At 45.3% G+C, this 130,058-nt stretch overlaps 8 protein-coding genes and 1 non-coding gene across 10 annotated transcripts; 5 read left to right on the forward strand and 4 right to left on the reverse strand.

Moving 5' to 3' along the window:
- Positions 1-7,402: 7,402 nt before the first annotated feature.
- Positions 7,403-24,851, forward strand: tango6 (transport and golgi organization 6 homolog (Drosophila)). The gene is given in 19 exon segments (XM_070907636.1): positions 7,403-7,517; positions 7,761-8,419; positions 8,675-8,797; positions 9,036-9,195; positions 9,454-9,560; positions 9,673-9,835; positions 10,283-10,350; positions 10,834-10,946; positions 12,319-12,495; positions 12,620-12,746; positions 12,888-13,088; positions 13,921-14,064; positions 14,367-14,882; positions 16,153-16,210; positions 16,383-16,541; positions 21,146-21,225; positions 21,227-21,298; positions 21,984-22,097; positions 23,895-24,851. Coding segments are annotated over 19 exon segments (3,270 nt in total). The 5' UTR covers positions 7,403-7,465; the 3' UTR covers positions 24,072-24,851.
- Positions 24,852-35,025: 10,174 nt separating this feature from the next.
- On the forward strand, positions 35,026-38,990 carry has3 (hyaluronan synthase 3). Its single transcript, XM_070907824.1, has 4 exons — positions 35,026-35,119; positions 35,209-35,759; positions 37,833-37,934; positions 38,061-38,990. Exons 1-4 carry the CDS (start codon positions 35,026-35,028, stop codon positions 38,988-38,990), a joined length of 1,677 nt encoding a protein of 558 aa, XP_070763925.1.
- A 4,703-nt stretch (positions 38,991-43,693) lies between these two features.
- Positions 43,694-48,032, reverse strand: chtf8 (CTF8, chromosome transmission fidelity factor 8 homolog (S. cerevisiae)). The gene is made up of 3 exons (XM_070907962.1): positions 47,929-48,032; positions 44,921-45,044; positions 43,694-44,193 (listed from the first exon to the last, which is right to left on the reverse strand). The coding sequence occupies exons 1-3, from the start codon at positions 47,946-47,948 to the stop codon at positions 43,900-43,902; spliced, it is 438 nt and encodes a 145-aa protein (XP_070764063.1). The 5' UTR covers positions 47,949-48,032; the 3' UTR covers positions 43,694-43,899.
- A 399-nt stretch (positions 48,033-48,431) lies between these two features.
- utp4 (UTP4 small subunit processome component) lies at positions 48,432-54,415 on the forward strand. Of its 2 annotated transcripts, none has more exons than XM_070907683.1 (16): positions 48,432-48,590; positions 49,004-49,192; positions 49,312-49,396; positions 49,702-49,791; positions 49,995-50,206; positions 50,309-50,480; positions 51,419-51,510; positions 51,758-51,854; positions 52,011-52,075; positions 52,284-52,400; positions 52,516-52,672; positions 53,142-53,248; positions 53,340-53,435; positions 53,545-53,730; positions 53,843-53,953; positions 54,148-54,415. In XM_070907683.1, exons 1-16 carry the CDS (start codon positions 48,432-48,434, stop codon positions 54,262-54,264), a joined length of 2,052 nt encoding a protein of 683 aa, XP_070763784.1. In that variant the 3' UTR covers positions 54,265-54,415. The 2 variants fall into 2 exon arrangements, with proteins under 2 accessions (XP_070763784.1, XP_070763785.1); XM_070907684.1 differs by having other exon boundaries at positions 53,879-53,953.
- Positions 54,416-59,888: 5,473 nt separating this feature from the next.
- il17c (interleukin 17c) lies at positions 59,889-61,318 on the reverse strand. The gene is made up of 3 exons (XM_070907103.1): positions 61,292-61,318; positions 60,921-61,165; positions 59,889-60,174 (listed from the first exon to the last, which is right to left on the reverse strand). The coding sequence occupies exons 1-3, from the start codon at positions 61,304-61,306 to the stop codon at positions 59,889-59,891; spliced, it is 546 nt and encodes a 181-aa protein (XP_070763204.1). The 5' UTR covers positions 61,307-61,318.
- Positions 61,319-65,169: 3,851 nt separating this feature from the next.
- On the reverse strand, positions 65,170-96,864 carry zc3h18 (zinc finger CCCH-type containing 18). The gene is made up of 20 exons (XM_070907645.1): positions 96,753-96,864; positions 94,728-95,728; positions 91,386-91,470; positions 89,683-89,831; positions 89,393-89,488; positions 88,770-88,912; positions 88,141-88,170; positions 87,819-87,933; positions 86,498-86,769; positions 76,662-76,844; positions 76,165-76,290; positions 74,620-74,709; positions 73,749-74,048; positions 70,100-70,210; positions 69,888-69,896; positions 69,582-69,787; positions 68,641-68,855; positions 67,870-67,969; positions 66,052-66,148; positions 65,170-65,488 (listed from the first exon to the last, which is right to left on the reverse strand). Exons 2-20 carry the CDS (start codon positions 95,715-95,717, stop codon positions 65,248-65,250), a joined length of 3,558 nt encoding a protein of 1,185 aa, XP_070763746.1. The 5' UTR covers positions 95,718-95,728; positions 96,753-96,864; the 3' UTR covers positions 65,170-65,247.
- Positions 96,865-97,870: 1,006 nt separating this feature from the next.
- trnag-acc (transfer RNA glycine (anticodon ACC)) lies at positions 97,871-97,941 on the forward strand. Its single transcript has one exon. It is a non-coding gene; the product is annotated as a tRNA-Gly (tRNA).
- A 3,999-nt stretch (positions 97,942-101,940) lies between these two features.
- LOC139286921 (carbohydrate sulfotransferase 1-like) lies at positions 101,941-108,622 on the forward strand. Its single transcript, XM_070907862.1, has 5 exons — positions 101,941-102,306; positions 103,098-103,311; positions 103,413-103,639; positions 107,346-107,563; positions 108,286-108,622. Exons 1-5 carry the CDS (start codon positions 101,941-101,943, stop codon positions 108,620-108,622), a joined length of 1,362 nt encoding a protein of 453 aa, XP_070763963.1.
- Positions 108,623-117,011: 8,389 nt separating this feature from the next.
- Positions 117,012-118,612, reverse strand: LOC139286351 (transmembrane protein 263-A-like). Its single transcript, XM_070907104.1, has 3 exons — positions 118,400-118,612; positions 118,033-118,162; positions 117,012-117,292 (listed from the first exon to the last, which is right to left on the reverse strand). The coding sequence occupies exons 1-3, from the start codon at positions 118,610-118,612 to the stop codon at positions 117,012-117,014; spliced, it is 624 nt and encodes a 207-aa protein (XP_070763205.1).
- Between the last annotated feature and the right edge of the window lie 11,446 nt (positions 118,613-130,058).

Genomic DNA, 130,058 nt, shown 5'->3' on the forward strand with positions numbered 1-130,058 from the left:
ATTTCACACAAATGCGGGAGTTCGATGGCGTGTTTGGATTCCTTTTTGATCTGAATAAGCTCCGTAAAACGGAAGACACTGAGGTCGGTGAGGGTTCAAGTGTTGAGAGCAGCCGGCGGTACGGGATCCTCCACGCCTCATGGCAAAGACAGCCTTCACGGTGCCCATGTGGGTCCATCGTTTCCTACTTAACAAGGTCAATTAACCGCTCCCTGGCATCCTTTTTTTCACCAGCTGTTACTACTGAGCAATCAATTCCCTCACCATTGAGAATCATTTAAAAGCAGCTCTTGGATACAAAGACGCCACAGAGGGGCTCCTATTGGGACAGATCTGCAGTGGTTGGGTTTTTTTTTTACGCAGGTATGAATTGGGTTTTGCTTGATGTACAATGCTTTACTTGTCATTGTGGGTGCAATGCTCACTGCTAACCACAGCTTTTTGTATTTGTGCAGTTTCTTAGGGAGCAGGACAGAACAACTTTGACTCTATCCAGAACTGAGCCACTTAATTGCAGCAGAATGAGGTGAGTAAATGACTCTCTAAACTATTACGTTTGAAAGCCCTGTGACCTAAAACCAAAATGTGTCTGCAGGATGTTGTGGATTTCATGCCTGCTGATTGGAAGCGTCACCTGTGGCCCTGTGGGAAAGGGTAAGATGTATTGTTTTTAATCAAAATAACTGAAATTTCCAGTTGAAGGCTCCTTTTTTAAATGGAATCTTATTTCTCCTCAGAATATGGATCGAACGGTGGTGACACAAGCTTCATGCGGCAACCATTTCCTTCTGTTTCTTGGTTCCGTGGGGTAGGGGTGAGTTCTGACCCGGGCAGCAGCTCCTCTCTGCCAGGTCTACCCTACCCGAGCTATGACAAAGCTACTGAACAACTTGCTCCTCAAGGTGCCCTCTCCAGTGCCGGCCCTGGCAGTTACAGCAACTCTCCTGGTGTTTACAGCAGCCCCAACATGGCTCCGGGTAATGGGTTTGCCAGTGGCTACGCTAGCAGCCCTGAGGTCAGAGAATATGGGGTAGGTTATGCAGCTCCTCCCTCTACTGGGTATGGCAGCAGTGCTCCAGGCGGCAGCTACGGCGGTGGCTACGGTAGCTCAGCCAGTGCTTATGCAGGGGACGGCTCTTCCGGGTTTGTCGCGGCCCCTCGAGACGAGAACTGGAGCTCCGGATCCGCCAACGGCTACGGTGACGAAAACCCTGAGCCGGTCTTCAGTGACGTGTCTGATCTGGAGCCAGTCTACTCCTTCAGCTCTCGTTCAAGCTACCAGCGAGGAAGAGCAAAGTTTGCGCAAACCCGCTACACCCCAGGAGAGCCGGTTCCCCTGCGCGGGCCAGTATCCAGACGCACCGGCAAAACTTCCCCGCCAAGCAGTCCTGCTAAAGCTGCACCCAAAGGTGGCTTCTGAAGACCTTTTCTGGTGAGGCACAACTCTCTCAATATCTACTATAATCTCTGTATCTGCCTACATTGACTTGCTCTTGTCTTTACATTGCAGGTCTCCATGTCCCAGATGGGTCATTGCTGAACCTAACTACATGATCTGATCTGATGTCAATAAATGGCTTTGATTTAAAAAGTGTTTCTTAGACTTCCTTTCTTGTGCTAGAATATTTGCATGCACTTAAGACTGAAAATTCAGAAAGGTTGGTTTCCAGTGGGAAATGTGCACGACCCGGCAGAACTGTAACCAAACTGCTTACTATGCAAAACCTCATCAATTTACAACTTTCTTGGTTAGTAACTGCAAATGGCCTAAACTCCAGACTTATCAATTGGCCATAGTACACCATAAAAGTCTGTAGATTGGGAGGGGGGAGAGGTCTTTCAACCCACAGCATCACTGGGCCTGCTGCCATTAAGCTACATTTAGCACAATTTGTGACCTCAGGGGCCCGTACTACAAAGAGTTCAACATACCCAGGATGTCTTTTCATTATCTGGCTTCATTAAGCCGAACGGTGACCATGACCGTTGTCAACCCAGGGTTCCCCAATCTGGCCATGAGTATGCTCAAATGAGGGGCGGTGTTCGCAGCATCTGACTAGTTGCCAAACATGGACAAGTGTATTGGCAGCAGAGCTGCATATCTTGCAAACTAAACTTAGAAACATGAAGAAGTTAAAGACAGCCAGCCTTGGGAGCAAATAAATGGCCAAAATTCAAAGCGGTGAGTAGGCTTACTTTCATATGAACAAGTACAAGGTTTTAGTGCTTCAGTCTTGGTCTGTTGTAGGATATCGGCTTTCAAAAGTACTATGAAATGGCTCAAGAAGCTGACACAGATAATCTAGACCTCATTTTTTTTTAAAAATCTGTTTTGCCGGTCTCTGAACACTCCTGCCCTCATAAGAGACCTTCTCACGATCCACACCAAGCTCCATTTGGTATCTTATGATTGGTGATGCTATTTTCCCAGAGCTGATTGGTCAATAGGCAGTGCTTTCATAGCAGTTTCTCCGGAGCAGGTTATGTCATTGTACAGGCCTCACGAATGTAATTTGGTCCTAGTGTTGTGCAAACCTGGGGGGGGGGGGGGGGTCAAATATGTTATCCAGCAGTAGGTTCTATCTTGAAAGGTATTTTTGTGATTCCCACATATTTCCCTTCTTCCTGGAAAGAAAGCGTCGTCTCCTGCAAAACCACTGCATGATACATTGAAATTTCAATGAAAATATGAGCACGTGGCACCGACTCGGACCATTGCAGACTTTTTTTTTCTAATCCTGCTTATAATGAAATTGGGGGACAAAGGAATAGGTACTCGGCAGCGGTGTTGTGCTTCTCAATCTGCCTCTGTCTTTAAAAACAGAGCTGAAGACTAAAAGTGATCAGTTTTTTATAATACAAGCTTTATTGAACAAAATAATAGTAAGACCACTTGTATTCTGACTAACTCCGATTGAATCTACTCAAATACAATACCAGTGATTTGGCCAGCAGGTGTTCGTCTTTCACCGTCAAGTGCTTCGAAACACTGAGCCACTTTTAACACGATTGCGTCATGGTGATTCAGTGCCTCGGGAGGCGCCACTTCGCCTTCCCTTTGCGGCAGAAACAATGCCGCGAGTGAGCTGAATGTTCTGAGGTGGCATGCGCAGAAAACCCCCCCGAGAACAAACGGGCAAGCGCATGGCGAGAAGAGGGGAGTTTGAGGTGTGGTCCTGCTCCTGAACCCCCAGCAGCTAAAATGATCTCCCACGAGCGCAGCGCAAATGGCTTGAATGCAAGAATTCCTTTTAACCAGTCATTTAAAAACATCAGTTATGCACTTGATACACATCTTCAGTAGCCTGTTCTGTGGACAGGTATTCTCTAAATAGGTGCTAAGGACAGACGCTTCAATGCTTCCTTCGTTATCTCCTTGTGCGTAGGGCACACTGGACCCATCATTTGACAAAAGGTAGGGAGGTAACGCCATCCCACAATTCCTCGCGGCAGCAACGCTTAAAGCGACGCACCATTTGGCCGCTCACCCACGACGTCAATGGCGTCCATCGAGGTCGAGGAAAAGCGTGACAGAAAAATGGGACGCGAGGTTTTTGACTGTATTCGACCGCAGCCGTGGTTCCTCCGAGGTTCAGGCTGATGATTATAATCTATAAAAAAAAATCCCTACCTGTCTGTGGCACTCTTTAAAAAAAAAAAAGGCTAAGAAACAGCTGGCCATTGTAGTTTTTAGCAAACACTTAAACAGGAGGAAAGTGCGCATTTATTGGGGATTCTTTTTTTTTTTATGATAATCAGGAATGAGATATATCAGGCTTTGGGCTACCTGGGTCTGTTCCTGGGATTTGTTGACAATAAGAACAATGTAGAGTACTGGAGGCCTTATCATTTAAAATAAGCACAAAACACTGACTTGCATAGATGAAACAGATTGTTTTTTAAAAATCAAAGCATCAATTCGTAAATGTTCTTTTTCGAGATGCCCGCTTCAGTCCATTATTTGCGCTTGAACAAGGAGGTCAATTAACCACGCAACAGGTGTCCTTTACCACCAGCTGTTGCTACTGAGCAATCAATTCCCACAGTATTTGGGGGTCTTTTAAAAGCAGCTCTTGTAGGGTCACTACAGCGGGGCTCTTGTTGGAAAAGCTGCAGTTTTGTTGTATGGTACGGAGTTTTTTGTTTGAGCTACAAGGTTTTAATTTGTTGTTTTTGGTGCTAACTTTGTTCTCATTCTTTGAATGTGCAGTCTTTTGGGGGAGAGGTTACAAATCTTTAACCATATCCGCAATGTATCCGCTTGCCTGTTCTGGAATGAGGTAAGTAAACTACTGTATGTTCTGAAATGGTTACTGAACAACTTTGGCTTAAACCTTTGTTTTTTCTTTTAATAATAGGGTGTGGATTTCATGTCTGCTGATTGGAAGCATTACCTGTGGCCCTGTGGGGAAAGGTAGGATAACAATGTGACTACTGGGGGGGAAACTCCAATAATTACAATTACTACTGGTAATCTGTTTGGTTTTTTTTCTTTTCTCTAGAATATGTTGCAAACGGTGAGATGAGCTTCATGCGGTGGCCATCTTCTGCTTCTTCGTTCAGTGGGGTAGGGGTGAGTTCTGACCCGGGCAGCAGCTCCCCTCTGCCAGGTCTACCCAACCCGAGCTATGACGAAGCTACTGAACAACTTGCTCCTCAAGATGCCCTCTCCAGTGCCGGTCCTGGCAGTTACAGCAGCTCTCCTGGTGTTTACAGCAGCCCCAACATGGCTGTGGGTAATGGGTTTGCCAGTGGCTACGCTAGCAGCCCTGAGGTCAGAGAATATGAGGTAGCTTATGCAGCTCCTCTCTCTACTGGGTATGGCAGCAGTGCTCCAGGCGGCAGCTACGGCGGTGGCTACGGTAGCTCAGCTAGTGCTTATGCAGGGGACGGCTCTTCCGGGTTTGTCGCGGCCCCTCGAGACGAGAACTGGAGCTCCGGATCCGCTAACGGCTACGGTGACGAAAACCCTGAGCCAGTCTTCAGTGACGTGTCTGATCTGGAGCCAGTCTACTCCTTCAGCTCTCGTTCAAGCTACCAGCGAGGAAGAGCAGTGTTTGCGCAAACCCGCTACACCCCAGGAGAGCCGGTTCCCCTGCGCGGGCCAGTAGCCAGACGCACCGGCAAGACTTCCCCGCCAAGCAGTCCTGCTAAAGCTGCACCCAAAGGTGGCTTCTGAAGACCTTTTCTGGTGAGGCACAATTCATATCTGATCAAAATCTATCACTTAACTCCTGGTTTACTCACTAATGGCTCTGCTTTTTTTTTTTTTTTTTTTTTTGTGTGCAGGTTTCATGTTCCAGGTGACTCATTGCCCTTTTTGTCAATGACCAAATGCTAATAAATTGTAGCTTTCACAATGGCTTTTGTTAACATTCTTGTCTACAAATGTTCTGTCCAGGAAATTGTATCTTTTTAAAACTGAGCTCTCTAAGCAGCCAATGGCCATGTAGATTCTAGCAGTAAAATTCACAAGTAACCAATGGCCTTGCCCTATTTTTGGCTTGTTCCTGACATTGCTAGGTCAGTACTCTAGTATGTATACACAACTAGAGCCAGGTCATGAATAAGCTCTACGGTTAAGTATTTCACTCATGTGGTGGACTGACGTTGCCCTCCCAAAGGCTCTGAAACTAACCAGCCACAGCGTCATTGGGGCTGTCTCTTGGCTACAGTGCAGAGTTAAAACGTAACGTGTCGAGGTGTTGATCTAGTAGTCCTACAGAACAGTTTGAGTGGTTCCTGTTTGTCTCCTGTGCACCTGGGTGACATGGCGGTCCTGCCAGCCATTATCGTGCTGATCTCTAGGTGGTGCCAACATGCCAAGAAATACAGCAATGAACCAACAAGGGCAGGGAAGACTGCAACCTAGCCAACGTTGCTGTAAAATACTCATGACTTTTGCTTATGTTTTTGAGGAAGGAAATTAATTAAAAGGCTCAAGTTCAGTGTCTGATGCAAATACAACGTAGCATTTCAGAGATATAACACTTGACTCTAACGGTCAACTGCATTGTAAAACCTCAATGAAGACCATGGCTGCTTCATTTTGTGTTTTATACAGCACTTGTTGTGATTAGAGGTACAATGTGAGAACTGACCAAGAGGAACTTGTCTCATGGATCAGTCGGCTGCAGAGGATATTTCACTTTGCTGTTGAGTCGATAAGAAACGAAATGCAGAAACACAACTGCTTTTTGGAGCAATACATATGTAATGTGAGTATGTGTATGCATGTGAACCATAGATGTCTCGATCGCCCCCCCCCCCCCCGGTGACTGGCTGCAGTATAGCTCATAAGCCCCCTCCATGTTAGCAGATAGGACATGGGCCAAACTTAAAAAAAAATAAATAATTCCAAGAACACATCAAATACATTTTTCCCAAAGATGGTTTAGGTAGTTCTTATCACACTGAGGTGAGTGTTCATTTTTCTGATATATTTGGTTTTAATGAGTTATTTGATGCTATTTTAAAAACTCGGTGATGGGTCATAATTGACAGCTGAGACTGACTGTGGTGTCGGCTTCATTTCTGTACAGTGTGAGGAAGTGGAGATGCGTCGGCCATCTTTAAATACAGTCTATGATTGTGAACACAGTCAGTGGGAAATGCTTGGCTAACGTGGATTTGGTTATATAGAAAAGTGTTATTCTGTCATTTCAACCTACTTGAAGTTGTGTTTGTCCATGTCCTGCGTTACATTTTGGTTATGCGCGGTTTACTTGCGTTAAAGTGAGAAACTCACGTTACGTTTTAATCCGACATCATCTTCTTGGTGATTCTCCCGCCAAGAAGGGGTCAGAGGCCATGACTGTGGGTGTGCTGAAAGTAACCAATCAAAGGACCGTCTATTCCGGCCCCGCCCCCAAAGTCTCGACAAGCAGAAGCAGAAACTCCCGCGTGCTGCTGTGTTGATATTGTTTTGTGTGCTCGCGAAGCAGAAATGCTCAGTTAAATAAAAACAATAATAGTGTAAACTGAACTATTACCTAATAAAGGACAAAAAATACAGAATAAACAAATAAAATAACTAAGGGGTCTCTTCTAACAATTCGAAGGCATCGATGATGTTCATGAGTTGTTTTTTTTCCTGTTTTCTGTCTTCTTTCACATACACCGCCAATAAGGGATGTGTCTTAATACATTTACATTTATGGATAAAGTATTTACCTAAAATAATTAAGGTATTCAACAGAAATTCAGTTTGAGCCTTTGTCTGACTACATCCGAATGAATCTCTTTCGCTTGCTGACTCTGAGTCGCGCCGGCCGTCTCTGTGATTGTAGCGTCAGCCAATCCCATGATCCCAGTGCGATGCGTGATGACGTCTAATTTCAGCGCCATTTTGAGATGTTTTCGGCAGCGTTGTACGTCCACGCTGAGTGCGTATTAAAAACAAACACTGTAAACCCTACCCAGACTTGTACACGAGTGGAAAGTTAGCTGACAGTGTGATGGCGAGATGACTTCCGCTATCCTCTCAGCGATAAATGTACTCACACGACCCGTTGGCGGTAAGTAGGTCGTTTGACAGAGCGAGGGGAACGTAAACTAACGAGCAATGAGGTTGTACGTAGCATTTCGTTGTAGCCGCTATAAGGTAACCTAACCTTTTAATGAGAAGAACTGCGCACCAACTATTGCTCTGTAATTAATGAGGAACGTTTGTTTTACGTAAGTGCTTCGGTCAGTTGTGAAGGCAGGAGCGTACATGTGGTATTTAGTGTGAGTGTATCAGTGTGCGTTCTTGTCTGCAGAGGCGTCTGTGCATGATGCTCAGTCCTCACACCAAGAGGCTCTCCTGGCAGTGCTGCGAGCCAACAGGGCCCTCCTGCTGGAGCGGCTTCAGGCTGACGGCAGCTTCGAGGAGGTGAGGAGGCTGAGGGAGGAGGCGATGGCGGCAGCAGGCTGGTTCTCCGGCGACGCGGAAGACGTCCCATGGGGCTTCGTCCAGGAGTGTCTCCTGTTGCTCCTCACCTTAGCGCGTCACCTCTCTGCTGAGCTTGAGCTTTTCGAGCGGGCCGCCACTCCCTCTGCAGCACAGCGGTGCACCCCTGAGATGGCTCCAGCTTTACCCCCTGACGTCCTCAGCGTCGCCCAGCAGAAGACGCTCGGAGCTGCTCTCCAGTTTGTGGTTTCTCTGGGGCTCTGCCCCTACTTGGCCCCCGGGGTGGGTGTGCCACTGGGTCGCAGGTCAGCGTTTGGAGCCATGGTGGGAAAACTCGTCTGCGGCGGGACGGTGCCAGCGGTGGGACGCCGCCTTCTCACCACCACGAACGTCCTGTTGCAGTTGGCAGAGCTGTCGTCTCTCGCCACTTTGGTGTTCACGCGGCATTTGGGGGACGTGATGGCGGCACTGTGCCAGCTTGGCTACCAGCCACACCCGGCAGAGAGAAGCGGCACAGAGGGGGACAAGGTAAAGCATCTGGGTATGGATTTGTTCTTCCCCTGTTGGGGAAAATAACCATAAAAGAGTACTCCACTGATTTAGCATTGCGCGCCTGTAACATTGTCAGACTCACAGTTTGGGGGGGCAGAACCAGAGATATCATCTTTATTATTCCATGCATTCCTCCTCCTTGTCAGAACCTACGCTTGCATTACCTGCAATGCAACTCCACCGCAGATTTGGATCTGTTTCATTTATTTTTTCTTCTTTCAAACTTTTTAGATGAAGGAGCTCACTGCTGAGGAATGTCGAACTTGCAAGGAGGCCCTCAAAAGCCTTCTGGGAAAAGTCTACCAGCCAATCGTTATCAAGGAGCTGTTGATCCTCCAAGGTGGACCCAAACAGGTGTGCATGCCCATGTTTGGGGGTGGGGGTGGGTGATAGTGTGCTTTTTATTTGATAAATATGCTAAATTATTATACTGCATTGTTGCTGCGCCTTGGTTAGATGTTAACAGTGTCCCAAGTCCAAACCCTTAAAGAATTATTGATGATTTCTGGAAACATACATTTTGTTTGACCACTTGGGGGCCGCGCAATTCATTTGGAGAGGGATGTCTGACCATCTAATGTATTCACTCCAGTCTGGCTCATTGGGAAGCTCTGGCGGTTCCAGCAGCAGGGCAGCTGTGGGATCAGCTCCGGCCTGGCTGAGGCGTCTGTGCGGTGGGTTGCTGTCTGAGCGCCTGATGCAGCCTAACGGCGTCCAGGCCGTTGTCAGAGCCATCCTGGGGGAAGGTACCGGTGAGTTGGAGGGTCGAGTAATGATGGAAGAATTGAGGAAGGAAAAGTAGTGAGGACAGCACAGTCCGACTTAAACCTGTACAGACTCAAATTTAAGGCATTAAAACTGCACAATAGTCATTAGTTTCCCTGATTTATCTGTCTCCACCACACTGTGATTCCCTCTGTTATATCACTTGCTTTCATATCTTGTGTTTTACCATTGGAATCTTTTTTTTAGAATGGAACTTGTGCTAAAACACCGTTTCTGTCCTCTAGGGGGCGAGTCAGACTGGAGGAAATGTGACGGTGTGGCCAGGATCCTGGTGACCTGCCCTCAACAGTCTGCCTCAGCAGACGGCTACTACAGACAAGTCTGTCCACAGGTCAGCTCAACACGCACATGCACACACGCACGCACGCACGCATGCACACACACACACACACACGCACGCACTATTTGAAGTGTATTTGTTCTTGTACGTTGCATTGGTCTAGATCCTCGACCTCCTGCACTTCAGAGACAAGCTGACGGCCCGGCAGTTTCAGCGGGTGGCCACCAGGGCGGCGCTCTCCATGGTGCAGCACAAGCCCGGCTTTGCCCAGCGGTACCTGCTCGCGCCTCTGCTCGCGCCTCTCCACCGCTGCACCACCGCCTCCGGTCAGTAACATGGCCCGTCTTATCCACATGTTAAATGTTCGATTCAAAGTGAAGCTGGTATTCGTAAAGTCTTTTCAGTGCACGATGCATTTAACTTCTTCCAGGGGAGCATGCCCCTGGACCACCCCTTTAATCCCTGGCTATTAATATTTTGCAGAAGGCCCTCTGATGTCATTATTTGGGGTGTAGAGGAGGGTAAATGCATTTGTTTCACATGTGGCCATTTTGTAATGAAGTATATAGGCAGTTATTTATTCCTATATTTATTAAAAGCAAGTATTAAGTAAAAGGGACTCAGTCCACTTGAAAGGCCGTTGAGCTCACATGCTGTACATGTTATACTGTTACATACATGGTATAGATACTGAGCAGACAGCGGTTGGATGATAAGTCAGATACCAACAGGGCTTGAACACTGCTTCTATACGTGTGTGTGTGTTTTTCCAGACGAGGGTTGTTCCCGAGCCGCTGTGGACGAATGGGAGCTGACACGCTGCGTGGAGGACGTGTACAAGGTGAGGACACCCAAAGGCGTCCGCTGAACACTACAATGATGCGCCTCTAATTCATGGCGATTATCATAGCTCGTACCGTTGGTATGGACTCCAGGCGGACTACACAGGACTGTGAGCAGTCGAAGACAGCTTACGAGAAGGAGAAGAAGAAGAATGTGGCTAGGAAGGAAATGATTTGTGACATTTGCTCTATCTCATCTATGCATATTACACTGCACAGAGCGAAAAATGAATAATCAAACTGTAGCTAAATGATATTCACTGAATTCTGTAAAAATACGGTACTTGGATCATAATGTCCTGGTGATATGTTATGTTAGTAAATGATAATATTCAATTGTTGTCCATCCTGGAGGGAAATCCAAGCTCTTCTGAATAATATTATGTTAGTGGCCATGAGGTTGTAAGTTGTAACTATATGCCGCGACATTGATGTTCCATGCTGACGCTGCATTTTTCCCCACTGCCTCTTGTTGCTGTCAGATCTGGGTGGTTGGAAACAGTCCGTCAGCTCCCCTCCTCGAAGCCCTAGAACGCGTTCTCCCCGTCATCTTCACACTCTACTGCTTCACCAAGCAGAACGTCTCCCACCTGCGGTAAATGCCCTCTCTCTCTCCGTTACCGGCTGTGTTTTCATGTACATATGCCGTCCTCTCAGAGATAACAACGTACCCGTACTCCCACTAATTAAATGTTGTGGATTTGTTTAAGTTGGGACTGTACCAGCGTTTCAGCCCACGAACTGCAAATGCGGATTTGAGCTTATTTGACCATTTTGTACGCTTCTAGATTGATTTTCCAACGTTCAGACAGTCACTAGTGTTAATTCATTTCAGCACTGTGTGACAAATAAAGTCCAACTGAAATGATATTGCCTTTAAGTTTGAGTTACCGATGTGTGGCAATGCCGTTGCAAGGAGGTGACTGTTTTAAAAATGTAAAAAAAAAAATTGAAAATGAAATGAAAGATGATTGTATTGCATTTAAGGACATTCTGACATCCTATTTTGATTACTTGGTTGCTGGAAAGCGTAACGTTCACAGGCTACACTCTCAGAAAATCGAACCCAGAAGAGTGACATTGTGGAAAGTTACGCGACGTTTAATGTTACATTTGTTGCATTTGTACAGTATTGTTGTATTTGAAGGATATATTTTATGTTTTGTCATCGAATCCCATGAAAAGACCAAAAGCATTCAGATCCCTATTCACATTTGGTTCTGTTGCAGCTGTCTACACTCAACACGCAGTAATGACAAACTGTAAACAGACTTAGAAATTTAGCTCAGGTGCCTCAGGGACTCTCAGACCGTGAAAAACAAGATTCTCTGGTCTGATGAAAACCGAGATTGAACTGTTTGGCCTCAGTTCTAAGTGTCATGTCTGGAGGAAACCAGGCGCCATTCATCATCTGCACAATAACATCCCAATGGAGAAGCATGGTGGTGGCAGCATCATGCTGTGGGGGGTGTTTTTGTTTTTTTTCAGCGGCAGGGACTGGGGGACTGGTTAGGGATGGCTGAATGGAGCAAAGCACAGAGAGAGAAAAAAACCCTGGTCCAGATCGCTCAGGACCTCAGACTGGGCCGAAGGTTCATCTGTTCCTCTGTGCCATAGAGCTCAACCGTTGCACTGGGTGACATGTTCCTCCATTACCATGTTCATACACATTATAATTTAGTTTGACTCCATCCCACATACACCGTCTGGCTGGCAGTAAATCCTCACGAGAGTACCAAAGTGGATTAATCCGACGCTAAAAAATAGTCCCTAGCAAATGCGCCGCTTTAGAAGATTAAGATTTACATCATACCACTGGGCATGGGACTGTCGCAGACAGGGTGGGGAAGTATTGAGAGACGCACATAGTGTTGGTTGGGGTTTGTCACCAATAATAGAACTACAGAATAACGTAGTTAAGTAGGACATTGAGAATGAGCTGCATGCGTGTGCTCTGTGCTCCACAGCGCCCCCTGTCAGGAGATTTTGTTGTGGTACCTGAGCCACGCCGAGGCGTCCGCGGGCCTGTCGGCGCTGAGGCAGCTTTCAGGCCTGCAGGGGCAGGCGAGCGAGGTGGCGGCAGACCTCCACTTCGCCCCGGGCAGTGATGGAGGAGCCGCGCTCTACTCCAGAGACAGCTGCAGGTGACTTGTTCTCATGCTCTCACCAGTGATCGGAAAACACGTCTCGACTGAACTCCTTTTCTTTCGGGATGATGACTGTGCGACTGTGCGTGTCTTCCCTCACTTCTCTGTTCCTGTCTGCCAGCGATGAGGACGATGCTCTGTACGAGAAGCTGTCGGGGGAGCAGTGGAGGCTGAAGTGTCTGATGCAGCTGCTGGCTGAACTCAAAGACTGCGACCTGCCCGGAGACTTCTTCCTGGACCTGCTGCAGGTAAGGAGTGTACACACACACACACACACACACACACACACACACACACACACACACAGATACTCACACCTGCAATGCATTCGATCCACTGCGATAAGACGCTAAACCTCAGTCGGCGTTCCATCGTTGCCTCTCGCGCAGGAGCTGACCAACTGGGCGGCTGCAGAAGACGAAGAGGAGGAAGACGAGCGGGAGTCGGACGCGTCGGCCGCGCCGGCCGCGCCGCTCCTCGAGGCGGAGCGGCAGCTGCTGAGTCGAGGCCAGAGGCTCGCCTTGCTGCAGGTGTTGGCGGTGATGGTTGAGTCTCTGCAGCATACTGTGCTGCTCAGGAAAACCACACAGGTGAGTGGGGAGCGATGCGTCTAAAAACAGACTCCGCCTCCACCCAGCGTGTGCTATCATTGGCTGTCAGACTTTCAACAGCAACCCAGACTAGCTTTGATCTAGAAACATGGACATGGCTTGCCGAACAAGCGGCGAAAGTGGGGGGGAAAGTGCACCGATGACGTCAGTTTGCAGGCTAGATGGCTAGTTAGCTAAGTCAGCTACAGCACTTTAGATGCTAAATGCTGTGGCTCTTATTCTTCAACACCGCTGCAAACAAAACGCCGTCCTCGTCTTCGTAAGCCCACATGCACCGAGCCACTCAGTTAGAGGCTTAGAGATTAAAAAGAGCATTTCTGATGTACCCCCCCCAATAATTTTGTTCAATAACAAAAATCAAAAATGACAAACTGAAGGCAAAGTGGAGTGCTCTCCTTCTCTAGCATATTTTTAAAATCTGTCCCGTGTTCCTGAGGGAGTATTTGTAATGGAAGCAGGCCACGTTGAGTCATGCTGCCACACAGAAATAGCTATTTTCTTCATTTCTTGGAGGGTTGATGAGGGTGGGGGGTGGGGAGAAAGTTGGCTGGCTGGCTGCTATTGTAGGGCCAACAAACATTCCCCCACAGATAAAGAAAAATGTGTCTGATAAACTGGCCTTACTCACTGCATAACGTCTTGTATTTGGATGTCTTTATAAGGACTTTTCTGAGAATTGTGTCTTGTTACTTCTTCCCTCTAGTTCTAGTTTATAATGCTATCTCTCCACCTCGAGGTTTTAACTTTTATATTTAACACATTTGAGTCTGAATCTCGTTTGTGTCCGCGACTCTGCTCGTCTTTTCTCCAGGTGGTGGACTTCATGGTGTCCGTGCTCCAGAGGGCCTGTGCGGGTCTCGATCGGGGCGCCGGTCCAAGTCTTGGGAACCCATTAGAGAGCCAGACACTGAGCATGGGGATGGGCCTGGTGGCCACTCTGCTGTCTGGAGCTCAGGTACTCTGCAGCTGTAAACTCCACACGTCGACATGTTGCAACTACCTTGCGTGCATGTGCGTCCGCAAAAAGTAAAGACATCTTTGAAACATTGCTCCATGGCACTGCTGGCGATCAAAAACTCCACAGGGTACCTTTTTATTAAAGCCAGTTTTAATATTGGAGGAGTCAGCTACTATCTCTGCACACAATAACTTCTCCGCTCATGTGGCATTTATTGTCTGCATGGCCAGACTATAGAGAAGGTGGTAAGCACGGCCCGCTCTCTCCCCATCACCCTCTCCTCTTTTTGAATATTTCAGCTTAGTGCAGAGGACTACTCTTCCATGTCGAGGCTGCTCCCACCGCTGGAGACGCTGTCTCAGAAGCACTCGGAGGCGGTCATCCAGGAGCTAGCATCCAACCTCAGAGCTGTCATTGCCACTCACGGCGCCTACTGGCCTGAAAGTCTCCGCACCGCTGCTGCTCAGCCCTCCAGGAACCCTGAAACCACAGCAAAGAAGAACAACAACAACAACGGCGTGCCTTTTAGGAAAGAGCAAAAGATGCAAACTGAACCAAGCGACTCGCAGACTAGTCCTCGTTCACCAAGCAAAGCCCACGTAAGACACCCAGCGTCCTCCGGAGGCTCTGCGGCGGGAACGAACCCGAAAGCTGGAGAGAGGACCTCAGGCCCCCCTACCAAGACCTTTTCTGATTGGCTTCTAGAGGCTTGTGACCCGGACGTGCCAACCAGAGCGTTCGCCCTGAGGGTCCTGACCAAGATGGTGCAAAACGGGAACCCAGAGGCCGCCCAGGCCCAGGAGAAACTCCTTATGGTGGGTTGCTTTTTGGTGACTGAATCTGCTTCACGAAAGGCGAATAAGTCAATAAACAAACATTAATAGACCTTAGGCCTTTCTTCCAGAAAGCCTTTCTAACACGTGGTTAACGTTGTGAAACGGTTGCGGTTCGGTTCGGTTTAAACACCGAAACTACTTGGTTAGGTTTAGGGACTGAAAGGCTACTATGCAACTTCCCACGTAACAGCCAAGAACATTGAACATTTACTGATTGGTATAAATCAGTAAAGTGGTCGGAGGGCCACCCGGCACCCTACGGCTGGCCAGATTTGGCCCAAGGGCCGCAAGTTGAGTATCGCTGCCTTAAGGCCATGTTCAGACCAACAAATAAAAAAAATGTAGCCTCTTCGTACTGTCAAGATTTTCCCCATTTGCGTCCATAGCATAGCGAGCTGTTATTCAAGGAGCTGGGTCAGCTGCAAGCCTATTGTTGCTATTGTTGCTATTGTTGCATGCACTGTGTGTGTGTGTGTGTGTGTGTGTGTGTATGTGTGCATCAGAAATGTGTAGGTGGTGGTTTTATCTGCGTCTCCTGGGACACTCTGAGCAAACATATATATATATATATATATATATATATATATATAATAAATGAGGTGGTTGAACCTCTCCCGGGGGAGCCAGAGGGGACTATGGGGCGCTCCGGGGACTTGTTAAGGTGGTATGGGCAAGAAAGGATAACAACTCATTTAATATTCTCTGTAATCAGAAGCCCCCCAACTGTTTGCACTTTAGATAACCTTCAACCCCCCGCTGTTACAGCAGAAGACCCCGTTTTATTGATATTTCTCCCTTTTTTGGTGCGATGGTTGGGTTGAGATCTCCAATACTGCACGGGTCACCTTTCATCGGTTCTATCCTCCCATCTCCCTCCTCACTTTTACCCCGAAACTTCGGCCAATTCTATCCAGCTCGTCGAGGAAACCTCTTATTTTTGCTCCCCCCCCCCCCCCCCCCCATATTCCCTTTCCTCAGTCAAACCTAAATCTTCTAGGGCCTCATACAGTGCACGGGGGTGGGGGTGGGGGGGGTGGGGGGTAAAGTTTGGATTATTCCCTTTGATAGTGGGTCGTGTTGTTTTTAATGTATTCAGTGCTGTGCCAGTATTGATCCTCCGTGGTTCTACTGGCAAGATCCACATCGGTGATGTTTTTGATGTTTTCCCCAATATTCCCAGTGAGGAACTATATGTATAATTCTACACCAGTCTATGTGATTAATCGTGCTGCCGGTGTGCTCTCTCCAGCTTTTCTTAGAAAACCTGGAGCATGAAGACTCATTCGTCTACCTGTCAGCCATTCAAGGTAATATAACGGTGCAGCTTGGCCAAATGTGATGGTATCATTGATTTATTGATTTATTTTTTGATCCACAGAAATAGCCTGTTTAATCCACTGCTAATATATGAACTGCCGAGCTGAAACGGCCGTCAGTAACTCTTGCAGAGCAGATGGGCTGACTTTGAACTGTCTTTAGGTCTGGCTGCGTTAGCTGATCCCTACCCGGAGAGGATTCTGGAAAGGCTCCTAAAGGACTTCCGGCACGGTCCATCGCTCCCCACATCCGTCAAGGAGCGCTCCCTGGAAACCCGCCTCAAAGTGGGAGAGGTCCTGATGAGGGCAAGCCGGGCCATGGGTGAGTTTGTTCACATTGTACTACCCCAGTTCATGTGACGAGAGCATAGCTTTAGAGACCAAATGAATTCACACTTAAGCATACATTAAGCTGGATTTATGGTCGCTGTGGTGTCCCTGGTGCGAGGGTCCGTGCGCCCAAAATGACATCATCGCGCCATGCCAACGGGTGCAGCCGTGTCAGTTTATGACGATCTTCCACTGGTGGTTTTATTTTCACTGCAACGGATCGCCCATGAAGCATAAACCACCTCTATGTTACCACTAGTTGGCAACTGCTTTGATAATCGATAACTCATTTTAGTCTTTTTTTTTTTTTTTAAAGCAAAAATGTCAAACGTTTGCCGGTTCCGGCTTCTTAAATGTGAAGATTTTTCAGCTTTTCTTTGTCGTTTACGACGGTAAATGAAGAGTCTTTGGGGGTTTTGGACAAAAGAAGCAATTTGAAGGCGTCTCTTGGGTCTCTGGGAAATTGTGACGAGTATTTTTCACAATTTTTGACATCTTATAGACTATTATGAAGATTCATCGATGAGTCGTGACAATAATCGGCAGATTCAGATTTTCTGTTAACAATGGATCAAATGACGGTAAAGGTAGGAGTCTTTCAGCTCATTGTTTTGGTTTTCCTGCCCTCAAATGTACTGTTTCGGTTCAGTCTCTCAGTGTTCCTTGTTTGCTAAACGAAATCTGTAGCTGAGCCTGACCTTTAGACTTAGACTTAGACTCTATTTATCCCACAGCGGGGAAATTTACAAAGTCAATTGACTTTGGCCTCTGTGGAGGGTCGCCAGATGTTTTTAAAAAGCCAAAAGAACCTAGATATTTGACTCGATGTCAGTGGTAAACATGAATGACGAGATATGCTTGTTCATTTGTGTGTCCATATTTGTTGACATGCAACCACCACACCACAAAAGCCACAGTGCAGGCTTGTTTTCCATGCAGATCTCTGTTCAGAAGGGACCCTGTGTATCAGAACCTTTCCCTGATAGAAAACCCTGTTTTGGGTTTTTGTGCCCCCCCCCCCCGGCTCTGGTTTTATCTGCCAGATTGCCATCGTACCACTTCCCCGGGACAATCGGGGGGCTTATATCCTCGCTGAGAGATTGGATAGAACTTCAGTTTGCTGCGCAGACATCCAGAAGAGCCTCTGTGTTTGTCTTGAACCCCCAGAGTGGCCAAGATTTGCCTTTTGCCAGGCTGTCATTTGTAAATAAGAAGGTTTTCTTAATTGACTGGCCCGGTTGAGTAAACGTTGAATAAAAGAATGTTTGGCTCCACCGCGGTTTGCTCCCAGTTGCTGGCTTTTTGCACTTCGCGGAGTCCTGTGAGCTCCCAGAGTGTGCAGTGATGGACAGAAAATGTACTGAACGAGGAGACGTCTGCACCAAATGATGTACTCAAGACATTACAGTTCATTCACATATACAGGAAGCGGATGTAGAGACACTTCGGCAAAACTGGGAGCGTCTGTGGGAGTGTTGCATCAGTTTTCTCAGGTGTGTTTTGTGTGTGTGTGCAGTTGTGACGCAGGCTGGTACTCCTGCTGACTCACGCTCACTGAAACCTCATTCATTAGGTCTGTGAGAGCCGTGACCGTCTATTGAGACGTGGAAAAGAAGGGAGAACAGCTGAGACTGTGTGTGTCTTGAGGGTCTGGGTCTCTGTGTGTGTGTGTGTGTGTGTGTGTGTGTGTGTGTGTGTGTGTGTGTGTGTGTGTGTGTGTGTGTGTGTGTGTGTGTGTGTGTGTTGTGATTCTGAGGAAGTGCTCGGCACTCCTAAAAGGGTAATCTAGGACAAGCTAAATAGATCAGGGGTGCTGTGCGCGTGTGTTTCTGGATCAGGCAGATATAACCAGCTCTAATGTACAGACACACACACACACACACACACACACACGGGTCAAGCAGGTCTTACTACTACTAGCCAGTCAGCTGGTTGCCCTCTCTCCATGGAAGCCTCTGGCTTTCCTCCCTGCTGCTTGGCAGGAGTAAGCCCGAGTCAGCAGTCTGCTCTGTTCTTTGCGTGTCCGCCTATGTAACAGTGTCACCCATGCACAGCTTGTTAAACTGAGTCCGACTGCACTGTAAACAACAATATTAGTCTTGTGTCAAGATGTGGATTTAAACGGAGGATTTGCATTGAAAGCTGCCTCGCTGGTATCTGCGCTGCGCTCAGAAATCTCCGTCTCTTGCCAAAAACTCAGACTGCTACTCTACCCCCCTCCCCCCCCCCCCCCTCTACACCTTGTCTCTCTTCTTTTTTTTTTTTTTGGCTTCAAGTATATTGGCACGTCACTGAGCTGGTCCAAGCACAGTTACGCTTTAATTCTTTCTGCACTTGAAAGTTGTGATGAACATGAACTCTTTGATGTTTTATTTATTTTACTTTTTTCATCCCGAAAGTCAATTGTGATTCATCGCACTTCCACCTTACCCTTACTCTTGTTCACCTAAAAAAAGCAATATACCTTCCCCACTTTTGAGCCAATATTTTTCTTCCAATTCAATTTTCAATTCCATTCAGTTTTATTTATATAGCGCCAAATCACAACAAAAGTCCTCTCATGACACTTTACAAAATAGAGCAGGTCTTAGACCGACTCTTTATGATGTTATTACAGAGACCCAACAGTTCCCATCATGAGCAAGACCTTCGGAGACAGTGGCGAGGAAAAACTTCCTTTTAAGAGGCAGAAGTAGTCGTGCACCCTGATCATTTAACGGCATAGTTATCCCCACCTGTTTGGTCATTTGGGGGCTGCAAGCAGAGGTGTCCTTCCTCCGACGCCACCGGACTCTTTTTTTCAAGTAGCGTCCGCATGAATATATATCTGCACTGACGGAGGCTGGTTGGAACATTTTAGCATATTGCCCAACAAAATCTAGCAAAATCTTTTTTGAGATTAATGTATTTTGTACATGGCCCCTGATAGAAATACATTAAATACACTCTAATATAGCTGTGAATCTTCAACCCGGAAGTTTTGGATGTTGGGACTTACCTACACCTCCTCCTCCATTTCCAAGGGTTAGGGTTAGGGTTAGGGTTGCAGGATCCTTCAAGCCGAGTCTATGTAACCTACTTGGGGCCCAATAGTAACGATGCAGAATTTTAAATTGTATAAGTCTTATCCTCAAATACATTGTATGAGAATTTGCCACACATTTGATCCCATTTGTCTTCATCAAGTGATGCACCCAAATCCCTTTCCCAAACACCTTTCAGAGCTGCCACAGTTTTGTTTTCCCCAATTTGGACAATAACATTTTGTAATATTTGGATGCCTCACGTCCCTCGCCCAAACCCCCCCCCCCCCAACTCCTCCACTGGTGTTGTGGTCTGGAGACATAGTCCCGTAGTTGTAAAGATCTCCAGAACTGAGATCCAGATGAACCACATTGGATCGACATTATAATCAAATGATTGAAGTGTATCCTCACAGAACAAAGGATTCCCTTGACAAACTATTCCCTATTCCACAAAGAGGTTTAACCCTAACCCTATCAATGCAAAGCTTGGTGTTCAACCAGATATTATTTAAATAAGGATTCAACTTCATCATCCCTGCAATTCTTTTCTACGCATAAAAAAAACGCCCTGAGTATGTGATATAATTGTGTTTAGAAGGTTTAGTGGACAAGCAGTGCAATAAATGGGGAACTTATATGGTGCTTTTCAAGCTGAAGGACTTGAAGTAGGCTAACGTTACTATAACGACCTTGTACAGACCCTGAGAAAGTCTTGGCGGTTGTGATTGTCCTTTTGGCTCCGTCTAAAACCACTTTTGAGGGGCGGCAAAAATTCATCTATGCAGGAAGGAGATGGGAACGCTGCACTGTCAATCAGTGATATATATATATATATATATATATATATATATAAGTGAGCTGTGTTATGAGCTAAATGCTAGTGTCAGCATGCTAACATACTCACAATGCTAACATGCTGATGCCAAGCAGGTCTGTTTACCATGTTCGCCACCTTAGTTTAGCATGTTAGTATGCTGACATTTGATGATTTACACTAAACACAAAGTAGAGCTGAGGCTGATGGGAATGTCATTAGTTTTGCAAGCCAATTTCCTTTTGATTGATTAGGATTATAAAGTCAGTCATGCAATCAATTTAGCCATAACCAATTCATCCTGAATGGGACATGACCGTCTGTACCAAAAATCCATCCAGAACAACAAAAATGTCTGCCTGGTACCTGCTGGTAGCACCAGAGGCAGAGTCAGGGGTTCATCATAGTCGGTAGGATTCATCTTCCGGGACCGTGAATGTCTGTGCAGAATGTCATGGCAATCCGTCCAATATATATTAGTTAAGATGTCTCGGCCTGAAACAAAGTGGGGGACCGGTTATATTCTGTTTATTTATATCTATGTTTATTAAAGGCAGAATGAGTGGGACGTGTCGGTTGCAAGTTGGCCCCTCCTCCTGTGACCTCATCGCCACCAGAGGCGCACGCTTACGATCTGGCACCGGGTCGCTAAGTTGTTATAGTCCCGCGGGTCTATATTACTGTGAATGCATCTTAGATGTACAGCCTGGGAGCTAACTTTGCCTCGTCTTCCTCCTCTCTCTCCCCCTCCTCCAGGGGAACTGGCACCCCACTTCGGCCATCCTCTGTTGGGCGTCTTCCTGCAAGGAACCAGGGACCCGGACCAAAGTGTCCGGGGCCAGCAGTCTGTCCAACCTTGGAGAGCTCTGTCAGAGGCTGGACTACGCCCTGGGACCGCTGGCTCAAGAGGTGAGAGAGAGAGAGGAGAGAGAGAGAGAGAGAGAGAGAGAGAGAGAGAGAGAGAGAGAGAGAGAGAGAGAGAGAGAGAAGAGAGAGAGAGAGAGAGAGAGAGAGAGAGAGAGAGAGAGAGAGAGAGAGAGAGAGAGAGAGAGAGAGAGAGAGAGAGAGAGAGAGAGAGAGAGAGAGAGAGAGAGAGAGAGAGAGAGAGAGAGAGAGAGGAGAGCACGCTGACGTGAAGCCTCTCCGATCCACCACAAGGAACTGGATTGGTTGTTTGATTCAGACCTGGTCCAAGTTTAGACGAAATACAAAGGGGGGTGGTGTGTGTGTGTGTGTGTGTTCACTGTAGCCTGCTATCATGAATAAGCAGCACTGTCAGCTGGAGGAACAGGGATGCTTATTCATGAAGCAGCCCACTCAGGACAGAGATTGAGGGCCCATGTTGGTTTTCGATCTCTACCCAATACATCAATCGATCCGGTTCAGTTCTGGTGCTGACCTCAGCACTGTAGGCCTGCAGCTGATTTGCGTGGGGGGGGGGGGGGGGTTGTGACAAACGTGTGCTATGATATATATACCACTGCTCCAGATCACGCTTTTTTTTTTTTTTAGCTTTTCCGCCTACGTCCTCATTGTAAATTACTGTGTGTGTGTGTGTGTGTGTGTGTGTGCGTGTGTGTGCGTGTGCGTGCAGCTGAGCTCCTGTCTGACTGCTTTGATAAAGACCGAGAAGGAGGCAGAGGTGAGGAGAGCTGCTGTCCACGTGATCACCCTGCTGCTCCGAGGCCTCAGCGACAAAACCACCCAGGTACACACACGCGCACACACACACACACACACACACACACACACACACACACACACACACACACACACACCCTACCGTACAACACATTTCAACAACCAGACAAAGTCATCAGTGCCTTTTTGACGTTGTCAGTCATTTTCCCTTTGACCTGCAGGTAGAACTCAGTGAATCACTCAATAAGTGTTTGCTCTCCTTGGCAGATTTACAAAGCACCCACCTTCCCGTCAATACCCTTTTCCCTGCATACTAGCAGCATGGCCAAAAACGCAAAGGGGTGTGACGTTATGTTTCACGCGTAGTCTTTGGCCTTGTATACCAGTCTTAAAGCACGCGGTCATGACAGGCCCCGTATCCTGTCGGCCTGAATGCAGCCTACCCGGTATCTCTGAAAGCTTCATAGCTGGTGATATTCCAGCAGGATTCATAATAGCTCTCAGGTTTTCTCCAAAGATTCCAGGGATGGAAAAGGCCGTATGACGAAAAAGTTAATAATCCAACCTCGATTGGGGATCAAAACTGATTTTGAGAAATTGCTACTAAGGCCTCCGCTGTGAACTGCAATCCTCCACAACCTACGAAACCCGCAGGTGTGTGGACGCACGTTGTTGAGCTTTACTCACTCCTGTGTGTTTTTCGCTGCCATTGTATTAACAGAGGCACGGGGGCCAAAAGGTCAAGAGTGGTCAGCGCGGGGCCTTCGCTGTCGCCATGGTTTAAGAATGTCTCCTCTGTCAGGGAACGACCGATAACAATAAAATATGACTTAGAGGAGTTTTCTGCCACAAACTGTGGAATGTCGGAGGCAGAAGGACTCCACTTTGTCCAGTTCTTCTTCAGGCTTTAAGCCTAGGTTAGAGTGAGGGGCCTCGAATTGGAGTTCTACTGTCGACTGAAAACGCCATTTCCCACCAAGCACAGGAAGGAGACTCAGTCCAAACGGTCTGTGGTTACTGTTGATGTCTCCGCTGAAGTGCTGTTTTTAGATAGTGGCCGAACAGGGTCCACTGTGACTGACCACAGTCCTTTTGGCCTCCTAAAAATGGAAGCAGCGAGGCAGGATCACTGATCGCTCCGTCGGCCCGAGGGTACGACATCGAAGTAGCACAGCAGTTCTTCCCCTCACCCGTGGAAACGCACCTGCGCGTGAGAGTCTGGCACTCTTGAGCGGTCCAGCTGCCGGTCCCAGACCAGGTCCTGTCATTAGTGGAACAGCTGCGGAAGGGTAGCACCAGCTGTGCATCGCTAATGATACACACACACACACACACACAGGGCGGCGTGAGAATGAGATGAGAGGGACCCCCCGACGCACAAAGGGTTAGGTCAAAGTGAAGAAAAGCAGGGTGGTACGGATGATGGAGGAGGGGTCGGGGTGGCTGAGAACTAAATGGAGACTGAAGGACGCTGAGGCAGGAGGCAGGAATCCACTGATCCATCAAGGGTCTAAAACGAGATGTTTTCTGTTACGTAAGATTTCGGTCCTGGCCGAGTCGGTGACACCTGATGTTACCGTGGTAACAGCAAGTGTGGTTTGATAGGCAAACCCGTCGAGTCAGAAATGCGACAGAGGAGCAGCAGGTCTGTTTACAGTGCCGCCAGACAAACGTCTGTTGTAGGATCAATAATAATAATCACGACCGCTGTCCATTTATATTTGAAGCAGAAGCGGCGGGAAAGGTGGGGGTTTGCTTTAACTTCCTCGAGCTCTGATACAGCCGTGGGGGGGGGCGCGAACAGCAAACAGTGACGCTGATCCTCCATCTCTCTCTCTCTCTCTCTCTCCTACGACTTCCCCAGGTCCTCGCCGACGTTTTGTCGGACCTGTACCGAGCTCTGAAGCGGGCGGCTCGCTCAGACCCGGATGACGTCACGGTGCTCCATGCCCAGCTGGCTCTGGAGGAGCTTGACGACATAATGAGGAGGTCCATCTTCCCGGAGCAGAAGCTGGAGAAGAAGATCGTTGTCCTGCCATAACCCCTGCGTAGTTTGGACTTTATTTGTATGTGCTCTGCTTATACACGGTGCTAGTTCTGCCTCCCGTGCGACGTGGATTTCATGGCCGAGAGGCTTCAGAACTACAGACCAACAGTCACCAAACAGCAGCGGTGAAATCCTGCATCCACACCTAGTCTGTCCATCGAAGTTCTACTGTACCACCAACAGTCCACTTCCAAAATAAAGTTTTGAAATTCAAACAGTTTCTGAAAATCCTGCTGGTGTATTATGGGAAGTGTAGGACCCAGCATCTCTACCTCCTGCTGCTTCCATTTTTCTTTTTGTCGAGCTGTGGACTAAGCGATGGCTGTACTATGCCGGTGTTAATATTGACATTTCTTACCTTATTTCTTAAAAAAAAATAAAAAATCTGCATTTCATGGGTTGAAAATGGCTCAACAAGCCATCTATAGTTCTGAGCCCCGCAAGGCCAACAACTCTCTTCACAGCTTTGTCGGAAATTGCTCATTTCATCTCGATGAATACCACCTGTTCACAAGGAGGTGTGTGTTTTTGTGAGATCTGATCATCAGAATAATCACTACCTTTTGTTTTTCTTTTTCTTTTTTTATGTGGTCTGGGAAAGTTTCATTCACAAAAATACATAAAAAAAAACATGAAGTCTGGAGAGGAAAAGAAATCCGTCCATGGCTTTGTTATGGCTGGATGTGACTGAGATGGACAAGTCCCCACTTGTCAGGCAGCTGTTAGATTGAGAGAATTTTCCTAACAACTACTGAACTGTGTCATTTTCATGAATAAAATACTACTAAAAAAAAAGTTGTGGATCCCCACGGTTAACTGGCCTCAGATCAGTCATCGCTGAATGTGACAAATTGTCTTCAATCGCTTGAAACAAATCTGTTTCGTATGTGAAATTCAGAATCACTGCAAGAGTTGCATGTTTAACGCACACAAGTTTCTTCTTATCTCCTTGACTGGAGAGCGGACAATAGCTGGACCGCTCTGCGCAAACAAGGCCGAAAGGGGGGTCCAGCAAGGATTTGAAAGGAGCTCCAGGCTGACGAGAGGAGAGGGACGAGACATTCCTCCTTTTGTTTCATCCCCCTGCGAGGAGATTTTCAACGCTCAACTACTAAGACACAGTCGAAGTCTGATGCATCTTATTAACACGGAAACAACGTAAGGGCAGGTTCAATGTTTTTTTATGTCTTAAAATGTTCCTCTTCGTGTTTCGTGTTGAGCTGCAGTGGAGTGAAAGTGGATTTCATGTTTTAAAAAGACGTTTAACTTTGGAAGATAACCCACTTGACTTCATCATATTAGTCACAGATAAGCACATTTTTAACCCTAACCCTTTTCACATGAATGACTGTGACATAGTAAGTACTTGGTGTCAGTGGTTGCTTACAGTATGTGGTTATTGTCCCAAAGTTTTCAGAGTTTACGGGGCTTCATTTTTTGGGAGTGAGGCATCGTACAGTTATTTTGGGTCAATGTCCCACTAGATGCTATAAATGGAGAACTGAATCGAGTTTTTTTTTATTTATTTTTTTTTTATACAAACATGTCGGCAGTGTAGTTGTGATTCTTTGAACGGGGGAGAACCACCAAAAAGTAGAAGACACCTGTCTCGGAACAGATGCAGAAAAATGAGTCCATGCGTTTGTCACGTCTCGGCTGGATTATTGCAGTTTCTTATTATCAGGCTGTCCCAATAAGTCCCTGAGGACTCTCCAGCTGATCCAGAATGCTGCGGCACGTGTACCGACAGGAACCAGGAAAAGAGCTCATAGTACCCTGTTACCACACTATTATGTTTTATTTATATAAATCATTTCCTGAAAGCGGGCAGAAAATGAGAGCCCCGTTAGAATCCCAAGAGAAGACTCTAGATGAAGGTCCTGGCAAAGCGTTTCTGCCTTCGGGCAACTCAAAACTCAACTTCACACCCCTGCCTCCCTCCAGAACACTCATCACAGTCGAGGTCAACAGGGTGGCCGTGCCTCTGGGAAAGACAAACGGTCGACATTGTCTTTGAGTAGGACATAGCGCCAACCTTGCTCATTGCGAACAAACAATAAAGAGTTTCAAAATAATGCTGAACAAAATGCTAAATTGGATCTAAGTTGGTCATTCCTTGCCTAGTGCACTGGCGAGTGCGCCGTGAGCTGGGCCGCAAAGAAATCGGGGTTTCCTGAGAAACATACGTGGGTTAACGTACGCGTCCACTAGGAAGCGGAAGCGTCAAGTTTAGAAAAGCACAACGCGAAGAAAGAAGTCGAAGAAATCAGGAAACAAGCTGAAAGAATTTGGATTCACCGATGTAAGTGGACGGGGGGCAACCACGTGGAGCCCCCTTTGCTCTGCTACGCTGACATGCGCGGAAATGAGCTTCTAAAACTTCCCGAGTGGATGTTGGGGGTTGTTGCCATGTGTTGGTGAGATTCGGTTCACGAAGATAACGTTTCTGTCCGCAGAAGCGTAATTCCGGCTCGGCAAGTGATGAGAGTGTAATATCAAAGAAGCCGGAGCAACTCCTTTTATGTACTAATTCTTTTTCAATTTGCAACCTTGGTTTGTTGGTGAGTTTTTGAAAAAAAGAAAGAAAGAAAAAAGGACTTTTGTTCAGTTCAGTTCAGTTCAGTTCACTCTGTTAGTCTTGTCTCAAAGCCTGTAAAATGGTCCACAGTTAGTTCTATCCTCTGTTTTCCCACTGAGAGGGCGGGACGGGGGGGGGGGGGGGGTCCCTTTTGGCTTCTGAAGCCATGAGAGGTCTATTACAGTAATTACTATATCTCACCATGTGTCACAGTCAGGGAGCCAGAAAGGAGGTGTGAGAAAGGCTACAAAGGTAGTTGTGGAACCACTTCAACCTTATTTCCTCATGAGCGTTCGTTTAAGTTAACGTGCACTGCTTACTTTACTTAAAGGTCCCATACTGTAGAAAGTGAGATGTCCACGTCTTGTTTGATCATAAAGCAGCTCTGGGTGCTGTATAAATACTGTGGAAGTAACAAAACGCTCGGTCCACGGAGAAATGAAACACAGCCCGTATTCAGACACTGCGCCTTTAAACGAGCCGCCAGGACTTCAGTAAGGTTGTGATGTCACAACTGTACAGTTTGTCTAAAACGGCTTGTTTCAGACAGAGGGGGGGGAACTTGAGGGGCTGCGTAAAGATAAATAAGGACTTTTTGATGAACTGTGAATCATGCAGAGCTGCTCTAGTGGAGTCCCAGAATGAAAATATAGAGCTGAAATATAGAGCAGAATATGGGACCTTTAAATGACATGTGTTTGAGTGGCTTTGGTGGCCGTGCGGTGATTCTCAGAGGCGTACTGCAGATTGTCTCGGGGCAGCCAGCCCAGCCGCGGTTGTGGAACCTGCAGGATGTCAGCAGCTCAGCCTCGGAGCAGGAGCAGGAGCAGGAGAGGGAGGGTAGACAAATAAGCCCATAAAGGATGCTTTGAGACAGGCGGAGAGAGGTGGAGAAGGAGAGGGGGGCTCCGGTCAAACAGTCCCAGGCTTATTAGAGGCTGCTGGCTGCATTGCAGAGAGATAGGGAGCTAGCTGTGGTGTCCAGGGAGGGGGAGGCGGAAAAAGGCAAGGAGAGGGGGGGGGGGGGGGGTTAAAGGAGAGAGGAGCTGTGGAGGAGAAGCTCAGCAGTGTCGGTCTGCCAGCCTTCCAGCCAGCCAGCCAGCCAGCCAGCCAGGCGGGACAGTGTGACAGAAGAGAAGAGGGGGAGAAGGATTTAGGCTCTGCTGCAAACAGGGGCTGCAGAGAAGAGTTGATACTGCAGCGCAGGACGGAGGAAGAGGGGGTGAGGAAACCTGGGGGGTGACTCATTGCAGGGCGCAAAGAAGAAATCCCACTTGAGGACGACTCCGCGATTGATCGCCCAACTTTGGGCCCCTCAATCGTAACCTTCACCGTCATCGTTTGCCCCCCCCCCCCCCCCCCCCCCGGTGCTCATGGTGGAAATCAGGAGCCGGGATGGAGGGCGCCAGAGGCAGAGACCAGACTAGCTGCTGCTGCCCCCAACCTGTCGTTTACAGTTGGAAGACTGCACCAGCATCAGCTGCTGGCTGAGCATCTCTGATCACATCTCAGCTGGAGGGGGGCGGGAGGGGGGCGGGAGGGGGGCGGGGGGGCTTCATGCCCTGGGACAGTCCTGGGAGATAGAGGGAGGAGGTGGTCGAGGAGGAGGAGGAGGAGGAGGAGGAGCAGGTCGGTGGGGAGGCAGGCTCAGAGAAGTGGTGGAGGGTGGCGGTCTAAGCTGCCTGCTATATTTTTGGATGTGGGATCTCCTGAATTAAGGCCGAAATAAAGATGTGAGTGTGAGCTGGTGGAAGGAGGGGGACAGAACAAGGAGAGTGCTGTGCTGAGGAGAGGAGAGAGGGCTGGACGTCCCGGCTCGACGGACGGAGATCTGGGGGAGTCCTGAGGGGGAGACGAAGACAGAGGGTCCACTGGATCAGGAAGGTAAGGCTTTGAATTATATGTTTTGCTCTGAGAGACAATGTCCTTATGATGTAAAATGCCCCCCCCCCCCACCCACCGGGACAGAAAGATACGATCAAATCGATCACATTTTTGTTGTTGCTGGTCCTCACTTCGGGCCAGTTTAGCATTTACACTTGGGTTTAGGATATTAAGGTCTGACTTATCGGTTCATCTAGGATATGATTGAAGCCGGAGTAATTCTTCAGGTTTGGCAGGTCGACGCAAAGGAAGAGAATGAACGAAGCTATTCAGGAGTGTGAATAAACATGTTCCAAGAGGGACGGAAAGTTTTGGGAAAACTGGACTGGGCAACATTAAAGCTTAGTAGTTAGGACATGCAGGACAAAGAGTTGAGTGTGTTCGGGGCTTGTGAGGTGAATGTGTTTGCAATGTGAGGTAGAGAGAAAAAAAAAAACAGTGCGTGTGTGTGTGTGTGTGTGTGTGTGTGTGTGTGTGTGTGTGAGTTAGTCAACTAACCACTTGAGCAGGACTAAAGACGCTCCTGAGCCGCCGCCGCCGCTCTATTTCTGCTTTACTTGCCGGAGGAAGTCGTAAAATGACTCAGTACCAGCTGAAGAATAGCCGTGTGTCTTATGTTCCCTGCCCATGTTGGTATTCATTCTGCCCCCCCCCACCCCCTTCCTCCGTGGAGGTAGACAGTGACCGTTAGGGGAAAACGGTCGTCAGGAACGCCTCAGAGTGTCTGTTTGGAGGCGTTTCTGGCGTCTCCAGAAGAAAACGCCGGCCTGTTTGATTTTTTTTTTTTTTCCATGGCTTCACCGCCATGCTGGACCTGCCCTGGTCTGGTGGCCCTTTTATACAGAGACTGCCGGTATTTGACGGGCTACTCAGTACACAGTGAGACCTCCGGTGAGGTAGCTTTGCCCTCCGTAGCACGTTCGGATCCGGTCAAAGAGGTGGATAAGTGATAAGAAACCAGGTTAAAGTAAGTAAGTAAGCTTTGTTTGTATAGCACTTTTCAAAACGGCGGTTCCAAAGTGCTTCACAGTTAACGGGATAAAAAAAAAGTCATATCATAGTATACAGCCTGAAAGATAGACGTAAAATACAGTTTATAAAATGGAAGCGGATACAACATGCAAAGCAATGTATGATAGCATGTTAAAGCAGGACTATGTAACCTCTGGAGGAAGAAATAACATTTTTTTTTCTTTTTTTCCTCTTACAAATGAAAAGATGAATTAATAAGCAATAAAAAAAAAAATGCACCGTGCTCATTTCAACACATGAGTTTTGCCGCTGCGGGCCTCGCTTGCTCTGGCATGACCAGCTTACGGCGGCTAATGCTAGCTAACGTTAGCACAAACTTTTTCTTTTTTTTTTTCAGTCACGCAGACAAACAAACAAGCACTTCACTGCATTCAGGAGTACAACTTCATACTGTTTGGTTCAGTCTCTCAGTGGCCTTGTTTTCCAGCTGCAGCAGACAGCTGTTTTCAGTGACACTGCTTGACCAACACCAACCAGAATAGACAAAAGGCAACAACTAGCCTGGTGAACAAGGTGGAGCATTTAGCAGCTAAAGAGACAGATGTTTCCCCCGGCAATTCGTTGGAGCCCGCACAAACACTACACTACAAATTCATGCTAATTGAGCGGCATGTCCTCTAGTTCAGTGGGTCCCGACCCTTTTCTTAAGGGACCCCATTTTACCATTGTATTTACACCGATATGTATATATATATATATATATATATATATATATATATGTGTATATAAAGATTCTTACACCCTTAAAATTAAGATGGACCCCCAGGTTGGGAAACCAAAAACATGAATGCAGCTTTAAAGCAAATGAGAGCGTCAGTGTGCCATTATCCTGTAATTGCCACTTGTGGCCACAGGGGCCGCTGTTCAGTCAAAGTTGCCTAGTCTCGCTCGGCACCTTAGGGTCGGCCTTATTCCTCTCACTCCCCATGTGGACGTTTCGGAGGAAAATAAGCAACACGTTGACTGCTGCTCTAGTCTTGTAGCCTAACCAATAGTGGGCCTGAGGGTTAGCAGCAGAGGAGGCCACGGCAATTCATCTTTTGATGAATATGAATTAATACAGCTAATTTCAAGGGCAGCACTTGTAAAGATGTATTTCTGTGGATAAACCGACTGATATTGGCATTGCCATAATTAGGACCTATGATGCATATTGATATTTATGTCGGGTCTCAAAAGCTCCACTCTGTATCACACGTTAACTGAGCTATTCCCCACTAAATATGAATGGAGGGAAGTTGCTTGGCATCTTAACAGATCTGAAATACAATTCCGCTGCTACTTTTTGTGTGTGTTTGTTTTGAACAGTCACCCTGTGACAGCCTCCGGACACCTTGCACATGTTTCTTCAGCTGGGAGTACTTTATTTGACCCCCCCCCCCCCCCCCCCCCACCGCACCGTCACTTCTTTCATTATGGGTCTGTAAAAGAGGACGCTTTTGTGCTTACACTCTCTGGAGGAAATCTGGGTGGAGGCACTGAGAGAGAGAGAGCCCTCTAGTGGCAAATAACACTGAAATCCCAGGCATCAATAGGTCAGCACAAGGTTTATCCATGATTCACAAATTCCCCTTGGGGGGGGGGGGCAATAAAGGTTTCATTCATTCAACGCCATTAATTATAGAGATATGGAAATCTTTTTCTGTTTCATCATCTTTTGAGTTTGTTTTACTTTTGTTTGTTTTCAATCCGTTGTGTTTTGTGGCCCCGCTAAGCTTTGACCTTGACTAATCTCATATTTTTATAACTCTCATCTCACATATAACTCACATCAGCAGTAAGTGGGGCTGTGGGGGGCTAACAGGTGAATGGGTGTAATCCCCCCCCCCCCCACCCCCCCCGGGCATACTTCCATAGAGGGACAAGAAACATTTCTGCATTAAAAGTTAGTTTCGGACACCTTGCGTGAGTAAAAACATCAAAAATGTTCTCACGTACAGACTCTTTTACATTAAACCTTTCTGGCATTTATTACCTGAACTGTTCACTTTCATTACAGTAATCAAGAGGTCTTGAATTTGGGAAATGTATCACCAAACGCATACATACAGTATGTTTTTGCTCGTTACACTGGGCTGAATGAGCCGTAGCAAAAAAGCTAATAAATAATGTGATGCTGCCATACAGTATTTACTTGTAAATGGATGTAAATCATTTGCAACTGTGTAACGTAGCGACAAGCCCACTGAGAATTATCACAAACTCTGTGGGGCTTTTTGTCGTCTTTCAGCTCAATGATGGTCAGCTTTACGGTCTGAATTTTTCCCGTTTTGGTTCACTCTCTCTCTCCCTGCTCTCATCAACCTCATTTCCAGCAACAACAAAACAAAAAAAACCTCTGCATAATCCAGCACCAAACAGCAGACAAGACAGACCTAGCACGTTAGCCACGACGATAATGATAAATTGATAATACGTCAATGTTGTGGTTGAACCTTGCTCTGCTGCCCCCAAGTGGCCAAATTTTTTTTAAAAAGAATGAACGCAGCTTTAAATTTCGCTAAATACTTTTTTGCCCAAGTAACACTAGAATGAAGCACGTTGAACATGCCAGGAAGTGAGAGGCGAGGATTCTTACTTGAAGCCTGGCATCCCTGATACCGAAGGTACTGATATCCCTGAGGTCTGATTGGTCAAATAGCGATTAGCAGCCAGTTGTGTCCCTGAAGGTATTTCTGCCTCCAGAGTAGGTCTGTTTCCTAACTTCCTTCCCTCTTTCTCTTGCACCACCCAAATGCTCTTTTTCCAAACATATTTCCCCTACCCCTCCCTTCTTTCTTCTCCGCTCAGCTGGGGTAAAAAGTCCCTGTCCCAAGGCCAAAACCATCATTCAATACCCCCCCCCCCCCGCCTTCTCACCTGGACTGCCCATTCAGTCAGATGGGCCTGAAAGCAGGAAATACTCCTGGGGTACAACTGGGAATGTTACCGTTGATTCGGTTCATGTGTGTTTTTTTTTTCTTGGAAATGTTGATTAGTCCTTAATCTTTACCTTCATCTTTACCCCTTTTTGGAAATACTGGATCGATGACCTGGTGTTCCTGGGAACGTTTCTAGCTAAACATGGATCCTAATGTGGATCTGGATGTAGATTTGAACCACGTGCACGCATTCTAGGTGGATGTCACGACAAAATAATGCGGGTGAAACCTGAAGCCACAACTTCAGGTTTTACTTATTATTATACTACAAGTTCTGCAAGGACTACAAAACTGTGAGAAATGTTATTTTTTTTCCCAAACTTATTTTTGAAATGTGAATTTTCACGTTTCCAGAGGGAATGAATTCATACTGAAAAGTCTTTTTTTTCTCTCACAATTTTGACATTTTTCCCTTTCGTGGGATTCAGTTTCTGTGGATTTCCGAAGTAGAAACTTGCCCCTAGATGTTGATCTTGCTGCCGTTACATAGAGAAAACACGTCTTTTTCCGAACTCCGAGACTGGATGACTCCAGAGCCTTTGCTCATTTCTATTGCTACGATACATTTTATACAAACAGTGTGTTTTCATTTTTAATTTCACTTGGCAGTCACCTGTAATATTTGAGCGTCCAACATTCATCCCATGAAACACCAAGATGCCATTGTGCTGCGGTCAGAACAGCCTGGCAGATGTAACCTTGGGGCTAATTGCACCTGTACCCCCCCACCCCACCCTACCCTGCCCAAACAACCCCTGACTAATCCCGGCTCCCGGCCTGCCAGCAACCCCCTCTGGTGACTGTGGCCCTCTAATCAAGCAGTCCATGTTATTGTCTGCTTGTTATCTGGCCTGTGGCCCCCGGGGCGTTCAGACCACGCTGTCTCAGCCTGCTGGTATAATCCACCGTGGATCACATGTCGAGCAGAAGGTCTTTTCTCTGTGGCCCTCAGTGGCAAAAATAGGATCCATATACAATACATATCCCAGAAGCACGTACAGTGGCATATATATGACCCTGTGGCACCCTTTCTACCAAAGAAATAGTCCCTACTGTTGACAGTGTGTTGTGTGGAGTATCCAGAGTAACAGGGACAACTATTTCTGAGAGCATGTTTTAAATACAATTTGTCAACGCAAATGAAATTCCCTTCACCTCCATCATTATATTGAGGTCGAAGCAGAGACGTCAGAGACTTCTTAAAACCGAGGTTGTGTAAATTGAATTAGAACTCGGGATTGCACTGAACCTTTTGGACATTTCCGGTTTTACTATCTTACTTCATGTGTTGGATTTTTAACATCCTTTTGGCTGATGCTTTTACCCAGAGTGCAACCACGTGATTAACTACAAAAGCAGCATCACAAGATGATAATCAAGAATCGGCACCAGTCAGTGGATCATTAGGAACCTCTAAATGGCAGTCGTGACACGTGGAAACAGTGCTTTAGAAGGAAAGTGTATTATTCACATAGACAGTTTCTCCTGGATAGCACATCTCCCACATCGAGTGTAGATCTGTGGAGGAGTGGGAGTCAGTGCCAGGGTGTAAATCTGTACATCCACTCAGAGAGGCAGAGAAATCTGCCTGTGCCAGTGAGTCCCCACAGAGCTGAATGGGATAATATAAATATCAGTCTGTCTCTCTTATGTGGGCCTGGCCAGGTGGGGTGAAAGGCTGGGGGGCTGGGGCGGGAGGTAATTTCATGAATGAAAGGACAGAATTGTTCCTCCATTTCGACTGGTCCTGAGCACTAGCCAAACCCTGGCCTTTAATTAGAACTATTAACCCAGAGACAGAGAGGGGAGAAGGGAGAGCCAGAGGGGCTGATGGAAGGAGGGGGGAGGGGGGGGGGAGGGGGAGGCGAGGGAGAGGAGAGGTAGCGTTCAACTGTAAGTGATTGAATGGCCATCAAATCTGAGCCAAATACTCTTTGAAAACGTTCTATGCGCAGTATGTGCCAGCATACATGTAGTGAGGTACACGTAGCAGAAGCAGTAGTATCCATAAGAGTAGTATTAATAGCAATGATAGTAGTAGTAATGGTATTACTGCAGTAGTTCTATCTCCCTCTTCCCAGTAGTTATAGCAGCAGCAGTACTGGCAGTGGAAGTAGTAGTAGCAGGTTTAGTAGTATTACTATAGCAACGGGAGTAATAGTAGCAGTAATGGCAGCAACAATAGTAGTACTACATGTAGTAGTAGTCACGGTAGTAGTAGTAATAGTATCAGCAACAGTAGTAGTAGTAGTAGTGGGTTCAGTAGTAGTACTAGTATCAGCAGGAGTCAAGTAGCAGTAGTTGTAGTAGTAGTCATAGCAACAGCAATAATGCTAGTATTATTATTACTAGTAGTTGTATCAGCAGTACTAGTGATTGCAGCATTGGTTGAGTAGTGATAGTAATAACTCATCGTCACTCCACAAATCCCCCTCCCTGAACCCTGAACCTGTCTCCTCTTTACTTCCCGATCCCCACCTTGATGTCCGTTTTGGGGTCCCCCCTGCTGCCTCACATCCTCCTCCACCACCAGATGCCCTCTCGCTGCCGGAATGCGCTGAACATCGTGGTCACCACCCTTTTCGCTGCGGTGGTCCTCTTCACCATCCTGCTGGCCTACGTCACAGGTGAACTTGTGGATTTCAATGACGAACGCGTACATGAGAATCGTAACAAGTGATGGTCATGTTGTCCACTGTGTTTCTTTGTCACAAAGGCTACCAGTTCATCCACACCGAGCAGCACCACCTCTCCTTTGGCCTCTATGGTGCCTTCCTCTCCCTCCACCTCTTCCTCCAGAGCCTTTTCGCCTTCCTGGAGCATCGGCGGATGAGGAGCCCCGCCCGGCCTCAGCACCTCCGTCGCTCGGTGGCCCTCTGCATCGCCGCCTACCAGGAGGACCCGGACTACCTGAGGAAGTGCCTGCGCAGCGTCCGCCGAATCTCCTTCCCTGGCCTGAAGGTGGTGCTGGTCGTGGATGGGAACCGGCCCGAGGACCGCTACATGATGGACATTTTCCAGGAGGTGATGGGCGGGGCTGACCAGGCTGGCAGCATGGTGTGGAAGGGAAACTACCACAGTGACGGGAGTGGGGAAGGAGGTGTCAGAGGCGGAGGGAGGAGCACAGTGCACATGGAGGAGGCAGCGCGAGTGGCTCGGCTGGTCAGAGGCTGCCGCTACTCCTGTATCATGCAGGAGTGGGGAGGGAAAAGAGAGGTGATGTACACTGCCTTTAAAGCACTGGGGGACAGTGTGGATTATGTGCAGGTAAGGGCCACAGACACATAAAATAGTAGCCTACGAGTGTAATCATGCAATGAGTACAGAAAAGGAGTTTGAAGTTAAGACAAGTTCACTTGAGGAGTACCACTACTTGTCAAGTCTCGACCTTGATGGGGTCACTAGGGCTAACTCGGCCTTGAGCCTTCTCATTTTTAACGGAAACCCTCCGTTACAAACTGGAGGTGCAGATTTGGAAAGACATGGGTGTATCCAAGGCAAAGGGAGGACCTAATGAAAAACATCCTGTTGCTTGCGTTATGGGAAATGTAGGATTCTGCTGGGTTTTTTTGGAGCGCGACCCATGCTAGGAACAGTCAGCATATCTTGGATTTGCAGCTTCAATTTTGACTCACGTGAGTCCCTCAACTTAATGCAACTGCAGTTCTCAAATGCCGGAGGACCCCCCTCTCCCTGACCCTGGCACAAGTTAAATTGTGCAATTAAAGTGTCTACAGCCATGCTAGCTGCTCAGTGAGGCTGCTCTGCGGCAAACATGCTCACAATGACAGCGCTGGCATGCCGATGTTAAGCAGGTTTACTGTAATACGCCATATCCAGCGTCTTAGTTTAGCGCGTTAGCATGCTAACGTTAGCATGCCAATGTAGGAGAAGTGAAAGCTTTGACCTGCTGGTGGCTTTGGAATGAGAAGTCAGAGGGCCACCAAAGTCATTGGGATACATCCTCTGCGGATCATGCATGTCTGTTCAAAGTTTCATCCATCCAGTAGTTGTTGAGGTATTTCAGTCTGGACCAAAGTGGTGGACCAACCGAGCGACAGACGTTACCATCCCTAGTCAAGCCACTAGCATGAATTGAACAACTGAGTGAAATTTCAAGGAATTAAGTCATTTCAGAGTTTAAGTCTGTTTTATAAGGCGTGCGTTAAAAATGTGTATGTTGTACCTTGACAACAAAGTCAGACATTTTCTGTTTCAAGTCAGCACCCAAATCATTTGATCGGGTTAGACCACCTTGGTCAATTTATTGGCCCGTTATGTAGTATTGTCCTAATAAAAACGGGGGCACCTGTCCTTTCCCGTTGTTCTGTTTAGTTGCTGCAGCGAGTATTTCTTATCTCCGAGAACGTTGTCTTATATAGTTAACAGACGTTTCTGGCAGCAGGCCCCACACTAAAACATTTCCAATGAACAATGAATGCAGACTGAAAAAAAAAAATCACATTACACAAAGCCATCAGTGGAGGCTTATTTATATTCATCTGCACACTCCAACCTGACATCATTCAAGTCAGCTGTATCGCTGATTTGATATCTGCCCTGCTCCTCTGCTGGCGCATACTGATGTCAGTATTTCTCTGAATAAAATTGATTTAAAAGGTCCCATATTCTGCTCATTTCAGCTCTACATTTTTATTCTGGGACTCCACTAGAGTAGCTTTGCAAGATTCACAGCTCAAAAAGTCCTTATGCGTCTTGTCCTGGCCCCTTCATGCGAGCCTCACAGTTCAGACGAACTGAACAACCTCCAAACACTTGAAGAGTAGTTCCTGAGCAGAGCGCTCCGATAACTTAAGGCAGACTGAGCGGGTGGATGAGCGTCCCTTTCACAGTATTTATACAGCACCCAGAGCTGCTTTATGATCAAACAAGGACATGGACATCTCACTTTCTACTACATGGGACCTTTAAAACAGGACGTTTCATGTAGTACAGTAGCATAGTCACCCAAGTCAATTGAAAATCAACACTTGACTAGAAATGGTTGACTTATTTGCATTCCAAACCAATGGCCTTACGTTGGACAACCGACTCTTTCTCCATAGCCAGCTGTTGCATGTCACCTGTGCCCTTGCTGTGGGTCAAAGGTCATGCCCACAGCTGACCCAAGTCTGTGCAGTTACAGTGAACCAGCTGGGATCTCTGTCAGCAGCCTCTCATTTCTCTCATGGATTTTAGCATTAATAGTACCACTTCAGAAGTGTCCTGCAACACATGCAGCCTTAGTTTGAATTGTACATTTTTGACTCTGAGCATCATTATTATTATTATTATTATTATTATTAGTACCCTGTGTGTTTGTTATATCCTTTTTTTTAGGTGTGTGACTCAGACACAGTTCTAGACCCAGCATGTACCATAGAAATGCTGAAGATCCTTGAGAAAGATCCGATGGTGGGAGGGGTCGGTGGAGACGTGCAGGTAAAATACAATTTGTTGTGACAAATATAATGAAGGCCCAAGGCTAAAATGTTTGGTTTGAAAGCCACCAAGGGAGGTCATTGAAAGCTCTTCACCGAGTTTTCTCTACACTTTCCTGTCTTCCAGATCCTTAACAAGTACGACTCGTGGATTTCCTTCCTCAGCAGCGTGCGCTACTGGATGGCCTTCAACATCGAGCGGGCCTGCCAGTCCTACTTTGGATGCGTCCAGTGTATCAGCGGCCCTCTGGGGATGTACAGGAACTCCTTGCTCCAGCGCTTCCTGGAGCCCTGGTACCACCAGACCTTCCTTGGCTCAAAGTGCAGCTTCGGCGACGACCGCCACCTCACCAATCGGGTGCTCAGCTTCGGCTACAGGACAAAATTCACGGCACGGTCGCAGTGCCAGACCGAGACGCCGACCCAGTATCTGCGTTGGCTCAACCAGCAGACTCGATGGAGCAAGTCTTACTTCCGCGAGTGGCTCTACAACGCCCTGTGGTTCCACAAGCACAGCCTCTGGATGACTTATGAGTCCGTGGTCACTGGCTTCTTTCCTTTCTTCTTGGTTGCCACAGTCATCCACCTCTTCTACCGTGGAAGGCTGTGGAACATCCTGCTCTTCTTACTGACGGTCCAGCTGGTTGGGATGGTGAAGGCCACCTACGCCTGTTTCCTGCGTGGCAGCCTGGTCATGATCTTCATGTCACTCTACTCTCTGCTCTACATGTCCAGCTTGCTCCCTGCCAAAATATTTGCCTTGCTCACCATCAACAAGGCCGGGTGGGGGACCTCAGGCCGGAGGAAGATCGTGGTCAACTTCATCGGCGCTGTGCCTGTCACAGTGTGGGCTATGGTGCTGCTCGGAGGTGTGGCATATACAATCTACTGTGAAACACAGGAGCCGTTCAGTGAGACAGAGAAAGCCTTGTTGATAGCAGGGGCGATACTCTACGCCTGCTACTGGCTCATCCTGCTGGTGCTCTACCTGGCAATCGTAGCCAAACGGTGTAACAAGAGGGAAGAGCAGTATCATCTGCCATATGCGGAGGCATAAACCTTTTACCAGAGAGACTGGTAGGACATTCGCGCTGAGTTTCACTGCCGTGCGATTCTAAGCAAGGTCTCGGTTGACCTCGTGAAACTGCTCGAGTGATAAGCTGTGAACCAGGAAATACATTCATGTCTTCATCACTGGTGCTAAAAAAAAAGGTGTGAATCTGAATCTCAGCAGCAGGAATCTAGTTCCGTTGGGGGAGACTCCAAGATGACCCGGATCCATACAGCTCTCCCATTTCTATCACATTCAATGGTGCTTCACATTGAAAAATACAAACCAAATGCAACTGACCCAGTTTATAAAGTGTTCACACATCTGTTATGGTGACATACTCAGAAGAACGTTGGGTAGTTCATGGGCACAGGTTAGCTGTCAAACTGTGACGAAAGGGTGCAGGACGGTGCTTTTAATGACTATAAAGCAGGAAAAGGGACAAAATAAGACCAAGAGACTAAGGTCTTACTTACCGGTTGGTCTGTTTTTCGTGTCCTTTATTTTAATAAAGATGAGATGGGATGAAATGTGACAGAACTGAGCTTCCATAACAAACAATAAGTAAAAGCACCTCTATTTCAGATGAGAAAAGGGAACCTCAGACGCATGTAGACATTGGAGTGTATTTTAAAAGGTGTTCAGACAGAAAGCAAAGCAAAATCTAGAAGTGGTGCAGTTGCCTAAAAGACCTGACTGGGCATGAATAGATGCACATTTGTCAAAGCAGCGCAAATTTAGGCGTCATCTGCTTTATAAAAGTGTAGAGACAAGAGAAAAAGGGAGAGTAACTGAAGGAAAATAACAGAGAAGAATTATAGTTTGTGGTGAGCTCTGAGATTAGTCAGAGGTGATACACAAACACTGTGTATGAATTCCTAGCTCCAGCTAAGGTCTGTACAGTTGGTACATTAACTCTATTTATCCAGCAAAATTAATGTAAAAATTCTGTCGACACACCTTAAAGGAGGGATACTCAACTTGCTTTGCCCTGGGGGGGGCCACTTTTGCAAGATGACACAAGGCCAGGGGCCAGTTAATTAACAAATATTGATAGGCCTTTCTGCCAGAAAGCCTTTCTAGCACATGGTTAATGTAGTGAAACCTAACAGTTTGGTTAGGTTTAAGCACCAAAACTACTTGGTTAGGTTTAGGAAAAGATCATGGTTTGTGTTGAAATAATAAGTCAACGTTGACTTTTGGTTTCACACGGGACACGAACAGCAGTCTCCTGGGTGAAAAGCCTGTCTTTCTGGCAGAAAGGCTTTCTGCCAGAAAGCCCTGAAGGCAAACCTTTCCCACGTGCCCCCAAGTGACAGCCAAGGGACATTATTGAACATTTACTAGTTGGTATTAAAATTCCCATCACGGCCCAGATTTGGCCCATGGGCCGCAAGTTGAGTATCACTGCCTTAAAGCATCAGTTAGGATTTTTACATGTCTAACTTAATACAATACTCACATGCCACATGTACATTGAAAGAGTTATTGATTGCTGTAATCATTCCTCCTCTCCATACTGGCTATGAAGTGATATCTTTTTAATACTCCAATTCCAAAGAACACCACGTGGTTCCCGAACAAGGACTTACCCCGCGGCTAATGTTAGCAAACCAGATAAGAGGGCACAACGTGTGTATAAGAGAACTTTTACCCACATTTCTTATAGCCAGGAGTTGCATTTCTTCTCTTCTGGTAGAGGCTAATCAGGGGGATGCTAAAGCTAGCACGCCCCAGACCAGTCCCTCCACTGAAACACACAGAGACCACACTGATATTAGCCCTCCATCAAACTCAGGTCTCCTTATCTGAATGGCTCCTTTCTTTTCCCCAAACACCACAGCCAGACTTCTCTGGTGCTCTCAAGTGAGGCAGACTGAGATCCATCACCATCGCTAACCTGGTACTGGCCTCATAGCTCAGTTTTCCACCCAAGCGACCCCTGAATCTGACCCCCGATAGGAGAGGGAGGACGGTAGAGAACTCCCTAACAAAGTATGGACAGGAGGAAGGATTTCAGTGACCTACAAGTCTCTCAGCGTACATGTGGGCATGCGAGTACTGTATCAAACCTAACCATAACCTTTAAACGTGTCCATGTTTTTGCTGAAATGAACCAGTATTCAGGAAATGCAGAGACTGCGAGACCTTCTCTGGCCGGATGTAACGCTACGGATGTCTTCAGCTCTGAGGCCAGTCCTCAGCGTACTCTCCATCCGCCATGAACAGCACAATCATCCCCTCCAGCCGTATATTGCGTGGAGCAGCTATCATTTACCAGAACAGACAATCTCTGAACAGTTCTGAACACGTGACATGCAGTCGTATTTTTTAATGTTGTCCAGTCCTGTCGAGTAATAACTTATTGTTGTACATCGTGGTCCAATTCTGAGTTTACAGTCACCAGTAAGGGGGGGGTTAGTAGTTTCATTCAGCGATTCAGAGATTTTTTTGTTTATATGGTACCGGATGCTATTGTCTTAACGTTTGGACGTTTGTGACCTTTTTATTCCTTCCATCCACAACAGTGTAAAAGACTGAAGACCAAAGAGATTTTCTTCTTCCGAAGTGGGAGACTTGAGAGCTTCGCTTTCAACTGTTCTGCTTTATGTTTTGCAGTTCTAAAAAGGCACGTTTCAGAAACTGAACACCTGGTGCGTTTTGTCAGGTGTGCGAGGACCATCAGCGTATCCGCGCGTACACTGACAGCTTTTTTTTGGTTTTGTTGGGTTTTTTTTGGTTTTCGGTGTGGGGTGGACGTTTCCTCTTTGTGCTCATTTAAGTTATGTTCCTGTTGTTTTTATGTTTCCGAGCAGGTATGTATGCGTTTGAACTTGAAAGTGCAAAAAGGACACATTAAAGGGGAGTTGCGTTTAAAGGCTCGGTTTGGCCCTTCTGATGGTCTTCTTTTGCTGCTGCTTCTTCATCTCCGTGCCATCACCATACTGGAATTTTTTCCCTAAGTCGTTAAAAAAAAAAAAAGCTTCCTGTTTCGGACATAATCCTCCCATTCATGCCAAAAGGGAGAATGGCTCCATGATTTAAATGACATTAGCATTAGCAGTTTCCCCAATGCCATGTTTCAATAGTCTGATTTACATCTTTTGTTCACTGTGTCGTACATTTATTTAAAATAAAAATAAAAAAGACGTACATTTTCAAGAATTATGGGATGGACATTATCATGAAAGGCCTAAAAACACTTCCTAGGGGCTGTTAGATTATTTGAACAGGACTACTTAACAGTCAGTCACTGATTCAAATGACTGAGCTTTGACTTTTTAAAAAACATGTTGCCAGCATGCCTGAGTGTGTGTGTGTGTGTGTGTGTCTGCCTGCTGGGGGAAAAGGGGGGACAGGAGCTTTGCAGTAGCTGAATGACTGGTCCCTTCAGTCACCCCACGCGCCAACAGGACGGCTTTTTACTTCTGGGGACACACCTCAACGTGGGAACCCGCCTTCATCAAACAAACACAAACACACACACTTACATGCTGTAAACATTCTGGCAACACGTCAAAGTGCTGTGCGCTAGAAGACTGAGTTCAAGTCTTTTGACCGTTTATCACCTGAGCCACCTGTTATTTCATTTTACGCCAAAACACTGACATGCATTCAGTGTGAATCCTGACGGACGGCGCCGAGATGATCACGGGACTCCATTGACAGCCAGCACTGGTTCAGTCCCGTCGGTCAGAGGGAGGTGGACCTCTATCCCTGTTCTCCCTCGAGTCTGTCGTCAGGATGCAGCAGAGGCACCGTCACGTTCGCTGTAAAAAATGCTTTCACCACACGCTGTCAAAGAAGAAGGAAATTGGTGCGAGTAGAATGGACTTACGTGACTAACATGGATCCCTGCAGGGCCAAAAGGTTGGGGGCTATTTAATCAAAGAGTGTCATTTAATTTCATATTCCATAAGCATTTCCTAATAATAATAAAAAAAAAAAAAGGCATGGTTTTTCTGTTGTTGTGAGAAAATAACACACCCCTTTAGTGAAGCTTGCAAGTGCAAAGTTGGTGGAGTATTATTGAGAACGCTGGCTGGAGGAAAGGAAAGCTGTGTATTTTAGTCAGCTGTCAACATTACGTTTTGCTACAGGAACTGTGCACCTGTGAAAATGAACACATTTTGCAAACCTCCCGAGGCTTGTCACCCAACTCTAGGGGTGAAAACGGAGACACAGACTCCCCCTGGAGATTTCTTTTTAAAATAATAAGCTAACTAAACGCTCATTTTCTGATGACTGGTATAGGAGAAAGCAGGAAAAAAAAAAAAAAAAAAACAGGACAAAACTGAGTTTTAAGGACAACAGCAAATAGACCAGATAAGCAGTATAACTAATACGAATGCATAAGAACGCTGCATTTCATTGCTGATCTAGGTTCAGTGTCATCACCTCCGAACGTAATAGTGCACCAATATGATATCTGTTACGGCTTATAAAACACATTCAGCTGCTCTTTTGAAAAGTCCGTCATGTCATATCATTATGGATTAAACTGGGAAACACAAGACGTGTCCTGGAACCATGAAGTTCTTAGGTAATAATAATTCATCTTAATCACCAAAGGATATTAAGTTAAAGAGGGAATATCTGGGAAGAGGAGATGCACGACCCAGTCGCAAGAAGTGATAACGTTGCCATCTGGTGGAAATGTTGCATGTGTGTCCCCCTGTTTGGATACTTCTGGATCGAAGCTGCGGATTTCTTTATTTCAAAATACTTACAATTATTCAGTATTCCATCCAGAATGCGATTCTTGCCGGCGTGCAAAAGTCGTGGTAACGGCATGCTTTTTAAACATTTTCAGGAAAACAATACAACATCATTCATTTCAAGTCTCCCCGTTGGAGTGAGTTCAGGTTTAAAGGTCGACAGTGTTGACAGTATAACTGCGCTAACACCGTCGCGCTTACACCCTCTTGGGCACGTTCGTGATGATGGGCTTTGGACGCGTCTTGAAGATCAGCTTCCGCTTGATGAGGGCAGACACGGAGTAAGAGGTGGAGGCGGGCCCTTGCAGGTCGGTTTCCATGGGTACCCGGGTCACATCATCATCATCATCATCACCACCACCACCACCGCCATTATTGTCGTTGCTATCCTGCGAATGGCCTGAATGCTTGGCGAGGACGGCGAAGGGTTTCTCCAGTTTGACCTGCTTCCCGTACAGAATATGGTGTCCCACGATCAGCACGGGCAGCCCCTGGTGGACAGGGAAACAACACAGCTGGCTAAACCGACAGGGAAGTCACGCGGATAACCATTTCGACCCTAGAGCATCGATAGAAGTGTCTTGACCTACAAATGGCACAGAGGGCGTTGGAATTTTGACGGCCGCGCTCGTTGATCTACGAGTTACTGATCAGCAGCTCTATCAAACCTCATGAGGTGGTAAAAGCAGGTATTTACTGAGCCTTTAAGACAAGAGTTGGCCACCAAAGCAAGATCGCTAACAACTACTGGTTATTTTCACTCTGGATTAGTCTGCCCGTCATTTTCTCAATTCGTCGACTGATCATTTTGATCTATGAGACGTCAGACAGCTGTAACCAGAGTGTGTTGATGACAGCAACAATACATGGTAGTAAACAGTCCAAGCAGCCGGGCTTTATAATAAATAAATAAAGATATGAACTTCTAAAACAACCTTTTAATTTAGTCGTCTTCTTCACAGATGCATATTATATTTTATATATATATATATATATATATATATATATATATATATATATATATAAAAATTCTTACACCCTTAAAATCAAGAGGGCTTCACGACCCCCCATGTTGGGGATCTAACCTATCTAACACCAGACTACCTTTCTCACTGTAGCTCTGCATGTACATCACTCGTGCAAATGTAGGCCACTGTTAAGTACAGAGCCTGGGCTCCATCATTTGTTCTATACGTGCTTCTCAAGTCTGGCGTTTACCTCTGTGGTGTAGAGCAGGTCTCCCATCACATTTCCAGCCAGACCAGAGTTGTGTCTGGAAACCACCTCTCCCTGCAGCTCCACCAGGATCCACTCGGGAGGACTGCTGCCATCCGCACTGCCCCTACGGGAGCAGACACACGCCAACGTCAACTAGCGTTGAAGATACTTGGAAAGACGTCATTGTAAAAGTCCATACTATTACAATGTCATATATATAGATATATATATACACTGTTCTTTCATTTATATTGGGAACTACATAATCTGTTGAAAAGTGGCGGAGTGATATGTTGTAAGACTAAAATGATGTACGAAGCTGTCCGCGTGCAGCCCAAAATTTGTGGACCGTAGTGATGTGCGGATCGATCCTGAAATATCGATACCTCCGATACCGGATCTTTATGCTCTAAAATCGATTCTCAAATCAAAATATCGATACTTTTGATACTTAAGTCATTTGAGGTTAGGTATATCCTTAACAGGAATGCGTTGAAAAGTAACTAAACTATTGAGATGTTGTCTAAGTGACACGCGGTTGGTGGGACTACTTTTTCTTCCGCATGAGTAAGTGTGTCATGCGTAAGTGCATTTGGGGAGAATATATACATAGTTGAACCTAATAAGATGAAGCATTCAGTGAGTAGCCCCATCATTTGTTTTTCCCTGTGATTTTATATCGTTTGAAGTTGATTCCCCAAGAGCTGCAACCCTCACAAGATCCCTGGGAGAGATGATTGCAAAGGATCTCCAGCCTCTGTCCATAGTGGAAGACCAAGGTTTCCAAGGATTTGTGAGAGCTCTTGACCCAAAATATAAACTCCCAGGAAGAAAAAAACTGACAGAGACTGTTCTTGTAAAGATGTTGGATGAATGCAAAGGCAAAGTAAAGGCATCTTTGCAAAATGCTTCTAGTGTTGTACTTACCACTGATATGTGGACTTCTGTGTCCACAGAGGCATATTTAACTGTAACATGTCATCTCATTGAAAACTGGCAAATGAGGGAATTTGTTTTGGAAACCCACACTTTCCATGAGCGGCATACAGCAGATAATATCTGTTTAGCACTTAAACGCATCACAGAAGAATGGGGCATAACTGACAAGGTTGTTGCAGTTGTGACAGACAATGGTGCAAATATGGTTGCTGCAGTGCACAAGGCTGGATGGAGGCATCATCCATGTTTTGCACATACACTCAATTTAATTGTAAAGGACAGTTTAAAAACTGTTCCAGAAGTGGTGAAAGTGCTGGAGAAATGCAGTGCGATCGTGTCCTTTTTTCACCACAGCACACAGGCCACGCAAAAGCTCAGGGGTATTCAACAACAGTTGAAAGTGGCAGAGCACAAGTTAATCCAGTCAGTAGATACTCGCTGGAATTCAGTTTTTTACATGCTGGAGAGGCTCTATGAGCAAAATGAAGCTGTGACCACAGCCCTCTGCCTTTTAGGGAGGAATGCAATGTGCCTAAATGAGGGAGAATTATCCCTCATCAAGCAAACAGTTGATGCACTACGACCATTTGAAGAAGTGACACGGGAAGTTTCAGCTGAAAAGTATGTTTCAGTCTCTAAAGTGATTCCGCTCGTGTCACTCATTCACAGGGCTGTAGCAGCCTGTGAACATCAAGGCAGCCCCCTCGCCACACAACTGGCACAGCAATGTCAGCGCAGATTCAGGGGTATTGAGAGTATTCACTGTCTAGCTGCCAGTACATTTCTGGATGTTAGGTTTAAACAGCTTGGTTTTCGAGACAAAGACAATGTAGAAGTAATGAAAAAACGTCTCCTCTCTGAAATGCAGGAAGTCTATCAGGCAGGACAGCCAGCTCCCTCTCTAGCCCCAAGCTCAACAGCTAGTGTTAGCTCTACTTCAGAGCCTTCTACTTCAGGGCCACACCAGAATCCTGCCCTCCCAGGTTCAGCAATATCAAAAGCAGGGATATGGACTCATTTTGACATGCAGGTTTTGTCAGGACAACATCACCGGTCAGCTGCCAGTGATGTGCTCATTGAAGTACGTCGGTACTCCGAAGAAAAAGTGATTCCCCGAGATAGGGATGCACTGGTTTGGTGGCAAGAACACGAACCAAGCTACCCAGCCCTGAGCAAACTGGCAGTGAGATACCTGGGAATTACTGCCACTTCTGTACCGGCAGAGAGAGTCTTTTCAAAGGCAGGAGAGGTTCTGAGCAAAAAACGAAACAGACTCAAGCGGAAGACAGTAAATATGCTATTGTTCCTTAACAAAAACCTGTGAATGAGGGAACAATAGTGTCAATGTTGGAGGCTGTTATTTACATGTTCAGTATTTTCATCTTTATAGTAGTTCTTAATAATTAAGCAAGAATTTATTTTAATGTTTTTATAATTGTACTATTTTTCTTATTTTTCAGAGTTCGAAACACCATTTTCACATATTTTGTATGATTGTGTCCTCTGGTTTTTCTATTGTTGTATTAGTGCGACTATATTGTAAATGAGGCTGCTACCTCAATATACTTCAGAGTTTAAAATAAATAAATAAATAAATAAATGACTCTGCCTTGTATTCTTAAGGAAGCTATGATTTGAAATACACTACTTTTTTTTAGATTTAAAAGACATATTAGGTGTAGTCGCATAAAATATCGGTATCGGTATCGCCGAAAGCAGGAAATCAGTGGTATCGAACATCACTAGTGGACCGCGCGGATTTGTAAGCATTAGCGAGAGCGGCGCGCGCCGACTGCGCATGCTCTGGAGTACTCGCGATGCTTCTCTTGCGCCAATGTGCCGTCTTCTTCTCCGAAAATAACAAATACACTTCTTCTTCTTCTTCTTCTTCACTTTTATGGCGGTTGGCTAACGGCTGCGGGTTACATTAGCTACGTTAATACCTCATTCAACCGAGGACGTCCTTCTGACTTCATACACTTGAAGTAACTTCGCTATGACGTCGAATAGCAAGAAATACGCATTTAGCAGGCAACAGTAAGACGGAGTAGTTAGTTCACCATTCTTACCGTATGACTATTTGAACCATTGTCCTGTCCGATAGTAAAGCCCGGCGACATTAACATTAAGAAAACGGGGGGAAAAAAGCCGACAAGCTGTCAACATCCCGGTGGTATTTCCCGCCAGCTGTGAGCACTGTTAGCGTGATGACGTGTGTCCGTTTCGTCTGGCCTGTGCGGGTGAGTCGTTTCCGGTTCAAAGGTCCTCAACGTGGCTCCCGATGTTTTCCAGCGTGTCGAGTTGATTAGCAAAGAAAGTTTAGAGACCGCGGAGGCAAAAAAACAACAACAGGTCCATTATGTTTTTAGAATGACGGTGAATACTGTTGAACTGAACTGAGCTCATAGTTTGTCATTCTGTGGGATTAACCTGTGACGTTTTTTTCTGTTTTTGGACGGATAGCAGGATTACAGGTTGTGTGTTTTGGGTTTTTGGGTCCTTTTTTTTGCTGTTGCCTGCCCGGTTTGATAACCTGCCTGTTTGGGGGTTTTCCTTAATTAATTAAGTGAACATGGGTGAGTTCAAGGTGCACCGCGTTCGGTTCTTCGACTACATGCCCAGTGCTATCAAAGCCATGGCGTTTAACAGCCGCACTGAGCGGCTGGCTCTGGCTCGGGCTGACGGAGCCCTGGAGATCTTCAACTTCGCTGACAACTACTTCCAAGAAAAGGTGAGCACTCGGAGGAAGTCCAGAGAACCCTTCCCACACGGTTCACTTGTGTCTGGCATTCTTAAGTCATCTTCTGAATTCGGCAGTTTGTTCAACGAACTCCCATGTTTTTTTATCGTGTTTTCTGTTGGTTGAAAAAGCATTTAGTAATGAGAGTTTAAGCATTAAAACCTAACCGAATCGACTTGTAGTGTGTACATGTATGCCGTATTAAAGAGTTCTCCTAAGTGCTAGTTTAAAAATCGCAAGTCGCAATCCTTTCAATGCACTTTTGCAGCAAGACAAAGAAACACTAAATTGCCTAATTTGCCAATGGAGTTCTGTGCAGCAGTGTCGTCGTACAATAGCTGGGTTAGGGACTAGACGGCAAATACTTAGTAACTGGAGGTAACATGCTTGATTTTGATACACAGGTCATCCCAGGACAGGACGGTAGGGCTGTCGAGGCCCTGTGTTGGGTGGGCCAGCGTCTGTTCAGCGCTGGTTTGAATGGAGTGATCACAGAGTACGACCTGGAGAACCTGAGGCCCAGGTACACCGTGGAGGCCTTTGGAGGACCAATCTGGACCATCAGTAGCAACAACCAGGGAACACTGCTTGCGGTCAGTCAAGACATTTGTCGGATATTACGTTTACTTCCGCCCGGGCTAACGTTTCCTAGGTTAGAATTGAAGTGACAAAACTTGTCATTTGTTAATTGAATTCATGTTTTCTGCGTCAGGCTGGTTGTGAGGATGGAACAGTGAAGATGTTCGAAATACTGGAGGAGAGGATTCAGTTTCAAAGAAACCTGGACAGGCAGAAAGGTAAGATAGTATGTGTACATCACATTTAATTACATGTATCCTGCGACACACTTATTATATGAGCTCCTCGATGTGACGAGTGTCCAAAATTTAACTTGAGGATCGCATGGCAAATTAGTAAACATGAAAATGTAACATTTTTGATCTAGAGAGAGAAAAAAAGAGCGGGGAGCACTGGGGTGGTCGTAAGTTTGCGTCGGGATGATTTAAGACAACTTTGATCGGTGTTGTCGTGAGTAATTTTGGAGCCTGTCTGCGAATTGGAGACATTCAATTGTCAGTTTTGTTGTTGTGTGATCTCCTAGGTCGTATTCTGTCTCTGTCCTGGCATCCCTCTGGTACGCTGATCGCTGCCGGCATGATGGACATGATCAGAATCTTTGACGCCGAGACAGGTGAGCAGATACAACTCGATCCTGACGTGGTCAGCACCGAGCCTGCCGTCGTTTAAAATGTTCCAATGGAGAACCCGAAGAGGAGTTTGGTTGTCTGTTAACTCTGAAACTCCATGTATTCCTTAAATACGCCCCCCCCCCCCCCCCCCCCTACACACACACACACACACTGATACGATTGTTTGCGCTTGCCGACTTTTAAGGCCATGCCACGCACAGGCTGCTGGTGGAGAGAGGCATCGGAGCGACCAAGAGCAAAGAGGTGGTGGTTTGGAGCGTCGCCTTCCTGTCCGACCGCACCATCGTCAGCGGCGATTCTGCAGGAAAGGTCCAGATCTGGGACGGGCTCACGGGAACTCTGGTCAGAACTCACCTGGTCACCAAGTGGGACGTTCTGGCTCTGTCCGTTTCACAGGCAAGCGCGTGATCAATTCCACAACTTGGAGGCCGAAGGTAGTTTTAGGCCCACACATCCCTGCAGAGTCGCTGATGTTGAACATTTTAAATATTTTAACAGGATGAGAGCAGTCTAGTAGCCGGGACGTCAGAGGGCACCGTCGTCCAGTTTCAGTTCATTTCCTCCACGGTGGACCAACAGGAGAAGGAGTGGGTCAGAACGAGGACCTTTAAAAACCACTCGCATGATGTGAGGGTGCTCGCCCACACCGACACTGCCGTGGTTTCTGGAGGTCAGTGTTAAACCTGCTGTTGGTGTTTGATTTGATATATAGTTTTTGTGATTGTATGTTCCTGTAGTATAGGAAGGAAACGAAGCACACGAGACCTCAAATATCATACTTTAAACCAAGTAAAATCTACGGAATACATGAGATATTGCACCCCTCCGTCCCTCTGCTCCACGTGATGTTTGAATATCACTAAATTGGGCCATATTTCAGCGTTGAGCCATGTTTGAATGGCAAGGTCGGCCGGTCCGCCACTTCGGTGCAGCCTGAAATATCCCAACAATTATTGGATGAAATTTGCCCCTGACATTCACGTTCCCTGTAGGATGAAATAGAAACGGCTTTGGTCAAATTTAAAATGTACCAATACGTAACCAAATGCCTGCAAAACTAAGCCCATTCAGCCCCGGCTGAACTTTGCGGTTAGTGGTAATTGGCGAACATGAGCATGCTGCCACGCTAAACTAACAAGGTGAACTTGATAAATGTTTACACCCACTACACATCAGCATGTCGGCATTGTCATTGAACATATCTCCGAACAGCCTCACAGAGCGGCTAAGCGTGGCTGGGCACTCTTAGTCTCGTTTACACTATTCTCAGCATTCAGTTGATGACATTAATAGCGATATCAAATATTATTTTAAAGGTCCCGTATTGTAGAAAGTGAGATGTCCTAGTCTTGTTCGATCATAAAGCAGCTCTGGGTGCTGTATAAATACTGTGAAAGGATCCAAACGCTCAGTCCACGGAGAAACGCACACGGCCCGTGTTCAGACACTGCGCCTTTTAAACGAGCCGTCAGGACTTCCGTAAGGTTGTGATGTCACAACTATACAGTCAACGGCAGTCATTTTATACGTTACAGCTGAATATTGAATGTGTCTGATGAGTCTGCATTTTTGTTTCATGGTGCGTTGATGTTTGTGAAACCCTGTCAGGTATGGACACCCAGCTGGTAGTGCGGCCCCTGCTGGACAAAGTGGAGAAGAACACCCAGGAGTCGGCGCTGCACAAAATAGTTTTCCCACATGTGAGTACATATTTAGTAAGGGGGGGGGGGGGGGGAAACCCTCTCACAAATCATTAAAGCTTATAAAAGAGCTTATTCTATGTGTAATAACTCATATATTATGTATTAGCCGGCGAGCAAATGGATATAAGACGGATGTTTTGATCATCTGACATGATGTAGTATGTAAGAGAACACCCTTAAAGGCCACTGTAGATCATGACTGTTCCCGTGGCGACATGCTCACCTCTCTCCCTCTTCCATGTAGAGAAGCCTGGTGTGTTGTGCCAAGAAAGCGGGACTGCTGCTCTTCCAGTTCCCTGATCATTTAGAGCTGTGGAGCGTAGGAGAGAGCGATGGACACGGTGAGGGGAGGAAAAAAAACCAAAAAAAACATGCACGCCATCCACAGAGATGCGTTGTAATGCAAGCAGTAAAAGTGAGCTAAACACGCGGGAAAGACGACAGTGGGGAAAGGTGTCAGTTCAATAACTGTGCCGGTTTGTGTCGCGCGTTCACAGGAAAGCCGGGCGACACTCTACGCGTGAAGAGGAAGCCGGAGAAGCTGATCCAGCTGAAGAGGAAGGTGTGTGTGTGCTGGTGTAGTTTTCTATTGTAGGAAGCTGACACTGTAGCGTCTGTTTCAGGCAGTCAAGACGTTCCAGGCTCTTATTCTGAAAAGGAGGAGTACATCTGTGTGACGTGTGATTTTCCTTCTAGTCTGGTTTTAGACATTATTTGCAGACCTCCAGGCTGTTTTGTGTCCTGACTGTGTGCGCGCTGACTTTGTGCAGGGAGACGATCACATCTGCTGCAGCGCCCTGTCTCCATGCGGGGGCTGGCTGGCGTACTCCACTGTCTCCAGCGTCCGCCTGTACAGGCTACAGAGCAACAGCATCAGCGTCGCCAAGGTGGGCTCCTCAACACCGACGATGAGTATGAGGTCTTAATCTGTGCATGTAGGGTAAGGAGGACCACGACAGAGCTCACCACCCCCCCCCCCCCCTCTCCATCTCCTCCCTCCAGGTGTCCAAACTGCCGAAGGACTTTCGCTCGGCCCACCAGCTCCGCTTCTCCTCCGACTCCTCCAAGCTCTTCGCCTCCTCCAGCCGCTCATCGGTCGCCGTCGTCGCCCTCGGCCAGTCTGAGTGCAAATACCTTCACACTCTCAAACCCAAGTCAGGTGAGCTCAGAGTCCAGGGTCCTCACTGCTCATGGGGGGGGGGGGTCAAAAAATGTGATCATTTCTGAGGAAAAACCAGGGTCACCTCACAGTCGTATACCAGAATGTATGTGCAACTTATTTCACTATGTCATGGCATTACATGCAGAGAAAAATCACTGTTTACCTCCATAGAAGAACATTAAATCCACATTCTTGAGTTAATTCTATGTACAGTGATCCTGGTCCCTGTGTAGACTGTCCGTTGAAACAGTAATTTGCCCTTTTCCCACATTAAATCCAGAAATTCTATCCTGTTGACCCCCCCACCCCAAAAAAATCTTTAGATCCTACAAGGGTCTTGTTGTAAATATCTGACCCGAATGAAGTTGTTTAGACAAAGCCATACCTACATAGTTTATGGTAAACACACCGTCCTGCAGCTTTCTGTTTAACTACCGTTTAAACTAGTCTACTGTGTGAAATCCAGGCTCCAGGCAGCCGGTCCACCTGCTGTCCGCCAGCGAGGACGGCAAATGGCTCGCCACAGCAAACGCGGACCGCGAGATCCACGTCTACAACCTCCACAAGCTCAAGGTGAGTCGGGACTCGGGTTCTCCTCCCGTCCGCGTTATTCCTCGGTGGGTGACGCCGTAAGAGTAAATCCCTGCTGTGTGTGTCTTTGCAGCTTCACTGTAGGGTGCCAGTGTACAGCTCCTGTCCCACCGCCATAGCCATCCACCCAGCAACCGGCAACCTCGTCATGGTGCACGCTGACCAGCAGGTAAGCACCGCGTCAGCTTGACTCCCGCTCTGCCCGCCACAATAAAAGCCTGACATAAAGTTCCTCAGAGAATGATGACGCTGGTGTGTGTGTGTTTTCTGTGGCGCAGATCCTGGAGTACTCTCTGGCACAGAAGGAGTACACGGAGTGGAGTCGCAAGCTGCAGAAACAAGGACTGCACACTCTGTGGCTGGAGAGGGACACCCCCGTCACCCACGTCACGTTCAATCCTGAAAACCCAGCTCACATCCTTCTGCATGACGCGTTCATGTTCTGCATCATCGACCAGAGTCTGGTGTGTTGATACAAAGCCTTTTAAAAGTAGTAGTAGTAGTAGTGGGGGGGTGACTGTGGGGGGGTTGAATAATACTGTAGCTATATTTTTGTGTCTGTGTTTCTCCATGCAGCCCCTCCCTGAAGCAAAGACTCTGTTCTACAATCAGATGACGCTGAGGAGTCTTCCTGAGCCGGAGAGGATCAGACACAGCCACGCCTTCAAGATGTGCAAGAACTTTCAGGTACAGAACTGAGGGGGGGGGGGGGGGGACTTGTTTTGGTAGAACATTTGCTCGTGGGGAGGCGAGTCCTGGCATTAAAAAATGGTTAAATCCCCGCTAAAGAAAACGGCACATAAAATAGTAAATGACGCATGTAGACAGTGATTTTACACCTTTTTTCTTTTGTAATCTTTTTTTTTTTGGGGCCCCCGCAGCACCTCATGTGCATGAGTTTACTGGAGGACCACTCTCTGGTTGTGGTGGAGCGCCCCCTGCTGGACATCATGTCTCAGCTGCCTGCACCTGTCCGGCAGAAGAAGTTTGCCACATAAATGAACTGGAGCACAGAGTTTCCTGGAGGCGGAGGAGAGGATTGTTACCTCGCTGTCAATTCACTGTGATTCATTCACTCCCAAATGTTAACCTGTCACCGCTTTGTAAAAAAAAAAAAGAACCAAAAAAAACCCCTCTGATAAAGTAATAAATAGAACTGTTTACTGTCCTTCTTGTTTGACTGAAACGTGCATTGAATTTCTATAGTTTGATATTAGTTTCACCCACCAGGTGAAAGGCTGGCGTTGCCTCGGTTACAGTTTAGCAAACTAATAAAGCGTGTGTTCAGAAGACTCAATTCAATGAGACAGACAACAACAGACAGACAGACAGACAGAGATGTATGGCAGCACTAGCAGTAGAAATAGCAGCTATAGTTAGAATAATACTGGAAATATTACTGATAATAGTAGTTACAGCTGTAATAATAGCTGAGATTAATAATAGCAGCTTTAATAGTAACAGAACTACGACTAAACGTAATAACTGTAGTGATGAGAGTCAGGCAGGCCCATGGCGGCAGCACCCAGGCGTACCAGGACCACGATCCACAGGAGACCTGCGAGACGACAAAGCACAAAGAAACTCCAGGGAAGAAATAAAGTTAGTAACATGCATTGGACTGTGATGAATGTGCAAAGATGAAGAGGGAGAGGAGGAAAGCTCAGTGCATCATGGGAAGTCTCCCCAGCAGTGTAGGCCTATAGCAGCATAACTAGGGGGCTGGTCCAGGCAGGACCTGAGCCAGCCCTTAACTATAAGCGTTATCAAAAAGCAAAGTTTTAAGCCTACTCTTAAAAGTAGAGAGTGTGTCTGCCTCCCGGGACCCAAACTGGGAGCCGGTTCCACAGGAGAGGAGCTTGATAGCTGAAGGCTCTGGGCTCCTGTTCTGCTTTTGGAGACTCTAGGAACCACAAGCTAACCCTGCACTCTGGGAGCGCAGTGCTCTAGTGGGGTAACAGGGTACTATGAGCTCTTTAAGATATGATGGTGCCTGACCAGTAAGAGCTTTGTAGGTCAGGAGAAGGATTTTAAACTCTATTCTGGATTTTACAGGGAGCCAGTGCAGAGAAGCTAATACAGGAGAAATATGATCTCTTTTCCTGGTTCCTGTCAGTACACGTGCCCCAGCATTCTGGATCAGCTGGAGAGTCCTCAGGGACTTATTGGGACAGCCTGATAATAAGGAATTGCAATAATCCAGCCGAGACGTAACAAATGCATGGACTCATTTTTCTGCATCTGTTTGAGACAGGATCTTCCTGATTTTTGCAATGTTACGGAGGCGAAAGAAGGCAGTCGTTGAAGTTTGTTTTACGTGGGAGTTAAAGGACATGTCCTGATCAAAGACAACTCCGAGATTCCTCACGGTGGCGCTGGAGGCCAGGGCAATGCCATCTAGGGTAACAATATCCTTAGATACTGTGTTTCTGAGGTGTTCAGGGCCAAGAACAATAACTTCTGTCTTGTCTGAGTTCAACATCAGATAATTGCAGGTCATCCAGGTCTTTATGTCCTTAAGGCATGCTTGGAGCTTGGCTAACTGATGAGGTTCTTCTGGCTTGATCGATAGATATAGCTGGGTATCATCTGCATAGCAATGAAAATGTATGGAGTGTTTTCTAATGATATCTCCTAAAGGAAGCCTATATAAGGTGAATAGTATTGGTCCCAGCACAGAACCTTGTGGAACTCCATGACTGACTTTGGCGTACATGGAGGATTCATCGTTAACGACGACTTAAACCAGCTTAGTGCGGTTCCTTTGATGCCAATGAAATGTTCCAGTCTCTGTAATAGGATATGATGGTCAATGGTGTCGAATGCAGCACTAAGATCTAACAAAACAAGTATAGAGACGAGTCCTTTGTCTGATGCAGTTAGAAGGTCATCTGTAACTTATACCAGTGCTGTCTCTGTGCTATGATGAGCTCTGAAACCTGACTGAAAGTCCTCAAGCAACTTATTGTCATGTAGAAAGTCACACAGCTGGTTGGCGACTGCTTTCTCAAGAAAGTCGTCTCTTGGAGAGAAAGGGAAGGTTAGATATAGGTCTGTAGTTGGCTAAAACCTCTGGATCAAGAGTGGTCTTTTTAAGAAGAGGTTTAATTACAGCTACTTTAAAGGACTGTGGTACGTAGCCTGTTAATAAAGACAGATTGATCATGTCTAGTAAAGAAGTGCTGACAAAAGGTAAAACCTCTTTGAGTAGCCAGGTTGGGATGGGGTCTAAGAGACAAGTTGATGGCTTAGATGAAGAGATGGTTTTAGTAATTTGGTGAAGGTCAATGGGAGAAAAGCAATCTAAATATACATCAGGTTTTTACAGCTATTTCTGAGATTCCTGTGTTTGAAGGTAACCTGAAGACAGGAGGTGATCAATTCTGTCTCTAATAGTTAGAACTTTATCATTAAAGAAGTTCACAAAGTCATTACTGCTGAGGGTTATAGGAATACATGGCTCCATAGAGCTGTGACTCTCTGTCAGCCTGGCTACAGTGCTGAAGAGAAACCCGGGGTTGTTCTTGTTCTCTTCTATTAATGTTGAGTAATAGGCTGCTCTGGCTTTACAGAGGGCCTTCCTATAAGTTCTAAGACTATCTTGCCAAATTAAACGTGATTCCTCTAGTTTGGTGGAGCGCCATTTCCTTTCAAGTTTCTGCACTGTTTGCTTTAATTTGCGGGTTTGGGTGTTATACCATGGAGCCGACTTTCTTTGTTTTATTATCTTCTTTTTAAGAGGGGCAACAGAGTCAAGTGTCAATCGCATTGAGCCTGCAGCACTGTCAACAAGACCGTCCATTTGGGAGGGACGAAGGTTAGCATAGGAGTCCTCAGTTGTATTGAGACGTGGCATTGAATTTAATGCCGATGGAATCACTTCCTTAAATTTAGCTACAGCACTATCAGATAGATATCTGGTGTAGGCTTTTTTGCCTAATGGCGTGTAGTCCAGTGATAGGAATTCAAAAGTTATTAAATAATGGTCCGATAACAAAGGATTCTGTGGAAAGACAGTTAGATGTTCAATTTCAAGTCCATATGTCAGAACCAGGTGGAGGGTGTGATTAAAACAGTGAGTGACAGAAGCCGATCGAATCCAATAAAGAGGTAAATGCAGTACCAAGGCTATCCTCGTCAACGTCCACATGAATATTAAAATCACCTACGATAATGACTTTGTCTGTTTTAAGGACTAAACCTGATAAAAACTCTGAGAATTCAGATAAGAATTCAGAGTATGGACCTGGAGCGCGATAGACTATAACGAATAAGACTGGCTTCAGTGTTTTCCAGGTTGGGAGTGAGAGACTGAGAACGAGGCTTTCGAATGACTTATAATCCAGTTTAGGTCTAGAGTTCATCAACAGGCTTGAGTCAAAGATGGCCCGGTGCCTCAAGGGATGTGAGTATTAGTATGACTGGGCGGAGTGGATTCATTCAGGCTGACATACTCTTCATGACACAGCCAGGTTTCTGTCAGACACAGTAGATCAATATGATTCACTGATATTAGCTCGTTTACTAATACAGCTTTAGACGACAGAGATCTGATGTTTAACAGTCCGCACTTCATTTTCCTATTGTTTCGGCCTATAGCAGCGGTGGTCTTAATTTTTATTAAGTTTTTTATTAATGACTCCTCTCCTGTTTAACTTTGGTTGAATTAATTTAAGTGGTCGAGGGAGCAGACACAGTTATTATGGGGTTTTGGGTGGGTAACTGCTCTACTGAACTGAACTGAACTGACCTGACATGCGTGACCCAGGAGTTTCAGGGTTCCAAAGACTCAAAATAAGTGGCTTCATACCAATAAGTCTGGCTGTTTTAGTTGCTGTTTTAGTTGCTGAATTTGACAAAACGTTAACTGGATGCCTAAACGTGCAGATCAGACGGAAAAATAAATAGAATAACGAGGAAAAACTGTCCTTACTTTGACAGTAAAAAGAAGAATGTCCAGGTTTCTGTGTTTCTTCTGTGAACGAACCAGTAACTATGTAAAATGCAATGTTACGTAAAAACTGGACCAGGTCTGAATCAAACAGCCAATCAGGATGAGCTAGCAGGTAACTGGCCAATCACATGGACTCTGTACAAACGAGGGCGTTTCTACAGAAGGTTCCACCTTCTGGATCGGAGCGTGAATCAGAGCGGTTGGGAGAGAGGAATCAAAACACAGAACCCCCGGATTACCCTGATTGGCTGTTTGATTCAGACCTGGTCCAGTTTTTAAAAGGGGGCGGGAGCTCACAGACACACACTTTTTTCTTTTTTTTTTAAAGGAGCCCTTCAATGAGTTATTTCAACCAAAACTGTTATAATTCAATAACGGGTTAGGACGCTGAAACTGAAGCGAAGCGAAATGGAATTCAGCCGTCATTCATTTTACTATTTACACTTGTGCTCCCCCCCCAACCAACATTTAGAGAGAAGGCTACAGTGATTCGGCCATGAGATGGCGCCTTAACCCCAGCAGGTCATCCAGAGCAGGGCTGCTTTCAGTCAGCTGTTTCCTGACTAATGCTGTCACTGTAGCTGCAGAGTTTGCACTTATATGCATATATATATATATATATATATATATATATATATATTTCTCATTATTCAGAAGTGTATTATATTCTGTGGCCTCGACTTTATGGCATGTTTACAGTGCGACTTACACATTGTGGTTGTAAAATAATAGAAGATCAATAGGATGACGTCGCCCAGTCACCTCGACTCCTGCATCTTTGTTGGCTTCAGGGCCGTAAGAGTAATAAGTCGTGGTACTTTATTATCTTAGCCACGTCATTTTCATAGGTGTGTGTGTGTGTGTGTGTGTGTGTGTGTGTGTGAGATTTGATGTCCTTCTTCTCGTAATACAAATAAAACTATATCCTTTTTAGACCACACACACACACACTCACACCAACTGCACCTACGTGCAAGCTTGCTGGACTGGACCTAACCCCCACCCAGTGACGTCAATAAACCTGGGACTTTCTGGATCCCTTGCTGAGTCTTGAATGTTCCAGAAACACACACACACACACACAAAGATTTTGTTTTCTTTTTCTTTTTGAAATCCAACATTTTTCTTTATTGCGCTTCAAAGAAGCTGAACATTTAAGTCTCCGTTAGACTCGTAAAGTCCCACTGGGACAAAAAACAAAAACCCCCACCTACGAGAGCTCCAAGGTAAATAAATAATAAAGTCTTCCTCGTCCACTCGCGCAAAACAAAGCAAATAAATAGGTCATTCTTCAATATTATAAGTCATTCATTTTACAAAACTATACAATAGCTATTTTCTTCGGATGACAAGGCCATCGATATGAAAAGAAGTTCCCAGTAAAACACCCGGTTTACATCTACAGCTGCACTGTGCAGAGCCGTAAACGGGTCATGATAAGGAGCAAACGGGGCCCACAAAGGCCTACCAAACACACATTACAGATGTACCAATTATAACGTCGCCAATATGACAATGAATAGGCCTGTAAAAACCAGGCAGCCACCTGTTCCCTGAATCGCACTGTAAGACTCGACACCCCAGAGATAGACCTTCCACAGAAACAGAAGCTGCAGTGCCAGTCTGACAGCATATATATATATATATATATATATATGGACCAGCCCTCTAGGAGGAGGAGGAGGAGGTCCTGGCTCTGGCGCAGGTGCAGCCCACGGCCACTTCCACGGTGACCGGCTTCAGGTGGTACTTCTTTCCGTCGCAGCACAGCTCCCTCTTGAGAAACACCCTGCTCTGCTTTATGGGGACCGAGTTGTAGTCGTGGTTCTCCCTCGGGGCTCCCTCGTCCCGGGCCGAGTCGCAGCCGCGGCTCTCCGGGATCACGATGCAGCCCGAGCACAGGCACTGAGCCTCGGCGTAGGTGGAAGGGAAGTGGTCCTCCTTGGTCACGAGTCTGGGAAAGGAACAGGGGGCGACTCGGTGAACATCCAACAACATGTTCAAGCACACAGATACAGAGCATATCGAGGCTGGGTTTACAGAGTGGACAAAGGAGGGGGGGGGGGCACTGGCCCGATGCAAACACAACAATGTGAAAATACTGTAAATGTAGTAAAAGAATGTAATTGTAGCTACTTTATCCACAGTTTAAGTATTAATCCCGAGGAAAGAAGAAGGGACTGAGTTCATCGACACAAATATGGTGAAACATTTGGGACATTTGACCTCTCCTTTGGCCTCCATGGGGGGGGGGGGGGGGGCTCCTTTGGCCTCGTACAATATATCCCACTGAAATATGTGTGAGTGTATGTATGTATATATTATATTTTATAATGACTATTTTATTTCTTTCTTTCTTGTATTCCTTTAGTTATTGAGTGGGGGGGGCTCAAGGTCAAAACGCAGTTCATTTGTCTCTCAGTTGGGGGGGGGGGGGCGACTCCAGATTTCAGTCCAGTCCAGATTCCAGTCCCTCTCACCAGCCTTTACCATTTCCACCTTCCACCAAGTCAATCTTGAACCTGGACCCGTCGGGACGCGCAGCAGGGAGCCTTAATCCTTGATCCAGCTGGAATCATTGTGGCTGTCAGAGCGAGGTAAAGTCTAACCGGGGGGGGGGGGGTTTCAAAGTCCCTGTCTGTCTCAAACGGCTTGAAATGAAAGGACTCGGTCTCTAGTGTCGACAGCGCGGGTACTCACACGTATCTCCAGGGGGACAGGGACCTGCCGCTGAGGGGCTGAAGCTGCCGCTGCCGCCGCTGCCGGTAGAGCGCCTCGGGGCAGAGGGCGGGCGAGTCGGGCGCCGCCGCGGTCGAAGGCTCCGGAGGCTGCGGGTAGTGGCTCTGCAGCTTCCTCGCGGCTGCATCACTCAGCTCGTGCTCATCGTAGCACCGGTACATCTTGCACGTCCACGCGGGCACGAGGAGAAGTCCAAAGATGAGAATCTGTGGGGGAGAGGGAGGTGGGAGGGAGGGGGGGGCGGACAGACAGACAGACAGACAGTTGAAGTGATGGAGGAAGCAGAGAAGCAGCTATCAGCAGCTGTCCTGTCCTGTCCTGTCCTGACTCACCTGCTTCATGTCCATCCTGTCTCTCTCTGTCTCTGTCTGGCCACCATGCTCACAGGCTCCTCTATTTATTTATGTGTGGCCTACCTGGGGGGGGGGGAAACCGGCGGGCGTGAGTAAATGGAAAGGCTGTTTTAGTTCCTCAGTTACTTCCTCTTTCAGAGTGTGAAAGTGGCCGGCGGTAGGTAGATCACTGTGTGCTGTCACAGGAATGCATGACAGCAGGCTCTGCCCAGGAATTTTCTATATACACACACACACACACACACACACACACACACACACATACACACACACACACACACAGAGAGGCTGAAGAGTGCCCTTTTGACCTCTGAACCAACATGCAAAAATATATTTTATTGTGTTTATTTCAGCTGTGAAAAATCATGGAAGGTTCATGTATTTATCCTTCAGAAGAAATGAAACTTTATATATTTGTGTGAGAACAGTATAACCTTTATTCTTTTTTTTTTTTTTTTCCTTCTTTTCCTTTTTGTTTTAGGACACTCAGAAATAGCACTTTCAGAGCGCTTTCATTTAAACTTTATTTATCTATTTTAGCTGTTTTCACTCAGAAATAAAAAAAAAAAAAAAAAAAAAATCGACTTGTTTGTGTTTATTTGTTTCAGAACAATAAGAAACACTGAACACAAACACATTGGGGACATTACATTGACTTACATCCACTTCCTGGAGACTTGCCTAAACCTTAACCGCTGATCCGAAAGTCAGACGCTGGTCTTTAGTCTGAAATGTGTCACCAATGGGAGCCTAAGTCAGAACCCCCCCCCCCCCCCCCCCCCACACACACACACACACACACACACACACAAAACATAAACATAAAAAGGACATAAATTCAAAAGACATCTATAAAAGTGTAAAAACGTCTGCTTGTTTCCGGGGCAGGGGCGGGGGGGGGGGGGGGGGGGGGGTAGACTTGAGTCAAATTAGAAATTCCAGGTCGGTGGAGCCTGCTCTCAGCTGCGTAACAACTTGTTTGATTGCAGGTTTGTAAATCTCAGGGGGGGGCTGGCATCCAAAAATAGCAGTATTTGTCATTTTCGATCTCCACTTGGTGGGGGGGGGGGGGGGGGGGGGGGGGGGGGGGGGGGGGGGGGGGTTTCTGCCAGGAGGAGAATTTCCAGCACAGGTTTGTATGGCTGGCCCAGTAACACCTGCCTAGTGTCTGCCTCTGACAGAGATAAGGTGACAGCTATTATTAGGAGAACCTTTGTTGCTGCAGCTCAGTGGCATGGAGGCTTAAGAAAAGTCTCCATTGTCATCTTTGTATGTATCCTGCTGTTGTGTAATGATTACGGCTCCACGGTCTCTGTTCACTGTCGCCCACGTGAGGGCGGGTCCAACCCACACGGACTCTCTCTGGTTCCAGATCCACTTGATGTGACAAGAAACAATCGCAGTTTGTGCGATTAGTGAATTGATTGGCGACTGAAATGGGTTAATTAAAGCTGAAATCATACGGAAGGTATTGCTGGTAGTGATATATAAAGATGGAGTACATGGCAGCTCCCTGAAAGTGGTCGCAGTAGAGGTCAGAAGCCCCCCCCCCCCCCAATACATTTTGGTTATCACGCCGATGTGAATCCGTTATTTGATGCTATAAAAGAGACGTCGTGATTGACAGCTGAGATTGACTGTGGAGACGAAGGGTTAACTAACACTGTTTGTCGTTGGCCAGTGGTGCAGCCGTCACACAGTGTGTGTGTGTGTGTGTGTGTGTGTGTGTGTGCGTGTGCAATGGGACATTTTGTCAATATGATGGTCCATCCCTTAAAGACGAGGGGAATGTCCCCTTATCAGCATGAGTGTTAGGGGCATTCGCAGTTAACTTTCCACTGGTCAGTCCCCCTCGGAGCGTATTCAACCAGCGTGAGGCCTCTGCAGATGTAAACATCAGTGTCCTTGTGTGTCCTTGTGTGTGTGTGTGTGTGTGTGTGTGTGTGTGTGTGTGTGTAAACAGAGCAGAGGGACTTCTGGGAAACTGCAGCGAAATCACATTGAAAGCTACGTGCTACTACTACTACTACTACTGTCCATTTACTGTTGTTTACACAGTTTAAAGTAATTAATTTTCTATGTAATGCAGCTCTTTGAGGCAGTCCTACGATGGTTAGCTCAGATTAGGGTTACAGTTAGCCAATCAGAGGCAGAGTAGCAGTGGTTTGAATGTCGGCGCAATAAATGCTCCCGACAGACGAAATGTATCTTTCCACTGGGAGCGGTGTGTGCTGGCTTTCACGGGGGGGGGGGGGGACTGGGGGTTCCCAGTTTACGACTGATTAAAGAGGTACGCCAGACCGTCAAGAGAAACGGGCTCTTAATCTCAAACTGCCTTTCCTCGAGGCTGAGTGCTATTTATGCTAAATGCTAACATACTCGTGGTTGCCAATTAGCCAGAAACACAAAGTACAGCTTATGGGAATGTCGTTAGTTTTGCAGGTATTTGGTCATAAATCAAAAAGTGTTGGACAAACTGGACAAATTTTGACCCGAGGGTGGCGCTAGATGAAAGGTCAGGGCATCAAAGTGATCATAATAACATTTGACAATCAGCGCTACATCCAAACTACAGCTGAGGCTGATCCAACTCAACACCTTGATGAGTTTAAAGGAAATAACATGGCGGATTAGGGAAACCCCCCCCCCCCCCACCCAGACATTTCACAACACATGTTGATGCAATGCTATGAGCAAAGGGGTTGGTACTGAATGAACCCTTTGGTTGTACCGCGCTCACAACAAACACCATGGATTAGCTGTCTACAAGTGGCTGGAGGCAATGCTGTGACTGTGCATCTTCACTGGAACACCCTTTTTGTCTTACGCAACAGCAGAGAAAACCCAGGCAACCGACATCCTCTTTATCAAAATAGTTTATTTAGAAGGCTTTTGTCACAAAAGCAAGACGTGTCTTTGTCTCTAAATGTCCCCGTGTCCACCTCTCGTACTCCTCCTCCAACTAAAATGTGACACAAATAATACATCGGTTTATCACTTAAGAGCTAAGAAAACAAAAATGCTGTCAATTTAAAAAAAGGAAAACAAAAAGAAAAAGCAATACTTCACATCACTGTTGTCTATAATCATATGCTTGAAATTATCTGATGACTTTGCTAGTATTGTACAAGGTGTGGCAGTGGACGCTGCCCTAAAACACGGAACGCATACGAGTCATTGGTTAAAGATGGGCCTGCTTTGAACAAAGCATGGGCTCGTGATCGCTTACAGGGGCCCCGATACAGATGCTCAATAATTTGTAGATTTATACAAAGAAGCGTTGTGAAGCCCTGTGTGCTGTCAGCTGACCCAACAGTCACACAAAGGGGGTGGGGGGGGGACAAGACGATAAAAGGGGGGCAGAGAAAAGACAGAAGTAGGAGATTCAATGTGTGTAAATCTGTTATTCGTCGCGCCACAGGAGGAAGATGCTTCCTTTTCACTGAGTGAGCAGCGAGTGATTAAGTGCACCTTACTACCCTTCTGTACTGTGAAGTCTACATAAAGTACACGTTCCTCCCTCACCAGATGCCCAAAGGTGTCCTCCTGCTGCTCGTGGTTGAGGTAACCTGCGGCCGAGACATTCAAAGACTTTGTAAGGGGAGCTTAAAGTCGGGCCCGTGGGAGTGAACAACACTCTAGTATGGAGCTGAGCCAAACCTCTCCGGGGCGAAACGAGCGGGAGATGGTTTTTCGTGGCCGCCACTTCCTGTTCACTTACACAACAACTTTTATACATGAACCAAAAACAACATTTTTACATGTCCGCTGAAGGCAGGGGAAAAAAAAAAAAAACAACGCTCCGCTCCGCCCCCCCCCCCCCCACGACCCCCACTGTTGCCCGCGGCTCACGAGGCCGCACGGACGGGCAGGCAGGCAGGAGGCAGGCAGACAGACTGGCAGCAGGCGAACAGGTGACGGAGCAGGCCTCCCGTTTATTTGGCGGGGATCTTTGCTCGTTTCCGGGCGATGGCGTCCTCCACGGCCTTCAGCTGCTTCAGCAGCTCCTCGCGGCGGGACAGTGTGTTGCTGGGTTTGTTGGAGCCCGAGCCCGAGCCCGAGCCCGAGCCGGAGCCCGCGCCGGCGGCCGAGGCGAAGCTCGGCGGGGGCGGCTTGCCCGACGGCGCTGCTGGGCCTTTCCCGGATGACTTAGGGGGTGGTGACAGGGGACGTTTTCTGAGGAAGAGGAGCAAGAGTTAGACCAAAAAGAGAAAATACCCAATTATAAACGCAGCAACGATAAATAGAAGCTGTTGTAATCACCAAATGTGGGTGCAAATGTGTGAGCGCCGTCATCTCACGTGTGGGTCAGAAGATGATGAAAACCATCACCAAACCTAACATGACTCAAAATTATAAAACACCTATTCCACGATGGGGAATTTGTGCGAGAGCCAGTGAATATTGTGACACGTGCAGAGATGGTGTAATATTTGTGTGCTTCCACTTCTGTGGCATGTTCCTCATTTTGGTCCGACGCTTGTGGTTAGAGAAACTTACTGCTCTGAAACACCTGATGTTTTGGGCCCGGGCAAACACAATCACTTGTTGCCATAAGAATGATGTGTCAGAAATCTAAATGTTGACTTCAGAATTTCCACACCTCCCGCTGAACGCCCTTTCATTTTAAATTTTTTTTTTTTTTTTACTACTTTTGGACTTCTGTGGCTGTATGATAAAAGTGTTGAAGGATAAATATCACAGTCCTACAGCAATAACATGCTGAAGGTTGCACCAACCTGTCTCCCTGGGGGGGCATGGGTCGGGGCCCTTGGCCTCTGGGCCGATCCATTCGAGGGGAGAGCGGGGGTCGGCCAGGTATCCTCTTATCGCGGCCTGAAAAACAACAGTTTCAGAGTAACGGAGGCTGTTAGGACAGAATGGTTTGGAAGTGCGGCCTTTGGCTCGGAGTTGGTTCATTAAAAACCACATTACTGTGGTTCCGGAGACTACGTGGGTGTAACAGTTGTATGTAACTTCCACATCGGGCGAGGTAAATTAGGATGTGGGCTTGTGTCTTTGTAATAGAAATGTAATGGACAGAATGAACATCGCTAGTCACAACGACCCTGTACAAATCAGAAACGGAACAAGAAGTAATCAAACCATGGAGACTTCTGTGACGTGTTTCATTGATTCATATGTGCGGCTGCCCGTAATATTTCACTGGCAAGTATAGCCGCAACTTTTTTTAAATTTTTTTTTTTTAAAAACACATTCTGAATATTGAATATCTTTGGGTTTTCGACCGTTGGTTGGACAAAACAAGCAATTTCATTATTTCAGCTTTGCTGCCCCCCCCCCCCCTTTTTAAAACTGTCACATTTGTCCTGTCTACATGATTCCATTTAAAAACAATCTGCAGGTTCACTGAAATTGATTGATTTTTCATTTCGTCTCGACTTTAAGCTGCTATATGTTCCAATATGTACACTGACAGACACAGCTGTATCATCAGCATAAGTGAATAATCAGATAATCAGATTAAATAAGAGACTGGTACCACTTTCACTCTTGTAGGAGTTCAAACTGAAATCATTTACTACACTGATAAGAGCTGTTACAGTGATTGAAATCCATTATGTAGTATATCATTATCTCTTCATTATTTACACATAATTTAGAGTTTCGTTAAAATTATCTAATGATGAGAGCTGAAGAATGACCTATAATTTCTCTTCAGAGCAAGGTTAATGCTGTTCTTCTTGAGCAGCAGCTCAATATCAATGTAAGAGAATTGGGAAAAATACCTGACCGCAAAGAAATATTGAGGTAACTAACTGACACCAAATCAACAAGGGCGTAGTTGATTTGGTGTAGTAGTAGTGGGTGTAAGAAATATTCTTCTGTCTCGGACAGCCGTTAAAATGGGTAATAACAGGATGAAATTTGAAAAGAACTGGAACATAATCCAGTCAGGAATATAATCTTTGTTGACGATTCCTGACACATTATTTGACTATTTGTGCAAGGGCTACAATTAATTATTTTTCATTATCTATGTAAAAAGGATCTATTAATTGTTCAGTCTATAAAAAGGTTATGTATGCAAGTTATAGTGAAATAAACTGAGAGGCAAGCCTTTACATTTAAAAAGGGGGCTGAAACCAGTTAATGTCCGCCATATAACTGATGAAATAATTAAATGATTTGGCAACTATTAAACAGTGCCAAGTAAGTTTGGTGACCATCTCACTGATTAATCAAATAATACTTTCAGCACAAATGTAGGTATTCATTTTGCATCTAACTACGTACAAAAACCATCAGAGACTGTAACATCATGGAACGAGTGTTAACAAAATGTGTCCAGAACATTACTGATAAAACTTCTCCAACCAAAATGTCACAGCTGAATTAATTCAGGTGAAAGGGTTCCTGTAGATATTGTATGCCAAACCCCATCGTGTCAGAGATGAACTAGAGCAAATATATGACATCTTAATAAGCTAGTACCGTTCCCATATGTTGGTCTAACTCTGGCCTGTAATTGTGTGAGACGGTAAAAGACGTGTGAGCGCGAAGAGGCGTGTATGCTGTGAGTCACGTTTTCTCACCTCTGTCAGGAGACATGGCCATTCTCTTGCTGAGGGGGGAGCCTGGCCTGTCTTTGTCTGAAGGCAGGTACCTCTTCCTGTTGCCCTTGTCTCCCTGCTGCTGGAGAGTGACAGGACATATGGAGTCGAGCAATGAAAATAAAGAGAGAAATTTAAGGAATTTCATGCAAGAAAACAGTCCAGCTGATTTATTCCACATCTGAGTGCAAAAGAAATCACCCGGGGAAAATCACAAATTCAATTTAATTTGCAGGTAAATGTGCTCTTCACAGGAAATATGGCTGCATATTGTTTCACAAAAGTATGGAACGACATTAGCCGAGTGGGGGGAAATTACTGCTTCATACAAGTTAACAAGGAGCATTTCAAAGAACAGTTGCAAATTCGCTTTATTGTGAGATGAGAGGAGCAATATCACTCATGATTTTACGCTAAATACGAAGCGTATTGTAGGCGTGCGTGGCTTAGCTTAGCATAAAAGGCCAAAGGTAACAAAATCCACCTCCCAGCACCTCACTAATTAACATGTTATATCTTGTTTGTTCAAATTCATATAAAAACCAAAGAGTAAAACTAATCAAATCAAAACAAACAATCGGTTGTTGTTTCAGGGGAGGGTTATATGCTGGACCATTTCTTGGCTGGGAGCAGTGACCTCTTGGAGTGGACAGTGAACTTTTGGCAAGAAAGGTCCCACATTGTAGAAAGTCAGATTTCCATCTGCAGTTTGTGTTTTTTTTTTTTTTTAAGGTGAACAGAAGCAATATTAACCTTGTTTAGGAGGGTGAGTTTGATATCTTTGTGGGAACCTGAACCTCCATAGATTCCTGGGGGGCCCATGGTGCCGGGTGGGGGATGCACAGGGTGGCCACCCCTGCTACCAGGCCCTGATCTGGGCATGGGGTTGCCTCCTCTAGGTGGGACACCAGATGGGTCCATCTTCCTGCGGTCCTCCCTGAAGGGTTCATCTTTCTTTGATGGTCTCTCTGTGATGAGCACAGGAAAACAAAGGAGCTGATAAACCACGCAATGATAATCATCGGATCTATATTTCCCATCGACAGAAAAATGGAATATTCTAAAATTTGGCCTACATTTCATAACTAGTACTTATTCTATTAAAGCTTCTAAAAAAAAAAAAAAAAAGCTTTAATGTTGAAGAATAAGTGTAAAATCTCAATTATTATTATCTCCGAAACAGAGTTACGTTATTTCACCAACATGTTGCTCTGAGTTGCTCCTCTCTAACAGAAAGACTGGTTTCATTCACTAATTGTTTCCTACTTTTTGTCTTTGGATTGCTGCTAATATATTGTCAACTAAACTCAAACTTCCTGCACAGATATTTCATATTGAAAGCCTTCCAGTAGCGCAATGGGCTAATTGAAAAAAAATTCCCTACCTTTTCTGGTAGGCTTTTACTTTGAAACGTCTACAGGAAGACTTGAGTTTAATTGACAGTAGCTCAACAACAATCATGAATCAAAAAAAAAACACTGCAGAGTGGTGAGTATGACGTGACTTTGTTGTTGTACTGATTGAGATTGACATTACGCTGAATATACCATGAGAGTGAATGGGGTACAAGTAATTCCACCCCCCTCACTATTTTTTATTTGTTTGTGGTGGCTATTTATTTGAGTCTTGGCCATTAAATACTGCCTGTGTGTCCTGCGCGCCTGCTGCATGGGAAGCTTGTTGCCGACACTAACCCCTGTTCTTGTCTCTGCCGGGCGGAGGCCGGTCCCGCGCGGGCCCTCGGTCCTTGCGTGGTTGATTTGGTGTGGGGGAGCGGGAGCTGGCCGAGGACACCGGGCTGGCCAGGTCGGCGTACATGTCATCGGAGTCGGCGCTACGCACCGAGCTGCTGCTGGACGACGCCGATGACACAGACGAAACGCTGCTCACACTCAGCGATCTGCGGCGAGAGACGACGGGGAAGATGACTGGGTGACATCATCACAGCAAAACATGTCTGCAAACACCCACACGTACACTCTGAATAATAATCATCATACCTGGATTTCCTGGAGGGTTTCCCAACAGAGAGCACATGAAAGCAAGAGAGAAGAACAAGAATGAATCCATCAGAAAGAGCCATTATTTGTTCATTTAAAATACCTTTATATAAACTATATAATGAGGCCATAGATGCCCCCCCCCAAATATCCCTTTTAAAGGGAAGGTTTTGGTTCTGATGACAATGAGGGCCCTTCACACCGGCGAGTACCTGGATTTTCTGGATCCAGAGTGTGAGAGGGAGTTGGAGGAGGATCTGGATCTGGAACTAGAACCAGTGTAACTGCTACCACTTCCACTAACACTCCCGCTCACAGTTCGCCTGGAAGAAACAGACACAGAACTGAGAACACAGTTTTTATGAAATCCAAACCAAAGTGTACTACCCCCCACTCCCCCCCCAGCTCCCTGTTCAGCAATTATCACACATATCAGCACGGTTATTATGCCTATTACATGCTCTATTTTCTCTCCAAACTTAACACCAAGGTTGCTAACTCTTGCCCGCATCTAGAAACAGCACTAGGTTCATGACACACTCCCAGTCCCCCCCCCCCCCGGCCCTGACCAATTAGTAGGAGTCACTAAGGTAGGGATGGCTCGATACCACTTTCTCATGTCCGATACTGCAACCTTGAGTGTCTGTCGATACCAATACCTATCCGATACTTTTCCCCTTTCTTAAACACCTAACTAACAAATCTAAAAACAAACAACTCTACTCCCCTAAAGCAAGAAACACGGAGCCCACAACATGACTCAGCTGTGGACAGTACGGTATACACGTTATCTTAAAAGGCACTCACAGCGGAAACTCGAGGCCATTTCACCGATTTCACCTTATTAGGCTAACTGCACGACAAAGCTTAAACAATAGGGCAACACTGGTGTCATGAAACCTTTCTAAGCCAACTACATGATTCAGGGTAGTCAGAATCATGTGGTTGTTTTGCTGGTTCCACTGGAGAGATCCGTCATGTGTGTCCTGGCAACACTGTGTCTTTTGTATATATGTGTAGAAATCAGTGTTGTTTCAGCTGACAAAATGCTATGAAAACAGTGAATTCATTTTTATTATTGGAGGTGCACCACTGTGGTGAACCACTCCTTAAAAAGACAGTAACATGTTACATGTGCCGTTCCACCCCTTTTTATTAATATTTCACTTTAAACGGTGCAGGTGAATCTATATTATTATGGTTATTCTCAATGGTCCCTTACAAAAGACCTGACAGGATATATTTTGCACCCTTCGTTACTGGCGGTTTTATTCCAGAGTTTACACTACATTTCAAGTATTGTTTTATTGTTGGTAGTTGAGGCTAAAATGTTCTCTCCGGTAGAGCGTTTGAACTTATTTTTGTTCTTGATACTGGAGCAACTTGTGAGTTTGTTAGGACAGGAAGAGTTGTTGTAAAATGTGTGTATTTGATTGGGTTGAGTGGAACTACCCGTTTGCTGTTCTGGATAAAGTTGGGTTCGGACCAAACTTTGCCTTGTGGATTAAATTACTATGTTCGCATCCTTCAGCTTCAGTTCGTACCAACTCTCAGCAGTCGAAACCATTCAGCTTGCATCGCGGTACCCGTCAGGGGTGTCCCTTGAGCCCCATGCTTTTTGATCTGGCCATCGAACCGCTTGCCACAGCCTTACGCGATTGTACAGATATATCCGGTATATGGAGGGCCAAAATGGAGCATAAGGTCTCTCTCTATGCTAACGACCTTTTACTTCTTGTCTCGAACCCGAGCACTTCCTTTCCCCCCTGCCATGTCACTGTTCAGTCGGTTTGGTCAGCGGTCAGGATACAAACTGAACCTTCCAAATCATCCTCCCATGCTGCCCTAAGCCTCTGTCTTTCAGTGGATACATGGACTTCCATACTTAAACTGGTTAATACAACCTCTCTCTGTGCACGGCACTGCTTAATACAGTTTAAAGTGGTACACAGGGCTCACGTCTCTAAAGTCAAACTATCTCAAATGTATCCTAAAGTCAGTCCCTACTGTGATAAATGCCAAAATGCTGTAGCTTCTCTTAATCATTTTTTACTGGTCTTGCCCTCGCCTTAGTAAGTACTGGGAGGGGGTATTTCAAACTCTATCTCAGGTGTTCAGCATCAAACTGAAACCAAACCTCATCGGGAAGGAGATCTATCTTACAGCGGAAAAGCGGCGACCCTTATCCTTTGCTCTCCTTCTGGCTCGTCAAGCAATTTTGCTTAGGTGGAGGGACGCTGCCCCGCCCACTCACATGTAGCAGTTAACAGACATAATGCTTAAAACTTGAAAAAATCAGATATCCACTTAAATACTCAAACAGGAATTTTTGTGAAGCCTGGGGACCTTTCTTAAATACATTCCAGACTCTGTAAAATGATTTACTGTCATAAAGTACAGCTTATCTGCAGCTTATACTATTCACGTATAAGTCTTTTGGTGTGGCAGGTGAATACTCGTGTGAATGAGGGCCGCTGGCAGTGAATGGGATTATTTTAGTAACTGTTATTGTTAGTGTTGTGTCCGTTTTTTCTCCCTCTTTTTGCTTTTTCTTTGTGTATATTCTCTTAACAGTGCAAACTCGTCTTATTTATATGTTAAATGTATACATGCTATGTGTATTACTTCTCATTGCTGTATGGTCTCATAGTGTCATTGTCTATCCACTCTTTATTTTCCTCAAGTTGCAGCATCACGCTTTGGTTCCTGTTTGTTTGCACCGTAAAAACTCAATAAAAAAAAGAAAGATCTTTATTAAAAAAAAAAAAGACAGTAACACACTATGAGCTGTCTCCTCCTGAGCCGGCGAGTACCACCAACATTTATCATATCATGTCTGTCAATCAGTAGGGAAGTCGTTTTTGGACAGAATAACAAACAGGTGTGGGAACTGGTTTTCCTGGATAGTTTCTGCGGTGAAGCACATTCTGCCCACACTCACGCCCACAGAGATGAAACAGAGTCTCACACACCCTTCCTGTTCTTCCCTGCCCTTTAACTGTTCTTCCTCTCTGGCTGATGTTGCCCTTTGACATTTTTTCCTCTTGCCTGCCATCCACCCACTCCCTCGCGCACGCGCACACACACACACACACACACACACACACACACACACACACACACACACACACACACACTCACTATCTCTATGGTCTTTCCCTGCCACACACAAACACAAATATGCAAATGTGAATGTGTTAGGAAACACAGTTCTGCTTATTGCAAATGTATCTGTTTAATGTCATGCACTGGCAACATACTTTCTTGCAAATGCGAGGAAACAAGTAAACAAACGGGCGAATGTGGGCGCCCGCCTGCACGGCCTCCAGGCAGTTTTCCTGTACACCTACGCTGCGTGTTCACACGAAATCGTAAGGAATCACAACCGTTTTTTCAAGACACAACACACCACATATGTGACAGGGCAGAGGCCTTCATTCCATTCCACACCTTGATAATTTTACTTTTGGAACATTCTTAATGGCTACATTCCACGCAGCCGGACATTGCTTACTGGGACACTTGCAATGGAATAGAGCCATCATTCATTTCATTTTAGTCACTGGAGCTTTTCCTGTTATGACAAGGCGAACTGTCCACTGAAGGAAAGGTGTATACATTTGTTAAAAGCAATAATGTTTATAGTTGAGTGTTGTAAGTATTTGTGTTTTTCAGCACATTTGGCGGGCTTCTTGTTGACTTTGATGTGTTTACTTTTGCGTTGTAATGTAATCCAACGGTCAAATCTGACCCTGGGACAGATAAAGTAAAATGCAATGAAGCGGAGTACATCAGTCATCTTTTATAAACAGCACTTGCACTGTTGCCTCGAAATGAACTGCTTGAATGTGAGACACCTACCTCCGAGGGGGGCGCTGCTGCCGTTCTTTCCGCCTGTCTTCCCTCGGGTTGGGGGGTTTTCCGGATTCCCGCGGTGGGAGGGGTCTGCCCGCTCCGCCGCCGCCGCCGCCACCGCCACCGCCGCCTGCCCCGCCGCCTGCACCTCCAGGCTCCCGGGGATTGGTGGGAAGCTTCCCTCCCTCTGGCGGGGGTTTGGAAGGCCTGCCCTGCGGTCCACCAGGCGGAGGAGGACTGGGAGCTTTCTTCATGGGAGGCTTGTCCCTGCGAGGAGGGGGCATGGCACCCGGCTTCAGCGGCATGCTTAAGGAGGGAAAAGGCACGTGTTTTGTTTTGTTTTTTTTCGAGCATGCAGACAGTGATGCGCAACTAGCATGCACAGCAGAGCACATGCCATGTTGCAGCTAATGATCAATAAATAACAACAACATCAGTAAACAGGGATGATGCAATGTGATGCTGGGGCTGTACTCCAAGTTTTTTTCTAGAGTGCAAAACTTTGATATTTATTCTAATTTAATTTATTTTGTTGTTGCATTCCAAGACTGTCCATTGTCAGATTCTTTGTAAGACCCTGCTATAGTTGTAAATGTGTTGAATCTGTTGAATGAATAACTTATTTCTAACAATACTTTTTTTCAAATCTCCCCGCCAAAAGACACCGGCCACCACTTTTCTGGGGGGGGGAAACCCTGCAGGCAATTATGTAACAATTGCGTCAAGCCTAGCTGGAGCAAGCCCCAACTACAGACCTCAGATTTATGGAGTTCATTATTTGCCATCATGCAAAACAAAAATGAAGAATATGTATTTTTGGAGGAAACGAGGAAGGAAGCAGATATAAACATGACTGACAGTGGATTAAAAGATTTACCCTTTCGCTAACATAGGAGGAAGGTCTGGTTTGTTCTTGGCATTCCTCTGCGCTGGACTCGGCGAGGGAGATGTGGAGAATGATCGAGACCTAGAAATCAACAGTAAAGTAGTCAAAAAAGTGTCATTATGCAGCTTAAGATCAGATTACGTCACACAAGTACACAATGATAATAGTAATGCATGATGTCATTCAGAAGAGGTGCTTATTCACTTTCTTGCCAACAGTTCGATGAGATACAACTAAATATGAATGGTGCATGGAAACGGGGGAAACAGCTCGCACCAACTCTAAAGCTCACTAATGAACACGTTATATCCGCTTTATTTTCCCCAACATTAATATTGGAGCAGCTAATGCGGGAACTCTCATTTACTGGCAAAATGCTTACCCTGGAGAGTTGTGCATCTCCACCTGTGTGGGTGGCCATTGGCCTCTCTCGTAAAAAAACTGAAACTTAGGTATCAAATAAGAAAATGTCCTCATTTCCTCCATCAAACTCAGGCAATTTTCCATTATGATGGAAAAGACAAGGGACTATAACTATTGGTGATTTTTTTTCATCACACTCGGAATTAATTTGGGTTACCACCCTCACACTTAGCTACAAATTAGGAATTAAGATCGAAGACCGAACATTCACAACTTTGAAATATATCCAGGTTTGTAATTTTTTTTTTTCTACCCCAGATGAAACTGCTTCAACCACAAAAGAGGCTTGGGAAAAAGATCTTAATAATCTCAACCGATACTTGAACTACCACCCTCACGACTCTGCAGCTGATCCAGAATGCTGCGGCACGTGTACCGACAGGAACCAGGAAAAGAGATCATATTTCTCCTGTATTAGCTTCGCTGCACTGGTTCCCTGTAAAATCCAGAATAGAGTTTAAAATCCTTCTCCTGACCTACAAAGCTCTCACTGGTCAGGCACCATCATATCTTCAAGAGCTCACAGTACCCTGTTACCCCACTAGAGCACTGCGCTCCCAGAATGCAGGGTTAGCTTGTGGTTCCTAGAGTCTCCAAAAGCAGAACAGAAGCCAGAGCCTTCAAGCTCCTCTCCTGTGGAACCGGCTCCCAGTTTGGGTCCGGGAGGCAGACACACTCTCTAGAGCAGGCTTAAAACTTTACTCTTAGTGTCATAATTACAGTCTGGTGAATGATGAATGAGTGGACTACGCTATATAAAATGTAATAGCGAGAACTTCTTGACCCTTTTCACCCTTCAAACTCAGGCTCTCTCACTGCTGCTGCTGCGCTTTTAAAGACAATATATTTCTAGCTCCACTGTATTACAATGGAGGCTCTGCTCTTTATTTACTTGTTGCCATGGTGAAATCAGAGTATCGGAGCTCCACTGACAATGGCTTTTTATATAGTCGTCACGCACAAGCTTAACTCAGAGTGAACATACTCAGAGTTGATTGAACTAACTCAGATCCGCTGTTCTGGAACTGAAAACTCAAAAGAATTTCCCATCTCAGAGGTGTAGTGATATATACACACACACACACACACACACACACACACACTCTTGTGTACCTAGAGCGGCTGCCACTAAAGGAGCTCCGCTGGGAAGAGTGGCTGGAGTAGGAGCTGAATGAGGAAGAGCGGCTGCGGGAGCGAGACGACCCAGAGCCTGTGTACGACGATGAGCGAGACGAAGACCTGCAACACACAAAGCATATTAAAAGTTAAAATCTTTTCATCTGCAGATCTAGAAAAGGGTCATCTGCGCTTTTATCTCCTCCGTAACGTGACTGTTGTAACTCATTTTATTCTGTATGTGTACTCTGCTAACAACCTATGAGCCTGATCGTGGCTTGAGATCCTCTGGCAGGGCCCGTCTAATGGTTCCCAAATCTCAACTTGTCACTAGTGACCAGGCTCAGCTTTGGAACTCAGGCAGGCACACTTGAAATCTTCTTAAAAGTCACTTTTATCTTACGGCTTTTGCTAAACTGATGCCATTTGTTGTAATTATCTTATCTTGTTTTGGATCTGTTTTGACTGTCCTGACTTGAAGGAGGAGTTCCTACCTGGAGGAGTTGGACAAAGACACGGAGGAGCCTGAGGGCCGGTGTCGCCGGCGGCCTCGCGGTGGGGAGCCCAGCCCGGGGCGCCTCCTGGGGGATTTGGACCGACGCCATGGGTCCTTCCACTCATCTGGTCGCCTCATGACTGGAACGACCTCCTTCTTTGAGGGAGGCTCCATCGGCCTGCTGAGAAGATTGAAAAGATGAATAATGGCCGGTTAGAGACAGAGAGTAGAAACTAATATAAGAATTTCATTATTCTACAATCTACTAATCTGGGATAAACTAGATGTACTCGCGTACTTTTTGTGCTGCTTTAAATATTGCACACAGTTTCATTCAGACACGTCACGTCGCATGTATTTTCTTTAACCTGGGCAACTGAGCCTGAAGAGCCAAGTAGGCCTGTTATTTTTACATTTTCATCAAAATTGGTATAGACCATGGACAAATAATCCTATTATTTAATTGGAAAATTGATCCGAATTTGAGCTTGCAAAATTAGAAATGGTGGCAATTGATTGTAATTTTCAAAACAAAACAGAAATCTCAAAACAAATTGTAAAATATTTAACACTGTTGAGTGCTTTTTTTAAAAAAAATATATATATATTTGTTTTTCCATTTTTTTTGTATTATTTCTTTCTTATGACAAAAAAAATGTGCATGGATTAAAACCTACCTAACTGTGGGAGCAGCTCTAATGACCGTGGAGCAATTGAAATCCTGGTGTGAGGGTGAACCCCTTTCAGATTCAAATCTCTAACTCTGAATTCTGAACAAATGCTAAAAAAAAAAAAAAAAAACCCAAACAAACTAATAAAAGGTCAACACCAGGTTAGACACTGTTGTCAGAGACTACAGGTGTGATGAGTCAAGGAAAGGCAACTAAAAAAAAAACTAACTGCAACTGTGCAAACATGGCTGGTATCTGTGGCAAATTCATATACGTATTTATAGCCTAAATTTGAGAACAATGACAGACTGATGGCTAACGTGAAACCGCACACGGAAACTCAATATTGTTTCCCAACCTAGACGTATTAGTGATGAATATTTTGGCAGGGAAATTCTTGGTACCTCACGGTTTCAAGTGGTTTACATTCAGGGTGTTATATATATATATATATATAATATATAATATTTTTCTTAACATTCACCCTGAATAAAGTCTGACGCAGTTCTAGTTTTGCTTGATCAAATCTCTTTTGGGGTCAGTTCCGCTGGTGCAAGATGCTGTTGCGTTGTCTTGAGTGTGATGTTGGCATCACTGGCACTGCACTGCAAAGCAATCTCATTGTACATGCTCCCTCTGGGCAACTTCCCCCGTGACTGAATGTAAAAAAAAAAAATGTACGCAGATGACCTAGATTATTATATTCCCATCTTGTCCAGAGACACTATCTTCTTAGACCACCAAAACAATCATACATTTGAGGCTATATAGGCATGTTTTCCCTTTTGAAAAACCAATACATAAAAAAACAAAAAAAAAAACAACAGCTTGTTTTTCCTCCTACTCTGTCTGGAAGCATGTGATGTGATTTTGCATGTTAGCCTTATTGAGGAAATGTTTGTCATGACACCTTGCTTGCATAACAGATGGCTCTTATCCAGCTTTAGTTTTTCATTTAGTTTCAGTCAGAAATGTAAAAAGAGCTGTAGCTCGGCATTCTACCATTCTGACAGGATATAGGTTTGGTCCAGTAATAAAAATAATAATAATGTGGATGACAATGATAACAACCCCTCTCTCCCCAAAAAAAAAAAAAAAATGTAACTTCACTACAGTATCTAAAAAGTAGCCAGCCAGAGCCACCAGTCACTCTCTGGTCTGAACCCTCTGAATACCAATAAAATAGAGTGTTGTGCAATGATGCTGAAAATATAATGTCACAATGTCGGATATTCATACTAGATGGTGCCAAGTTGCCAAATAATGAGGTAACCATATGTAAAAGTAATCCATGTGAACCCCATTGGGTCATCTTAACTTTAACTGAGAGAGTGGCCGTACGTATTCAGAGAAACTCTAACTATTTTCTTCAGCCATCGTGAAAAAACGAGCCAACAAAACGTGCTAGCTAGCGTTAGCTAACGTGTTCGGGGAATTATTCTGCCTCCGCCTAAGCTCCGCCCACAACAAAACGTCATATTTACTAACAGAGGGGTCTATAGTAATAACCTGCTGACATGATACATCACAGACATATAAAGGGAGGTGATTTACAGTGAACTGTTGGCTAATTCACAGCGACGTCATTCACCATCCACATGTATGGGATTTCCCCCAGAACTGAGGTAAATGTTTAATTTTGCAGAAAAAAAAGAAAAAAAAGACAGCAAGATTCAAGTGTTTATCTTCAGGCGTGTAACTCTGTGTATTTGTTGGAGGAAATGAACGAGATGAGCGGATAGTCCCACTGAGGATCAACCTGTCCTGTATCACAGGAACTTTGAATGAATGTTTGGAGGAGTCCCACCTCTGTGCCTGTCGCTGCCCGTTGAAGACCGAGGCTAGGTCTAGTGTGAGGAGAATGTTTGGTTTACTGTTACAATAGAAACCTGTTTATGTCTGTGATGCAACAACCTGTTTTCAAGCATAATATCGCATGTAACAATGACGAATTCAACTGACACTAACATAGATCTGGAACAGGGACACTTATTTGGAATTACATAATCATCGTAGTGCGCATGCGCCGACGTGCATGCAGCCTGTTACAGTCGCTCCCGTTTGTTTTCTTCTTTTTTCTCCTTTATTTCTTTACTTAACTCAGAACTTTTTTTAAGGACTGACTTTTGAAGTTGTGCCCTCTTCAAACATGCTGGTGGAGAGAGTTCTGGTACTTTTTTTCACTCTGGAATTACTTTCATTCAAACATCGGACGGTCGCGCAGCAACTTCTGGGCCGCTTTGTTTACTCCGGAGATAAGCTGATCGCTCTGAAGCCGGCTGGCTTGGAGACCAGATCACCGGAGATCCCCGCTGAAATCTGGAGAAAAACACGCAGAGGATGCAGAGGGGGAACGAAGCGACTAGGGAAGAGAGGTGGGTCGAGGCAACAGAGGCTTACGGAGAAGAGGAGATATAAGCCGTGTCTCCCCTCTCTCGTCATGGGCAACGTGAGATCGCTGGCAAACAAGATGGTCGAGCTGACGGCGCTGGCCAGGAGTCAGAGGGAGTACCGGGAGTGTAGTTTAATGTGCTTTACGGAGACATGGCTGCACCAGGACATTCCCGACAACAATGTTTCCATCAGACCGTCCGGGCCGACAGGGATTGCACCGGTAAGGAGCGGTAAGTGCAAAGGAGGGGGGCTTGCCGTTCTCGTTAACAACCGGTGGTGCAATCCTTCCCACATCACCATCAAGGATCGTGTCTGTTGCCCGGACATTGAACTGTTGGCGGTTGGACTCAGGCCGTATTATTTGCCCAGAGAGTTCTCACATGCCATTGTTGTGACTGTTTACATCCCCCCCTCTGCCAACCCGAAGTCGGCGTGTGACGTCATTCACTCCGCCATAGCCCGTTTACAGACCCAACACCCGAATGCACTCATTGCTATTTCGGGTGACTTCAACCACGTCACCATGGCTAGGACACTTCCCACCTTCACACAGTATGTGAGCTGTCCCACTAGAGAGGAGAGAACCCTGGACTTGCTGTATGCTAACGTTAAGGATGCATACAGCTCCTCTCCCCTCCCCCCTCTGGGTAGGTCAGACCACAACCTAGTGCACCTCAACCCCTGTTATGTGCCTCTAGTCAAGAGCCAGCCTGCAACCACGAGGACAGTGAGGAGATGGTCAGAGGAGGCTTATGAGACACTTCAGGGATGTTTTGAGGTGACTGACTGGCAGGCGCTCTGTGAGCCGCATGGAGAGGACACTGATGGGCTCACAGAGTGCATCACGGATTACATCAACTTCTGTGTGGACTCCACTGTCCCAGCAAGGACTGTCCATTGTTATTCTAACAACAAGCCATGGGTGACAAAGGACATCAAGGCCATACTGAACAAAAAGAAGAGGGCCTTCAGAGCTGGCAACAGAGACGAGGTGAGAACGATCCAGGGGGAACTGAAGGTAAAGATCAGGGAGGCCAAGGAGAAGTACAGGAGGAAGAACAACACCAGAGAGGTCTGGAGTGGAATGAGGACCATCACGGGTTACAGGCCGACCAACAACAGAGGAGCTGAAGGCAGTGTGGACCGGGCCAACGAACTGAATCTGTTTTTCAACAGATTTGACTCTGTGGGCCCTGCTCAACCCCCCCATGACTCTTCCGCTGTCTGCCTCCAACCTTCACCTATTCCACTCCCCCCTCCCCCTCCTGCCCCTCACAGCCCCCCACCCCCCTGTGAGAGCTTTCCTCACACCTCGTTCACCAGTCCCCACAGTGCTGACAGCACTCTTCAACCTGACGACACCACCCCTCCCCCACCGGTCATCTCTACAGTGTGCTTCACTGCCGACCATGTTAGAAGACAGCTGAGGAGACTCCACTCCAGCAAGGCTGCAGGCCCTGATGGTGTCAGCCCCAGGGTGCTTAAAGCCTGTGCCCCCCAGCTATGTGGAGTACTTCACCACGTCTTCAACATGAGCCTGAGTCTTCAGAGGGTCCCCGTGCTGTGGAAGACGTCCTGCCTCGTTCCTGTGCCGAAGACGCCGCGTCCCAGTGGCTCCAAAGACTACAGACCCGTGGCACTGACCTCCCACATCATGAAGACCCTGGAGAGACTCATCCTAGAGCAGCTCCGGCCCTTGGTCAAGCCACACTTGGACCCCCTTCAGTTCGCCTACCAGCCCCGACTTGGAGTGGAGGATGCCATCATCCACCTGCTCAACCGCGTCTACGCCCACCTGAATAAGCCGGCGAGCGCTGTGAGAGTCATGTTCTTTGACTTCTCCAGTGCGTTCAACACCATCCGTCCGGCTCTACTGGGTGAGAAGCTGACGGAGATGCAGGTGGATGCCCCCCTCGTGTCCTGGATTGTCAACTACCTGACTGGCAGACCACAGAATGTGCGCTTACAACACTGTGTGTCAGACAGAGTGGTCAGCAACACCGGGGCCCCGCAGGGGACTGTCCTCTCTCCCTCCCTCTTCACCGTCTACACCACGGACTTCAGCTACTGCACTGAGACCTGCCATCTTCAGAAGTTTTCTGATGACTCAGCAATAGTTGGATGTATCAGCAAAGGTGATGAGGAGGAGTACAGGGCTGCTGTGGACTACTTTGTCGCATGGTGCGAGCAGAACCACCTGCAGCTCAACGTGACAAAGACAAAGGAACTGACTGTTGATCTGAGGAGGACCAAGGCGCCGATGACCTGTTTCCATCCAGGGGGTCAGTGTGGTACCTGGGAGTCCACATAGACAATAAACTGGACTGGGTAAAGAACACTAATGCTCTTTACAAGAAGGGCCAGAGCCGTCTCTATTTTCTGAGGCGGCTGAGGTCCTTCAACATCTGCCGGACTATGCTGAGGATGTTTTATGAGTCTGTGGTGGCCAGTGCTCTCCTCTATGCTGTTGCATGCTGGGGCAGCAGGCTGAGGGTGGCGGACTCCAACAGACTAAACAAACTGATCCGCAAGGCCAGTGACGTTGTGGGGGTGGAGCTGGACTCTCTGACGGTGGTGTCAGAGAGGAGGACGCTGTCCAAGCTGCGGGGCATCTTGGACAATGTTTCACATCCTCTCCATGACGTACTGGTCGGACACAAGAGCAGCTTCAGTGGGAGACTCATTCCTCCAAAATGTACAACAGAGCGCCACAGGAAATCATTCCTGCCTGTGGCCATCAGACTGTTCAACTCCTCCCTCTGAGTGTCAGACACTGGAAATCTGTACTTCACCTGTTCATATACTACCTCACAGTTTTTTCTTAAAAGTGCAATAGATATATAGTCATACACTTCAGTGCAACACATACATACATATACATTGTTATTGTATATATTTTTTTTTACCTCATTGTTCACTTAAATACTGTAAATGTGTATATTTTTTTATTTTCTATTTCTTATTTTTATATTTTGTACATACTTTTAGTATGCTACTTTACTCTTGAATGGGAGCACCGGTACTGTACAATTTCCCCCCGGGGATCAATAAAGTATTTCTGATTCTGATCATGAGAGGGTGTCCTTTAGTGTGTACATACACAAGTACATAAAAGGCACATATCTCCGGGCCAATGAGAAAATTCATAGGTGTGATGCAAGAGCAAGCACACTCCTGGTGCTAAAAATAGAATCACAACACAAGCTATTTTTAGCTCTGACATTTTCTTTTTCCTATCAACAGGATGAATTCCTTTGAGGAAGGAATGAAAAAAAAAAGAGGAAGTGGGGCAAATAAACCCATAAGGCCCTTGGAGTAAAACAAAAGGTAATAGGATGTTTGCAGACCTTTGTGGGTTTGCTGACATGATACATCACAGACATATAAAGGGAGGTGATTTACAGTGAACTGTTGGCTAATTCACAGCGACGTCATTTACCATCCACATGGATGGGATTTCCCCCAGAACTGAGGTAAATGTTTAATTTTGCGGGGTAAAAAAAAAAGACAGCAAGATTCAAGTGTTTATCTTCAAGCGTGTAACTCTGTGTATTTGTTGGAGGAAATGAACGAGATGAGCGGATAGTCCCAATGTGAATCAAACTGTCCTGTATCACAGGAACTTTGAATGAATGTTTGGAGGAGTCCCACCTCTGTGCCTGTCGCTGCCCGGTGAAGGCCGAGGCTAGGCATTCTAACTAGTGTGAGGAGAATGTTTGGTTTACTGTTACAATAGAAACCTGTTTATGTCTGTGATGCAACAACCTGTTTTTAAGCATAATATCGCATGTAACAATGATGAATTCAACTAACACTAACATAGATCTGGAACAGGGACACTTAAGTGGAATTACATAATCATCATGAGAGGGTGTCCTTTAGTGTGTACATACACAAGTACATAAAAAGGCACATATCTCCGGGCAAATGAGACATTTCACAGGTGTGATGCAAGAGCAAGCACACTCCTGTAGCTCAAAATAGAATCATAACGCAAGCTATTTTTAGCTCTTACATTTTATTTTTCCTATCAACAGGATGATTCCTTTGAGGAAGGAATGAAAAAAAAGGATGTGGGGCAAATAAACCCATAAGGCCCTAGGAGTAAAACAAAAGGTAATAGGATGTTTGCAGACCTTTGTGGGTTTAATGATTCAGCCTGAGCAGCCTTCTGGAAAAGCATGAGCCTCAGTTGATTATACAAGCTTGAAGTTGAATTTTGCATGAAAGACATGAAATTTTAAACCAACTGAGGCAGCGGTCTTCCATTAACCTGTATTGAAAAGTAAAATTGGACCATATTCACTTTTCACTAACTATTAAGAGCCTTAAATCTAATTGAATTACAATAAAAAGTGGAAGCAAGTGGAAATAATTTGTGCACGAAAAAGTATTTCTGTTACATAGGGGAAACTCAGAGCGATGAAGTGAGTGATTGAGTTTGCATTAACAGAAACTGTGCCTTTAAACCAAAACGTCTCGATTGCTCCCTGGTGGCTGGGTGGCTGGCTGGCTGGCTGGCTGGCTGCCCCCCCCCCCCCCCCCCTCCATGTTAGCTTACACAGTCAAATACATTTTCCCCCCAAAGATGGTTTCTGTCATTTTAGGAAGTTCTTATCACGCTGATGTTGTGTTTTCTGATACGTTCGGTTTTAATTAGTTATTTGATGCTATAAAAACAGGGTGAAATGTCATGATTGACAGCTGAGATTGACTGCTTTGTGCTCTGGCCCCAAATGACATCACCAGCAGCCGTACCCGGGAGAGTTTGGCTTCATTTCGTACAGTGGGAGGAAGTGGAGACGCGTCGGCCATCTTTATGTACAGTCTGTGCTATAAACGAGCAGTCAACAGGGTGTAACTGTAACAACCTGTTTCAGCTGAGTCGCTTTGGTTGCTATGATACGGAATACATGGGGACGTGTGCGTTGCTAAGTAGGCTACCTCATTTCGCAGATAGTTTGTGTTATCGACAAACACTGAATGTAAAAATGTTGGCACAAGTCCGGGATGTCATTGTTTAAACCCACATTGTTTTTTCTGCATTGTGGAATGTCACGGTGGCTTGGTAGGTTGAGCAAATTCTTCCGCCACTACACAGAATCACCCACATTTGGCAGGTGATGATTACTCCAACAGATTTCCATGGGGGAAGGAGGATTCCGCTTTTCCTAAGCAATCACTAGAGACCAATCTATCCGCCTGAATCTCGACAACGCTTGACAGCAGGGTGCCCCGCGGTGCTCATTGGACCGATCGCTTTTCAACTGAGAAAAACCCGCCGTTTCACGTCATGATGCCAGACCAGGAGGAGGTGGAGTGGGCGGATTCAAAAGGTCTAGGCACATGACTAGAAATTAGCTGTTCAAACTGGGAGGATTTCAGGTTGAACAGCTCATCTGGCAGGTAATATTTCCTGTGACTCATCACTGAACACAATAACAAAATGCGGGTATTGGCTCATAGTTGACAATAAAAGGTGACAGGTACGTCATCATCATCATCATCATCATCATCATCATCATCGTTGGTGCCTACAAGGCTGATGTGAGAAAGTTCCACAATTTCAAAACCAGAGACCATGACTGCGGGCAAAACAAGGGAAATGTGTTTTCTAGATGACTTGACTGTAGTACTGTGTGGTGCAATGAGAGTAATGTTTTGTTACACCGCATGCCACACCCGAGACATACATTTTATGCGCCAACTGGAATTTCTAATTACTGTTCGCTGTCACAAAATGCATGAAAATGTGTAGACTAAATATACAACCAAAGCACTAAAAAAAAAAAAAAAAAAAAAAAAGGGCTCAGCAAACATGATAATGTGAATCAATGATTGACATTTTTGTTTTTCCAATGTAAACTCTGAACTGGCAGTCATACAATATAAAAATAACTTCACTGCCAACCAGGTTTGGGTGATATGAAGATATGTAACTACAGTCAATCTAAATTTGTCAACTGTCAAAGATTAAGCTATACTGTTAGCTATCCATATAATATCTCTGGGGGTACTTAGCCTTACACAGAGGGCAATCAGCAGGACTGCTTTAGGGTAATGCTGGATTTTTAGTGACATTTGCATCGATGTGAGAAAAGTTCTTTGGTTTTTTGCAAAGTACCTAAATTGCTGGATGAGCCAAAAGCACACATTTCTGTCTGGTTATTTCATCCATAGACTATTTCTCAATTGATTTCCATGAAAATATCAATGTACTACAATATATAATTACTGCAATTGTACATTATAACTAACACCTGGACTTGCAATAGCCAGACTATAATACAGTGTATAACAAGTATGCTCAAATTCTCTGTGGTAAAAAAAAAAAGCTGCTATATTCAAAATGTTCAAAACTGTTGGAACAGTCTGGAACAATGCCGTTATGAAACGTTGTTTTCATTCCTTAAAGCTTAGGACAGGCTTGTTTAGGATCAAACAAGTATGAAAAGAACAAAAACACCTTTTTTTTAATGCTCTTTTATCACCTTAATACAATCATCGTCTGATAACACTGAGTCAAAGTCTAAAGTCATTTTTAAAGAACATTTTAAATCACCACTGATTGGTGTCGGACAGGACGAAAATATCTGCGCATTTCCTACGCCATGCTTAGGCTTAATACAGCAGTGAAAAGATTCATCACCACATACTAACATGTCATCATGACTGGGTTTTTTTTAGCTGTCCTGGCTCTTTTTTTGGTGTATCAAAAATGAAATGAAATCAAAACAAATAGCCTAAAGCCAACTGAAAGTTCACTTACTTGGGTGGCAGGCTGAGGGGAGAGCGCGGCTTCAGTTTGTCCTCGTCCTTCTTCTCCCGGGCGTCGCGAGGAGGACGCATCCTCGGCCTCTCCTTCTCGTCCCGCTTCATCCGGTCCCTCTCCCACTCCTCTTTCCGCCGCATCCTCTCCTTCTCGCGCTCCCTCTCCCTTTCCCGCTCCCTCTCTCTCTGCCGGCGCTCCCTCTCGCGGTGATCCCTCTCCCTCTCGCGGTCCCGGTGACGCTCCCGAGGGTCCTGCTCGCGTTCGCGCTCCTGTTCAGATGGACATTTGATATAATATCTCCATAGAATAATTCTGCATTTCTCATGAAAAGACCAAGACCAACAATGTGTTAGTCTGTCATGCAACGCTTTTTTGGCATTCAGCCTCAGGGCCCATTCATTCCTATTGAACAACTCACAAACATAGTTTCATTATAGTTATTACAGTTTCAAGCTGGCGACTGCAGTTTTATAGCAAACGTTACTCCAACAGGAATAAATAGGGAAATCATTGGGGACTACATTGTGTGTGAGGGAATATGTCGGTCAGTGCAACTCCATTTCACATTTTTTGAAATGATCAGGGTGGCTCCGATGGATCTGTTAACCCCTAACATTACATTACCAGGTGCGCATTTCTACGCATTCCTTTCACCCATGCGTAGAGCGCACGCAAAGTTTTTCCAGACACCGAAATTATGGCGAGATCAGGAAATGACGCTTAAAATAAATATATCACCTCATATCACTGCATTTCATAATGTATGGGCCTACCTCTAATTACATATATCTATTATTATCACCAGTCACATATCTTATAAGGTACAAGTATAGGCTGAACATGCACGCTAAAACAAAAATGTCTAAATAAAATGGAACAAAATACTTCACGTGTTTTGGCTCGAGTTATTTAAATACTACGGGAACCCCCCCCCCCCCAAACAGTCCACCTTTATGGTGCTCAACCTCAGAGATGAGCACCGCGATCTCGCAAATTTTGCCTTCTTTCTTCCAGTCGGCGTCTCCATCTTGCTCTCATCGATAGTCCAACAACGGCTCCTTAAAAACATCCCGCTTAAGCGGATTCTGAGGTTTTTGAGTACGCAGTGTTTTAGGACGGATCCTACGCACCGTGTTTTGTGAACGAGACCCCAGATCTCTCCTCCAATTGTCGGGAGAGGCGGAAAAACATGGAAATCAACTGTACCATTCACGCGTCGTCCTCTGTTTGGACTTTATGCATTCTTGGGTTGTTCAAGGACTCTATTTGGCGATGAAAGCTCTTTCACGTTAGAAAGAAAACTGCGGAGGAAACTCACACTGTAGTGGTAAGGGAGAGGAGCTTCCGTGTACTGCACTCGGAAGTTCTCGTACTGGCCACCTCGCCATAGGGCCTCCATTTCATAGTCATAGTACGGATCGGCATATGGGTCACTGAAGAGGGAAACACATTTGAGAAATTGTTTTAATACCTCGCAAAAGGTTACTTGGATGTTTATTAAATGTGTTATTATTAAGTGTTTGGAGCACTTTAACAAAAGGATCTTATACATCATCTACACCTGTCTACACATCATGGCGCTGTGAAGGTTCAGGTTTTAACAGAAAACAGAACAGCAGTCTAAGTCAGGCTACACTTACCCATATATAGGATCTCTGAAGTCCATTTCACTGAAAGGGGGGGGGGGGGGGAGAAATATATCAATGACAGGAAATCAAATTGTATCATATTTGGTATATTTAATACACAAATGGTGTGTGTGTGTATACTTTAAAGGGTGAACTATTTGGTGCTAGAGAAGACGCACTCCTTATACATTACGTTGCTGTGTATCTAGTGGAGACAAGTCAATGTACGTTTTATGTAAATCGCATGATGTTACATAAGGCTCAACATTGGAGACAACATTGGCATGTAGATACTCATAAGGCCACAGGGGGAAAAATTGATAGCAAGGCTGACTGGCAGCGCTGGATCTAGTTCTTTTAAAACATCCATGCAATAAAATGCATTTAAATGGCCGCTACATTCAAAACTTCCTGTTGGGTGTAAGGCATGGCACCAACAGGGCTTTTCTTTTTTTTTTTTTGTAGGTCTGGAGATGTTACATGTGGCTACAACATTTTGTACAATTGTGCTGCATGCGTGTTTGACTGGGCTCACTGGCCAATCGCGACCAAGTTAGACGTTAGGCGTCGCTAGGACACTGCGGGACGCGTGTGCCGGTTTCAACTGGCGACGCGGTGTGTTCAATGTGAACAGGTCGTACTCTCTGATGATGCGGTAGCTGCGCTCTCTGAAGAAGTCATTCTCTTTGTCGAACTCTCTCTCGTCCTCGCCGATGGTCACGTTGAAGCGCTTCTCCTCAAAGTCCGGCTCCTGCTCCTTACGGATGGTGGCCTTCTTCAGCACCTGTGGGACACGGGACAATTTGTTTGTTTATCTCAATGAGGGTAGGCTACATAACAGAAACACCTTTGTGTATAACGCAATACAGTAGGCAGGGCTTACTGCAGGGCTGTTTTATGAGACTGCATTAGCATTAGCCAGGTGTGGCTAATACATCCGGTGCGTGCAATGTGACGCTGGTCTTATTTTTCGCACGGAGATAACGCTCCCTCAGCATTTGGCCATATTTGAGAAAAGAAAAAACGAACACTGCAGACAATCTTCTGTGACAAGATATGCTTTTAACAATATATAAGGGCACAATTCCCCCTGACTGGTAAGGTAGTAGTACAATGAAGCAAGCTCTTCCGTTCGGGTTGGAGTGTCATTAAACAAACAGGGTCTACGGTCGCAGTTAGTTTACACACTCCTGGCAGCCCCACAGCTCTTCCATTTGGCACAAGTTCAATTTTGTTTGCATGAGAGGCGGTGGAAGTGTTTTACCTCCTTTGCATGCCTCAGACCTCTCTCCCAGGCACTCTCCACGGGAGGCTCCACCGGAGGAGGGGGCGGAGGGAGCTCCTCCACTGCAGGTCCAGCCTAAAACCCAAAGTGACAAATTAAGCGATACTGTCAGTAGAATTGCAGATGGCGCCCTGAGCATTTGTACACATCATGATTTATCAGATTGTACTGACACCATTTTTACTGTTTTACAAAAGTTGTAAAAAAAAAAAAATAATAGTCTTCGTATCAAAAATGCAGAGTAGTGGGGGAGAGAGAGAGAGACGTACCCAGGGATTATTGGGTATGAGCGGGTGGGGTCCTGCAGGCGGCGCTCCATTGGGTGAGAACAGCTCTGGTTTACTGATGAGGGAATAGTTGCCTTTGTCATTGACTCCGGGGTGGATGAACCTACAGTTCATACCCCAAGTACAATTTCCTGGAGGAAACAAAAGTGTAGTGTGGTTTAAAGGCGCAGTTACCAAGAGTAACAAAACACGAAAATGATTTGTAAAGAGTGGCGCTTCCTTGGAATGAAATGAGAGGAAGGCATTTTAATATATATACTGCTTAAGCACATTGAAAATGCCCATTTAGACACTGATTATGCTTTCTATTATGGATGCGACAGTGTGGTCTTGGTACAAATCCAGTTGCAAATTAAGTGACACTTTCAAGATGCGGACAAATTACCAGCAGTGAAAAATATGTAGCTACTCCTTGTGGGCTCTAGGCTGTTAGCATCAAAATCGTCAAAGCACTAGCAACCCGAATTGAATCAGTGTTTGGGCTCATGGTGGGAACTGTTGTGTCTCTGTAATAACATTATAAATAGTATGGGCTAGACCTGCTCTATATGTAAAGTGTCATGAGATGACTTTTCACCCTCATCTCATTCACCCAGATCAAACAGGATTTATCAAAAGGCAGACATTCATCAAATAACACACGCCGTCTTTTCAATCTCATATCCATCCCACCAAAATGACTCTCATAACTGTCATCCTTTCACTAGATGCTGAGAAGGCATTTGCCAATATGACATAAGATAATCCTTCATTCATCCCTCAGCGGGGAAATCTGCGTTGGTACAGCAGCATAAACATAAGTAAGAAAAATCAAGGTATATTAAATAATAAAGACAGTTATAAAAACTATGAGAACAAAAGCTATAATTTACGGATGAAGGAATTTCTTTTAGGCTAATATATGCTAGCAAAAGGATGAAAAAAAAGTTCATTCATTCACTTTTGCCATTGCCATAATCAAGACAAAGGCATCTAGTATCATTTCAATCCACATTCACAGCACAGGTGTTACCAATGGCAATGTCAACACCTTGGTTAGACACTTAGTGCTGGTGACGTTGGCGTCGGATACACGGCGCGCATGAGGCGCACACTCACAATCTCTTGACAATCTCTAGTTGAGTACATGTCCTCACAGTAGGCAGTAGAAAAAGACATCTATGTTAAGTACAACGGCTCCCCCTGCTGTAGAACTTGCATAACAAAAGCTGACACAAACGCTGACGTTGCTCACATGCTCCCCAAAACCACAACAAAACCCATAACATTACAACGTTCAGATAGTTGTAAATCCATAATTATACATAGAACAATTAAGCCTGTATAGTTATTGTTAAATATTCAAGGGTGCATGGGAGAATTTGAGAATTTTGGTTACTGTGTCTAATCTAATCTAAAAAATCCAATCCAACAGCATTCTTTGTGTTCTTGTGTATCAAAACTTAACACAAGTGAAAGCCTGTTATTTTTTACTATCCTCAGAAATAATATACAACTTCCAAAATTGATTGTCTAAAAAAAAAAAAAAACAGAAACAAGGAAAATACCAAATTTCCAAGGTGAAGAATTTAGTTTATCATGATATGAGATTCTATCAGTTGGTAATCAGTGTGAACGCACACTTCCAATCCACATCTGTCATAAGCTCATAAGCTCTGGGCTAGGACATCCTCTTCGCCGCCTACCTTTGATGAAGAACCTGCAGATGGGACGTGGTCTGATCTTCCTGTCCGAGGGATCTTTGACCTCCCCCTCCTCCAGGTCATCATCCTGCCCACATACACATACAAAAAGGCAAGTCAGGACACCATTATAAAAGCGTAGCCTATCTACTAATCATGCTAAGAAATGAGGCATGTAGAGAGTGTTTTATTTCTATTTCATGGTAAAAAAAAAAAAAAGTTGATATGCATTTAGCATTATTTATTATATCTGATGTAAAAACCAATGATCAAAGACAATTTTTAGAAATGAAAAAAAAATTATCATTATCAATAATGGCATTGGTAGCAATAACAATCTTATCAATTCCTATTCCTCATCAACAGTATGTGACACTGCGCTGTCTTGCAGGGTCACATATACCTACAAGTAGGTCTATGACATCACAGGGGCCATAAATATGGAAGTATAATGACAACAAAAGATTCTGAGTCAAGATTTGAGTGCACCGGCATGAATTTTTAAAAGCGGAATTGGATCCCGATCGTCAGCTTTTCAATACATCTTCTATAAGGAGCGATAGCCAACCAACTTGCTGTCTTGGTCAACACGCTAGGGCATATAGCTAGGGACTACTTTTGAAATGAATTTGACCTTCAAAATTACTCGGCCATAATGTCTTAAAAAGGAAATATTTAACCAGCAATTTGAATAAGATTCTAATCATTTAGTGCAAAGGCAATTTTGATTTTGAAGATAATACAGACGCTCTTTGTCTCCATCTGGTGGTTAACTCAGAAAGTGTTTCTTCAGTTTGAGTTTGCGCTCAGAGGATTCAGACTGCTAAAAAAGTGAGAGCCGGCAGCTTCAATCATCGTGAGAATCCCTATTGCACACAAATCTAATTCTAGTATAAACAAAGCTAGCCTGACAATCAGACTAATTTGCTATTTCATTTCATTATTGTGCTGTACTGACATGTTCATATTAACCGATTTCTGTATGTGAGATTTCCCGACGGTGCCCTTGCAAAAACGGTAACGCGCAGATGGCAGAATGGGAGGACTGAAATAGTCAGCCAATGGCAGACTTATACCAACAGCCCACATCTGGCGAGTCAGACTACTAGCAGCAGTTAACGTTTTTCATGTCCAAAAAAAAACAGCAAGTCATTCACTGATTATAATCCCACTATATCAAAAGGAAGATGGCATGTTTTTGGATATTAAGGAACATGTAAATTGACTTTGAATGACTAGCTTAACACCAATTTGTCTATGGAAAACAACCATGTTCCTTTATTATGTTCCATTAATATTTTCGGTGCCTGTCACAATTGAGACCATTTGACAAATCAGAGAGGCGAGGGATGAGCAGCATGGCCATGAAAAGTCCAAACACACCAGCAGAGGAGGAAAGGAAGAGATGCCATAAGGTGGGTGGAGGCATTGACCAAGCCCCTTTTTGAACCCCTTTTTCACACAAAAATAGGACCTTAAAAAATGAGCTGTTACCTGCTTTTAACGTTGCCATTACTTTGTACCGTTAGGTGCCGTGAGTGTGGTAAAAGTGCCATACAAATCTGTATTCTTATTATCATTATCATGTCTAATCTAATGGTAATAGAGCCGTACTTGGACCATCTTACTGACAACCTGGAGAGGAGATGAACATTCTGGCTGCATTCAATGTACTCGGCCCACAAGCTCTGGAGAGGGAGGAAGATGACTGCATTGAACGTATGTTAAAGCTGCTTGCCAGAACATGCCCTGCCATGGATGACGGGGGTATTGCTCAAGGAATGGGCCAGTTTCAAGGTGCATGTTTCCCAGGGTATTTTCAAGGTTAGTAGCAGAAGCACTTCTTGAAGCTTCTCTATTCAAATCTGGCTCGGCTCTCTGCCATCACACTGACAATTCCAGTATCAACTGTGAACTGCGAAAGAGGCTTCTCTGCCATGAACAGGGTCAACCATGCTGTGATTTTGATGTTTTCGCCTGTCGCTTAGTCTGTTAGCAGTTCAAGTCGGTGTGCACTCTACCAAGTTACATTTTTGTTGGTCCTTTCTAATTGGCGATGGCTGTACGTATGTGATTATTCTTCAATAGATCGAGACAGACCTCAGAAAAAGGGCTGCGGGGGGAAAAGCCTGACAGCCTGTAGGTGGATCAAAATAAATGGACCCCCCCCCTGTGGCTGAGATGGACTTCCAGAAAGCCCTGGAGGTTTTCTGTGAACGACCCAGGAGAATGGCTCGCAGCGATCCAACATGCAGTCTGTGCTGCAAAAAAAAACAAAAAACTATTTTGCTTGCTTTCACCTGCACACTCCAGTGCTCATGAAGGAGAAGACACAATTATAAGCTAATGGCATGCACCAAGAGCTGATTTATTTCCCCCCGCGGCCTGAAAGTGATCAGTTTGGATAGCTTGGTTGGCAGCAGCCAATCATGACTTAAATACCTTGATATTATTTATTTAAATGTATTTTGTTGTTGTTGAAATGTGCACAGCATTCCAAGGCCGTACATTGTTACTGATTATTTGTAAGACCCTGCTATGGTTGTTAATTTCTTTTTAAATGTGCGTTGAATAAATTACTTATTTAGAACTAGAGCTGCGGCGATTACTCGATGAAATCAACCATTTGATCGAAAGAAAATGAGTTGGCAACTATTTTGGCAATCGATAAATTGTTTCAAGCAAAAATGCTAATGGTTTGCTTAAATGTGACGATTTGCTGCTTTTCTTTGTTGTCCATGACAGTAAATAAAGAACGACTCTTGGGTTTTGGACTCTTGGTTGGACAAAAGCAGCAATGAGAAGGCGTCGCTTTGGGCGCTGGGAAATTGTGATCAGCGTTTTTCAAGAGAGTTTTTAAAAGAGTCATTGATTAATCGTGACAATAAATCAGCAGATTAATTAATAATGAAAATCGCTAGTTGCAGCCCTATTTATAACAACACATTATGTAGTCCTATTTTCAAATCTCCAGTCAGCTTTTAGCACTGACATGATGTAGGGACCTATGGAAACTGTATCATAGCTTTTGAAATTCTCAATTCCGCAGTTCCATTCGTAATTCTGTTATCACAGACACTATATGGCCTGAATGCTGCCGCCGGCCCTCGTCAAAGATGCTTGCCACCGGGCCTTGCAACTTTTCTGAGGGGAAACCATTCAACATTCAACAGCTACTATTTTATAAAGTTTTACATCGAAGAATAAAACAAAAGCACAATAAAAAAAACAAACTATTCCAGGCAAGATAACAGCTACGCAAGGCATTCTTTTACCATTCACCTGCACCCAGTGAATCACCTCACACTAATGAACATAACTATCAGCCAAATTATGATCACTTACATCAATCTCTCCTTCATCAATCTCTCCATCGTCCTCATCCTTCTTCTTGTCTCTGAAGGAATCTATGCGCACCCTCTCGGACCCTTTGGAGTCGTCTGCCCTCTTCAATTCACTGTCTTTAGGAGATGGGGGGAGGATTGGTTTCTTCTCCTTCTTTTTACTGCCCTTGTCCTCACTCTCGTCCTCTTCTTCTCCCTCTGCCTTTGTGTCTTCCTCATCTTCCTCTTCGTCGTGTGCAGGGATGCTGGGCTCCTCTGGGACCTCCTCATCATAATCAAGTTCATGCTCGTCCAGCTCCCGAGAAACAGACACAGAGTCATCCTTCATCTCCCTCACCACGACAGCTCTCCTCCTCTCCTCAGCTCTCATCCTTTCGTCCTCCTCTTCTTCCTTGGCCTTGCTTTTGTCGTCCTCCTCCTCCTCATCATCCACCTCAGCCATTTCAGGCTCTGCTGAGGTGTCCTTTCTGTAGTCACTGTATCCTTCCTCCCTATCTTCTCCATCCTCTTCAGCGATGAAGCTCTTGCCCTGTTCTGGCTCAGAGTCTGGAGACTGTGGGGTGTCAAAGATTCTATCCTCTTGCTCCTCTCCTTCCTTCTCCTCTTCCTCCTCCTCCTCCCCATCCAACGGGTCCCCTTGTGGAACATCTTCACCCCCACCCATCAGCACAATGGTCCCATCCTCCAGTCCCATCCCTTCAGTTTCTCCGACAGGCTCATCATCCTCTGGGTCAGAGACAAAGTCAGGGACCACCTCATCCTCTTCTTCCCCCTCCTCCTCTAATTCTGAACCTCTTCCTCTGCTTCCCAGCACGTCTTCCTCATCGTCCTCCTCAATCAGCCCCCCATTCTCCTCTTCATGGACTATCTCACTGTCTGAGATAACCCTGTCCTCTTCATCAGGAGAATCTAGCAGCTCACTGTCAGAGAAGCCCTTCTCCTCCTCCTCAGGAGACAGAGGGGACTGAGTAGGGCTTTCAGGGGTATCCATTAGAGAATTTTCTGGTGTAAACAGAAAAACAGCAATCTTTAACAAACTGTCAATAAGTAATATGCTAACTGAGCCTGCACTTTGATAGCATATTTATGCTTTTCTATATCATGAAAAGAACACCATACCAAACTGCATTCAAAAATCTGTCAATTTAACATCTTTACAAATCAGCCAGGTTGTATACCAGGTAGAAAATGATTTCAGAACATTACGAACCAATAAAGTTGCATCTAATGAGCTAACAGACTTTGGCATATGGGACTCTACAGCACAACATATATTGGGCTAAATAACACACAAAATGTAAAGAAAATGAAAATGACAGCAGACTCCGACTCAAATAACCTGTGCAAATAACAACTGGCTAGCTTGCTAACAAAATTGCTATCTAGATGGAGAAGACTATAACATTCATAACTTTAAAACACTTGATATAAGAATACGACGTAACAATACGTTTATAAGCGAACACAGGATTGGCTTAATGAATGTTAGCTTTCGGCGCTACTAATTCAACAGCAAAGGGAAAACTTAGCTATAGCAAGCTAGCTAGCAAATGTCTGCAAATGGTAACTTGGGTGTTCAAAACTCCATAGACTTCAACTGTCTCGTAAGAGTCCCATGGTATAAGTTACGGACGTGTTTACATAATTAGACAACATGTCCAAGTCTGTAAATACCACATAAGTTCACCTGCAGCGTAACATGACCCGTAACACTTCTAACTTACTACAACTGGGTCGCGCTAGTTGGCAACAAGGCCCATAACTTATCAACACGAAGGGAGCTTGGCTAACCAACGACCACACTGCCCTCGCCGAGCAGCAAATCTTCACCGACGAATATAAACAAACAAACCGGTTAGCTTCACGGCATTACCAGCCGGACACTGCCGCTTTAGCAAATAAGCGGAAAATGTAGCACACTCGCCTGTCTTTCAATTAACAATGCAGCCTCCACCGAAGCTAAGCTAAAAGCGCAGCTCGACTCTGCTAGCTCTGCTAAAAAAAAAACCCACACATTTTCATTCACCTTGCCGACCCGGAGCTCTTTAAAGACGGCACTGCTGCGTTAAGAACTTCCCTCTCGCGTTGATATTGTTTTTTTTACAGCCTGCAATAAATATTATACGGTTTAATTTAACCGCTACGGTGGAGAAAATAAAACACCCCACACGGCACAGCGAGAGCGGCCATTACTTCGACGTCATCAACATACGACAGTGTGGGGGGTAAAAAGCCGCGCTGGAAGTGAATCAGGATCTTCTTCTTCTTCAGTGTTTGAAGAGGTTTAATTGGGCCACTTCGCACGTCTTCAACAATATCTATATTTTTACACTTTTCCCGGTCGTAATAGTTCAAACAATGACTAAAGCACGTAATGAACATTAGACCTCCTATAGGCCAACTGAGTTTTGTGGGAGTGATTCTTTATGTCCTAATAAAATGTTCTAATGGTCTAATGTTCATGCGCTATTACGCACTGCGCAGTGGCTGGTCATGGAGCCCCTGCTGTTCCATCTTGTAAAGTGGGTGGGCGTGTTTGTGCTTGGGGTACCGGACGGACTTAGTGAGGCAAAGACTATATAACCGGACAATCGGCTCCAAAGAACAGCTTTTTCTAGCTATTTAAGGAAGTTTAAGTATGCAGCTGCTTTTATCTGGATCAAACTGTCATGACGTGGAAATATAACTTTATGTCCATGGTGAAAGTTTAACATTTCTTGCGACCGAATGATCACAATTGTGGCCAAGGAAGTGTTTACAGTTGATGTAATCAGGCATGACGTGTACGCGATTATAGGCAATGCTGAAGTATTGTTAACGATGTTTATATGCGTTTGGTACGTCTAATATCCTTGTCTGCATTTGGAAACTATGCCGTAATTGACGTGGTTTATGGAGGGGTTAGATTCAAAATAAAGAAATTATCTATTTTGCAATTATCCTTATGGCCCTAGGCTACATTATTTTATCTTCTACCTGTTACCTGAAAGGTTGTTTCTGCCTCAAAATGACTTGATTTCATTCCTGAGGGTTATATTTGACAGATTATTCTTTTTTACCTGTTCAAATACATTCAAAGGACCAATACAACCCATAAAGTGCAGTGCCAAAAGTTGACTACAGCTATTTTACTGAAACTTTCAAGCATTGGTGGTTCAGTGGTAGAATTCTCGCCTACCACGCGGGAGGCCCGGGTTCGATTCCCGGCCAATGCAACGAAAGTTTTAACTTCGTCACACTACATCAGGAGCAGGGTAGTATTTGAGGTACTGCTCACCTGTGAATAATAATCTGACGACAAACTTATATAATAAGTTTAATAAGTAACATAATACAGCAACAAATCACTCATTCATTGCTAAACTTTGTGCACAGCATTATAATAACAGGGTTCAGGTCCCTCCAAAAGCCTTTCTTTCTGAAGGAGGATTCCAACCCACGCCTGAAGGGGAGAAAGCAGGGCCTTGCTAAATGTCTTATTATTTTGCCTGAGAAAATGTTTTCAGGGCCTTTCAAGTTGGAAAGCAAATGGACTTGAAACTGGCCAAGTACCAGGTGCATTAAGCATTGGTGGCTCGGCGGTGGACTTGTTGCCTGCACAGAGGTGAGAATTCCACCAGAAATGTGGGCGCGTCAACCCACATTAAATGAAGATTTCAGGCATTGGTGGCTCAGTGGTAGACTTGTTGCCTGCCACGCATTTTTAACTTTGTCACATGCCATCAGAAGCTGTGTAGAAATGGAGGTACCACTCAGCTGTGAAGGATACACTAACAAACGTGTTCAAAACATAACACACAATACTTAAGCAACACACTTGGTGCTTAACTGTGTGCATTGTTATAATAACAGGGTCCAGGTCCAATCAAAAGCTTGTGTGGTATTCATTGTGCTCGCGTCTGTCATTCACTCACATAGCTTCACATGTGCAGACGACACTGAACTAACTCTTGTCTTTTCCCTGGTTTGAAACCCAGGTGGCAGCAGGAATCTCTGCCTGTCTTGCAGACATCTGTCAGTGGATGTCTGCTCGCCACCTGAAGCTTTACCTTCCACAGCTATGCAGATGACACTGAACTTATTCTGTCTTTTCCCCCGCGGTCTGAAACCACTCTGTGGCGTCCATGGCTCGGACTGCAAGAATTTCTAAAGTTGTTTGCTTCTAAAGATAAGACACTTCCCACCTTCACTCAGTATGTCAGCTGTCCTACTAGAGAGGAGAGGACCCTGGACTTGCTGTATGCTAACGTGAAGGATGCATACAGCTCCCCCCCCCGCCCCCCCCCCCTCTGGGTAGGTCAGACCACAACCTAGTGCACCTCAACCCCTGTTATGTGCCTGGTGAAGAGACAGCCTGCAACCATAAGGAGAGGTGGAGTGAGGAGATGCTGTCTGCCTCCAACCTTCACCTATTCCACTCCCCCCCTCCCCCTCCTGCTCCTCACAGCCCCCCACCTTCAACCTGACAACCCCACCCCTCCCCCACCGGTCACCTCTACAGTGTGCTTCACTGCTGACCATGTTAGGAGACAGCTGATGAGACTCCACTCAAGCAAGGCCGCGGGCCCTGATGGCGTCAGCCCCAGGGTGCTTAAAGCCTGTGCCCCCCCCCCCCCAGCTATGTGGAGTACTTCACCATGTCTTCAACATGAGCCTGAGTCTTCAGAGGGTCCCCGTGCTGTGGAAGACATCCTGCCTCGTTCCTGTGCCGAAGACGCCGCGTCCCAGTGGCTCCGGCCCACGGTCAAGCCACACTTGGACCCCCTTCAGTTCGCCTATCAGCCCCGACTTGGAGTTGAGGATGCCATCATCTACCTGCTCAACCACATCTACGCCCACCTGAATAAGCCGCCGAGCGCTGTGAGAGTCATGTTTTTTGACTTCTCCAGTGCGTTCAACTCCATCCGTCCGGCTCTACTGGGTGAGAAGCTGACGGAGATGCAAGTGGATGCCCCCCTCGTGTCCTGGATTGTCAACTACCTGACTGGCAGACCACAGTATGTGCGCTTACAACACTGTGTGTCAGACAGAGTGGTCAGCAACACCGGGGACCCCGCAGGGGACTGTCCTCTCTCCATCCCTCTTCACCGTCTACACCACGGACTTCAGCTACTGCACTGAGACCTGCCATCTTCAGAAGGTTTCTGATGACTCAGCAGTAGCTGGATCTATCAGTGAGGGTGATGAGGAGGAGTACAGGGCTGCTGTGGTCTACTTTGTCGCATGGTGCGAGCAGAACCACCTGCAGCTCAACGTGACAAAGACAAAGGAGCTGACTGTGGATCTGAGGAGGACCAAGGTGCAGATGACCCCTGTTTCCATCCAGGGGGATCCAGGATTACAAGTACCTGGGAGTCCACATTGACAATAAACGGGACTGGGTAAAGAACACTAATGCCCTCTACAGGAAAGACCAGAGCCGTCTCTATTTTCTGAGGCGGCTGAGGTCCTTCAACATCTGCCGGACTATGCTGAGGATGTTCTATGAGTCTGCGGTGGCCAGTGCCATCCTCTGTGCTTGTTGCATGCTGGGGCCAGCAGGCTGAGGGTGGCGGACTCCGACAGACTCGACAAACTGATCCGCAAGGGGCCAGTGACGTTGTTGGGGAGGTGGAGCTGGACTCTCTGACGGTGGTGACAGAGAGGAGGACGCTGCGGGGCATCTTGGAAAACGTCTCCCATCCTCTCCAGGACGTACTGGTCGGACACAAGAGCAGCTTCAGCGGGAGACTCATTCCTCCCAAATGCACAACTGAGCTTTTGCAACAAGCGCTCCTCCTTTATGGAACCCCCTACCTGAGGACGCCAGGCGTGCGTTATTTCATTTAACAACGAATCATCACACATTTACTTTTACTTCAGTCAAATGTATTAAAAGTAACAGTGCTTTTACTTGAGTGCAATATTCTAGTACTCTTCCCACCCCTGCTCATTTGAAGCGTAGCCTGATACATGGCTATATATATATTTTTTTTTACAGTTTTTTCAGTTACTGCGCAGATAAGAGGAAGTGTTTGTCTGAAAACATTGGTTGGTGGGGTTTGGATTTTGTCACATGCCTGTTTAAGTGATGGGCTGCTCTGCTTGGTGGTTGGGGGACTGAGGTGGAGGAGGGGGGGGGGTTGAGAGGAGAGAGAGAGAGAGAGAGAGAGAGATGATGTAGCACGGCAGACATATAAATAGAGTGGTACCGAGACCCGCGCTGTTCACGTGAGTCCAGCAGCCTGTTGATGTAGATGTGACTGCGGGGGGGCAAAAAAAAAAATCGCATCGCTCACATTTGGATTTTGCATTGTCCGAATTCGTCATGTCCCCGTTCTCTCGGCGTGGATCCCCGGCGGACGCGGGTCGGCGCTCGGCCCAGCGGCCGAGCCGCACGGCAGCGTTGTCATCACCGCGTCTCCGCCACAGCCAGCCCGCCGCCGCCGCCGCCGCATCCGCCCCCCGCTGCTGCTGACGGCAAACACGCAGATGAGAGGTAACTAAACGTAAAACCGCCAGGCCCCCCGGGGGGTGTGAGGGTGTGTGTGTGTGTGTGTGTGTGGGGGGGCTTATATCTGATAAGAGCGACACAATGACAGAGTGGGCTAGCTCGCGCGCCGTGCTAACATGGAGTACCTATGTGAGCGGAATATTCTAGACAAGCTAAAGGGAATAATTCACCCGTTTGATTTAACGTGCCACAGGCCCAGTGGCGTAGCCAGGAATTCCTTTCGGAGGGGCGGGGTTCGACTCCAAAAGGAAATTTGAAGTTGACTCCCCCCCCGCCTCCCCATCCCCATTACATTGAGGTAGCGTATTGTCAAGGCAACATCGATGGCTGCCATCAAAGCGCTCCTTCTTGTTGAATGTTGAGTCACACTGAAGGGGGAAAACAAAGCAGACAAAAAGTCAGTAAGTGAGGAGACATAAGGCGTTCACTTCGGTGGTTTGCGGGTGAATTATATAAAAGAAAAACCAGCTTAAAAACGCAACATTTTGATCTTGTAAGTAGGCAAGTCTTCCAGCAAGAAGAAGAAATATCTGGCTCTTTAGCTGCTAAATGCTCCACTGTGTTGGGCAGGCTGGTCTCTGGCTGCCGCCTGGTGCTGGTGCAGGGAGTTTACTTTGAGAGTGAAAGCGGTAAAGACAAGTCTTAATGTCTCTTTGTCTCCTGTTGTCCGTATGTCTTCCTGTCTTTGACCCCCCCCCCCCTTCCCCCCACAGCCACAGCCATGCAGTGTTCTTGGAAGTCCATGGTGCTGCTAGCATTAGCCTCCATAGCCATCCAGTACACGGCCATCCGCACCTTCTCCACCAAGCCCCTGAGCCTGCTGTGCTCCGTGGGCCTGGCACCCACGGGCCACGCTGCCAACTGCAGCCTCAAGGACCTGACGCTCGAGGGCTCGGACCCAGGCTGTGACGAGATCCTCTCCCACACACCCCCCTCTTCTTCCTCCTCCTCCTCCTCCTCCTCCTCCTTCTCCCCCTCCTTCTCCCTCCCCTCCATTAATGGCGACAAGAGAACCCACATCCTTATTCTGGCCACCACTCGGAGTGGATCCTCGTTTGTGGGTCAGCTGTTCAACCAGCATCCAGAGGTTAGAATGGGATATGGATACATATGACCTTTACAGATGGAGCAGGTCTAGACCGACTCTTTATGATGTTATGACCCAACAGTTCCCACCACGAGACAGCACATTTATTATTTATTTTTATTTTTATTTTATTGACATTTTCTTGTTTGAAACAGTGTTGCTCTCATCATCCACTGGTCTCTTTTTGGGCGGTTTAGAGTAAAATTAAAAATGAAAGTAAACGTCGACACGTAAACGTTCCGAGACTTCGTCTTTGCTGCTGTACAAGCTGCCACATTATTTTGAGAGAAATCGAGAGGTAAATAAAGAGGGAAAGAGCCGAGCAAACGCCTCGGAATGGCACCCGTGACCCATGGCCGCTCGCTTCTGTGCAGACGTAAGCACGTTTTAGCCTTTGCAAGTCACCAGCCGATGGCAGAGGCGGAAACCACACAACTTTCAAGGAAACTATGTTTTGTATGTTATGTATGAGGGCATGGTGTTGATAGAAAGATACCGGCTTTATCTGTCACTGACCTCATCAAAAATATCTTATAAAATGACTCTTTATGACAGTAAATATAATACTGTGTTTGTTGTCTGGGAAAATGCAGCAGTACACAAGTGATACTGTAACCTGGGCCCCGTCACAGCCCACAGTGAGCCTCCTATAGCCCAGATAGCACTAAACGCCAACCCCTAAACTTATAGATGTTCTACTTTTCAAATGTAGCAACTGTTACTGTACCTAGAATCTTCATTCCGTTGCCCAGTTCACTGACATTGTCTTTGATATTTGTTCATATTCAAAGGTCTTCTACCTGTTTGAGCCTCTGTACCACGTCCAGTTGGCGCTGCTCCCTCGGCTGGCGCAGAGTCGGAACCTGGCCGAAAGGAGGGTGATGCTGGGAGCAGCCAGAGACCTGCTGAGGTCTCTGTACCACTGTCACCTCAGCAGTCTGGAGAGTTACATACGACCCCGTCCCGCCAACCACTCCACCGACAAGCTGTTCCGACGAGGAGCTAGTGAGGGCACACGCGTCAGCGCCATTGTCCCATATTGTCATGTACAGTATGTGTTTGCCATTGTGTTGCAGTTTCTTATATTGTATGTGCCCCGTCTTTAGGCCGGTCTCTGTGCTCCCCCCCCGTATGTGAGGCTCCGCTGGGCCCGGAGGAGCAGAGCCTGGTGCTGGCTGATGAGGGGGAGTGTGGGAGGAGGTGTGGGCCCCTCAACGTGTCGCTGGCTGCTGATGCCTGCCGAGCAAAGCGCCACGCAGCCATCAAGACGGTCCGGATTCCCCAAATCAACGACCTCAGAGCGCTGATTGAGGACCCAAGACTCAACCTGAAGGTAAAGAAATAATTACAACTATTATTATTATATTTAATACACCATTTTATAGTATTACAGTTTTTCTTCATTAAGATCAGAGCTGTAGTCTTAAGACTTTGTTGAGTTGGACTCGACTTGGACTTGGTCTGCCATAAGACTCAACTTGACTTGAGACTAATGGTGTAACAGCTCGAAAACACAGGACAAACAGACAGGATGGAGTCCAAAAGCGCGACTTCAGAGGCAGAAAGGTAAGGTGAATGTCCAAGAAACAGGCATGACCAAAAACCCAGGAGGGCAGGCAGATCAGGCAGACAAAAGAGGGGTGGGAGGGCCAAGAATCTTCAAACCAGTAGTCTATATATCGGAGTGGACCTAACAGAGGAGACTTGAGTTGGTGAGCCTTATATACGTATTGAAAAATGCAATACTGTGCTTAGTTTTGCCTTTTGAGTTCTGCCAAACTGTCATGAATAATGAATTAATTACATAACCAAGATGCTTGCAAAGTCACCACAACCTACAACTATGACTGCAGCTGCTGGCTCTGAAATACTATTAGCCTTTTATCATAAAACATATTAATCTATTGACACAAATGAGTAGCTAAACCGTATCGCCCCCACTGTCCTTGCCGCAGCTGTAAAAATAAAATACTGCTTTTAGTTTCAGTAACAGAGCTCCTCCTATTCATTTGTGTTGAATATTTATTATTGCTATTATATATACAATAATAAAAGATATCTATATAGTATTAATTCATAGAAATAACCTATTTTTATGCTATCCCCTCTTATTTTGTACAAGAAAACGGAGTGTGGTCGCCTACTGCACAAGGGATTTGTGATAAATAAATAAAAAATCCAACTGTCTCAGGTGCAGGTGCATCATGAAACATTCTTGAGGAAGGTCCAGAGGGGCCGAAACGTCGGTGTGATCAATAAATTGTGAGGCCGAGTGAGAGCAGTTCGCACAAATATGCTCCCACCAGCCGACGAGACACGATGCGTAGCTGCTGAAAAGACAGCAGCCTGCCTATTACCTGCGCGTCAACCCGGGACGCCGCCGCTTTCACATCATCCCTATTGTGCAATCAACCTATTGTGCTGCAGCTGAGCCGCGTTTGTCCGGTTCAATACGGCACAACGTGTCGCGCGAGTGCGTTCAGCTATTGATTTGCCTTCCAGGGCCTGGGACTGTACAAATGACCCGACGCCAGAGTCTGATGTTGCTTTTCTATCCTTCTTTAAATCTATACCCTTCCGACATTAAAGCTAAAGCCGTGCGTTTTGTGTCATTGGTTCAGCTGTGTGCATTACATTATGCCAATATCTAAAAAAAATATGAATACACTATAAGAAATATAATGTTGCTTCAGCTGCTAAATTGCTCCACTGTGTTCACCAGCTAGTCTCTAACTGTGTCTGTCCGCCGTTTGCAGTTGGTTTTAAGAGCTCTGCGACTCGTAAGTGGACTAGCCCTCTAAAGGCTTGTCTTGGACTTGGTTGGAAAGACTTGAAAAACAGCTCTGAATCAGATGTGTTGCTGCCAACTGTGCTGCAAAAAAAAAAAAGAAGAAAAAAAAGAAGAGATCTGAGTTGTAATAACACGTCTAAATGCAGCCTTGTTTAGTGGTTTGGGACAGCAGACACATAAATGTCGCGGGCGTCCGATTATTTCTCTTGTGATTGGTTATTGTATCGACTGTTCGACCGGGGGGGCCATGTTTAACAGCTCTTCACTAGCTGGACGATGAAAGGGTAGATGACCAATCAATGCGCTTCTAAATTGGTATCGATTGAACATGTAGTGACGACGACCAGCAGCTAACCCTGACCCCTTCAGAGATACTCCAAGCACACGTGCAGACACGTGGACGCATGCTCGACGCAGCGGTAGTGTTGTGCCAGCAGCCTTCGTTACGCTCACTCGGATGTAATCAGTGTGACTGCTGTGCATAAACGGCATAAACAGCACGTCAGCTTTTTACGGAAACATGTCACGCGAAATAAAAATGAGCAGACGCACAACCTATTGAAACGACGGGTTGCAGATCACAGGCAGGTTTACAGGAGCAAATTCCAGGCGAGAGGATGACAGACAATCAGGCAACCGGGAGCGTGCAAAGACCAATCGCGTCAATTCTGACATAATGATGCGGGCTATTTGCCTGGTGTGACTGTGTAACCGTATCGGACTTACACAACATTCCCAAGTTGGACTGTTATTGTCAATGTCTGTATGCTGTGTTGTGTTCACCTCTTAATTCAATTCAAGTCACATTTCTTGTCGTTGCACCGGTCCAGTATAACAAAAAGTGGCTGTTTAATCACCTGCAATCCCACGAGGTTTTCCTGTTCTAGGTGGTGCTCGAAATCACATACTAACTTACTATTCATGCTATTCATACTTAGCATGGCGTAAAATTGAGTATGCAGCGCGTTCCGACTGCGCTGTATGTGGATTTTGAGTATGTGGCATGAGCTTACTGGACATACTCAACTGCCCCAAAATGCGCTGGGTAAAATAACCACGAATGATGTGAGTCAGTGGGACCCAGGATGTTAAAGGTACAGTTAAAGAGGGATAATGTGGGAGCTCACATATATATATATATATATATATATATATATATATATATATATAATGTGCTGTAGGACAAATATTTAACACGAAAAACATTGAATCATTTTTAATTTGCCTTAAAATTATACTGGACAGTGTTACATTTAGTGTAAGAGGTTACGGTGATGTAATAAACAGCTTTCATTCAATGGTAGCTGGGACCGGTCATGTGATTGTTACAGTCACATGACTGCTTGAGTATTCTTCAGTGGTAACAGTCTGCTGGTAATAGAGCGCTGCAGGGAAGATGTATTCCTGTAGGCCAACCCGGAAGTTAGCATCGCCCCGGTTCCCTCCACTAAAAGCCAACGGGATTGTTCTGTGGGATTTTGGATTAATAAGCTCTGTGGCAAAACAAAAGTTTATGATAATTACACGTTTTGTTCAACGAGATAATCTTCACTGGTGAACACCACTTGATTTTTGAAGCGTAAATGGAATCGCCAGAAGAAAAAAGCTAACGTTAGGCTATGAACGTCACCACCGCTGAGCTTCACTTTGAAGAGAATATAGATAGATATAGATATATAGACAGATAGATGTAGATATAAACACGACGAGGCTGTAAAGGCGGACTAGTGAGTAGATGACTTTCCGTGTTTCGGCATGAAGACGTTTAATGTCCCCGACGACCTCTGTATTCTCATTTAGCCGCTTGTTAGCAAACTTGTGATCACGGTGCGCTAATTTACACACAAATCAACGCAAATTGAAGCAGTACTTCCTTAATCCAACTCGTGTCTCTTTTCTCACCGAGCAGAAGGATCCTCTAGAAAACAAAACGAACCTTGGACAGACAATTGCTGATGAATCCCAGTGTTTTATTGGATTTAGGGTGCATCTGCTCAGTGCAGATAATCAAAGGCTCCAGAACAGCTACCAAATGGACTTTGTAGTGAAATTGCTTTCTCAAAGGCCCAGGTTGTAATAAACTGGAATTATTCTTAGAGAGTACTATCCTAGCAGAGTACTGTTGTTAGTAGTAGCTCAACCAGAAACCTTTAAACACATGCTGGTGTATGGAGACATCTGCACTGTTGCTGATACCACAGTGTGTATTTCCTGTTGAATATGTTTCAATATCATTCATCGTCATCAGGTGGTCCAGCTCGTTCGAGACCCACGGGGCATCCTGGCGTCTCGTATTGAGACATTCCGAGACACTTACCGGCTGTGGCGTCTGTGGAGAGCGACCGGACGTCGACCCCAAAACCTGGACCTGGGACAGATCAACACAGTGTGCGAGGACTTCCTCAGGTCCGTGTCCACGGGCCTGGCCAGACCCGCCTGGCTCAGAGGGAGGTACATGCTGCTCAGGTAAGAAGGACAGGGATTGCTCAGTTCTGATGAGCTACTCTGACCCACTCACCTGCACCAGGGAGTGAAGTCAAGCAGCCAGCAGGATGACTTGAAGGTGGTTTTGGTGCAGACAGTGTCACCATGTGGTGGTTTATATACCACTATATGTTTTGACTAAGAACCTCTGAACCAAGCGGTTCGACATAAACTACCACAACCAAATGGCCATAAGTCAGTGGTGGTGATAGCCCTATTTCTTTTCCCAGACAGGAAGTTAGTAATGGCACTCAGCAGGTGTCGAAATAAACACTGCGAACGTTAGCTAGCTTGGCTATTAACAGTTTGAAGGGTCCTCCGAAATGCAGAATGTTGTAAAGGGACAGGCGGCTTAAATGCTAATCATTTGTCAGATGTGGAAAAATTACCTTGTATTAATGATCCTAGGCACAGCTTGACGTTTTCCAGTCCGTAGTGTAACTTAGCCTCGTTTCACACTTGCACCTTTTAGCCCTGGGTTTTCAGGGGATAACCCCCACGAACCCGGGGCTAACAGCCAACACAACCGCAATCTGTTCGCTGCCATGTAGCCTTAGTTCCCTATACCTAACTAAACGAACCATATAGGTGGCAGATCAGACAGCAGTCACATGACTCCGTTTTATAGGTACAAATGGTTCATTTTGTCTTTTTTGTTCTCTATTTACTGAATGATCCTTTGTCCCTTCCCTGTCCTTGGTCAGATATGAAGACTTGGCCAGGTTTCCTCTCCAGAAGACCAGGGAGCTCTACAGGTTCCTTGGTCTGGTTCTGGACCACAGCGTGGAGGACTGGATCATCAACAACACCCGGGGCAGCAGTGATCTGTCGTCCCGGCAGAAGTTCACCACAGTTCGGGACTCCGCTGCCAATGCGGAGAACTGGAGGGTGAAGCTGTCCTTTGACATGGTGGTTTACACTCAGACTGCCTGCCAACCGCTTCTGGAGCTCCTTGGGTACAAGACAGTCTTTCACCCCAGAGAACTGAGAAACCTGTCGCACTCTTTGGTGGAGGACAGGACGTTCCTCCCATTTTTTTAAGCAACGGATGACGGTACATACATCCAAACAAGACGGTACTGTAGTTCATGGAGCCGAGGTTACATAGTCGAAGCTGTTTGACGGACTGATCCGGATCACCATGTCTGTTGTGTCCATCCATCAGTCTAAAACTCTATAAAACAATCTATCTGTCTATCTCTCTATCTACAGTGCATCCGGAAAGTATTCACGGCGCTTCACTTTTTCCACATTTTGTTATGTTACACCCTTATTCCAAAATGGATTAAATACATTTTTTTCCTCAAAATTCTACACACAACACCCCATAATGACAATGTGAAAAAAGTTTTTTTGAAATTTTTGCAAATTTATTAAAAATAAAAAACTAAGAAATCACATGTACATAAGTATTCACAGCCTTTGCCATGAAGGTCAAAATTGAGCTCAGGTGCATCCTGTTTCCACTGATCATCCTTGAGATGTTTCTGCAGCTTAATTGGAGTCCACCTGTGGTAAATTCAGTTGATTGGACATGATTTGGAAAGGCACACACCTGTCTATATAAGGTCCCACAGTTGACAGTGCATGTCAGAGCACAAACCAAGCATGAAGTCAAAGGAATTGTCTGTAGACCTCCGAGACAGGATTGTCTCGAGGCACAAATCTGGGGAAGGTTACAGAAAAATTTCTGCTGCTTTGAAGGTCCCAATGAGCACAGTGGCCTCCATCATCCGTAAGTGGAAGAAGTTCGGAACCACCAGGACTCTTCCTAGAGCTGGCCGGCCATCTAAACTGAGTAATCGGGGGAGAAGGGCCTTAGTCAGGGAGGTGACCAAGAACCCGATGGTCACTCTGTCAGAGCTCCAGAGTTCCTCTGTGGAGAGAGGAGAACCTTCCAGAAGGACAACCATCTCTGCAGCACTCCACCAATCAGGCCTGTATGGTAGAGTGGCCAGACGGAAGCCACTCCTTAGTAAAAGGCACATAGCAGCCCGCCTGGAGTTTGCCAAAAGGCACCTGAAGGACTCTCAGACCATGAGAAACAAAATTCTCTGGTCTGATGAGACAAAGATTGAACTCTTTGGTGTGAATGCCAGGCGTCACGTTTGGAGGAAACCAGGCACCGCTCATCACCAGGCCAATACCATCCCTACAGTGAAGCATGGTGGTGGCAGCATCATGCTGTGGGGATGTTTTTCAGCAGCAGGAACTGGGAGACTAGTCAGGATAGAGGGAAAGATGAATGCAGCAAAGTACAGAGATATCCTGGATGAAAACCTGCTCCAGAGCGCTCTTGACCTCAGACTGGGGCGACGGTTTATCTTTCAGCAGGACAACGACCCTAAGCACACAGCCAAGATATCAAAGGAGTGGCTTCAGGACAACTCTGTGAATGTCCTTGAGTGGCCCAGCCAGAGCCCAGACTTGAATCCGATTGAACATCTCTGGAGAGATCTGAAAATGGCTGTGCACCGACGCTTCCCATCCAACCTGATGGAGCTTGAGAGGTGCTGCAAAGAGGAATGGGTGAAACTGCCCAAAGATAGGTGTGCCAAGCTTGTGGCATCATATTCAAAAAGACTTGAGGCTGTAATTGCTGCCAAAGGTGCATCAACAAAGTATTGAGCAAAGGCTGTGAATACTTATGTACATGTGATTTCTCAGGTTTTTTATTTTTAATAAATTTGCAAAAATCTCAAATAAACTTTTTTCACGTTGTCATTATGGGGTGTTGTGTGTAGAATTTTGAGGAAAAAAATGAATTTAATCCATTTTGGTATAAGGCTGCAACATAACAAAATGTGGAAAAAGTGAAGCGCTGTGAATACTTTCCGGATGCACTGTATCTATCTATCTATCTATCTATCCCCCTGAGCAATCAACTACCTCAGTTCCAGCCCCCCCCCCCCCCCCCCGGAAGTACTATTTGACATATTTACACCACATTATGGTGATACATGCAGTACAACTTAATAATGTTAGGGGTCACTATGTTCAGATCAGATTAGTCCTATTTAAGCTACCGTATGTAGGTTTACATTCCAGTCTGATCATTTATCACAGCGCCATGTTTCACCATGTGGACATACAAGAAGATATTTTCACGTAATAGTGGCAGGCTTTTTTCTCGTTATTACCACGTTATAACAAGCAACTTTTGACATCGCAACATATATATATATATTCATATAGAACATATATCTATATTAGAACAAAATCTAATGCATTATAACAAGATTCATTTTATACGACTGGCACTTGGCCCACCATCACAGCAGACAAAACACTCTTCCTCCATTTGGTTATTTCATTACTGAAATGGACTCAGATTTATGTTAGATGTCATGGTTTCTTGTGTAGCTATACAATATTTTTTTTTTTTTTTTTTTAGTGTCAAATTAAACCTTTTGCGTTTCCCTGATCACAGATCAGCCTCATCCTAAGATTATACAACCCTCAGTGGAGAATAACAATCAACTTCTGTATACGTGCAGTAATCCAAGACTGGGGCAAGACCAGAAAAGTGGCAAATGTATGACATTATTTTACACTTCAGCTGCTTGGATCTTTCAATAACAGCGTGTTTTACTTGAAGTGAAGGTGGTCATGAATATGTTTTCCGCCTCGTCGCATCCGAAGCAGGAAATGAAGCTCAATCAAATCAAAGCACGTGTACTCGTCTTTCTAGCTGACGCAGTGTCTCCCTTGTTGTAGCGACAAATGGAAGTTTTCGTTCATAACAATAAACCTTTTTAAGGTTTCTCGGGTTGAATAATCGGATGTGTTCATTTTGTGTAAGAACAAGAACGTTTTGCGATACAGCAAGATAAAAGAGGTGTGTTATTTTAACGAGAGTTTCTTGTAAAAAAAAAATGAATAAAATGTAAAAAAAATGACTTGGGACGTAGTGAGAGCAAGAAGGACATGTGATTATAACATGGAAATATATTGTTATAATGTGAAATGTCTATAGAACCACAATATAAATATGATGACAATATAATTGTAATAATATATCATTTCAGCTGGTGAGGTCAGATGTAGCCCCCCCCCCCCCCCCCCCCAAATCAGTGTTAAACCAGCTCCAAAATTGCACTTGACTGAACACCTCCAGCTTCTTCTACATGACAACCAACAGCAGTGAACGCAACACAGGTTTGTCGGTCGACCCCTTGTGCCATGCACAGATCTCTGATCTGCCAAGTGGGTGCAGGTGTTGAATATGAACCAGCGTGTCTCTGCTGTCGCCAACACATCTGGAGTCTCTGTGAGCCAGAGGACGACCTGGGTCTGTTGTTGATTTAGCACTGAACTGGCTATCTTTGTGGGTTTGTTTTACTGCACGTCCAACTACTGGTAGCTACCGGTTACCCTCTGGGAACCTGCACGCGACTCGTGAAGGAGCTCTTGCTGAAAACGCAAAGGAACACTCGGCGTTCCATCCGTTTTTTGTCAATTTTTTTTTTTTCGCAAAACAAGCTTGTATGGACTTTGTACCAGGTGTGTGCGTTTGGATACACATAAGAGTCAGGAATCAGAATGTGGCCTTTTTTTTCTCGGCTTTAAAGAACAAAAATGACTGTGTGCTTTTTTTCCCCCGTTTTCACCTTGAAACGGGTAATCTAATAAACAAAAAAAGCTCAAACCAAAAAAAATGTTGAAATTGAAAATTGAGCTACATGTTCGAGGAATTTAAACAAATGCGTTAAGTGCCGTTAAACTGAGACACTGACCTTCGCTGACGGCCTGTAGCCCGTTGTGAATGTCGGAGTGCATTATTGCGCTCGCATAAATACAAATAGAAATAGAAATTTGAAAAAATGGGGGGGGGGGGGGCAGTATAGCGCTATGAATCAGTTGTCAATTTGTGACACCCCGAGTCTCGTCGTCACATCACCCGTGTGGAAGGCCAAAGAGGGCCAAAAATCCCTGTGCCCATCTACTGGGCGACAGAGGTATCGGAGATCGGAGAGGTGTGGTGCCTGTGGGGGGGGGAGCCCAAAGGATACTAAAAACCCCAGCCACAGCCTGTTCACCCTTCTGCCATCTGGCAAGTGATACAGAAGCAGAGTACAGAGCAGCTTCTTTCCTCGACTCCACCTCATCCTCCTACATACATATGTTCTTCCTTCAGCGCTACTTTTTATTAATTTGATATATTTCATTGCCTGTTCTATTGTTTCTACTCTATTCCAAATTAAATATTTGAATCTCTGTTGATACATTTTGTGTATGTAGCATGGAGGGGGCTACAACTGAATTTTATCGCGCTATCCTATTGTATAATGACAAATAAAAAAAAAACAACCTTGCGTCATTGAGTTTGAAAGTCACCTTTCATGTATTTCAGTGTTGATATCGTGCAATGACTCTCAGTGGCTGTGGTGTTTGTGTCCTTTTCTGGACAGGACATAAAATCGACAGCTTTTATACTGTGCTCCCTAACAATGAACAGCACAACAAACAAACAAAAAGACTTTTATTTTATTTTTGTACTTATAAAAATGTAGGTTCACTTCAAACAGTCAAATTACACCTTTGCAAAAAAAGAACAAAATGCAAACAGAGTTTGGTCTTCATCCGATCACATCATAAGGGACAACGTATCGTCTACATGTATGCTATTATAAAACAACGCATCCTCATTATACAGGCCATTTTGCAACTTTACTTTACGTCTTTTTTCATCAACCTTCACATCACCGATACGGAGGGCCAAAGAGGCCAAAAAACACTGACTGACAAACGACTGTATGTCTTTCTTCTCGGGAAACTTGAGAAGGCAAAATTCCCGTGCAATCAAACCCTCCGTTTAATGAAAGTTACATCGGGAATGTCCGACAAAGGGGGCAGAAAGATGCCAAAACAAAGTCCCGGAAATACAGCTGTGGGCTCACCAAGCCGCCGTGGCTCTTGTGTTGGCGAACACCCGGCAGACACAGAGCATCATCAGCATCCCACTGAAGTGTTGTTTCTGGCCAACTGACAAACATTAAGCGCGATATTCACTCACCTTCGAGCCCCAGAGTTATGAATGTTCAGATGACCTGACGTGTACTGACTTTGAAGAGTTTCTTGCAAGTAACTGGAATTTATCAATTAAATGTATGAGATGAACATTGTCTCTATAATTAATCACACAGTTCTTTCCAGGAGATGATTCCCTCCGAATTGGAACAAATTGGACCCCTGAAAATAGCATATCTAGTGTCAAGGTCCCAGACTGATACTGATTCTAATACTTCCACTTCTATTTGTACATTTATAAGCTGCATTGATATTTTGAACAGTGTTATTGCTGTTTTGTTGGGCGCATTAAAGCAGAGTAGGGGAAAATAAAAATCACTATTCTATTTGGGCGTTCGGAAGTCACTGAATGTGTCACGGTCGACATTATACAAACCGCAATGTGGAGAACCGAACGTACCATCATTCACCATCCGAACCAACAGCAGTAAAACCTGTTGTTTCTCATATTTCCCCAGTAGCACGTCACCCTCTTCACTTTCAATAGTATAGTATAGTATAGTATAGTAATAGTACATCACACAGCTTAGTCTTCCTCTGCTAACCCGCAGCCAATTTCATCACATATGTGGCGTGCGAGCTGATATTTCAGTGTGTTTCACTTTCTCTTACCCTTTTTTGGTACAAACCGATTGCAAATGTAATTTACGAATGTGAACTGTGCCATTTCTGAAATGTTTTTTTACCACAACGTGTGAACTGCATGTAAGAACAGGACCACACAAATGTTATGGAATTGGCTCCACAGTCACCACTTATAGGTTGTAAAAGACATGCACTGCTAATGTACACATATAGGTAAAGGTACATAATCTCAACATTAAATATGAACGTACAGTAAATAACAAAACAAACAAACAAAAAAACAGTATAAAAAAAGATTTTGCTCCCCAGTGGTCTGAGGGAAGCTAGAAAGTAGGGTGTGCTGGTTTTAACTTGGACAGGGACATTTTTGTTAGATGAGCGGTACACATTTGTGTGTGTGTGTGTGTGTGTGTGTGTGTGTGCACTTGCTCACATGCACGTACACACACACATATACACACAAGGAGCTTGATTCTGTAAGAATGGCTGCTTTATGCAATATACATTTGCCTGTATATCTTTGCCGTGAACAGGATTTGTATTGTGTGGACTGTGCTGCTCTGTTTTAACCGGCTATCTGCTGGACGTCGTTTTCACACCTCACCTGAGAAATCTGTGGCTCTGTCCTCTCTTTCCGTCTGTCGATTTGACTACAAAACTCAAGAGCTCCCTGAAAATAATCAAAGTTTTGCTGCGACATATCTTTATTTTACTGTTTAACCATCCTAAAACTTCCACTTGTATTTATTTTTTTTCGATCAGTTGACGAACCTGCAGCTCCACCTGCCTGTGTGTCCCTGTGCTGGTCAAGCTGCTACCAGGATTTCACTGATAAAAATCATCAACAAAAAAAACACGAGTTGGACATGCTATAGCTAATATGGCATATAAAAAAAAAAAGTTGACGTCATAATGACCCATGCAATAATAACTAGCAGTGCTATAATTAAAGAATTAAACTGACAGTTAAAAATACAGGTAGGGACAACTGAGTCGCGCCGTAACATTGGCAGGGACATGCCTCTGAATTGCAGTGCCAGGTATCAATTTAGTCCAGGAATCAAAACTTCGGTGCTGAACTTATAAATAGCTGTTTGCCTTGTTGGGAAAAATGGTTTAGGAATTATTATTATTATTATTTTTAAGTGCTTTAAAAATGGCTGCATGGCGACGCTGTCCACACCAATGACGAAATACTTGCTTCTTGTCCCGTGACATGGCCGAAGGCTGTGTCCAACATAAGCAGCGCCTCCTTGGGTTAGCACGACAGAGTTGAGATATCGTACGTGCTAACCAAGACATAAACATGAACACAAAAACAAACATGGGGCTAAAAACAAAACCTCCTTACCAGTGGCAATATTTGACTCATGGCAGCGGGACTGCGAGGGTAGCTAAGAAGCTATGTAACTTAGCCAGCTAGCTTGTGAACATTAGCTAACTGGCCCAGCCAAGCACTGCGTCGGGGAAAAAACAAAGTACTCTGAGGAGGGAAGTCTTGGTTTGCGTGGTAGAAACGCCATCTCTGTAACATGTCTGAACTAATGTTTTATGCTAACTGTACGCTGGAAAAAGCAGCCGAAGCAGTCAAACTTACACCACGGGGGCGGAAATTAAATTAAATTCAAATTCAAATTGATGTTCTCTGGAAAGTGCCGAAGTTAAAGGATCATTTTTATACCTGGGTCTAATTCTCATGGTTGCGTCTGACTAACTATGCTAACTTTGCCGTCTCCACCTCTGTTGCAGAATGGTGGGAAATGCACAGTGAACGTAAAAGTGTTCAAATACGGCTTCAGGACATTGGCCATGTAACAGAAAGTAAAGACAAACCTATACAAACTGCATAGTTGCATGCATGTAGAGCTGGAGGCCATCACTCATTCAACTATTTGTACTCTTACCTAACCCGTCTGTTTAGGGACACATCATGAGATCCCAAACTTAACAACAAAAAACTTTTGTAATGATAATCTGTATCAATCGACTTAACAAAAATGTTTGTTTCAAGAAGTTGGATTCTATTTAGTTCAGGGAAAATGTTACCGTGTGTTCAGACATGCAGATACAAAGTGATCCATCTCGGAACCCGTCGGCTATCGTCTGGGGGCAAGCCAGCCTCTGGGGGCCACGGCCAATGTTTCGGGGCTTCCGGTGGTAGCCAGCAGATATCCGGACGGTCCCTGTTCACAGTTCGATTCTAGCGACGACAGCCGACGGGTTTGCGAGATTGCATTTGAGACAGCGTGTTCCGCCTTTTTTTGCTCTCCACGTGGACGGCTTACCAGCAGGCAACCAAAGCTCGCTCAAATGTGATTGGTGGACACTACTCGGGACAACCAACGAAAACCAGAACCGCTTCCAATACCAAAATCTTTGTCCCTTGCCTACAGATTCTGCATTCGTAAGCAGGTATCTGTTTATAGAGATCTGCGGCCTCTCCAGCTCAATCTGGAGCTTTTAAACATGTTTTCAATTTACATATTCAGCTCAGACTGGACACTTGTTTTCAGTGACATATTCATATTTTCTGTGGCAATCTGACATGTTGCTCCCACGCACCATAGGACATTTCTACGAAGTTAGGGTTAGGGTTAGGGTTGTGCCTGCTTGTGTATCAGATTTCCAATGACTGACAACTAGCTGCTTTTGTAACTTTGTAGCTGCATGATTGAAAACACTGCTTCAATCTGAAGAACTGCGATGAAAATCCATTCTAAGCTTTCGAGGTATTTTGCTCTTGTTTGCATTAAACACACACACACACACACACACACACACACACATACATACATACACAAGAGCCCATTGTCCATCAGTCAGCTTTGTCCTTCTTCCTTGGCGTGACTTTGCTTGCTACAGCCGATCCCACAGCTCCGACGCTTCCTGTAACCATGGAGACGCTCCCTTTGACCAATCCTGCGCTGGCTGCCGGCACATTGGTCACAGCTGTCTTGGTGAGCTCGAAACTTTTAGTTCCTACCCACGCAACACCCCCCAGGGTTGCGCCGACAACGTTTCGAGTCATGCTGAACAGGCCGCCGCCCACTCTCCACATGACTCCACCTTCTGGCCTGGGGTGGTCCTTATCTGTGTCTGAGACAGACAGAGAGACAGAGACATAGACAAACATATAGAGACAGGGAGACAGAGACGGGGACAAAAATGAATTTAAAAATACCTTTATTTATACTGCGGCAGGTGGTGTGAGATTTGATGCTCCGGTAATGTTTTGAGAACTGTCCATGAGCTGGATGGCTGGTGTCAGTGTTGTAAATGTCCTGGAGTTGTGGTAATTCCTTGCCAATGATTTTGTCTTTACGGTCCTCTTTAGCTTCTTACAGTCTTGCGCAGTCAGGCTAGCCAAATACACTGCGATGCAGCCTGCCAGCACACTGTCCCGACCTGATTCTCAGGACATTGTCCGCAGTTTACACGAGAAAACAGCTCAAGCTTGCTAACTGAGGGTTAGCAAGGCAGCTGGCTAGTGGGTTAGTAACTAGCTTGCCAGCTACAGTAGCTTGTCAACTAGTCAGCAGCTAACGTAGCAATGCAGCCACTGAAACTGAAAATGCTCTATTGGTAAAACTCTTGTTTCTTTGATAGTAGACTTCATACGAAAGGAACCCATGGAAAGCCTACCTGAATCCATCTGTGCATAAATCAATTTTCATAAAAGAGAGACCAAATCCCAAATGGACCCGAGGTCAGTCAGACCACATAGACCAGAAGATAATTAGACCTGATCCAGAATGCAGCAGACCTGAAAAGCCCCAAACAGAGAGAGACCCGTAACACAACTCCTTGAGAACTAGTGTATGGATGCTGTTCCTCACCATGCGAGTGTTCCTCTTGGAGGTAGGGGGGAACGTCTTCCTGTTCTCTGTCCTCACAGCTGTGGTGGTTGTTGCAGTCGACAGGAGATAGGCCGCTCTCCTCCTCCACCTCCTGCTGTGTCATCACCACCTGAAAGACAGCATAAAATTATCAGTATTACAGAGTGCAAACAGTTCCGCACAGAAAAACAGGAGTCCCAAAGGAACTGTCCACAGAAAGGTGTATGGATATACATTGTTTCTTGAAAGAGACGCTGACTTTTTCATTAACTTAGGTGACAGAATTCTGCAAAACAACAACGGAATTCCACTGAAATTCCAAACAAAAGATAATACTGAATTATTGCCCAGCTCTAATGTTTGTAACCCGGCCGATGGTGGGAGTATCGTCCCCAAACTCCACAGCAGAGTTCTCTCCACGTCTGGGATTGCAGTCATGGGTGTACAGCGTGAACAAGAGGGGGCCGAGCACTAGAGTGGAGGAGGTGTGACCGCCAATCCGAACTGTCTGGGATCTGCTTGTGAGGAAGTCCAATATCCAGTTGCAGAGTGTAGTACTCAAGCCCAGAGTGCTAAGCATTCTGATGTAGTGTGTTGCTATTTTCAAGGTGTGTGTGAGGGCTGAGTGGAGATGGCATCCTCTGTGGATCTGTTGGTTCTGTATGCAAACTGGGGAGGGCCCAGTCTAGCTGGGAAGTTATCTTTGATGTGCTGGAGAACCAGTTCTTCATAAGACTGGAGGTGAGTGCCATGGGACGGTTGCTGTTCAGACTAGAGACTGCGGACCTTTTAGGTACAGGGACAATGGTGGCTGTCTTGAAGCAGGTGGGAACGCTCTTCTGTGACAGTGAGATGCTAAAAATGTCATCAACTAGCTAGACACTTGGTGTTAGTGAATGCGACACTCAGCTCACAAAAGAGTTAAAGACCACGATCATGGCATACCTCGATGAAAAATATGCAGACCAGGTCACCCATGAACCTGCTTGACATGGCTACCTTGGTCGATCCAAGATTCAAGGCTCAGTACATCAAGCCAGACAAGGTAGAAGCCATTGAAACAAGGGCATTCGTCTGAAATGATGGATGATGACCAAGGCCAATCCCTAGCTGGGGCTTGAACAGGAGGAGCAGGTGTAGAAAGAGGAGCTGCTGCCAAACCACCTCTACCACTGGGTATGAAGAAGCAACGGAAATCTCCGCGTAGTTTCTTCAAAAAGCAAAGACCTGATGCAGATGCCTTGCCTCTCACTGAAAGGCAAAAAAGTAGGGAGCGAGCTGGGAAGCTACCTGATGTCTGAACCCCCGGAGTGGTGGAGGCTACATGAGTGCAATTTCCCAAGAGTCAAAGCCAACTTGCAAAGAAATACTTGTGTATCCCGGCCACCAGCACCCCCAAACTTGAACCAACTTGTCTTCCTTGCTTGCAATTTGAAATGAAGCCAAGTATGTTTGTAAAAAGTACTTAAGTTCTTTTAAGATTCTGGTGTACTTGGGTAGTTATTATAAAGACGGGAATAAAATCAAGGGCGCCTCTATAGAATAAGCCAGCAAAGCTAAACCTTTCGGAGTCACCGTTGATGCGCAACTGTCCAGGGGTAGCCGCATCCAACAGTGTAGTATTTATTATAAGAAGACACTCCCCATGTCTTACTCCTAGTTGCACCCTGTGCAATAATTTGATCATATCCTGCAAAAAAAAAGGGCTGGATAAGAAAATACTCAATAAAAATACATCTGATCTTGCATGCCTCAAAGTTGAAGACGACCATATCATCTGTTTTCAACCACCTGGAAGTACCTGCAGAAGTACTCCCATTAACTTAACCTCAACCTCAACCAAAGTAAATGAAAAGAAAGTGACGTACAGAGCATGTACGTGTACATATCTCAATGAAACGGTCTGCCGTACTTCATCTTGAAAAAGCTTCTTTTTTTTTCAAAACAACTAAAAGGGTTATGTTTGTAGACAGGCCTACAACATAAAACAAGCATTCCTTAACGTTCTTTGCCGTACACATGACGGTCAGTTGTTCTGTTTAATTGTTTGTATGTCACATGTTCGGTTTTGACGTGGGTTACCGGTAAACATGCTTTATCATTTGTTGACTAAACAGTATATTTGAATATGGTAAGAGTAGTTGCCAAAGCAAAAATCCATCCATATAATTTCCATATTTAGTTCAACTATATTTCATTGCCAAAAGATCTATAAAGACAATATTCAGCCTTCAGATTCAAAGAAAAACAAAAACATCTATACGTTATGTATACGATGGCCGTCATCAACGTGTGTATATGTACACGCAGTATATGTTATCTTATATGTTATTGAGAGTGACCAGTAAAGAATGTAAATAATTCAATTTCAATTCAGTTGTATTCATATAGCACCAAATCACAACCAAAGTAATCTCATGACACTTTACATACAGAGCTGTAGACCGCACTCTTCATAATATTAGTACAGATTCCCACCATGAGAAAGCACCAAAATGAGATACGTCAATATAAAACAATATTTTCCCTTTAAAATGTAGGTGAATATTTTTTTTTTTTTTACTAAGGTGGCCCTGAGAGCTCAAGGTGCATATCATTTTAACTGTATTGAACACAAAAGGACACGTTCAGTGGGGTCAGGTATTTCTGTCGCGTCACCGGTCTACTGTGCGGTACTGAACCCCGCACAGGAGAACCGCATTTCACAGCGTGTCTCTGCCGATAACGTTAACGGTAACACACACACACACAGACACAAAACGATACCTGTGATGCACACGCACGGATCTGTTTGTGCCTTTAAATGGCTGGGGTTGCGTTTACTGACAGACTGGCTCCTGAATATCAGCGGTGTCCCTCTCCAGCAGTCGTCATTAGAGACTAACGTGAAACGCGCGCTTACCTTCATTTTGTTTCCGTGGCTTTCTTTCTTTTGAGAATATTTCGTTGGTGTATGTTATTATTATTATTATTATTGTTATTAATTTTTTTTTTTTTTTTATCGCTCTAGCTTCTGTTGTTTTGCTGTCAACCTGAAAGCGGAAGTGACGTAGTGTTGTTTACTGCGTGCTGGCCGCTGTAATGGCGGCGCTCGGCCGCACGCTGTCAGCAGAAACACACCAATGGGTAGTCAGTAGCCATGGCTGGATTAATCTGCTGTCATATGTCATTTCTACCCAATGTGACTTCTCACATTCACTATTACATCGTTTGGGCACAGTTGGCCACCGTAGTTTTTTTAAAAAAATCAATTAATACTTTATTTTCAGAGCACCTTTCAAAACAAATGCTAAACAAGTGCTTTATAAAGGAAACACAACATTTAAACAAATTTGCGCCACAATTAAATAAAGCAAAATAAAAGTACAGGGAATAAAATAGAATGAAATGCCTAAAATATCAAGTAAAATAAATAAATAAAACACGGGTCTGGTGGTCTGAGGCCTCCATGAAGTATGGAGGACCAAAACTGCAAAAGAAAATTCAAAATAAATAAATTCATATGCTATTAAATGATTAATTAATTAATTAATGTATATATTTATTTAGGTATTCTCTTTTCCTTTTGCATTTTCACCCTTTTCTCTAAACTTATTTATTTATGAATTTTCCTTTTACATTTCTGATTCATTAGGCAAATGAGGGGGCTGTCACTCAAAGTGTGTCATGGGGTCGACTGGCCTATTGGCTGCTCTCACACAGGCTCCCTGTTATGGAAAAACACTCATGCCTTCATATTTAGGTGTGACGAGATTAAAGGGGACCTATTATGCTTTGCCTTATTTTCCGTCATATATACAGTGCTTAACAAATTTATTAGACCACCACCCAGTGTAAGGTGTTTGCCACCGCTGCCCTAAATGAACAGTATTGCTGATTACTAAAATATTTGATGTTTCTGTAATGGTTAATCCACCAGTATGTGCAAGCCAAGCTCTTTAATCAAAATGATATCTTTAATGCAACAAATAGTAAAGCACGTTTTTGACAGACTTCTAAAATATTTGTGTTTTCTCATTTTTATGACAGGTGGTCTAATACATTTGTTAAGCACTGTATATATATATATAATCTTAGAATGTTGGATGTTCATATTAAAAAAAGCTCAGGCTTCAGACTCTGAATAAGTACAAGTACAGGGATGTGCACATCCACACGCTCAGTCTGTAAGTTATTTGATAGCCCTGCCCAGGACAATTAGAATTACAGTTTTTGGAGGTTGTTCAGTTTTGTCTCGCAGAAAGTTCTTTTCCGGTGGTGAAGGAAAGTTCGTTTTTCGATTGGACAGGTGGCTTTACTTCCTGCTAAAGTAACTCCTCCTCCTCCTCCCGGCGGCCCAAGGCTCCTGTGCTGGCGGGTGTAAACGCTAACACTCCCCTGGCGCTCCGGCCTGGAGTCTAGAGGCTTTAAATAACATGACAAAACTGCCGTCCCAGTAAATTCATGTCGAAAACTTGCCTCAGTTACAGAAACTTCAAGGCATTAGAAGCGCACAACACAGTTACTCTTCCATTAACTGCATCTCCAGCTTCCATTTATCTTGCTGAGGCTTTAACACTTCGATTTCAAGCAGCTAATTTTCTCTCTTCAAGTTGTTGACTTTGGTGTTGTTTGTTCAGCACCATGGACAGTGTTGCAGCAGTTCCCTCCGACACTGAAGGACAGACCTCTGTCGCCCCCCATTCCCCGTCCTCTCCTCCTCTGCTGTCTCATTCAGGCCCTTCAAAGACACATAAAGACCCGTTAGCTCGCTAGCTATCGGCATACCAAAACCACCATCACAAAGTAAAAGTCACCAAAACAATCGGCCTAATGTTACCGGTGGGCTGCCGTCAGCACCAGCACTGGTGCTGGAGTGGGTGGGGGACAGTGCATTGCGCGACAGGCTAAGTCAGTCTACATTAGTCACCCATGGGGAAGCTTTATGCAAGAGGTCAATTTAAGTGTCTATAGCAGGTCTGACTTATATTCACCTACATCTAAGCCTAGGACTAGGTCTATTTTTATGTAACTGGCCCCAGGTCTCTCTCATTGGCTTATAGTGGTCCCGCTTGGTAAGTACTGACACAAGCATCCAGATTTTAGCTCCTGAATACAGAACACGTTTGAAATCATCGGGGCGGCCGCCAATGAGTCTGAGAGCAACCTGGGAGGTTTAAGACTTGGATCTGTAAATCCCTCACATTACCTGATAATCCGGGCCAAACGTCGGTTTGCCGATCAAGGTCCCAGACCAGATTTCTCCTCTGATTGTCTGGAGGGGTGAATCGGGGCATACATGGGGCCAATTTGTGTGAGAGTTTTACAAATCTGGGGTTGCCATCTAGACAAGGCCGCAAAAAGAGCAAACGCTCCAGCTAGGTGTTTATTTTAGATCAATCTAAACTGGATTATGCAAGCGATGACCCACCCATGGTCAGTTTAGGGTCAGTTACTGAAGAAAAACCTCATAGAACCTGTTTATATTCTTTGCACATATGCTACAGTCTATGCATGTATAATTTCATGTGTAATTCAAACTTAGTTATTGCATATATTGGTGCATAAGATCTCATAGACAAGGATCGTCCCAATTTGGTCTCAAATGTCTGAAGTCTATGTGATGCTAACGTTTGATGCTAACGTCAGCCCCCGTAGTCTCTGTAGTTATTGTCATTTTCTAACGTTGATTATGGCCTGTTCTTTTTCCTGTTCTGTTTGGTCCATACACAGACGGTCGTGACACGTGGTCGCGATTACCTTCGCTCTGCTCGCATAAATGTATTCTTTCACTCGTTCCTTCTGCTGTCTTGAGGATTAAAAATGCCCCCTTAGTCCCTCAACCAAAGAGAGACTTGCTGCTGCAGGGTTGGGAGAAAAATGTCTTGCATTTCAGGGTATGGAAGGCATCACGTTGACCATTCACACTCAATGTGTCACGTGTAGAGAGGTATTCCGTTGAGATTTTAATTTATTGTGATTTTTTTAAGTTATTTTAAGGATTTTGGGGTCACAAAAGTACTACACACTGCTTCTGTGTGTTTTTCAGCCTGAAGTGTTTTTTAACTTTAATTTTTTAACGTTTAAAAGTAGCTTGCAATTTGCACGTTATAATTCATTTTCTAATATGCTACTGTATGAAACTATAAACGTATTGCTTTACCGCCAGTTCGTCACACTGTGTTGGTTTTCATATATGCGCAAGCATCAGCTCGTATCAGTCGTATCTGGCATTGCCGAATGTAATCCCGCACTACGATTTTGCGGTGCTGTAACTAACGCTAATTTGGAAGTTAGCAAACGTTAAAAAAAAAAAAATCAAGATTTATGGTACAAAGTCCACGTTTCGGTCCTCCCAACAAACGGCTCCCACGACGCGATGATGAAAAAGAGAGTTCAAAACAGCCACTTTTCCCTCTGAGTTTCTGCCATTATGTCTTGTGACACATGGTCATTTTCAGGAAAGGTTAAGTAGAAATTTAGTAAAAAAAAAAAAAATTCAACCTGCAAGTTGCTCTTTAAGTGCTAAGAGGAACTGTCTGCCTGAGAGGTGGTATTTGAGCAAACATGATTCTAACATGCTACCACCTAAAGGGGGGAGGTTGGAGGATTTTCATGCACAAATCAAATCAAAAATGACATTGTGGTTTGAGACAAGTCAATGGTGTTTTCTGGTACAGCGCTTAACAAATGTATTAGACCACCTGTCGTAAAAATGAGAAAACACAAATAGTTTAGAAATCTGTCAAAAACTTGTTTCAAACTAAAAATTGTATCGTTATTTATTAGGCAAATAGCAAACTGGAACAACTAAATAGTCCTTATTCACATATATTAACCAAAAATCTTAATATTTTGTATGACCTCCTTTGGCCCTGATGACAGCTTGCATTCTTTGCAACCACTAAAACAAATGTTTCTGTTCAGGGACGCAAGTAAATAACTGTAAATGTGCTTTACTATTTTTTTCTGCTTTTTTGTAAAACAGTAAATTTTGAGAATTCATGGATAACAACAATAATTATATTTCAGCATTAAAGATATCATTTTGATTAAAGAGCTTGGCTTGCACATACTGGTGGATTAACCATTACAGAGACATCACATATTTTGGTCATCAGCAATACTGTTCATTTAGGGCAGCGGTGGCAAACACCTTACACTGGGTGGGGGGTCTAATACATTTGTTAAGCACTGTACATAATTTAGGGATTAAAAAAAAAACCCACAATGATATTTTCACAATAAATGGCAATCCCCATTCATTGTATCAACATGGAATATTTACGTATATGTTAAGTCTTGCTAGATCAAGTTTAATTGTCATTATTAGCTGGGGGGCACGGCAGAATTACCAACTGCTCCTCCATGCTCTGAGTACTTAGCAGGTTATATAAATCAGACTTACTAATCGGGGGGGGTTCTCTCCTCGAGATACATCACAGATGGATTTATTAACACGAGCTATTCGGGCTATCGGTCGAAGATTAATAGGGCTGGCTTGGCTTTCCGCTGGGATGCAAATATTTTGCAGGTCCTTGGAAGAACAAGTCAAACACTTATGACGGGGGTGTTTTTTTTCTTTTCTTTTTCTTTTTTTTTAAGAGAGACACTGATCTGGCCTCCATTAAAGAGGAAACACTCTCTCTGCTCTCTCATTGGCTTCTGTCCATTACTGTAAACATTAACTCGGAGAGACCTGAAACCTGTTCGCAGATACGATAAGAGTTTCATCGCTAAACTAACAATGCCGCTGCATGAGCAAGTGCCGCTCAAACGTTGCCCGACAAGTCGCTTTTCAGTACCAATCAGTCTAAAAGCTGATGAAATCATCCATCGGCCTTTGACAGGGGTTTCCTTCCTTTCAGGAAATATGCTCCTGCTGGACTGGAGCTCATCTCGCAGTCATTTAAACATGCAAAACCACTGTACGGATTCTCTTTAAACTGCCTACAACCTGACCGTGTCCCGGTGATATTACTCGTACGTCTCTTTATGGCAGCTTGTTGTGCTTCATTTGAAAGAGTTCAAAAAAATGATCCTGTCAGGTGGCCTTGGACAGCGCAGGACGAAGTGCTTGCTCATGGTGGGAACTGTTGGGTCTCTGTAATAACATTATAAAGAGTCGGTCTAGACCTGCTCTATTTTAAGTGTCATGAGATGACTTTGTTGTGATTTGGCGCTATATAAATAAAATTGAATTGAATTGAATTGAATTGAAGACAGTGATGGTCCTTTGGACATGCTGCCTTTTTCGGTAAGTAGCTTTGTACTTTTGAATAGTTTTTCAGAGGTTATTTAACATTATTTAAGGTCTGTAATGGGCACAAAGAAATGAGTGTAGGTCACACAAAGCTGTGCCCTCCGTAACTGTGGGTTCTCCAAAAAAACGCTATATAGATAAATGGACTCTCTCTTCCCCTTTCTGGTAGCATCTCTAGGTTCTTCCAGCTCAAACTTCCAGGACACGTCGAAGACAAACCGCATCCCTCGCTGCTATCTGAAGCGCCGACGCGGGGTTCGGGATGGCTCTAAGAAGACATCAGTGCGTCAACGTGTCGCCCAGTAGACCTCAACATAATTGTGTGACGTGCGTTGCCTTGCACTTTGAGGTTAGGTTCAGTCCCACTGTCCCATCGAGTGTCATGGTTTTAAAGCGAGGGATATCGCTGCCATTGACTTGATGATGCTCTTCAGTCATGGTTTTGTTTTCTCACAGGACGCATGCAGCGGTTCCTCGAGTCCTCTGATCAAGAGGTTGGTCCCTAATGACATTTGAAATAAATGCTTCTTGTACAAGGTTGTGACATAACCACAAGGATTTCAATGTTTAAACCTTCAAATGGTTCAACTGTTTCATACAACAGTTAATTAAGTGCACCTCGCCTAGATCTGAGACGAGATGATGCAGCTTTGGAAATGAAGTTGGCGAAATCGAGGAGGCGGGTCTAACTGAAGGGGCCAACTCCTCCCCCTGGGTGTCACCGACGGAGAATAAGCTTCATCAAATGTTCTGAAAACTGATCTTCAATGAGAAATAGCTGCATCGCAATCAGCGTGTGCTCGCTTATCTGCTGTGGAAATCACTCGAGACCAGTGGTCCGCGTCCGTAACCAGTGGGGAGAAATCTATCCTCCCACCCCGGGTTTGTCTGTGCAGCATTAGGTTACAGTCCGTCAATCAAAGCACGCGCGCGGCCATACGTTCGTTTCAGTCGCCTTTATTTGAGTTGCGAGTTTGAACGTGGTTCAGTTGTTCGTTCCTTTGTTTGGGGCCCAGCATGCAGGACTAGCGCTCGGGAAGGGGGCCGCCCAGCATTTCCTGATTTTTGGGTCAAACTTTTGTTTTTCTTCAGTGGGGTTAATGAGCTGAGGTGTAAGCTTGATTTTCTGATCATAAGTTTACGGTGTAGTTCACCCACTTTTGGTGTAGTTGCTGGCTGGAAGCAGGCTTTGTGTTCATGGAACACCCTATAAATAGTCAGTTGGTTTTTGCTGAGGGGGGGGGGGTTGAGGCCATGCTGCCAGTCAGACGTGCTGCTAGCTTGAGTTGCAATGAGCTCATTTTCTTAGTTTTCTTTGTATTTTTTCCCTATTTTTTTTGTGTTGCATGGTGCCCCCCCCCCCCCCCACACACACACACACACACACTTTTGCAATAATATCATTCCGGTATCTGTCTACATAGATGGAGACCTTATTTCGACGATGCTTTCATTTACTTTGGGCACAAAATGGGTAAGTAATGGTGAGATACTCATGAAGTATTAAGGGGTTGCTTAGTAATTACTCAGTATGATATATAATTCAACTTGACGGGGCGCAGTACGATATGTATCACTTTATTTGGGGGGTGCACAAAAACTAAAGATTAAGCATTTGCAAGGTATTTAATATACATATATATATATATATATATATATATATATATATATATATACTCAAAGCCTGATTTTACTGGTGTACACAAGTTTTGGCAATTGTTGTTGGAAAAGCTGAGGAACAGTATGTGAACACAAACACCACTTCCTTCTGTTTCCTGTGAGAACTGACCTTCGACCCCTACATCTTGCTCCCAGCATCAAGCCAGACACATGATATCCCCCGGGAGCCTGACAGCATGTGCTCTACAAGGTCCCTGCTTTCCCTTTGCCCGATTCTCTGTATATTTTTTAACTCTTAAAGTCTAAAAATACACTCGAGTGCGGATGTTGCTGCCGCGTTACATAAGCTTGTGGGATTGAAGTGTCAGGAATAAGAGGTTGTACAGAAAAGTTTCTGGGTCTTAGTTCTCAAAAAGTAAACAATTATGGAAGAAAGGACAGTTTCCTGGAACAGCTTCACAGAGGACAAATCTACGCAGAATTAGCTTCAAGCTTCATGTTTTGGTCACTTTTTTTTTAATACACTTGAGGAAGAAAATGTCACAGGTTTCCAGGGCTCCGCTGTAAAACCTGACAGTTTGAAGTCAATTACTCAAACTATTATTTAGTTTATATTCCAGATCTTTTTTTTGCACCATAGTAGCACGATCATCCCCACAGTAAAGAATGTATCCTGGATAATGTCTCTGTCAACCGTTCTTTCTTATACATCCCCTATGCAACTGTAGAGTTAAGGACAAAGTAATATAAGTATTTGTATTTCTAAGAAACATAGATAATAGACATTTTTTCTTCTTCTCATCAAATGAAGCAGAAATTATGTTTTCATTTTAGGGTAATTTTAGGTTGAGGAATAGCCATGCAGTTATTCAGCTGTCCTGGGGCTCCATTTATATAAGCCAATGGTCCATACCGAATGTTTATGTGCACACAAAAATGGTGAAAAATGGTTTATAAATCACAATCAACTTGAAAATGTGCGACTCACATACACAATTTGCCATAAATGTTCACTGCAGAACCGCTCACGAGTGTTCACTGATGCACATACATGTTCTCGGGGTGAAGGACGGCGCTAAGAACAAAAGAACGTCCGGCGGGCTGGTGGCTGCAGCGGCTGCTAACGTACAGGACAATGCCCGAAAATTGGTGGAGGCGAATGGAAGCCCTTGAAGTATAGTAGTACAGACGAATGGTATTTGTTAAGCATCTATACGGACACCTACGTAGCTGATGAAAGCGCACACGCTCGACGTCTAAAGTATCTAACACTGTGCGGATCTCCGTAATGCGGCATCTGCAAAGCAAGCGTTCACGAGCATTTACGCAGCCAGCATGGGCACGCAGGCGGTGAAGCTGTGGCTGGAGAGGGCAGAGTGCGTGGAAGCCTTCGCCATGTGCTCACTGAAACAATTTTGCACAAAAACCACTATAGAACGAATTAAAATATGTATGTATAGTAGCAAAATACGCACAGCGTATTATTACGGTTGTTTCTCGCAAAAACCAACATGGTTTGCAAACATGAATGGAGCTAGCCATTCAGCGCATGTGGGGGGGGGGGGGGGGGGCGTTAACGCAGGTGGATGCAAGTTTATTCAAAAATCAAAGAACACACTTATTCACCCGCGCTCTCATATGAGATCACAGCACTAGCCGAGCGCTGAATGCGTTTTTTGAATTTATGAGCGAGTCGCCGTCAAGTAGCCCGAAATGACCCGACTGCAAAGCACTTTTCTGTAGATACACATGGCTCGAAGCATCGAAACAATCTCATCGGTCACAATGCACACCGTGCGCATTTTTGATCGCGAACAACCGTTCTCAGTTCACGAGTCGGCGAGCTGCACTTATCCAGGGCCCTTCACGCCGAGCTTGAAGGACCCTGGATAAGTGCAGCTCAACTAATTCATTCAGCATGATATCATGCACATATCACGAGAGTGCCGTTTGGGAATGTTTTCAGTTCGCGTGCCATGTTGTCATTTCTCGTCTAACGCGTCACATTTGACCTTGCGGCGATTGGTAACCCGCTGGCGCAGATGTATTGGGGTGGGTGATCTCGCAGGGATTACAGTCAGAGCAGAGGCAGGGAGCGAGGGAGGGCACCTTGTGTTCATCAGAAGTTTTATCGTTGTCTAAGTTTAGATCTTGGCTCACAGGC

This window comes from Enoplosus armatus, chromosome 6 (assembly GCF_043641665.1).
Source record: "Enoplosus armatus isolate fEnoArm2 chromosome 6, fEnoArm2.hap1, whole genome shotgun sequence".
Lineage (NCBI taxonomy): Eukaryota > Metazoa > Chordata > Actinopteri > Centrarchiformes > Enoplosidae > Enoplosus > Enoplosus armatus.

Bases quoted from the DNA above. Each gene is read 5' to 3' on its own strand.
- has3 (XM_070907824.1), top strand. From the start codon at position 35,026: ATGCCCTCTCGCTGCCGGAATGCGCTGAACATCGTGGTCACCACCCTT. The intron at 35,120-35,208 runs GTGAACTTGTGG...TTTGTCACAAAG, and splicing joins CCTGCTGGCCTACGTCACAG to GCTACCAGTTCATCCACACC. The intron at 35,760-37,832 runs GTAAGGGCCACA...CCTTTTTTTTAG, and splicing joins ACAGTGTGGATTATGTGCAG to GTGTGTGACTCAGACACAGT.
- chtf8 (XM_070907962.1), bottom strand. From the start codon at position 47,948: ATGGTTCAAATAGTCATACG. The intron at 45,045-47,928 runs GTAAGAATGGTG...CTGCTCCCGTAG, and splicing joins ATGGTTCAAATAGTCATACG to GGGCAGTGCGGATGGCAGCA. The intron at 44,194-44,920 runs GTAAACGCCAGA...CCTGTCCACCAG, and splicing joins ACCTGCTCTACACCACAGAG to GGGCTGCCCGTGCTGATCGT.
- utp4 (XM_070907683.1), top strand. From the start codon at position 48,432: ATGGGTGAGTTCAAGGTGCACCGCGTTCGGTTCTTCGACTACATGCCC. The intron at 52,401-52,515 runs GTGGGCTCCTCA...TCCTCCCTCCAG, and splicing joins ACAGCATCAGCGTCGCCAAG to GTGTCCAAACTGCCGAAGGA. The intron at 53,731-53,842 runs GTGTGTTGATAC...TTCTCCATGCAG, and splicing joins GCATCATCGACCAGAGTCTG to CCCCTCCCTGAAGCAAAGAC.
- il17c (XM_070907103.1), bottom strand. The intron at 60,175-60,920 runs GTGAGTACCCGC...TTCCTTTCCCAG, and splicing joins CTGTCCCCCTGGAGATACGT to ACTCGTGACCAAGGAGGACC.
- zc3h18 (XM_070907645.1), bottom strand. From the start codon at position 95,717: ATGGATACCCCTGAAAGCCCTACTCAGTCCCCTCTGTCTCCTGAGGAG. The intron at 76,845-86,497 runs GTAAGTGAACTT...CAATCTTCTCAG, and splicing joins CCCCTCAGCCTGCCACCCAA to CAGGCCGATGGAGCCTCCCT. The intron at 70,211-73,748 runs GTAGGTGTCTCA...TGTTTCTTCCAG, and splicing joins CAGCAGCGCCCCCCTCGGAG to GCGAACTGTGAGCGGGAGTG.
- LOC139286921 (XM_070907862.1), top strand. From the start codon at position 101,941: ATGCAGTGTTCTTGGAAGTCCATGGTGCTGCTAGCATTAGCCTCCATA. The intron at 103,312-103,412 runs GTGAGGGCACAC...CCCCGTCTTTAG, and splicing joins GCTGTTCCGACGAGGAGCTA to GCCGGTCTCTGTGCTCCCCC. The intron at 107,564-108,285 runs GTAAGAAGGACA...GTCCTTGGTCAG, and splicing joins GGGAGGTACATGCTGCTCAG to ATATGAAGACTTGGCCAGGT.
- LOC139286351 (XM_070907104.1), bottom strand. From the start codon at position 118,612: ATGCTTAGCACTCTGGGCTTGAGTACTACACTCTGCAACTGGATATTG. The intron at 118,163-118,399 runs GTTACAAACATT...GCTGTCTTTCAG, and splicing joins ATACTCCCACCATCGGCCGG to GTGGTGATGACACAGCAGGA. The intron at 117,293-118,032 runs GTGAGGAACAGC...TGTCTGTCTCAG, and splicing joins CCAAGAGGAACACTCGCATG to ACACAGATAAGGACCACCCC.